Source organism: Phallusia mammillata, chromosome 5 (assembly GCF_965637545.1).
Source record: "Phallusia mammillata chromosome 5, kaPhaMamm4.hap1.1, whole genome shotgun sequence".
NCBI lineage: Eukaryota > Metazoa > Chordata > Ascidiacea > Phlebobranchia > Ascidiidae > Phallusia > Phallusia mammillata.
This window is the reverse complement of record NC_137256.1, coordinates 14,163,650-14,303,414: the sequence shown is the minus strand read 5'-3', so window position 1 is coordinate 14,303,414 and position 139,765 is coordinate 14,163,650. Positions and strand designations below refer to the sequence as shown.

General features: G+C 37.4%; 15 protein-coding genes, 4 long non-coding RNA genes and 1 pseudogene across 29 annotated transcripts in view; 9 read left to right on the top strand and 11 right to left on the bottom strand.

Moving 5' to 3' along the window:
* The window catches only part of LOC145229239 (TAF5-like RNA polymerase II p300/CBP-associated factor-associated factor 65 kDa subunit 5L), a 9,427-nt gene extending 3,397 nt beyond the window's left edge, over positions 1–6,030 (top strand). The window contains exons 8-13 of the mRNA XM_080094542.1: positions 529–837; positions 2,696–2,777; positions 5,059–5,278; positions 5,344–5,451; positions 5,504–5,636; positions 5,696–6,030. Of these exons, the coding sequence (XP_079950668.1) occupies positions 529–837; positions 2,696–2,777; positions 5,059–5,278; positions 5,344–5,451; positions 5,504–5,636; positions 5,696–5,817 (974 nt within the window). The 3' untranslated portion in view covers positions 5,818–6,030. The remainder of the gene's footprint in view (positions 1–528; positions 838–2,695; positions 2,778–5,058; positions 5,279–5,343; positions 5,452–5,503; positions 5,637–5,695) is intronic.
* An 810-nt stretch (positions 6,031–6,840) lies between these two features.
* LOC145229240 (uncharacterized) lies at positions 6,841–8,987 on the top strand. Its single transcript, XR_013860395.1, has 2 exons — positions 6,841–8,350; positions 8,637–8,987. It is a non-coding gene; the product is annotated as an uncharacterized LOC145229240 (long non-coding RNA).
* Positions 8,988–10,567: 1,580 nt separating this feature from the next.
* Positions 10,568–16,874, top strand: LOC145229316 (COP9 signalosome complex subunit 5-like). Of its 2 annotated transcripts, none has more exons than XM_080094631.1 (11): positions 10,568–10,641; positions 10,798–10,878; positions 11,748–11,838; positions 11,912–11,994; positions 12,051–12,159; positions 12,219–12,344; positions 12,422–12,500; positions 12,634–12,749; positions 12,816–13,013; positions 13,078–13,226; positions 15,227–16,874. In XM_080094631.1, exons 1-11 carry the CDS (start codon positions 10,607–10,609, stop codon positions 15,333–15,335), a joined length of 1,176 nt encoding a protein of 391 aa, XP_079950757.1. In that variant the 5' UTR covers positions 10,568–10,606; the 3' UTR covers positions 15,336–16,874. The 2 variants fall into 2 exon arrangements, with proteins under 2 accessions (XP_079950757.1, XP_079950758.1); XM_080094632.1 differs by having other exon boundaries at positions 10,603–10,660.
* Positions 16,875–23,480: 6,606 nt separating this feature from the next.
* Positions 23,481–34,190, top strand: LOC145227951 (signal peptide peptidase-like). 2 transcript variants are annotated; one of them, XM_080092913.1, is made up of 12 exons: positions 23,481–23,597; positions 27,155–27,378; positions 27,509–27,607; positions 27,903–27,985; positions 32,246–32,334; positions 32,745–32,830; positions 33,023–33,122; positions 33,279–33,362; positions 33,430–33,513; positions 33,576–33,612; positions 33,671–33,859; positions 33,930–34,190. In XM_080092913.1, the coding sequence occupies exons 2-12, from the start codon at positions 27,178–27,180 to the stop codon at positions 33,991–33,993; spliced, it is 1,116 nt and encodes a 371-aa protein (XP_079949039.1). In that variant the 5' UTR covers positions 23,481–23,597; positions 27,155–27,177; the 3' UTR covers positions 33,994–34,190. The 2 variants fall into 2 exon arrangements, with proteins under 2 accessions (XP_079949039.1, XP_079949038.1); XM_080092912.1 differs by lacking the exon at positions 23,481–23,597 and adding an exon at positions 23,832–23,880.
* On the bottom strand, positions 33,893–43,774 carry LOC145227952 (voltage-gated hydrogen channel 1-like). 2 transcript variants are annotated; one of them, XM_080092914.1, is made up of 6 exons: positions 43,369–43,774; positions 42,740–42,927; positions 42,510–42,674; positions 34,959–35,136; positions 34,780–34,899; positions 33,893–34,451 (listed from the first exon to the last, which is right to left on the bottom strand). In XM_080092914.1, the coding sequence occupies exons 1-6, from the start codon at positions 43,712–43,714 to the stop codon at positions 34,312–34,314; spliced, it is 1,137 nt and encodes a 378-aa protein (XP_079949040.1). In that variant the 5' UTR covers positions 43,715–43,774; the 3' UTR covers positions 33,893–34,311. The 2 variants fall into 2 exon arrangements, with proteins under 2 accessions (XP_079949040.1, XP_079949041.1); XM_080092915.1 differs by having other exon boundaries at positions 42,740–42,924.
* Positions 43,775–50,985: 7,211 nt separating this feature from the next.
* On the top strand, positions 50,986–62,916 carry LOC145230752 (protein FAM91A1-like). Of its 2 annotated transcripts, XM_080096276.1 has the most exons (17): positions 50,986–51,093; positions 51,263–51,440; positions 51,516–51,629; positions 51,736–51,932; positions 52,007–52,160; positions 52,233–52,378; positions 52,444–52,574; positions 52,741–52,817; positions 53,632–53,771; positions 53,826–53,977; positions 54,049–54,208; positions 54,268–54,474; positions 55,129–55,242; positions 55,312–55,594; positions 62,291–62,408; positions 62,465–62,534; positions 62,603–62,916. In XM_080096276.1, exons 1-17 carry the CDS (start codon positions 51,022–51,024, stop codon positions 62,720–62,722), a joined length of 2,433 nt encoding a protein of 810 aa, XP_079952402.1. In that variant the 5' UTR covers positions 50,986–51,021; the 3' UTR covers positions 62,723–62,916. The 2 variants fall into 2 exon arrangements, with proteins under 2 accessions (XP_079952402.1, XP_079952403.1); XM_080096277.1 differs by lacking the exon at positions 62,291–62,408 and having other exon boundaries at positions 62,603–62,724.
* On the bottom strand, positions 59,828–61,301 carry LOC145230753 (uncharacterized). The gene has a single exon (XM_080096278.1). The coding sequence runs from the start codon at positions 61,265–61,267 to the stop codon at positions 59,882–59,884; it is 1,386 nt and encodes a 461-aa protein (XP_079952404.1). The 5' UTR covers positions 61,268–61,301; the 3' UTR covers positions 59,828–59,881.
* LOC145230754 (protein Cryzl2-like) lies at positions 62,836–68,170 on the bottom strand. The gene is made up of 11 exons (XM_080096279.1): positions 68,009–68,170; positions 67,854–67,917; positions 65,870–65,957; positions 65,672–65,783; positions 65,323–65,435; positions 65,156–65,265; positions 64,890–65,048; positions 64,562–64,663; positions 64,359–64,505; positions 64,214–64,295; positions 62,836–64,146 (listed from the first exon to the last, which is right to left on the bottom strand). Exons 1-11 carry the CDS (start codon positions 68,082–68,084, stop codon positions 64,078–64,080), a joined length of 1,122 nt encoding a protein of 373 aa, XP_079952405.1. The 5' UTR covers positions 68,085–68,170; the 3' UTR covers positions 62,836–64,077.
* Positions 68,171–69,256: 1,086 nt separating this feature from the next.
* LOC145229580 (uncharacterized) lies at positions 69,257–70,258 on the bottom strand. Its single transcript, XM_080094928.1, has one exon. The coding sequence runs from the start codon at positions 70,256–70,258 to the stop codon at positions 69,257–69,259; it is 1,002 nt and encodes a 333-aa protein (XP_079951054.1).
* Positions 70,259–71,455: 1,197 nt separating this feature from the next.
* LOC145229579 (uncharacterized) lies at positions 71,456–73,991 on the bottom strand. Its single transcript, XM_080094927.1, has 3 exons — positions 73,207–73,991; positions 72,553–73,146; positions 71,456–72,503 (listed from the first exon to the last, which is right to left on the bottom strand). The coding sequence occupies exons 1-3, from the start codon at positions 73,989–73,991 to the stop codon at positions 71,456–71,458; spliced, it is 2,427 nt and encodes an 808-aa protein (XP_079951053.1).
* A 4,518-nt stretch (positions 73,992–78,509) lies between these two features.
* Positions 78,510–81,001, top strand: LOC145230750 (uncharacterized). Of its 3 annotated transcripts, XM_080096273.1 has the most exons (6): positions 78,510–79,587; positions 79,643–79,739; positions 79,807–80,121; positions 80,200–80,312; positions 80,422–80,498; positions 80,561–81,001. In XM_080096273.1, exons 1-3 carry the CDS (start codon positions 79,082–79,084, stop codon positions 79,975–79,977), a joined length of 774 nt encoding a protein of 257 aa, XP_079952399.1. In that variant the 5' UTR covers positions 78,510–79,081; the 3' UTR covers positions 79,978–80,121; positions 80,200–80,312; positions 80,422–80,498; positions 80,561–81,001. The 3 variants fall into 3 exon arrangements, with proteins under 3 accessions (XP_079952399.1, XP_079952400.1, XP_079952401.1); XM_080096274.1 differs by lacking the exon at positions 80,200–80,312; XM_080096275.1 differs by lacking the exons at positions 79,807–80,121; positions 80,200–80,312.
* A 1,222-nt stretch (positions 81,002–82,223) lies between these two features.
* LOC145230690 (uncharacterized) lies at positions 82,224–83,979 on the bottom strand. 2 transcript variants are annotated; one of them, XR_013860729.1, is made up of 4 exons: positions 83,590–83,979; positions 83,169–83,303; positions 82,901–82,988; positions 82,224–82,599 (listed from the first exon to the last, which is right to left on the bottom strand). It is a non-coding gene; the product is annotated as an uncharacterized LOC145230690 (long non-coding RNA). The 2 variants fall into 2 exon arrangements; XR_013860728.1 differs by lacking the exon at positions 83,590–83,979 and having other exon boundaries at positions 83,169–83,567.
* Positions 83,980–85,337: 1,358 nt separating this feature from the next.
* On the bottom strand, positions 85,338–89,835 carry LOC145229917 (calcium and integrin-binding protein 1-like). Its single transcript, XM_080095261.1, has 6 exons — positions 89,698–89,835; positions 89,518–89,617; positions 86,898–87,051; positions 86,729–86,841; positions 86,135–86,223; positions 85,338–85,558 (listed from the first exon to the last, which is right to left on the bottom strand). Exons 1-6 carry the CDS (start codon positions 89,781–89,783, stop codon positions 85,537–85,539), a joined length of 564 nt encoding a protein of 187 aa, XP_079951387.1. The 5' UTR covers positions 89,784–89,835; the 3' UTR covers positions 85,338–85,536.
* Positions 89,836–93,521: 3,686 nt separating this feature from the next.
* LOC145228492 (PIN2/TERF1-interacting telomerase inhibitor 1-like) lies at positions 93,522–100,310 on the top strand. 3 transcript variants are annotated; one of them, XM_080093565.1, is made up of 10 exons: positions 93,522–93,544; positions 94,991–95,042; positions 95,129–95,229; positions 96,202–96,311; positions 96,364–96,456; positions 99,324–99,411; positions 99,489–99,566; positions 99,629–99,732; positions 99,793–99,954; positions 100,016–100,310. In XM_080093565.1, the coding sequence occupies exons 3-10, from the start codon at positions 95,217–95,219 to the stop codon at positions 100,217–100,219; spliced, it is 852 nt and encodes a 283-aa protein (XP_079949691.1). In that variant the 5' UTR covers positions 93,522–93,544; positions 94,991–95,042; positions 95,129–95,216; the 3' UTR covers positions 100,220–100,310. The 3 variants fall into 3 exon arrangements, with proteins under 3 accessions (XP_079949691.1, XP_079949689.1, XP_079949690.1); XM_080093563.1 differs by lacking the exon at positions 93,522–93,544 and having other exon boundaries at positions 94,933–95,042; positions 99,471–99,566; XM_080093564.1 differs by lacking the exon at positions 93,522–93,544 and having other exon boundaries at positions 94,948–95,042.
* A 4,187-nt stretch (positions 100,311–104,497) lies between these two features.
* On the bottom strand, positions 104,498–106,021 carry LOC145228491 (uncharacterized; annotated as a pseudogene).
* Positions 106,018–107,662, top strand: LOC145228494 (uncharacterized). Its single transcript, XR_013860086.1, has 2 exons — positions 106,018–106,540; positions 107,437–107,662. It is a non-coding gene; the product is annotated as an uncharacterized LOC145228494 (long non-coding RNA).
* LOC145228495 (uncharacterized) lies at positions 107,497–108,452 on the bottom strand. The gene is made up of 2 exons (XR_013860087.1): positions 107,969–108,452; positions 107,497–107,906 (listed from the first exon to the last, which is right to left on the bottom strand). It is a non-coding gene; the product is annotated as an uncharacterized LOC145228495 (long non-coding RNA).
* Positions 108,453–113,375: 4,923 nt separating this feature from the next.
* On the bottom strand, positions 113,376–119,961 carry LOC145230025 (uncharacterized). The gene is made up of 5 exons (XM_080095376.1): positions 119,038–119,961; positions 118,438–118,558; positions 116,745–116,869; positions 116,348–116,421; positions 113,376–116,145 (listed from the first exon to the last, which is right to left on the bottom strand). The coding sequence occupies exons 1-5, from the start codon at positions 119,587–119,589 to the stop codon at positions 114,465–114,467; spliced, it is 2,553 nt and encodes an 850-aa protein (XP_079951502.1). The 5' UTR covers positions 119,590–119,961; the 3' UTR covers positions 113,376–114,464.
* Positions 119,962–126,822: 6,861 nt separating this feature from the next.
* LOC145228335 (uncharacterized) lies at positions 126,823–132,598 on the top strand. Of its 2 annotated transcripts, none has more exons than XM_080093365.1 (14): positions 126,823–126,981; positions 127,356–127,517; positions 127,600–127,705; positions 127,887–128,008; positions 128,073–128,166; positions 128,230–128,264; positions 128,565–129,012; positions 129,285–129,345; positions 129,407–129,543; positions 129,617–129,732; positions 130,242–130,373; positions 130,478–130,581; positions 131,910–132,077; positions 132,154–132,219. In XM_080093365.1, exons 2-13 carry the CDS (start codon positions 127,371–127,373, stop codon positions 132,061–132,063), a joined length of 1,656 nt encoding a protein of 551 aa, XP_079949491.1. In that variant the 5' UTR covers positions 126,823–126,981; positions 127,356–127,370; the 3' UTR covers positions 132,064–132,077; positions 132,154–132,219. The 2 variants fall into 2 exon arrangements, with proteins under 2 accessions (XP_079949491.1, XP_079949490.1); XM_080093364.1 differs by having other exon boundaries at positions 126,824–126,981; positions 130,256–130,373; positions 132,154–132,598.
* Positions 132,599–133,672: 1,074 nt separating this feature from the next.
* The window catches only part of LOC145228334 (acetyl-coenzyme A synthetase, cytoplasmic-like), an 8,983-nt gene continuing 2,890 nt past the window's right edge, over positions 133,673–139,765 (bottom strand). The window contains exons 7-14 of the mRNA XM_080093363.1: positions 139,446–139,583; positions 138,819–138,989; positions 138,619–138,752; positions 137,647–137,779; positions 136,486–136,623; positions 136,089–136,266; positions 134,761–134,937; positions 133,673–134,400 (exon numbers count right to left, since the gene is read on the bottom strand). Coding sequence (XP_079949489.1) covers positions 134,201–134,400; positions 134,761–134,937; positions 136,089–136,266; positions 136,486–136,623; positions 137,647–137,779; positions 138,619–138,752; positions 138,819–138,989; positions 139,446–139,583 — 1,269 coding nt within the window. The 3' untranslated portion in view covers positions 133,673–134,200. The remainder of the gene's footprint in view (positions 134,401–134,760; positions 134,938–136,088; positions 136,267–136,485; positions 136,624–137,646; positions 137,780–138,618; positions 138,753–138,818; positions 138,990–139,445; positions 139,584–139,765) is intronic.

Genomic DNA, 139,765 nt, shown 5'->3' with positions numbered 1-139,765 from the left:
GCGGCTTATACTAGCAATAACTGCAAAGTTTAGCCAATAAAATGTCGTTGAGAAATAATTGCAAAAAAATAAAGGAAAAAATAACTTAAAACAGAATGGGAGGAGGAGTTTGCATTCATTGGAGGTAAACCTGTGTGTCTTATTTGTCAAGCTCCACTCAATCATTACAAAACTAGTAACTTGAAATGTCATTACGAAGCTAAACACAAAAACTTTCCCATCATATATCAGCCTAGTTTCAAACTCCTTGTAGCCCAGGTAGAGACTCACAGTATCACCACACCACAATAACCATCATTTGATAACGCACACTTCATTGTGAATGAATAAATTTGTTTTTGATTTTTTGTGTTGTGGCTCTTTAAAAACTAAGTTTTGTGATTTGCGCCTCGAGCATAAAGCAGGTCTGGCCACCCCTGGTATGTAAGATATATTTGTCCTTTTTTCTTATATAAGCCAACAAAAGTCCAAAAACGTTGGATAAATTTTAGCTCCAACTGACAACATTTGTTCATGATTACAATTTAGCTTTGGATGATGCTACAATAAAAATATGGAATGTACAAGAAAAAAATACTGATCTATTGAGACTAAATGCTTGTGACATGACTTCCAACACTATCCCGGAAGTGCAAACCAATGCTGCAATAGTTTCATTTGGGTCTGACTTTAAAGAAGATGTTCAGCAATTAAAAAGTTATAGTTCCATAAAACATTTCAATAATCTTCACCAAGAACCCTGTATGACCACAGTAAGGGCTCATGGCGGGACTGTATATGGCACATGTTTTACAAGCAAAGATGATTATTTGCTTTCATGCTCAGAAGACACTACCAGTAAGTTTTGTGTGTGAACACTAAACTAGATGCAGTTCAAGTGACAATGAATCACTCAAATTCCCATTTAGGCCTGTGAAAAAGATTGTAAGTTTCACTATCATTTTGAAAAACTGGTTTGTGATTTTGCAAACACTGTTATAAATTATAGTTCTAGTTTTATCTACTACTGCATGAGATGAAAGAGCACACATAACTAGAAGGGTGGCTTAGCACATATTGCCCTTGCATATACACTATAACCTATTTTAAAACATCAATATATTTCCTATGCTTATTTTGTATTGGGTCCCATATTAGCCATCTTCTTTTATTACTTTAGTCGTTTCTGCAGGCAAAAACTCATGGGTCCCCACACATGCAAAGTTATAAATATTGCATTTCAAGAGATAACCATGAGAAAGTCGGGTGTTGTAAGGTTAAACACAGTGATCGGCACTGGGCTTAAATAATAATACTATGTAGAGTACAAACTATAAAATTAGATTTACCCCAGATATTGTTTGAAGTATGTCCTATTTAACGTTTTAAAAAACTGACCCATTTTAGGGGGCTAGTAGGGCAACTAATTGGGTTCGACACACAAACTAAAAAATATATAAAAACCACAATGACTCAATCAATAGTACTGCAAAATTTCAGCCCAATCCGCCAATGTTAAAAATTTTGACCACTAGAGGTGTTTTGAACAACAACCGTTAATGTTTCTGACGTCATAAGGCTGTTAACAAGCCCCTAACTGCCATGGCGCAAAAACGACCACCAAGCAACATACAACTGGTTGCCCTTGTAACAGTATTGCTCCAAAGAAATCTTTCGTTTGTGGTGCCCAGTAACATACAAATACGTTTTACACTTTAGGGCAGTGGTTCCCAAACTATGCGCCGCGGCACACTGGTGTGCCGCGAGATGTCATTAGGTGTGCTGCAAAAAATATTGAAATTAAAATCAATCAAGTAGAGTAGTAGTACGTCTCCACGTCTCTGAGATGTTCAACTAGGCTATTTAACTATGAGAGTGACCTGTGTAGCTGCTTTATGACCTCATAGTTAGTGCCTTCGTCAGCTAATTTGCTGTGCCATTTTCAACTGAAATAAAAAATTCAAATATATTTTTTATTCAAATGTTCGAACTGCGCCAAATAATTTTTGTTTTTTCTGAAATGCGCCTTAAAAGAAAAAAGTTTGGGAACCACTGCTTTAGGGGCTTGTGGGGTAAATGTTATTTCAGCCAAATCCATCAAACATTTGATGGAAAAACGAGTCGGACAAACTTTGGGGGAAAAATACCCATTTTAGGGGGCTAGCGGGGTAAATACTGGGGTTATCAACAAAAACAAAGTGGGATGCACATCTACATAACTATATCTACCATCTGTGTAAATTTTAGCCAAATCCATGAAACATTTGATGGAAAAACGAGTCAGACAAACTTTGGGGGAAAAATACCCATTTTAGGGGGCGAGCGGGGTAAATACTGGGGTTATCAACAAAAACAAAGTGGGATGCACATCTACATAACTATATCTACCATCTGTGTAAATTTCAGCCAAATCCATCAAACATTTGATGGAAAAACGAGTCGGACAAACTTTGGGAAGAAAAAAAAAAGAAGAAAAACAAAGAAAAAAACAAAAACAATTCGAGTAAAATTCAGGGAAGGGGACCCATAATTAATGACTGCATGGAATGGGGACCATGTGTTTCGCTTGCAGAAAACAATCAAATAATTAAATGCATTGGTACCGATTGACCACAAATAAATTATTTTGGTGAACACATATGTTTTTAAAATCCTTGCTTTTGGTTTATGTTAAATGACATTTGGGTAAAATAACATGCATTTATTGTTTTTTTAGTTCGCCTTTGGGACATTAAAGATTTCACAAACAAGGCAATCTACAATGGACACAGTTACCCTGTGTTTTCAATTGCTTCAAGGTGATTTACATAATAAAACTGTTCATTATAGCGTGCATTTCTATGACTACATTGGGTCCACTTCTCTGGAGAGTGATTATTTTTTCCCTTGTGTAATTATGATTTTTGTCTAAGCAATGTATGTTCCTCCAGTAACCCTGTAGCCCCATGATTTACCACACTAATGGGTGAAATTTGTAAAACAAAGAAATAATTGGTTGAATATTTTTGGACAGTTAGCAGAATATGTCATTTTTGGTCATGGGTATTTGTGTTTCACCATGTAGCCTTAACTTTTTCCCCACTAATCCTCTTCAATGGCTTGATTTTTGTAGAATGATTCACACTGATGAAATGTAGACAGATAGTAGAATATGCACTTTTGAGTCATCGGTTGTTGTGTTTCACCCACCCCGTAGCCTTACCACATCTGAATGTTGTAAAAAACATGTCAAACTAGAAGGGTAGCTTAGCACATTTTGTTGTTGCATTTACACTATAACCTATTTTAAAACATTAATATATTTCCTATGCTTCATATGGGTCCCCTTCCCTGAAGGGGACACATATTGATTTTACTCAAGTTGTTTTTGTTTTTTTTCTTTTGTTTTCTTCCTTTTTTTTCTTCCCAAAGTTTGTCCGACTCGTTTTTCCATCAAATGTTTGGTGGATTTGGCTGAAATTTACACAGATGGTAGATGTAGTTATGTAGATGTGCATCCCACTTTATTTTTGTTGATAACCCCAGTATTTACCCCGCTAGCCCCCTACAGTTGGTATTTTTACCCAAAGTTTGTCCCACTCGTTTTGCCATCTAATGTTTGATGGATGTGACTGAAACTTATACAGATAGTAGATATAGTTATGTAGATGTGCATCCCACTTTGTTTGTCCAGATAACCCTAGTATTTACCCCGCTAGCCCGCTAAAATGGGTTTGTAAACAGTGTCAGAATTGGCTGAAATTTGGATAGCTTGTAGAGTATGCCATTTATAGGTGTCAATTGTTGTTTTCAACCCAGTAGCCCTAACATTTACCCCACAAGCACCCAAAGTGTAAAACGTATTTGTATGTTACTGGGCACCACAAACGAAAGATTTCTGTGGTGCAGTAGTGTCAAATGGGCAACCAGTTGTATGTTACTCGTTTGTGACTTTGTGGGTTGCTTGGTGGACGTTTTTGCGCCATGGCAGTTAGGGATTGTTAACAGCCCTATGACGTCAGAAACATTAACGGTTGTTGCTCAAAACACCTCCAGGGGTCGAAATTTTAAACATTGGCAGATTGGGCTGAAATTTTGCAGTACTATTGATTTGAGTCATTGAGGTTTCATATTTTTTTAGATTGTGTGTCGACCTCATTAGTTACCCGACTAGTCCCCTAAAATGGGTCAGTTTTTTAAAAAATCTCAGAATTGGGTGAAATTTGGACAACTTGCAGAATTTACCATTCATAGGAGCTGATTGTTGTGCTTAACCTTGCAGTCCCAATTTCACCCCACTAGCCCCCTAAAATGGGTGAGTTTATTGAACAGTGTCAGGATTGGCCAAAATTTGGGTAGCATGTGGACTATGCTATTAGTAAGTTTCGATTGAAGTGTTTTACCTAGTAGCCCCAACATTTACTCAACTAGCCCCCTAAAACAAATGAACTTTTAAAAAACATCCTAATTATATGAAATTTGCAAAGTTTATTGAACATACTAAGTCCTCAAATGTTATGTTTTGCCCTGTAGCACCACAACTTAACCAACTAATCCCTAAAATGGGTGACCCTTATAACAATGTTTAAATTGAATGAAAATTGGACAGCTTGTGGAATTTGCTATTCATCGGTGTCCATTTTTTGTTTTACCCCATTATGCCACTATTTACTCCTTCTTTTCTTTGAAAAAGAACGTTAAATAGGACATACTTCAAACAATATCTGGGGTGAATCTAAATTTATATAGTTTGTACTCTACATAGTATTATTATTTAAGCCTAGTGCCAATCACTGTGTTTTTCCTTACAACACCCAACTTTCTCATGGTTATCTGATATCTCTTGAAATGCATTATTTTCAACTTTGCATGTGTGGGTAGTGGGGGACCCATAAGTTTCTGCCTGCAGAAACGACTAAGGTTATAAAAGACGATGGCTAATATGGGACCCAATACAAAATAAGCATAGGAAATATATTAATGTTTTAAAATAGGTTATAGTGTAAATGCAACAACAAAATGTGCTAAGCCACCCTTCTGGTTCTTTTCTGGGTTACTGCAGTAAATAACATTACACAATCAGTGCAACTTTTTTTGCAGTGATTTTGACTTGTATTTTGCATCAGGGTCGTATGATTGTACGGCCAAACTTTGGACCTTTGATCGCACTTTTCCTATCCGAGCTTTTGCTGGTCACCAACAGCCTGTTCAAAGCATCGCTTTTCACAGTAATGTTAGTTACCTTGCAACAGCCGACACATCGGTTCGGTTGTGGGACATTTCATCCGGAAAAACTGTTCGTCTGATGACTGGACATTGGGTGCGTGGGAATTAACCTGAAATTAACACGTGAAAACTTTTAAATTCTGTGTTATTGTCTTGCAGGCCCCTGTGATGTGTTTAAGCTTCTCACCGAACGGACGCTGGCTGGCAAGCGCTGGAGAAGATACGCGAATACGTGTATGGGATATTGCTTCTGGAAGTTTGTGGAAGGTACAGTGGTTTAACGTTTAACGACTTTCGTGAATTATCCAGTGTATTGTAGGAAATGCGAGGACATGCTGAAAGTGTTTACGGGTTGCAGTTTAGCCCAGACTCAAGTTTGTTGTCATCATGTGGAGCCGATAGCTGCGTTCGTGTTTGGAATGTGAAGGCACCTTCAACTGTACAAACAACAGGTAATTGAGCTGTCCTGTTTAATTTGTCGGAGCTGTAACCAAATTGTGCTGTACTTAAGCAATGGACAAAGCAGACAACCCGCATCTGGTAGGAGAATGGACGGTGGACAAATTTTCAAGCGTTCTATTCACACGTTTAACTGCCAATAATCTTTTAAAGTGTATAAGTGTACAAATATGACATTGCTCACAACGCCATTTTTTGGATACGAACCAATATTGGTGAAAAATGATCTACAGACGGAAGAGGAGGCGTTCATCATTTTGGCGGCAACGAACCCCCACCCAATAATTACTAAGAAACTTACTTTAAAAAATTTACGCTAAGAACCCACCGGTTCTGCAAACTCGTGATTTGTAGACGACAGACCGCACATAAAATATCATGACACGACATCTTCGAAGTTTTTGTGGCAAAAAATATTAACGCACTTCAGTTACTTCATAGGATAGAATGTAGATGCTGTCAGTGGAATTGTTTCGTGTACAGCGGTTAAGGCGCTTATCGAAGCAAAATTACAACACTTACTGTCCGCTATGATCCAGCAATTCGCCCTTTGTTCGGTATTTCAACTTCCTTTCAGCCCCGCACGAAATCGAGGCAAAATTTTCTTCATTGCATACCGACTGAGGTTGCAAGTTGAGCAAAGTTTTATTTAGTCTACCTTTTAAGATCAGCTAAATTGTAGTTTTGATCGTGAAAAACTTTTTCGCAATAGGCAAAAGTTTAACCCCGTGAGAAAAGACACAGCAGGTAGGCTACAAACAAACCTTCCGCATAGTCTTTATATCTACTTTTTAAGATTAGTCCAAATTTTGAAGAAGAAAATCGTATACAGAGTATGCAATCAATAATCATAACAATTACCAGAACAGTCAAATACTTTCCTGTTTGATGGAACAGAAACTTTATGACGTGTTCTGTGCGAGTTCTCAAGTTGTGATAATTATAACTGTTTGTTGAAGTTTACAGAAAACTATCATTTCTTCAAAACTAAAATATACCGTATTCATTCACCAAAAGTTCCCCCGCCGCACTTTCGCCAGCCGCATGGTTGCAGGCAGTCGGATGAAAGTGCCGATTTTAAAAACGGTCAGAACTCATAACATTACCAAAACAAGATGCAAAGATCTGAAATTTGCAGAAGTACTAGATATAACATCAAATTAGGAAGCCATACCCAAAAAATTGAAATATATTGGTTAGAAAATCTAAGAGAAGGCAGAGAAATATGGACAATGGGGCAGTTAATTAAAATATTAAATGGCCACACGATGTCGCCACGCAACAGTTATAGTTTGCGGCGGATTTGTATTGCGGGGCTACTGTTGTCTGATAAAATCGAACGTTTGAAAGAAAAATTTAAGAAATTAATCATATTGCTGATACAATGTCACAATACTATTGTGTGCCAATTTGCCTGGAAAGTAAAGGTGGCGATAAATTTCCACTTAACAGTCAACTGCATGAGAAAAGGAAGGTGACTATCAAGCGTTGTGACCCTTAAACTGAAAAGTTGTGGAAACCGATAATTTATTTATTCTATCAGATGAAAGAAATACATGGCCAGCACGAGAAGTTGTTGATCAATCAATGATCGCCAAATTTAAACAGCAGTTTCCTGCTACCAGAGTTATTTTAGGTGCCACAAAAATTAAAAAAACCAACAAATGTTAAAGCTCAAAATTCCACATTTTCAACATGTAAAAATGCCATAAGGATTCTGGTTGGAATTTTACCAAAAGGGCTAGTGACTTTTCTAAGTAATTTTCATGGAGGATGTACAAGTGATAGGCTAGTAATAGAAGATTCTGTACTATACTAAAATGTCTCAGAGTTTTCTTAACCCGTAGACAGCATTATGGCAGATAGAGGAATCAGAGTGCAATATTTGTTTACATCCTTTGATATGTTTGTTAACATCCCTAACAATGCTAGAAGGAAAAAGCCAGCTTGAAAATATTTCAGTAGTAACTAAAGGATAGGCATACTGCATCAGAAAGGATCAATGTTAAGAGAGTCATAGGACTCTTAATATAAAATAATATATAGCTAAAATATACAATATATTAAAGCAATCCATGCCTCATTATGCTGCATCTGTCAAATAAACTTAGTTTTGTTTGTTTTATGGGGACAAATGTTAGGCAATGTATTGTTAGAGATAAGTGTTACATTTTTTTGTGTATGTCAGTTAGGGTATGGCAGTTCTGTCCGGGACAATGTGTGTTGTTTTCCAAAAAGTACATGATAATGTATTCTTATGTTATCAACTAAACATTTAGTATATAAATACTTAAACCAATGACCGATTCGCAATTTTTCTGCACAAATACATCTTGAAATGTATACACCATAAAGTAGCAGTACTGCTTATTAGCAATGCCCAAATGTCCTTGAATATGAAAACTTAAAAATCTTCGAATTCATACACCACAAAGTAGCAGTACTGCTTATTAGCAATGCCCATTTGTCCCTGAATCAGAAAGTAGTATTTATGATTTTTTTAATTGAAGGCTGTCACTCACAAATTCAGATATGGGAAGTTAGCACCTTCGGTAATAATTGCAATCTTTCCCTAGATGGACATTTAATCTTAACCAAACCAGTTTTCTCTTGCTTTGCATCTGGTGTTGCAGCAAAGTATGGCTGTTGGTTGTCAATAAACAGACCTGCCGCACTTATGTGGATATTTTTTGTTTTGCTGAACAAAGTAAGTGCCCTTTTTTCATACATTTTGCCATGGCATATTGCTTCTGTGGACAGTGCAAACTTAGAGTCACATAGTTTTGCATATTTCTTCTTTCAGTTGCCAAAATAATATCCCTAAATTTTGGTGCTGTTATGCGAAACTTTCATTGGTTAACATTCCTTGCACTTACTTTGTTCAGTTGTGTTTCATTCAATTTTTTAATTTGTAGAAAACAAGGTTTACAAGTCACCACCATACAGTACATGTAATAAATAAAGTGAGTGATTACTTTTCAATTGTGTTGCAGGGTGGTGAAACGTTTGAAGCTGATCTGTATAACTTTTCTTAACAGATAGCTCTTCTGTGATGTGAAATTTGGAAACCATAAGAGCTGTGGCTGCTAGATGTTTGCATGTAGCAACAGGTCCTCTTCCTGCTGCACACTCACATTCTGAATTTACAATTTCTCCACTGTTTTCAAGTTTTATTTTGACATTATATGAAACATTTTTTTCAGTGAAGCATGTACAATGCCACTTAAATAAAACTCAGATAAACATTTCAGACTATGCGTCCTTTCACAATAGCCTTCACATCACTGTTGGAAATTTTGTCACATGTAGACTTGAAATGAAAATAAACTTTCACTTGTTCCTCAGTTGTGTGTGGTATTTGATCCTAGCTGATTATTTGAGTAAACTCTACTTTGTGCCACTGTAACTCAGAGCTGCTACTTACATTCTCCATCAAGCTCACAGCACAAGTGAAGTTGTCATTCCTATCATGAGCCTGAAGTCTGTGTACAAGTAGTTATGCAGAGAAAAAACAAGAAGCTATTGCAAAAAAACACAGAAATACAACGCATCTTAAAATTAAATCCTCCTTCTTGCCAGTTGTTTTGGGACATCTTTTATTTAACTCAGATTTCCATTTAGAATAATCCATTTTTAGTTGATTTAAGTTGGCAAATAACAATGTTTAGTGGTAAAAATATGACGGAGTAGGGTTGTGTTGACGGAGTAATGCGAAATTTAGGCCTTTCAATTTGCGCGCGTTTGTGCCGTTATGACAACTATAACTGTTGCGAGGCGACACCATGCGGAAATTTCGACCCCTTAACTGCCCCATTGACCTGTTTAAAATGTTAAATAAAACACTGTTACGAGCGATCGATTTTTATGAAATTTACAGCATTTATGAATGAGGTATACAACTATGTTTGTGCAAAATTTCATTTGCTACCTATTTGTCTAACAAAAGTTATAGAAGTCCAAACTTCACACCTTATCGACGGCTATCTCCAAAGCCACGAGCCGCTGCCCGTCATAACGACCTATCAACACCTTTCCAAAATAAAACACTGTTACGACCGATCGATTTTTAAGAAATTTACAGCATTTATTAATGAGGTATACAGCTATGTTTGTGCAAAAATATGTAGCGATTGCGACATAAGTTGTGCAAACTTTGCAATAGTTGTTTACCAAAATAGCTCGTTTTTGACTCGCTAGCTTAAAGCTTGTGAGGAAGTTGAAATGTGTAGCACAAAATCTAACTGTATTGACAAATCGTGTTCGGACTTTGTAATATTTCCTTTCGCAGTTAATTAGGATGCAGATGCGACTTTGTGATCTGGTGTTTGCAAGCTTTGGCCGTATGTTTTGTCTCGTGCTGTGATTGGACACTGCTTTGTGTGGGAATTTGTGCAAGAGCACATGTGTATGATTTAACGCCTTCATCCGGAGTATATATAAAACCGCACTCGTTTATTTCGATCTCTTTCTGTCCCTGTTCCTTCTTGTGCCTTTCAGAAGTAATAAACAAACGACGCGAAGTGCAAGACACGTGTGTGGAGTTTCCAGGACTCTGTCCTGACATCAGCGACTATTAACATAAAAACCGATCACTACAAATACATATTCTGTTGGTGTACAATTTCTCTTTCTTGCTGCAAATTTGTTTGTTAGAATCGTAAATGCTCCTGCCTCTGAAGATGCGGCCCCCGCTGGAATCGTACAAAATCGATCGGCCGTAACAGTGTTTTTTAGATCGGTCGTAACAGTGTTTTATTCGACATTTCAAACAGGTCAATTGTCCATATTTCTCTGCCTTCTCTTAGATTTTCTAACCAGTATATTTTTGTTTTTGGGGATGGCTTCCTAATTTGATGTTATATCTAGTACTTCTGCAAATTTCAGATCTTTGCATCTTGTTTTGGTAATGTTATGAGTTCTGACCGTTTTTAAAATCGGCACTTTTATCCGACTGCCTGCAACCATGCGGCTGGCCAAAGTGCGGCGGGGGAACCTTTGGTTGGTTATTTATTCGATTGTAAGCCGCTGCTCATAAAGTTTTTTACCTGAGTTTAAAGATTTGAAAGTTGAAACTGCAATTAAACTAAAATTATTTGAATTAGATCAATATAAATTTTCTATGAAACAAAGCAGATAAACCCAATTTACTTGAAGCTTGTACTCCTGGTCGAAGCCCATTATTGAACACAGGATGGCTGATGATGGAAGTGGACTGGGAAATGGCGATTCAAACAGGTGCAAATTTTTCACAGAACACAATAAACAATTACACAATGTTAGTAACCTTCTGTATTGGGTATATTGAAGTCAGTTGCCAACAGGAAGGAAGGACTATAAGAACTTTATGACTGATTTTCTATAATTTTACAATTTCCGATAACGATTTATTAGAAGTTAAATAGGCTGATAATCTGCATACAAATAAACAAATGTAGCCATGTAAAAACAGAAGTAGCATAAGCAATGCTGGTGAAGCTGGTTAGTTACTGCCTACTGGGTAACGCTCCTGGCAGAAACACAGTTGCATCGAGCAAAAAACACCTAGTTAACAGTGCTGTTTATCAATGGTCCCAATTCAGAAAAGCTGATGCTGACCTGGTTGATATTCAGATTATCCCTACGACCAATTTGCATGTAGGCTTGTGTGGGGGACCAATTTATTTCTGCTGGCAAAAACAATCATATGTAGGGAACTTATTACTGGTCCCCTTTCCATGCATAAGGGTTGTTATTGACACATATTGTTATGTTTTCTGTTCAACGCTGGTTTGTTCCATCTGTTTGTTCAAGCAAAAGTGCTTCAAACATATTTAAATTTACACACATGATAGTTAGTTATCCATTATAGCACAGAAACTCCAAGAGAGTGATTCACTGTTTGTACAACTGCAGTTAAATGCAGAGTGGGGGGTCTATAGGTTGTGAAACACTGCTGTAGGATATGCACCAATGCAGTGGTTCTCCAACCTTTTCACCAGCAATACAAAGTTTATTTCACTAGTTTCAAAACAACCACAGCAATAATGTAAACAAAAGTGAACTATTTAGTATTAAGATACTTTGTAATTTCAAAGAGGAAAACTTTCTAAACAAACTTTTTGCAGAAAAGACAGTTCGGTAGAAACTGATGTAGCTGAAATGTCGCAAGGGTCTTCAATGGCCTTAAAGACCTGGGAGTTGCAAAATGATGTTGAGGTTTTCTAAAAGTTATAATCTTCTTTTAACTTTGTATCCATGTGGTTAAACTTAAAGTTTGTTTTGCTTAAAGACTGTTTCTTCTATGGATGAAATTTACAAATACGAACACCAGGGTCAACAAGACATGCTTGCAGCAAAGCCATGGATGAAAGAGTAAGTGTCTGCATGTTCTGAGCTTTGCACAAACAACATGTTTAATGTGTTTCAAGTCCTCACTACTTCAAGAACTGTAAAGTTTCTGCCTTGGCTCTTTTAAAAATGGTGATGCATGCAAGATCAGGTGGAAACTTGGAAGTAATGGGACTAATGCTTGGCAAGGTAAATATATTTTATGAGGAAAATTGCTGTGATATATCTGTGAGTAATGTTTTCACCAGGTTGATGGTGAAAACATGATTGTAATGGATGCTTTCGCCTTGCCAGTGGAAGGAACTGAAACACGAGTGAATGCACAAGCAGCCGCTTATGAGTATATGGCTACATACATTGACAGTGCCAAACAGGTAAAGGTTTACTTAAATAATTTGATTTGTGTTTTCTATGTTAGTTGCCAAATGTTTTAATAAATCAAATTGGACAGGTTGGAAGGCTGGAGAACGCTATAGGGTGGTATCATAGTCATCCAGGGTATGGTTGTTGGCTTTCAGGGATTGATGTAGGTAAGCGGTTTTGAGTTTAAATATGTTTCAGTAATTTGTTATTCCTTGTTGGTGACACAAAAAGTAAGTTTATAAACATATTCAGCAATTAAAAAAAATCAGACAAACAGATTTTTGGTGTTATGTAATGCAGGTACCCAGTTGTTAAATCAGCAGTTTCAAGAACCATTTTTAGCCATTGTGATTGATCCAACTCGAACAATAAGTGCTGGTAAAGTTAATATTGGTGCATTCCGCACTTATCCCAAGGTATTTGCTTTTCGAAATATGTTGCTTGCCATATCATCAACACTACAATTGATTTTTGGTAACTAGGGATACAAACCACCTGATGATGGTCCTGATGAATATCAGACTATACCCCTCAATAAAATTGAAGACTTTGGAGTTCACTGTAAACAGTACTATTCATTGGATATGTCATATTTTAAATCTTCTTTGGATAAACGACTGTTGGAAAGCCTTTGGAATAAATATTGGGTTTCAACTTTGAGTTCATCAAGTTTACTAACGGTCAGTTTTATCTGAAAAAGGGTTTTATTAATAAAATTTGTGCTGTAAAGAAACTATTCTGTAGAATGCTGAGTATATGACAGGTCAAGTTGTGGACCTATCAGAAAAAATCGAACAAGCTGAAACCCAACTGACTCGTAGTGGAAGTAGTTACACTTTTGATATTCATGACAAGAAGTCTGAAGACAAGCTAACCAAAGCTACTAAAGACAGGTTTGTATTTGCTTAGTACTTTTGTTGGGCAGAACATTTGGAGAGTAATACAAGTGTTCCCATGAACTTTTTTGTGAAGCTAAGGTCACAATTTGTTTACTGGCTGTCATTATGGGTCCCCTTCCCTGAAGGGGACACATATTGATTTTATTCAAATTGTTTTTCTTTTTTTTCTTCTCCCCAAAGTTTGTCCGACTCGTTTTTCCATCAAATGTTTGATGGATTTGGCTGAAATTTACACAGATGGTAGATATATTCATGTAGATGTGCATACCACTTTGTTTTTGTTGATAACCCCAGTATTTACCCCGCTAGCCCCCTAAAATGGGTGTTTTTACCCAAAGTTTGTCTGACTCATTTTTCTATCAAATGTTTGATGGATTTGGGTGAAATTTGCACAGATGGTAGATATATTCATGTAGATGTGCATACCACTTTGTTTTTGTTGATAACCCCAGTATTTACCCCGCTAGCCCCCTAAAATGGGTGTTTTTTACCCAAAGTTTGTCCGACTTGTTTTTCTATTAAATGGTTGATGGATTTGGGTGAAATTTACACAGATGGTAGATATATTTATGTAGATGTGCGTACCACTTTGTTTTTGTTGATAACCCCAGTATTTACCCTGCTAGCCCCCTAAAATGGGTGAGTTTTTAAACAGTGTCAGAATTGGCTGAAATTTGGATAGCTTGTATAGTATGCAATTTATAGGTGTTGATTGTTGTGTTCAACCCTGTAATCCTAACATTTACCCAACAGGCCCCCAAAGTGTAAAACGTATTTGTATGTTACTGGGCACCACAAACGAAAGATTTCTGTGGTGCAATAGTATTACAAGGGCAACCAGTTGTATGTTACTCATTGGGGGCATTGTGGGTTGCTTGGTGGACGTTTTAGCGGGGGGTTGTTAACAGCCCTATGACGTCAGAAACAATAACGGTTGTTGCTCAAAACACCTCTAGTAGTCGAAATTTTAAACATTGGCGGCTTGGGATGAAATTTGGCAGTACTATTGATTGAGTCATTGTGGTTTTATATTTTTTTAGTTTGTGTGTCGAGCCCAATTAGTTACCCTACTAGCCCCCTAAAATGGGTCAGTTTTTTAAAACGTTAAATAGGACATACTTCAAACAATATCTGGGGTGAATCTTATTTTATGGTTTGTATTCTACATAGTATTATTATTTAAGCCCAGTGCCGATCACTGTGTTTTACCTTAAAACACCCGACTTTCTCATGGTTATCTCTTGAAATGCAATATTTATAACTTTGCATGTGTGGGGACCCATGAGTTTCTGCCTGCAGAAACGACTAAGGTTATAACCAGGGTTGCCATACCGTCCTTATTTCTAAGATTTGTCCTTATTTTGAAGGGCTATGTCTTAGAAAAGTTCATTGTCCTTATTTCTAAGAAATGTCCTTATTTTTGACTTCAGTCCTTATTTTGTCTTATTTTCAACAATTATGAGTCAAATTCCTGCTACAAGTAAAAGTAAACCTAGACCTGAGCAGTTGCAAGATGCACGAAACATTTTCTCCGGACAAGGGGTTGCTGGAACAGATTGTTTCTGGCCAAAATATAGCATATGATATGTCATGGCTGGTATAAATGCAAAGATTTGTTCAAAAACACTTGTTTTTGTTTCGTATGAAAATTTGATTTTTCGATTGTCCTTATTTTTGGTTTCAAGTCGATGGCAACCCTGGTTATAAAAGACGATGGCTAATATGGGACCCAATACAAAATAAGCATAGGAAATATATTGATGTTTTAAAATAGGTTATAGTGTAAATGCAATAACAAAATGTGCTAAGCCACCCTTCTAGTTTTAAACAATTTTCATTCACTTTCAAAACCTGTTCCAAAATATTGGCAGTTAGTCCATTAAAAAAGGCAAGTATTGACTTGGGTCAAAAAGGGAAAATCAAACAATAAATAGATACAGTTGTTAAACAATAAAAAATTACCTTTCTGCATTTTCATGTTGTTGTTTTTTCAGCAAAAAACTTTCTGTTGAAGCCATCCACGGTTTAATGTCCCAAATAATTAAAGATCATCTCTTTAACCAACGCTCTGCTGATGAAAATGTAACATTACCTGCCTCCTGACTGAGCTTTTTTCGTCAAAATATTAAAAACTGATAGTTTTGCAACTCAGCAACATCGGTAGTTCCAAAGAGTTTTGCTGTTTACCATTTGTAACTCAAAATACTGGCAACGAATAAAAGTTCATTTTTTTATTACCTATGGGCTGGTCTTACCACGATAGTATGGTGGCAAAGCACCACACGTTTTATCATACATGTAACCACCTAATGGCGACCAAAAAGTCCTGATTAATTTCTAACTTGATGCACAGATTGAGCTAAACAGTCTGACGACCATTCTTAGCTATTTATGACGTCACAATGTATGTTGTGACGGAAGTGGTGCCTGTTTTTTACATTGTTTACACCAGTGTTTCATAACCTTTTTTGCACTCGTACCCTTTGAGCTTTCATAAAACTTACCCGTTCTAGATATATAACAAAGTAACTTATTGCGCATTCTTCACAAATATGCCTAAATAGCATATAATTTCACCCTGCATGTCGTACCCCCTGCTTTGATGCTTCGTACCCCTGGTTAAGAACCACTGGTTTACACACAATAAGCGTATAAAACTCTAAAATGTATAGGGGCTACTAGGCTGGTAATCTCTTTACAGTCTTACAAAATCTTTTTAGAGCAGTTTGAAAATCAAACTATTTAGCAAAAGAGTTCTATTTCCGACACGGCCGCCAGTACATATATTTCAACAAACATAGGCTATTCACGGCCGCACAAACTTATCTATGCGGCCGTATGGCCGCAGGTTGTGCACCCCTGCACTAGTGGTACGCGTACCACAGGTTGGAAACCCCTGATATAAAGCGTCAATCGCACTACAACATGCAATAGAGTTAACATACCAACTGTTTGGCCACAGGGGTCTTGGCATCAGGGTTGCCAGGTACTGTCGGCTGGATTCGGACAGTATTTGTCTGAAAATCGGACATTTTAGGACAAAAAAAAAACGAGAGCGGATAATTGCTAACAAGGTGTCAATACCGAGGTACCAACTGCCATTTTTTGTGCGTTTGCGTTCCCTACACTCATAAGCGCCGAGTTTTACACAAATGCGAAGTGGCGGACGTAAATTATGACGTCACTTATGCGTGCAACCACAAGAACTGAAATCCAAACTTAAAGCCCAACAAACTTCCCATGTTCGAAAAAAACGATATTTTTGAAATAATATGTAGTTGGCAATTGCAACACGTTGTTGTAGCGTTTATCATTGGTTTCGTAACGTTTAAAAAATGTTTCGTCAACTTGTTGCTTCATATCACCTTTATAGATCAGTGGTTCTTAACCGGTGGGAAATTTAATGTTTTCAGAGGGAAATTGTGTAATCAGGTAACCAAACTCGGGCCCGAGGGTCGAACCCGGCTTTAAATTAATCGTTGAAAGTAACTTTCCTAACATTTTTCCGCAACAACATGTAAGATTGATTTCAGCAAGTATTACAAGACATATACAAATCCCAAGGCCGTTTGTTACATCACAGACAAGACTACAAAGTATCAATGACTTTGCTATTGTGCGTGAATAAAAGCCTTTCCTTTGTTTGTTGTGATGCAATAAATGACTATTGCAAGCAGAGGAGACTCTTTAATATTCCAAAAACTTGGTAGAACTACTAACACTGGAATTTGGCTGGTGCCCGGTTTGGTAGGTTTATGGGAAGAATGATTGCTGAGTCAGCACCATAAACGCATATGCTCCGTTGCGCCACTTATCGAACAATTTTCAACCAGGCGCCAGCCAAATTCCAGTGTTAGTAGCTCTACCCAAAAACTTCTCTCACAAAGCACTATTTAAACTAAATAAGATTGCAGTATACCTTTGGGGTTCCAGACCTAATTGCTTCACAAAATTATTTCATTTAAAGAATATTTTTTTTGTTAACGTAGGGCACAAAACATCATCATAAAAATAACAGAGGGGGGAATTTGAAGTTGGTGGTTGACTTTAGTGGAAAACCACACCAAAAAGAACCACTGTCTTAGATAACCATTTATTACAATACAATTGCATTGTACACAACAATTGCCAAACATTCACTGGCAGACAATTATGTGTTTAATGACATAAACAAGGTACTGACCAAAACAAGTTGCACTTGTAAACCACGTTTTGTCGTAAAAATAGGTTTGCAACCTTAAAAAAATAGGAAGGAGACAAAAAGTTATTCAATCAGCAAAATTCGAACATATTAGGATAAAAACTAAATATCCTAATGATTTTTAGGCGTCGGACACAGCATGTGAAATTATAGGCCAATTTATCGTTTTTTGTCCGATTTTTAGGTCACCTGGCAACCCTGCTTGGCATTAAATGACGATTTAAAGGCCGAACAAATCCTGCACAACAATTAACATTTATAGCAGGGGTCTCCAGCTCAAAACTTGTCCCGGGCCAATTTTCGAACTACCTAGAAGCCGCATCACAGAAAAATATGTGTTTACATAACTATGAATTCAAAACTCTAGGCCAGCAAACTAGACTCCACGCCACGGTTTCTTAGTGGTTAACTGCGCTATTTTCGTTGACCTTCCAAGAGCTCGGCTTTACAATCTTACTTGCGTGTTGATCAAGGCTTTTTTATTTTATGACAAGTGGGAATGAAAGCAACTGTTTGCGCATAAATTCGTATCTTAGTTTTATGTGTGATGTCACAAACCGTTGACAAATCAAGCAAATAATATTTAGGTGAAATGAATCCTGAAAGTTGTAGTGGTAAAAGTGAAAATTACTTTTAGCAGCTTAAGGTTTCGTTTTGCTAAGGTGTTTAATTGGCTTATTGTATTCATCGTGGACCGCGAGCCATTATCGGGAAAATTACAAAACGTGTAATTAAAATGGTTTGGAAACAACTATCCTAGGCATCTGAAACAGTCTATGCGGCCTCCACAAGTGTCAATAAAATGTTGGTTGGCCTTCATAAACGTAAACGTTCCTTATCCCTTCACCCTAAACCGTAAACACAAACAACTAAACGGATTTTTAACTTTACGCTTTTGATGATCAGGCTAAGTTCGCATGATTTCTTCATAATTAATAATGCATAAAAAAATGAATTTGTCGTTTTTAACGCAGTGATATGTGGGTGGGTAGAACTACTAACATTGGAACTCAGCTAACGTCCGGATTGGTAGGTGGCGCAACAGAGCATAGGCGGTAATGGTGCTGACTCAGCAATTATTCTTACCATTAACCAGTGGTTCCCAACCTTTTTTGTTACATTCCTCTCCATAAGATGAAAAACAAATATAACATACAAAATGAAAGCAATTTGAAATATCAATTTATTTCACATTACTACTTAATGCGAAATTTGCTCTTGTTTGCGCTCTGAAAGTAGTTGTATACGTGGCGCAGTTCGTTTTATACTACTCGTGTCTCTTAAATACTGCTAGTTGACTAAAACTTAGGCTACAGCTAAAATCTACACAAGACAATGATATCACTGGGCAACAAAAAAATATTTTTTTACTGGTGTCTGTAATGTTTTGACTGATTTTGACTAATTCTAGTGCCCTGATTTCAAAAATGCAATCGGTTTATCTGTATCACGTCTATTTTTCCTGTTATGGTACACCATTGTTTGAAAAACAATCCATATGTATACACTACAGTGAAACTGGTTTTGAGTATCTTATTTGGAATTAACGTTATTGCAAGAACAAAATTTCGAATTTAATTTTAAATGTAACAGGTGGACACTCCTAACAAACAAAATTCAATACAAAAAACAAAAAAAATGTTTCAAATTTGTAAGTTTTCAGGTATAGGCCTACACATGTACTTTGGTAACTTTCGGAACTGAGTGGCAGCAATATCGTCCCGTTTAATTGACCAACAGCAGTTAGCCAGGACCACATTATTCCCTCTTCTATTCCCTCTCGTTTTACTGATATCCTGTTGGAACCTTTCAGCTTAATCCTCATCATTTATATCCCCTACGTTTTAAGGGAAGTGTAGCTTTATACTCATTTTCGAACATAATTTTTTAGACCGCTTAGTAACTTAGTTACATACTCTTTCTAGTAATTTAAGTCTATTTCTATTGTTTTTGTCCATTACCGCAATATTCCAGTCAACATTAGGTCAGTGGAGCCAATTGCTTGTCCTGAACCCCCAAAGCCACATCGAAGTGTACAAGATATGCACATTTGATACAGACCTTTTTTTCTTTTTAGTTGTGTTGTAAGGGTATTCAGCAGTAATGTAGCATAAAACATCTTGGTTATTCATGTAACATCTCATAGATGACCTAGCAACTATTAATTTTAGTTTTACCACCTTGCTTTACTAGTCTGAAAATCACTCCATAAAACACGTATAGTTTAAAGTTGCCATTAGCCTGCACCAACCATTTTTAGACAGAGCATAAGCACAGAACACATATTCATGCTATAAAACTGACTACACTGTAAGAAATTGAACCATCATCATTTCGCCGAAATGGTAAGTGCGAAAATTGTTAATAAGCATTACGCACCACTGCGTACAGTTTCCAAACTTTTTTTTTCATTTTTATTTTTTTTAAACCATAGAGAGTGGTCAAGGTACGTACAAATCGACATTTTGAGGTATGAGAGAAAACGTTTCAGCTTGTAAAGTCACATTTCTTGTTTCAAACAGTATTTGCCAATGAAATGACTTTAACCGATACTTGTTTACATAAGTCGCACATATACAAATGCATACACAGTATATAGTCCAATGTTACGAAACAAATAAAAAGACATTCCGAGCCTAATATTTTTCTATAAATTGGCACAGATGTACGTTAGAGCAAGAAGTTTCATCTCGTAGAGTCACATTTGTAGTCTCAAACAGTATTTGCCAACGAAATGACTTTAACCGATACTTGTTTACGTAGGTCGCACATATACAAATGCATACATCGCTAATCCAATGTTACGATCAAATAAAAAGACATTCCGAGCCTAATATTTTTCTATAAAGTGGCACAGATGTACGTTAGAGGATGAAGTTTCACCTCGTAGAGTCACATTTCTGGTCTCAAACAGTATTTGCCAACGAAATGACTTTAACCGATACTTGTTTACGTAGGTCGCCCATATACAAATGCATACATCGCTAATCCAATGTTACGATCAAATAAAAAGACATTCCGAGCCTAATATTTTTCTATAAATTGGCACAGATGTACGTTAGAGCAAGAAGTTTCACCTCGTAGAGCAACATTTGTGGTCTCAAACAGTATGTCTTTTTATTTCTTTCGTAACGTTTTTTTCCTCCCAGTTGGGAACCACTGCCACAAACCCAAATTGCTGAGTCAGCACCATAAACGCCTATGCCACCTACCAGAAATTCCCAGACCGGGCGCTAGCCAAATTCCAGTGTTAGTAGCTCTACCAGGGGCGGCTCGTGCGAGGGGGCTGCGGAGCTGCAGCACCCCCTAGATATTTTTACTTAATATGCCTACCACAATATTACACATAACTTTCATTATATTCTTTTTTATTCGTTAGCAGTATATATAATAAGTATAATTTCCACCTTTATCGGCATTTTTTTCCTTTAAAAAAATTATTGCATTAATATGTTATCTATGGTGGTGTTTGTTTAATTTTTTAAATTTTTCAAATTGGCGTAATAATTTTCGAAAAGCATACCTGATTTCGAGGCAAAAATACAACCAAAATAATAAGAATGCGTGTCTATGGCAGTGCTCTTCAACCTTTTTGGGCTTGGTGAACCTTCAAAGTTGTTGTGACGAACTCATGCACCCTGTTTACTTAAAAAGGTTAACTGAGATAAAAGCGACATAAAAAATCATTATGCTTATCATCATGTCAATCAAACCGAGCGGAGCTCGCAAAAATTGCTTGAATTGCTACCAATACTCCAAGCATATGTTCGCGAAATATTAATGGTTCAATAAAAGTTTGTGATGCACCCTTGTATACCCCTTCGCACTGGTGCACCCTATGCATATTTTGGTGCACCGTGCACACCGGTTGGAGAGCACTGGTCTATGGGTCGCGAGAAACCACAAAACAAAATTTTGGAAAGTATTTGGGTCGCGTCAAAATAAGGTTGGGAACCACTGTTTTTAGGCACTAGGTGCGGCCCTCGATGTCAAAATACTATTTAGGATGTTGATAATACACACTGCACCAGGCACAAAAAACTAGACAGAAACGTATTTTTTACCTTTATTCCACATTACTATTTGATTGGTTCTAGGGCAGCTGTTTTCAACCTAGAGCCAAGTGGTTGCGTACTGGTACACAAAGCGATTTCCGTAGGTCTGCCAAGAGACCCAGGATCTACAATCTTACTTGTGTTGTAAAAGAACAATTGTTTGCGCATAATCGAATGTCTTAAACTCGGCTGTGATGCCACAAGCTGCTCGTAGATTAATATTGGTAAACAAGCGAGTTTCTACATTAATAAAATCCCGAATGTTGTAGTGAGGGTGGAAATGTAGTGAGGAATTTTATTTAGCTTGGACCGTAGGTTCAATAGCACATCGACCAGTCTGTAAGTCAAAAAGTTTGAACACACTGTCCTTGGCCTGGCAAATAGTCTGTGCGGCCTAAACGAGTGTCGATAAACCGTTTGGCGACCTTCACAAACAAAAAGGTTCCCCACCCCAGAGCTAGATAGTTGAAAATGATTGGTAGATTTTTTTTGGTCTACCACTTTTTTATTTTAGATGTACGTAACCGCTAATGAATGTGCTTGCTCTTGGAACCCACCAAAAACTCTTTAAGGGACTCTATGACAGTAGTTCGGCCTATCAGGCAACAACATTTTTCTGAATTTAAAAAAAAACAAAGGAAATCATCGCATCGAAGGAAATGTAATCAGATTTTTCACCAGTCTGAGTGGCTCGCTAACTGAAGGCCAAACCCAGGCTGGTTCGAACCCCACTGAATTTTTCATTCGAAAAACAGGTCGTGTTGGTATGGCAGTGGGTCACGTGTTTTTTGAGACAGTTCAACAACACAACATGGCACACGGGTCACAATATCAAGAAAAATAGTTTACACAACAAGATAATTGAGTTGAGTTGCAATTGCATTGCAATTTTACTGTAGTTATGTAGGTTTCGTGGGTTTGACCATCCGTCGTTACCAACCACTAAACCAGTTATCTTTTGACGGAAGTGGACAGAAGGACATTGCTGGAATAAAAACCAGTTGACCCGATGTAAATTTTGTAGTGATTGCTAATTTTTCCTACCTGCGTTCCTCGACTGTTCATGTTTCTAAGCAATGCTGATCCCAGCTATTCATCTAGGTCTTACAAGCAGGGAGTCGAACCGCTTGTCATACGGGTTCAGGTTCGGTTCGGGTTCGCTTCGTTTTGTTTTAAAGGGTTCGGGTTCGGGTTCGGTTCCGGTTTTTAAAAATGGATATTTTCGGGTTCGGGTTTTGTTCCGGTTTGGGCAAATTATCCGGTCCGAACCGGTTTGCGTTTTTTAAACCGGTTTAAATTTCCATTCGTTCCAATTTAATTCTAACCATCATCTACCTGGCCTTATCAAACTCCTAAAGAATTTTGACCGTGCACTGTTAATTTTTGACACGCCCTATAAGTGCTCTCTCGTGTATTCTTCAGTGCGCTGTTTTGCAAAATATAAAACATACTGCATTTTTTACTGGTTCGGTTCCGGTTCGGGTCCAACGCAAAACAAAATATGGGGTTCAAGTTCAACTCCGGTTCGGGTTTTTAGAAAATCGTAATTAGCGGTTCGGGTTCGGTTCGGGTTTAATGAAATTAACCGGTTCGCGGGTTCGGGTTCAGTTCCGGTTCGACTCCCTGCTTACAAGGTTGCCAAAATGAATTCGAGTTCGTCAGCACCAACACACAAATTCCCAAGTGATGAAATTTTTGCTCGTGAAGACACCGCGTGTTTGTATTTTGTCTCGTGCAGCACCGTGCAATAGGTAAGCCACGTATCCCATTTGTTCTTTTAAAAGCGGCTGTTAGTTCGAAGTAGTTATGATGTGACAGATTGGAAAGTGCTGTTTTTACAAAGTGTTACTATGGAGGGCACCTTAATTTTGTCCCCATTATGGTAGCGGTAGCATTCTTGCATAAATAGTCATAAAATGTGTCACTGTCAGTCTGTCACCAAACCTATTAACCTACACCTACAGTGACTTTATTTGTAAAAGGATAGGATAGGAATTCGATGCGGCGTCTTTTTAGAAAACTAATTAATTCCTAACAAACTAATTATACCAGATTGGAAAGAATGGTCCTGTACAAGTAAACAAAGAGATTTTCAATGAACCTGCCCAGGTTGCTTATTCTGCAATATTTCTTAATTGTTATCATTGGGTTTTAAACTTTTTAAAAGTTTGCGCTTGGGTATAAAAAATGAGCTGTGTAATTAAACTTGCCAGGTAGTAATGCAACTGTCTTCTGTTAACAGTCAGTAGTAGTCACAAAGTTACCACTCCAGATTGGAAAGAATGGGCTGCAATATTTTGGATTTCCCCTTGTAATCCACGCAAATTTAGGCTTTTTACGTGTAATCCGCGCAAAAAAATGTTGTCCGCGCAACTTAGCACAGCTTTCGGAGGTAACTTTAATAAACTTTCTTTAATAAATTACTTTAATAAATTAAAAATTAAATAAACTTTAATAAATTTTAGTTGCACAATGAAGTTCTATGTCGTCACAAGCCTTATTTCGCGAACAATCCACGTAAATCAGTCAAGCACATCAAAACTTACCGATCGTCACGCTTGAAATAACATTTCTATTTCGCTAACGTTGTTGTTGAAAGTACATTTATCTGTATTTTTAGGACGTAGTTTAAATATCAAGTGACTGTCGGCTATGCAAGTTACATAAAATAATGTTTTCTGTTTGACAAATAATTAAAAACAGTTCAGAGCAGTTTGGCAATCACAAACTATCCCCCCCCCATAAAACAAATCAGCAAAATGTTTGAATCGTTATGAAAATGAAAAATTGTAGAATCTAGCAGAACAGCTGCGTGCGCATTAGAGCAAAACTGGAGATTCGTCGTGTTTTATTTAGTTGTTCTTTTTGTCGGCTGGATAGTCTTGCAGGCGTTACTTACAAATTGTGTTAATCGTTTAATCTGCCTGTCAATCAAAAGTCTATCAATCCACGCAAAAAATTGTAACTCCGCGCAATTATTTTAAAGGAAAAAATATCCTCCTCGCAAAAATAAAACTTTCCAATCTGGTTACCACTTACCACCCACTAAGATTAACTGTGGTCTGTGACATCACAAAAGGATGATATTGGCATATTGCAGAAGTTAATTATGATAATGTAATTACCCCCTTAAATGTCAAATTAGATCATTGGTGGTAATTACCCACAGATTAAAAAACACTGGTGGTCTAACATCCAGAGTTTGGTTGATGCAATTTTTTACCAACCAATAATAAAACATTAACATTAATTATGTCGTAAATGTAAAATGTGGGACCTCAAATTGTAACTAATACAAACCCAAATACTCAACATTGTTTGGTTGAAACATTTGCTTTTCTTAGATTCGCGAGAAATAACTAAATGAGTGAGATTTCTCGTGAGAATGTGTGTCACATTTTGAAAACAAAAAGTAAATGAGACACCTCAAACTATGGTTATTTTCTGTATATGCTTCCTACTAGGGTTCCTCTATTTCTTGACTTTTTCGTTTCTCGAGAAACGAGAAATTAAAAATCCATTTCTTGAGAATCTCAAAATTTGTATTTAAGCAAATTTTCTAACAAAAACAAACAAAAAAATTTCCGATTGTACATTTTTTCGCTTCTAGTAGTGATCGTAAGTAGTGATTCGCTATCAAACGAGCAAAAAACAAAGCGACTGTTATAGATCTAATGCAACCAGGTGTGACTACTGCCTGGGAAAGGTGAAAGTTTGCCCAGTCCGCTCTAGAGGCGAGTTGAAACGAAAAATACACATAATAAGAGGATCTACTTTTTGTAAATTTTTCTTCAAGACTCGATTTTTTCGATATTTCTCGAGAAGGAACTCTACTTCCTACATTTGTTTCATGTTTTTTCCAGTTTGTTAGTGATGCGCTAAAAGTGCATCCTCATTGGGACCAGACGAAAAAGTGTACCATCTGAAAGTTTAATTTTGTTAAAAAATCTGCTAAAAAACTTGAGACGCTTTAGTTTCTTGAGAAATGAATTTTTAATTCAGGAGGAATCGTACTGCAAATAAGGATTTTAATTTACCATTTAGTTTTTTTTAAATTGGATTCCATATTATATTAGCCAATACTGTTATCATCTGGCAGGCAGTGAAAATTTCCAGAGCACATGTTTTTGTAGGCAGGAAATTACTGATTAACTCGATTTGTCTTCCTGTGTAAATGTGTAACATCTGGAAAAGCAGTGCCTTGAATAGTAATTATGGGTCCCCTTCCCTGAAGGGGACACATATTGTTTTTGTCCGTATTTTTTTTTTCTTTTTTTCTTTCTAACGCAGATTTGTTCCCACATTTTGGTCAAGAAAGAATGGTTCAAACTTTTTCAAATTTACACACATTATAGATATTGGTCTAAAGATGGTCCATGTGAATTTTGACCCCGTTTGATCCCTTGGTTCACCCACAGGCCCCCGAAACGTAAAATTTTTAACGCTGGTTTGTAATGCTCATGTGGTAAAGAAAAAGTGCTTCAAATTTATTCAAATTTGGACATATGTTACTTATTAATCCAAATTTGATCCTCCAGAAGTTTAACCCCGAATCACCCAGCGATTCACCCACAGGCCCCCGAAACGTACAATTTTTAACACTGGTTTGGTAAAGAAGGAGTGCTTCAAATTTATTCAAATTTGGACATATGTTAGTTATTAATCTGAACTTGATCCTCTAGAAGTTTGACCCCGAATTACCCAGCGGTTCACCCACAGGCCCCCGAAACGTAAATGTGTCTAACGCTCGTTTGGTCAAGAAAGACACTGTAGGCAAGTACCAAGAGAGTAACTCACTGGTTTACAATAGCGGGAGGGCTCAGCTTGACGTCGGACAGACGTTTTACGAGACGTCGTTTCACACTGTTCAGAACTTTCTTTCGTCATAAGGTAGCGTTTTTTTATGACAATCTATTTAGGAGTCAATGCTCAAGGCATGTAAAAATTACGCTTAACGGTATTGTTGAACACTCAGGACGGCGTGCTATTGAAAACGGTGTCAAAAGGTCAAACAGTCGTTTGGCGTGTGCACCCTGAGAGGTTACTACAGGTCAATGGTACTCGTTTTGGGAAACAAAGTTAACTGAAAAACAATTTGTTATGTATACACTTGTAGCAAATTGCTTTTTAATTTAAAGTGTCTGTAACACAACTGTTACAGCTTTCTAAAAAAATTGTGTTCAAAACCCGACCTTGGACGACAATATCTGGGTCAAAGCAAGAGATTAAATTAAAGTATTTATTACGTTTTTTTAATGTTTTTGTAATTATACGACAATAATAGTGCAAAAAGAATACGAACAATTTTTTTATTGTTGGTTTAATGCTTTCTAAAAATTTGTCCTTAAGATTCAAAAAATCACCGCAACATTTGTTTACTGTAAATCCGCACAAACACGCGTGTGGAGACCCATTTGTTTTTGTGTACAAAAACAATCATACGTGTAGATCAAATGATGTGTATAGTAAATTGGTAAATATCATATAGAATATATAAAATGGAAGTATATATATCAGAAAGCCACTCTTCTAGTTCACTGTTGTTTATGCCAAACTTCCTATTTTTATAGTTATCCAGTTCTGAATAGTTATCTTACCACCCTTAAAGTAATAATAGTAATATACAAATGTGTTGAATAATAATGGATTCTATTTGTTTCTTACAGATTTGCCAATCGAAGTAATAAAAATGAGCTCTGAAACATTAACTGCCGGAGGTCAAAGTGATGACACAACCGATATAGTTAACGAAACATTAAATTTAGTCAATGAAACATTTAAAGCAACCCCTCAAGGTCAAGCAGTTGCTTACTCCAGCCTGGTGTTAATGGCTGTTGTTCCAATCATGTTTGGCTCTTACCGATCTGTGAAATACCTTGAAGAACAGCAGGTATACAATGAAAGATTTGTAGTTAAAAAACAAGTAACCAACAAAAATATTTTGAATGTAATCAATGCCACTGTTTAGAGCGAAAAAGTGCCACTGCAAAGCATGTTCTTATGTAAGTCTTAAATTTCAGGTATCTGGTGAGAAGCCTGAAACGATTACAAAAAAGGATGCAATGAAATTTCCTATTATTGCCAGTGGGATGCTACTAAGCATATATGCATTTTTCAAGGTACTTTGATTGTGTAAATTTGACTCAGAAAAGTTTTTGGATGCTTCTGCTATTGTCTTCATGTAAAGCACCTCATATGTCTGTACTTAGAGGAATGGTTTATTACTTTCCTAAAAACCAATGTTACTTTCAAATACAAAATTACATGTTTATTATGTAATTTAATGATATTTGCCATGATTAAGTATTTTATTTGTGTTTTTGTTCATACATAAAAGTGTGGTATATCTGTTCCTAACTAACTTTAATGCAAATAAGAGTTCAATATTTGATTAACAGTGATAAATTTTGGTAGGTGTTTTCTCAGCAGTATATTGACATTGCCATTGGCGTGTACTTCTTTGTTTTGGGAGTGTTTGCTATGGCTCACATAGCTGGGTAAGTGAAAATCAGTTTTTAATGTTGTTGATGTTGTTTACACTTTAAAAGAACATATATTTTTGTGGCAATTACAGTGGTTGTGCTCAACACAAACAACTCATTAAAATAGTGTAAATTGTAAAGTGTTGTTTTACTGCTACTGAGATATATACATTTTAGCTTGAAGTGTGACCCAAAATTTTGAATGTTTGTTACTGTAATGTGATTGAAATAAGTTGCAGTGTGGGGGCCCATTTTGGCATCTTGTTCGAGTAGTGGTTCGTCACATATATATTTGGCATAATGAGGTTTTGATTATTCTAAATCAGGGGTGCCCAACCTTTTTTGACTCAAGGCCGACTTTTGAGGTAGTCAAACTCTCGAGATCTACCCTTCCAGTACAAATTAGCAAAGACATGGCGAGTACCAGAACAAAGTAACAATTACTACTGCAACTATTACTTTTGTAACTCAACAAAGCGCCTACTTATGAACTTATTAACAAATTCTTATGATTAATTCACACAATAAAGTCATCTATGTACAGCAATGCGTTACAAAGCAACTATTTTAAATAATTTCTGCAACCGTCGCGATCGACTTGAGATCAGTCCGAGATTGACCAGTCAATCGCGATCGATGTGTTGGGCACCCCTGTTCTAAATGAAACTTTTCATTTTGTAGATTTTGTGTAGTAGTTGTACCAACTATTTATGGGTCCCCTTCCCTGAAGGGGACACATATTGTTTTTGTCTATATATATATTTTTTTTTTTTTCTTTCTAACGTGGATTTGTTCCCACGTTTTGGTCAAGAAAGAATGGTTCAAACTTTTTCAAATTTACACACATTACAGATATTGATCTAAAGATGGTCCATGTGAATTTTGACCCCGTTTGATCCCTCGGTTCACCCACAGCCCCCCAAAACGTGATTTTTTTAACGCAGATTTGTTCCCACGTTTTGATCAAGAAAGAATGGTTCAACCCTTTTATATTTACACACATTATAGATATTGGTCTAAAGATGGTCCATCTGAATTTTGACCCCATTTGATCCCTTAGTTCACCCACAGCCCCCCAAAACGTGATTTTTTTAACGCAGATTTGTTCCCACGTTTTGATCAAGAAAGAATGGTTCAACCCTTTTATATTTACACACATTATAGATATTGGTCAAAAGATGGTCCATGTGAATTTTGATCCCGTTTGACCCCTCGGTTCACCCACAGCCCCCCAAAACGTTTAATTTTTAAAACGGCTATACTTGCTAAAGCAGATGTTTCTGGAGTTTCATACGTTTTGATTGGTACATTGCAGCCTATTTTAAACTATTTTGTAACTTGAAGTTGTATATATCCATTTTCACCCCTTTACCCCCAAATATTTGTTTGTTTGTTCACATGTTATTGAGGCCAGAAATACAGGACTTAGTGCACAGCTGACGCTCAGTGCACAGCTGACGCAATGGGAGTGATTAACGATAGTGGCACATGGAAAAAATGCCTCTGCTTCACCCATGAATGCAGTCGTCACTTGACCATTTTCTCATTGGTTGGAATTAAGATGATACGGTGTTAGTGATATTGCGCTGTAAACGTTAACGCTGCGGGGTCACGGCAGGGACAGGCGATGCGTATGACGTCATGACCGTATTTGCCTGTCGCTCAGTGCACAGCTGACGCAATGGGAGTGATTGACCATAGTGGCGCATAGAAAAAAATGCCTCTGCTTCACGCATGAACGCAGTCGTTACGTGACCATTTTCTCAGTCAGATAGAAGTCTCAACCCTCAAGAGAGTAATTCACTTGTTTACGATTAAGGCGGGTGAATGCAGCGGGAGTGCTCAGCTTGACGTCCGGACCGACGTTTTATGAGGCAGTCGTGTCGGTGATTAAAAATCAGCTGTTTTTGCGCAGCTATGCTATGTCTTTTTAATAAGTTATCAAGCACATTTTAAGTTTTGGAAAATTGTGTTTAAAAACTGACCTTGAACGACAATATCAAGGTCAAAGCATGAGAATAAATTGAAAGTATTTTTCCTGTTCCTATTTACTGTTTTTTTTGTAATTATATGACAATAATGATGCAAAAACAATACGGACAAAACTTTTTGGATTAAGGCTAAAGTTGGTTAAGCTTGTCCTTAAGAATCTAAAAATAACCAGGATGTTTGTTTACCATAAATCCGCACAAACGCGCGTGTGGGGACCCATTCGTTTTTGCTTGCAAAAACAATCATATGTGTAGATCAAATGATGTGTATAGTAAATTGGTAAATATCTAACAGTGATTGTGTCCTATTTTTACTGTTACCAAATCGCATATGCATATGTGTGGGGACCCATTAGATTATGCTTGCATAAACAATTATGTTATAAAGTGCCAGGAAAAAGATAGGGACCCAATGAAATGTAGGTGCCAAATATATATCCATTATAAATATAGTAAATGGAATATGTGATACATCATTAAAAATGATGTAGTATATATAACTCGGCAATATATAGGAAAACCACTATTCTAGTTAATTATGGGTCCCCTTCCCTGAAGGGGACACATATTGATTTTACTCAAAATGTTTTTGTTTTTTTTCTGTTTTTTTCTTCTACCCAAAGTTTGTCCGACTCGTTTTTCCATCAAATCCTTGATGGATTTGGATGAAATTTACACAGATGGTAGATGTAGTTATGTAGATGTGCATCCCACTTTGTTTTTGATGATAACCCCAGTATTTACCCCGCTAGCCCGCTAAAATGGGTATTTTTTCCCCGAAGTTTGTCTGACTCGTTTTTCCATCAAATGTTTGATGGATTTGACTGAAATTTACACAGATGGTAGATATAGTTATGTAGATGTGCATCCCACTTTGTTTTTGTTGATAACCCCAGTATTTACCCCGCTAGCCCCCTAAAATGGGTGTTTTTACCCAAAGTTTGTCCAACTCGTTTTTCCATCAAATGTTTGATGGATTTGGCTGAAATTTACACATATATATGGTAGATATATTCATGTAGATGTGCATCCCACTTTGTTTTTGTTGATAACCCCAGTATTTACCCCGCTAGCCCCCTAAAATGGGTGTTTTTACCCAAAGTTTGTCCAACTCGTTTTTCCATCAAATGTTTGATGGATTTGGCTGAAATTTACACAGATGGTAGATATATTCATGTAGATGTGCATCCCACTTTGTTTTTGTTGATAACCCCAGTATTTACCCCGCTAGCCCCCTAAAATGGGTGAGTTTTTAAACAGTGTCAAAATTGGCTGAAATTTGGATTTCTTGTATGGTATGCCATTTATAGGTGTCGATTGTTGTGTTCAACCCTGTAGTCCTAACATTTACCCCACAAGCCCCTAAAGTGTAAAACGTATTTGTATGTTACTGGGCACCACAAACGAAAGATTTCTGTTGCTCAATAGTGTTACAAGGGCAACCAGTTGTATGTTGCTCGTTGGTGGGTTGCTTGGTGGACGTTTTTGCGCCATGGCAGTTAGGGGCTTGTTAACAGCCCTATGATGTCAGAAACATTAACAGTTGTTGCTTAAAACACCTCTAGTAGTCGAAATTTTAAACATTGGCGGATTGGGCTGAAATTTTGCAGTACTATTGATTGAGTCATTGTGGTTTTTATATATTTCTAAGTTTGTGTGTCGAACCCAATTAGTTACCCTACTAGCCCCCTAAAATGGGTCAGTTTTTTAAAACGTTAAATAGGACTTCAAACAATATCTGGGGTGAATCTAATTTTATAGTTTGTATTCTACATAGTATTATTATTATTTAAGCCCAGTGCTGATCACTGTGTTTTACCTTACCACACCCGACTTTCTCATGGTTATCTCTTGAATTGCATTATTTTCAACTTTGCATGTGTGGGGACCCATGAGTTTTTGCCTGCAGAAACGACTAAGGTTATAAAAGACAATGGCTAATATGGGACCCAATACAAAATAAGCATAGGAAATATATTAATGTTTTAAAATAGGTTATAGTGTAAATGCAACAACAAAATGTGCTAAGCCACCCTTCTAGTTTTGGGGAGGTTATCATTCATTAATTTGCTTTGTTCAGCCCAAAACTCATTCCACCCTTTTTGCAATGAGGTAAATAAGTTGTCCAATATTTTTGAACAAATAATATTGAATAACATAATGTTGTGGTGCATTGATTGCTGTGTTTGACCATTTCGCTCCAGTTTGTACCTATTCAAAAAACATAATTACCATGTATAGACTTGTATAGACTACCATGTAAAAGTATAAAATGTCGTTTCAGGCCCTTTTTTAAACAGTTGATTCCTGAAGCATTTCCAAATTGTCCATATCACTTGCATCTCACCGAAGGGGATGGTGAATCCCGATGTGGTTAGTACATGATGTAGTTGTTAACTTTACAGCTTTTATTCACCACTGGCCTTAATTGTGTATTATTGCATAATCGCATCTATATTACGCGTTGCCATTTTTAAACAAATTTCCAGGGAACACTTGGATTAGTGGTCCAGTCTGTGTTTAAACAAACGCTGCCACTTTTAACTTAAACAGTTTATTTGTCCATTGGTATTTTGCAGAACTCTATGACTACATATGCTATCACTACATCAATGTTGTAACCTTGAATTAGTATTTGTTATTTTGTTGAAATTCTGTTGGCTTAGTATATATTGCAAACAATTTTCTGACCCCGGCCCCTAAAGATGTTTAGGAACAAACCATAAGTTGCAAAATACATTGAAGCTTTGCACGAGCATACTTATTTAGTGACCTATTTACAGATTTAATGGATTGGTCGTTTGACAGAAAAGATTTGGTAACCATTGCAATTTGTGCTGTTATTGCAGGATGGTATGGTTTACAAAAGGTATGACAGTAAACTGATTGACATGCAATTTCTTTTTGTCATTATTTAGGCTAGCGTCATTGAGCAAAACATTTGCAATAGATGTAATAGATTATACTAAACAGCAGTATAATAGAGATTCCATGCAAATTTATAGTGTTGGGTCGAGGACATTTTCCAAGTTATATTCAATACTTTATTGCTATTATACAGCATTGGATAGCCAACAATCTTATTGGACTTGCATTTGCAATGAATGGGGTGGAGCTTCTGCAGTTGAATAGTATTGCAACTGGATGCATATTACTTGGCGGTATGAATGAAGAACACATGTTTGTGTCTGCTTTTGTAAACACTATTTTTATAATTATGTAGTTTAAATTGAAACAAATATTTCAAAATAGATAAATAACTTTGAACCTGCCAAGTTTTTGTGCACTCATCGAACATATGATTTTTTTATATTTAGGACTTTTCTTCTATGATGTGTTTTGGGTGTTTGGAACGAACGTGATGATCACTGTGGCAAAGAATTTTAATGCACCAATAAAAGGTGAGATTTTGCAAAGCCTATGCAATAAAAACACTAATGTTTTATGTTAACACTTTTTTGTTTTTAGTCGTCTTTCCACAAGATTTCATTGAGCAGGGAATATTTGGAAAGCATTTTGCCATGCTTGGACTAGGGGACATTGTTATCCCTGGTAATATGATATTACTTTACCTTAGTTAATTAATTTTTGACTAATGCCAATTTGTTTTGTAGGAATTTTCATTGCATTGTTACTGAGATTTGATACAAGGTAATATTGTTGAATTTAACAATTTTTCAATGTTCCGGAATGACAATCTATTGTTTAGCCTCAAAAGAAATGAAAAGACTTATTTCTATTCTGGCTTTGTTGCCTATTTTCTTGGTCTTGTTGCTACCATTGTAGTGATGGTGGTATTTAAACATCCTCAGCCAGCTTTGTTGTACCTTGTGCCAGCCTGCTTGGGTGTACCTTTGGCTGTTGCCTATTTGAAAGGAGACTGGGAAACAATGTTCAAGTAAGTAAATTCTTGTGACAAAATTGCCCAAAATATGGAAATCTGAATGTAATCTGTGATATTAAAACAGGTACACTGATGAAAAAAACTGGGAAACAGGCACTGAAGATAAAAGTGAAAAAAAGAAAGAGTAAACAATTTTCACTGTATGTGTTGCAGCAGTGGAAGCTTGCGGTTTTATTTCTTTTGGGGCCATGCATTTTGGGGTTATGAGAAATCCAGAGTTTTTTATTTCTTTAGTGCAATGTTTATGTAATTGAGAAAAGAATAATTTGTGTTAAGAAAATATTCTGGTGGAAGTGCACTTGGAAAATACACAATTTACAAAAAGTGTCATTTCTCCATTTACAAAAAACAAAAAAATTGCACAGAGACAGAAAACTAAATCAAAAAGGCAACATTATTTGCCGCAGTACCAACAATAAAACAATAAAAGTATTAAATAACATATTTTACACAGTGGTTGCAGACTCAACATTAAGGTGAATAGTAGGATCTTTATCCGTTAATGTTTCATCACTGTAATGGGAGAATAAGTCTTCATTTATTTCCACATTGTTGTCCTGAAGCAACTGGCGTAACACTTTAATTTCTAAAGAAACAAGCAGAATTGTTTTGCTTTCCTACTGTTCTTTTATTAAACTTTATTGGTTTGCTATACATTATATGGGATTAAAAATACTTTTAAAGACAAGGAAAATTTACCAACCCAAAAGCACCTGTCAAATACCATTTCCTAAACTTGCATTTTTTATTAAAGGGGCTGTTGGTCAATCAATTTTGATTTTTTTTTAAGTAAGTCATCATTCTGGCCAGTAAGGTTCATTTAATAGGAAACTTACTTACATGGATAAAAGATCAGTCATTCATTATCATAGGTTACAAAGTTTATTTAAAAAAAACAAAGAAATATAGTTTACCATTTGCTTGTTTTTCATTTTTTGAAGTTGCGTCATCAAGGGATTTTTCAATAGCAGCAACTTTTTCTTTCATAGTATGCACTCGCTCATCTGCTTTTGTTTTAACAGTCACTATAATTCCTGAAGCAAAACGGTGACAGTTATATGCCATTCCCTAAAATAGGAAAACAAATGCTTACCATTGACAATCCTAAACACTCTCCAGAGACGCAGAATAACCAACAGACCAAGTGCAGCCAAAGCCTCACTATTTTCAAAAAATACAAGAGCAATATCAACAGCAAATGATATTATAACAACCACAGCATCAAGAACTTCTATTTTGTGTCGAATAAAATGGCGATGGTCTGCATAAATCTACACAATACAAGTAAACATAGAAAGGTGAATTTTTGCCATGCTCTTATACCACATACACTAAAAAAACAAAACACAAACTAGTGCATATTAACTACATTAGTTATGCGTCTTGACTGATTCTGCCTGCAGAAACATATGTTAAGTCAACTGCAGACAGTGCATGCAAAAACAAATCAGTTCTCTTACACAAATTAAACTAGAATAGTGGTGTTTCTACATACTGCCAGTTTATATATACTACATTATATTTAACGATGTATCACATATACCATTTACTATATTTATAATGGATATATATTTGGCACCTACATTTCATTGGGTCCCTATCTTTTTCCGGGCACTTCATAACATAATTGTTTCTGCAAGCATAATCTAATGGGTCCCTCCCACACATGTGCATATGCGATTTGGTAACAGTTAAAATAGGGCACAATCATTGTTAAACTGGAATAGTGGTTTTCCTATATATTCCATTTTACAAAAAATGTGATATATTTTTGCACCATTCATTATAATTGTAAGGAATATATATTTGATGGATACATTCAGTATGGTACCAATATTTTTGTAGCCTGTTATAACATAATTGTTTTTGCAAGCAAAAACCAATGGGTCCCCACACACACATATAATTTGAACAGGATGAATGGCGCATGCATATGCTAGGTAGAATTTGAATCGCACAGATGACATTTGTCGTATTAAAAAAGTTGTGTAGGAGATTTTTACAAATCAACAACTCATTTCATCAAATGTTATATAGGGGCAACATTTTTTTCCTGTGGCTGGGATCAATGCAAAGCTCCAGACAAAAGAGGTTAGCGTCGATTTTTCACGGTTTTCATCGTGCAAATGTTAGCCTGTCGTTAACCGCCATAAGACGCAAAACTGCGTGATACAATAATTGCATAACTAACGTTTTCAAATGATCTACAAACATATCTTAATTGCACAGTGCAAAAAGACTGCCTGATAGCAGGTCCAGTTATGCGCGAGGCCGAGATATTCGCTTTTCAGTGGGCAGGTTTGCGCTTTTCGCGCCCAACTGGGCTTTTTTCGACATGGAGTTGCGCGTTGTTTATACGAGGCAGAAAAAGGATGAGTCCAACTATTTAAACTTTTAACAAAGTTTCAACATTTTTTTTTAATAGCCATTTGTTTGTTAAATTATGATTTTTAATCCGCACATAGCGTTCCCTGGCGCCAAGTTTCTACATACCAACAGTACGATTGCTTAGTTGGGCTTTTTATGTCCAAAATCTGTTTTGAAACAGTTTTATTAAAGCTTTCAGTTTGAGAAGTCACGTTACACAGGTGTAACAAATCGTGCTGCGTTGTCGCCCTGCGTTTCGAAATACGAATAAGTTAACCTACAGCAGTGGTTCTTAAACTTTTTTTTTTGCAAAGCCCCTGGAAAAGTTTTCTGGACTTGCGACGCACCAGCAAATAAAAGTTAATGAGGAAACTTATTATTAAAGTTATGTTTATTGATACAACAACAAAAAGCCACGAAACGCAATAATTCTGCGACGCCCTTGGAAAACTGAAACGACGCACCAGGGCGTCGCGACGCACAGTTTGAGAACTACCGACCTACAGTAACGTATACAGCGCAATATAACTAACATCGTAACATCTTAATTTCAACCAAGGAGAAAATGGTCGACTGCGTTAATGCGTGAAGCAGAGGCATTTTTTTCCATACGCCACTATCGTCAATCACTTCCATTGCGTCAGCTGTGCACTGAGCGAGCACAAATTTTACAAAAGACAGCATGTAAAAACATATTCCGGCTGTAAGAGTAATTACTAAGCCGATTGCACTGAAATTTTTAACAGCCAACAAGGAGCACCCTATCCACAGCTGTTTAAAATTTCAGCAGGTTAAGTCTTGTATTTCTGATCTCATTAACATGTACAGAAACAAACAATTAAACACAAATTTTCCTAGAAAGCCTTAACTGTTGTTTTAGACACTATAAATTAAAAAGTCGTTTGCTACACAGGTATACATCACAACTTGTTTTTCACTTAACTTTGTTTCGCAAAAACAATCGTTTAATCACCTTTTGACACCGTTTTTAACACCATGCAGTCCTTAGTGTTCAACAAAACCGTTTTGCCTAATTTATACATGACTTAAGTATTAATTCTTGAATTGATTTGTGAAAAAAAAAGAAGCTACGTTATGACGAAAAATTCTATGTTGTAATGCCTACAAGTTGAACTTTAGTGACCCGTAGTTATGCGGCGGCCAAGCTGACAACGAGAATTTAAAGACCATATATCGCGGCTTTCGAAAAAGTTAAGTTTACACCTTTATGTTGCTTGACATATACCAGGGGCGGGCAACTTCTCCAGTCGGCGGGCCTGATATGGGAAAATGAAGTACTTGGCGGGCCGGATTCCTGAATCGATACATTAATCGCGTATTTATCCAGTGATTTAAAACGGATTTTTGACCACCTAAACCAGGGGTGGGGAACCTTTTTGTTTATGAAAGCTACCTAACGGTTTATCGACACTCGTTTAGGCCGCATAGACTATTTCCCAGGCCAAGGGCAGTGATGTTCAAACTTTTTGACTTACAGAATGGTGCTATTTCCTCGTAGTTTGTAGGACTTACGGTCCCAGCTAATTAAAATTCCTCACTACATTTTCATCTTCACTACAACATTCAGGATTTATTTAACCTAGAAATTGCTGAACCTGGAGTTTTTGGTAGTCCTAACTATGGAAATCGCTTTATGTACCACTATGGGACCACATGGGTCTTGTTTGAAAACCGCTGCACTGGAACTAATCAAAAAATAATCTGCAATCAATTCAAAAATACGTTTCTGTCTATTTTTTTCAGCGCCTGGTGCAGTCGGTTATATCAACATCTTAAAAATGTATTTTGCCATCGAAGGCCGCACTTAGTGCCCTGAAAGGCCGCAGGTTCCCCCCACCCCTGCCTGAACTAGGCTATACGTGTGGAAACAAAGAAAACCGTTAAAGTAGGACACACACAAGGTTGGTAGTTATGTCGTAACAATGGACGTATGGTGCAATGGTAACAACGGCGGGAATTTTTTTTGCTATTGGGGAGCGTTACTGTGCGTTACAACTGTAATTTGACGTAGTAAGCAAGTAATGGGGGATTGCGGCAGACTGTGGCCGCGGGCCACATTATCATGTAAGACCGGAAACTGTCCGCGGGCCGCTCAAAATCCCGTCGCGGGCCGGATCCGGCCCGCGGGCCGTATGTTGCCCGCCCCTGACATATACGAAACTGAAACAAGTTTATCGAATTTAAATCACATCGCAGGTGTGAAACCTTCAACAAGGCTGAAAATGCGCATGATAACTTAATAAAACGACACCTCGTTGCTGCACAAAAAACAGCTGATTTTGAAATCGCCCATACGACTGTCTCGTAAAACGTCTGTCCGGGCGTCATGCTGATCACTCCCGCTCTGTCGCCTTAAACGAAAACCCGTGAATTACTCCCTTGGGAATTGGGACTTATATCTGACTGATAATATTATGGGCTGTAAAGGTAACTGGCAAAATTTTAAATACTAAACGAATACCCTGCTCAAACAATTGTTAAAATTTTAGAAAATTTTTGCACCATAGGGCTTGCATTTCTGGCCTTAAACTAAAACCGAATATTTCGGTGTGTAAAGGGTGAAAAAATGGGTGAATCCAATAAAAAGTTACAAAATTCTTTAAAATACCTTACATTGCACCAACCAACAAAGCATGAACTCTCAGATTATGTGTCAGTACAGTCGTTTTAAAAAAAATCGTTTTGGGGGCCTGTGGGTGAACCACTGGGTCGTCCGGGGTCAAACTTTAGGAGGATCAAATTTGTATCAATAACTAACATCTGTAAAAATTTGAAAAAAATTAAAGCACTCTTTGTGGACCAAACACGTTTAATAAACCAGCATAAGACAGAAACGAATATTGTGGGGTTTAGGGTTGAAAATGGGTGAATCATTTTTTAAGGTACAAAATTCTTTAAAATACCTTACATTGCACCAAACAACAAAGCATGAAACTTCTACATTAAGTACTTTGGTCAGTACAGTTGTTTTAAAAATTTCACGTTTTGGGGGGCTGTGGGTGAACCGAGGGATCAAACACGGTCAAAATTCAAATTCACCATCTTTAGACCAATATCTATGATGTGTGTAAATTTGAAAAAGTTTGAACCATTTTTTCTTGACCAAAACGTGGGAACCAATCCGCGTTAGACGGAAAAAAAGAAAAAAAAATATAACCTAGTTATTATAGACCCATAATAACTAAGTTCATAGAAAATACCACATATTATTTCAAAACATACATATGCTTTTTGAAATTTCACATATTTTTAATTGAAACTAGAAGGGTGGCTTAGCACATATTGCCCTTGCATATACACTATAACACATATTTTCTACACTTATTTTATATTGGGTCCCATATCATCCATTGTCTTTTATAACCTTGGTTGTTTCTGCAAGCAAAAACTCATGGGTCCCCCACACATGCAAAGTTGTAAACAATACATTTCAAGAGATAACCATGAGAAAATCGGGTGTTGTAAGGTAAAACACAGTGGTCGGTACTGTGGATAAACTAGAATGGTGGCTTTCTGATACACTTCCATTTTATATATTCTATACGATATTTACCAATTTACTATACATATCATTTGATCTACACATATGGTTGTTTTTGTAAACAAAAACTAATGGGTCCCCACATGCGTGTTTTTGCGGATTTACGGTAAACAAATGTTGCGGTGATTTTTTAATTCTTAAGAACAAATTTTTAGAAAGCATTAACCCAACAATAAAAAAATTTTGTTTGTATTATTTTGCACTATTATTGTCGTATAATTACAAAAACAATAAAAAAGAACGAAACAAATACTTTCAATTTAATCTCTTGCTTTGACCCAGATATTATCGTCCAAGGTCGGGTTTTAAACACAATTTTTTTCTAGAAAGCTGTAACAGTTGTGTTACAGACAATTAAAAAGCGATTTGCTGCAAGTGTATACATAACTTTTCATTTAACTTTGTTTCGCAAAACGAGTTTTTCATTTAACTTTGTTTCGCAAACGAGTACCATTGACCTGTAGTAACCTTTAGGGTGTACACACCAAACGACTGTTTGACCTTTTGACACCGTTTTCAATAGCACGCCGTCCTTGGTGTTCAACAACACCGTTTGACCTAATATATACATGCCTTGAGTATTTGATTAAAAAAAAAAACGCTACGTTATGGCGAAAGAAAGTTCTGAACTGTGTTAGTAATACCTACTAATTGACCTTAAGTAACCCGTGGTCATGCAGCGGCCAACCTGACACTGAGCATTTAAAAAAAACTTTTATCTTGCAAAAAAGTCAAGTTTATTTTTTCATATTTAGTTTGTTTAACAAAGTTTTGCTTGACATATACGAAACCGAAGCACGCTTATTAGGTTTAAATCGCGTCATATGTGTGAAACCTTTGCCAAAACTGAAAATGTGAGTGATAACTTAATAAAACGACATAGCATTGCTGTGCAAAACAGCTGATTTCTAATCACCGAAACGACGTCTCGTAAAACGTCTGTTCAACGTCAAGCTGAGCCCTCCCGCTCTGCCCTATTATTCGTAAACGTACTCTCTTGGGACTTCTGCCTACAGTGTCTTTCTTGACCAAATGAGCGTTAGACAAATTTACGTTTCGGGGGCCTGTGGGTGTGTCGCTGGGTCATTCGGGGTCAAACTTCAGGTGGACCAAGTGCAGATTTATATCTAACATATGTCCAAATTTCAATAAATTTGAAGCACTCTTTCTTCACTAAACGAGCGTTACAAACTAGCGTTAAAAATTTTACGTTTCGGGGGCCTGTGGGTGAACCGCTGGGTAATTTAGGGTCAAACTTCTGGTGGACCAAGTTTGGATTAATATCTAACATATGTCCAAATTTCAATAAATTTGAAGCACGCTTTCTTCACTAAACGAGCGTTACAAACCAGCGTTAAAAATTTTACGTTTCGGGGGCCTGTGGGTGAACCGCTGGGTAATTTGGGGTCAAACTTCAGGTGGACCAAGTTTGGATTAATATCTAACATATGTCCAAATTTGAAGCACTCTTTCTTGACCAAATGCGTCTCACAAACCAGCGTTAGACAGAAAAAAGAAAAAAAAAATACGAACAAAAACAATATGTGTCCCCTTCAGGGAAGGGGACCCATAATAAATATGCTTTATGGAGTACAAACTATTCAAATTCAGTCCATTAATACATTTCAAAGGTTTTTCTATTTCATGGTCTATCTGAGAAAAAAACTGTTAAATAGTGATAAAAGAGGCTAAAACACAACAATCAGCTCCTATAACACAAATCAGCGCGAATTGCACATGACGGTTGGGGGCTAGTGGAGTAAATGATAGAGCTACAGGGTTGAACACAAGAATCAACACCTATAAATGGTGCACTGTACAAGCTGTCCAAATTTCATTTAATTCAGACATAGTTTGAAAAAATGACCCATTTTGGGGGGTGACAAAGTTGAACATAACAAACAACAACTATAATGAGCACACTCTATAAGCTGTCCAAATTTCATCCAATTCGGACAATGTTTAACAAATTCACCCTTTTAGGGGGCTAGAGGGGTAAATATTGGGGCTACAGGGTTAAACACAACATTTGACACCTGAAAATGACAAATTATACAAGCTGTCAAAATTTCCTCTAATTCCGACACCGTTTAAAAAACTCACCCATTTTAGGGGTAACTGATGGGGTTCAACACCCAAAAGCATAAAATATGAAATCACGATGACCCATTCACCAGTCTTCTAAAATTTTACCCAATTCTGACAATGTTTACAATTTTGACCACTAGAGGTGTTATTAGCAACATTCGTCAACGCTTCTGACGTCATAAGGCTGTTAACACCCCTCTGACTGGCATGTGCAAAAACCTCCAGCAAGTAATGCACAAACACATGTACCATATTTACTGGTGCCTTTATTACACTATAGAAATCTTTCGTTTGTGGTGCGCAGCAACATACAAAAACGTTTTACACTTTGGGGTCTAGCGGGGTACATACTGGGGTTATCAAGTCAAATGAAGCAGGGGGCACATCTGCATAACTATATCTACCATCTGTGAAAGTTTCTTCCCAATTCATCAAAGATTTCATGCCAAAAGTGCATGGACAAACTTCACCGAAGAAAAAAGAAAAAACTGAGTGAAATCAAGATGAGTCCCCTTCAGGGAAGGGGACCCATAATTATGTTTAATATGGAGGGTCCTTTACGAAGTCGTCACTGTGTTGGAGTATCTATTGTTTAATTTTCAAAAAAGTAGAAGTATTATTACATACCTTAAGTCCAATTTCAATCATAAATACACTTAAAATTGCAATAGAAAAACCATGAAAAATGCCAGGAATAGGATTCTCTGGAGGAAATGTAATGGCTTTGACATCCACAAGCAACTCAAATATGACAAGAAAACAATCAATTATGACCAACACTATGATAATAATCTGCAATGAAAAGACACATATTCTTGATTTCTATTTTAATAAACGATGAAAAGTGTTCATCTTACATGTACTGGTTTTGAATGCAATATGTGCATAAGTTTCTGTCTTGTGGTCAATTCTTCATGGTCTTCTGGCACTGGTATGTGACTTGGCTCCACAACCACAACTTCACCGTCTTCACCCTTTTGTCGCTCAAACTTCATGTATTGAAACATTCCCAACGATTTCACTTTCCCTTGATTCGGCTTACCTGCTTTTATTAAAAAATAGTGTAGTAGCTACAAAGAAACTCTTAAATCCAAACATGTGGCAATTTAAAATGCTTGTAGCAATCGTTTCCCGAAGTTTTTCTGCCTGCAATCCTTTTGAGACGATTTACAAAAAGTTACAATGAATGCACTGTGCAACACGCACATGCCTATTTATCATTGCACACATGCATTGATAAATTATTTATACTTCCTGTTATTATTTCGTTAACAGGCATTCAGATAAAGCAATAGAAAGATCCTAAAGAATTACTTTTTCTCTTTTACTCACATTGTCAGAGCAGGCAGATTGATAGATTACAATGTAATTATTGACATAATTTGGTAATTGTCACCAATCAATACAAACACTATATATTGCCACATTACAATTGGTGCTATCAGATACATTGTTTGTTGACTTTCATTACAAAAGTTTTGTTTACCTTCTGTTAGCTGTGTTTGAGAATCAGAATTAGGTTTTCCAGACGGATTTTTCAGAGATTCATTTTTATTATTGTTTTTATTTAGGCAATGTTGTTCATAAGCATGATTTGTTAAAAGCAGTGGTTGGTCATTAGATGATTGCTTAGGTTCATGATCATTTGACACATCTTCAATTTCATCAGAATTGTTTTCAGCTAATCTTCTGGTTGATCGTAATTTAATCACAGATGGCAGGGGTTGTGTGCATCTGACACTTGCATAGTTTGGATTAAATATTTGATTGCGTTTGCTTTTCTTGCTTGGTGTACTTTCACCAGAATCATGTTTATCAACTGATTCATCCATTATGAGCAATAAAACAACTTGCACTATTTTTAATACTGGCTGAAATGCAAACAGGAAGTAAATATAATGACATTTATAACATAATTTGTATCCATATAACTTCTCATAAATAATTGAAGCGATTGTCTTCGTCACTGATAAACACTTGCTCAAAAAACCACTTATCTGCTGCTTGTGCTTAAATATTGGTGCACATCAAACAAAATGGGCTGTTGGTTAGTTATTAAATATTTTTTAACACAAGTTTCTATTTCAAACATAACATGCAGTGCACCTCTTTGAACATCAGTCACGCTTGTCATAAAAATTTACAGGCTACCAGGGGATGTTGTGACAGAGCAACTGTTTTTAATACCTCTTTTCTATGTTGGGGCACAAACAAGCTTCCTCGCTTAACCATGTGTAAATATGTAATTTGTCCAAAAATTCAACTCACCACTGCTATGATACTGTCTTACTGTACAATATATCTTTTCTAGTTTTCTAAAAAACTATTTACGTCATCATTACATGGCATTTAAGTTAAGCTATATTTCGAACGATTATGCACATTTTTGTTGCGGCCATTCAAAATCGCGTCTAACAAATGCTGTTACTAGTAATCATTAATAGAGAATAACACAGTAATACAAAAATACCACCACCAGTCCACCACCATTCAGGAGGTGCAGGTTAGCGTTCTACAGAAACGTCGTTTCAGCATTTACGCGAGTCACGACATATGTGTCTGAACCTGAAGCTCTTCCTTTACCAAAATGCTTGTTTGATGTTTACCCACCGTCCGGATTGGCGGATTCCGGAATGATCGTTGGCGTTGGGTCATGCGAAATGCAAGAACGCGCTTTCGAGTTGGTTTCGATTTTTTCTTATATTGGCGCTTTTGTTATATTTTTTACAGCTGAAGCTATTTTCTGGGAAAATAAACTATCCATCGTTTTCAACGAATAAAGAAATTTCTTTTGTATAGTTTGCACATCTTTATATTAGCCGTTCACAAACTTTCAGTTTCTTGTTCAAGCGGCAAAAATGACCGACTAACAAAGCCTGATGGTTATGTCACACAATGGAAGATTTTACAGTCTTTTGTGGCATTTAATTCTTGCATTTTAGTACATTGAAAACCAAAACTGTTGCTGTCATTGCGCTAAAATGTTAAACAGTTACCTGAAGACACACCGACATCGAATATATGTCGTCACGACGTCGATTCGACCAATTTCAACGTTTAGTCGACATCCGATTCCGCACTGAATAACTATACGTCTATCCCAGTGCTTCCCAAGTCAAAACACACTAAAAATCTTTGAAACGACGTTAAGCTAGTCAGATCTCAGTTTGGGTCCATTATGGGCGTCTATGGAAGTTTCAACGTCAATCCGACATTCAGCTGAATAGCCTATACGTTTCAATTTGGGTCCGTTTAGACCAGGGGTGGGAAACCTGCGGCCCATAGATTAAAGTTGTGCGGCTCGCAGAGACACTGAGATTTCAAATCTTCTGGCAAACGAGTCCAACATACTTTTTTGAAAAGATCAGTGCGCCCGGCATAGGCGCCGAGTTTTACAAAACTGCAAGGTAGCGGACGTAAATTATGACGTCACTTTTTGTGACGTCACTAATGCGTGCAACCGCACGAGCTCCAACTCAAAGCATAATAAACGTTCAATAGAATGCAACGTTTGTCAAATTTTCAATTTTTTTTTTTTAAAACTAATGTTCATTTGAAACACTTAGCATTAACGTTGTTACTGGTTTAGCAACGTTTAGAAAATGTTTCGTCAAGTTGTTGCTCTTGTATCACCTAAAATAACCATTTATTACAGTACAATCGCATTGTACACAATAATGGCCATACATTCACTGCCAACAACTGTGTGTTTGACGTCATAAACAAAGCACTAACCAAAACAGGTTGCAGTTTCGACACGTTTTTTGCTTTTATGCCAGCATGCTTGTTTAAAGGAAAATTATTCTCAAATTTCTTCAGATTTTAAGATGTTTCGTACTACACAACTACAAACAAATCAAAATAACCACGGTGGCCGCCACCGTGCTTTACAAACCCAAGATGGCGGCGTCACCCCGCCACCGCCCACTCGGCGCCTATGGCGCCTGGTGCTATTTTTCTGCGACCTGACAATATACTGCTAGAATCAAATGCGAATTTTACTTGTAGTATGGCATTTTATGCGAGCCACTTACAGTATCCATCTTTAGGTGTTGTGCGGGTCTGTGTTAACGATTCCAAAGCCGTGTTTCATGTCCGTTTGCAAAAGTACTGCAAGGACCTAAACTTGGTCCAAAGTGACCAAAGTTTTGGCGTCAACAGTGCAAAGTGGGCTGTAGTTGAAACTTTTACTTTTATCGAACAAAGAAATTGTGTCAAGTGACGATTTGCATAATAACGTGGCAGAAAGAACAGGCTAAAGTACGTAAAAAGTATCTGTGTTTAGTTCCTAAGTATGGTACGGGTACAGATACTGCACATGTCTCACCCTCGGTATTTTTTATTTTTTAAAACCTCTACGCCTGTGCTTATAATACTATTCAGCGTTGCTCGGTAACTTTCTCTTTAAAATTTACTAACATTTGGCGGGTCGCATGAACTCCTTTGCCGGGCCGCATGCGGCCCGCGGGCCGTAGTTTGCCCACCCCTGTTCTAGAGTGTGCTGCAGCTCCGCAACACCCTAGCACGAGCCGCCCCTGCATTCTTGGTATGCAAGGAAGTAAAATCACCTTGTGTTATATAAAGGTACGGCCCACGATCTAATCATCGCAATTGTATTTGGGCCCCACAGTGACAATAAAAGTTGCCAACCCTGGCTTAGGAAACGGGTTCGCGAGCAAAAAACTCCACCTAGTGCACATCTGCAACATAGCGGTTGCGATCTGCAACATGGCGGTTGCCATGTGCAGGGGCGGCTCGTGCGAGGGGGCTGCGGAGCTGCAGCACCCCCTATATTTTTACTTGACATTCGTATTCCAAGTTGTTTTGAATTCGTATTCCAAAACAATCTTTACATATAGTTTTTATGTTTGATCAGTATATACTAAGAATAATTTTTATGGCATTAATCGGCATTTTATTAAAATAAAAATAATAAAAAAATTGTATTATTTAAAAATAATAATAATAAGTTATCTATGGCGGAGCTGCAGCTCCAGTTTCGTGACGTTTGCAGTTGTGCGCATGCGCACTTGGAAAAGCTACATGCCGGGCGAAATAGGCGAGAGGGGGCTGTGGCTCGCGCAGCCCCTCCCGTGACGTAGCACTAGTTGTGTTGTCTGCTTCGCGTCAGTGAGCTCCAAAGCCAAACCCGTGTACTGTATTTTTAAGTTCGACAGTGAGTACAGTAATTATTTTGCCATCTTTAAATTTATTGTTTGACTGTTAGTCGTGACTTTTTAAGATGACTGTAAGTGGGTTTCAGTTTTTGCAGTTATCATTGAATTAAATAAGTGTATCTAACGCCTTGAAAAGTCACGATTAACCTTTATAATAAATAACTGAATTAAAATGTTTTAAGAAAGTGTGGGATAAACATCTTCTACTCCAATGTCATGCAGGAATATGCAACAACAAAAACTACTCAGTTCTAGTTCTTAATGCTACTAATAAAAAATAAGTTTGTGACTGTGAAGTTAAATGCCTCACTGAAATTCAGGCAATATCAAATGTAGAACAAATAACAGCAGAAGCAACAGGAATTTTGAAATACCTGGGTGATGACAATTTAAGGTTTTGGTTTCTTAACACACCATGTGGACAGTATTTACAACCAAGTGCAATCATGTGTATTGATCTAATAGACATGTACTGTTTGTCTAAACAGTAGCTGCTAAATTGCTTCACAGAAAGTGTTTCTTAAGAATGAACATTCTACAGACAAGATAGTAGTGACCACCAATCCAAGCATATCCTATTGTTGACAAAGAAAAGCTAGTTGCTGAAATGAAATTTTTTTGTAGATCTGATGTTCATGATTACTTTGAAAATAATCTAGATGATGTTTTGACAAGTGAAATTACTAGGATGAAATATCCTTTTTGCTGTTTCCATGAGTCCTTCAAAGGCAAAACAGTTCTTTTTAACACTGAAAAGGATGCAAACTTTTCTTAGGAACACCATTATTTCCAAAAGACTTCCACTTGCAGTGCTAGTACTAAATAGAAAAAAAAACAGTTTCTTAGTTGTCATTTGGAATCAAGAAAGAAGCTATCAATTATCATGCCCAAACTATAACTTTATGATTCATTTTGGTTGTAAAAAGGAAGCACAAGGTTTATTAATATGCTTTATATTTAAGTGAGAATGTTGTAAATTTTTAAGCTTGAAGGAGTTTTGCACTTAAAAAAAGGAATTATAAGCTATTTGCCAGCAAAAAAGCAGCAAGTATAGCAGTTAAGAAACTGAAAGACAATTAATAGTCTAAACAAAAATTCAAAGAAAAGATGTTTAAATAAACAAGTTCTGACACAAATGTAATGTGGTTGTAAAATTTGTCAGTTATGATACCAATAAAAAGTTGTATGGCTAGTTGTTTTTTGTGACAATAATCTGTGAAGTGTCATAGAATGTGTTGAAAACGCTGACTGTGACTATAAGTTACTTAAATGTAACATGACCATATTTTTTAATGTTGTCTAACTCAAATACTTCGACCTTTTTCGACTCATTTATAGCTATTCTTACTATTACTTTTTTATATTTTTGTTGTGTTTTACCGTATTTACAATCGCTTCGTTTCAAATCTGTGTTACATGTGTTTTTGTGCCACATTATTACTGCATGTTATTGTGTTTGGCCCGTCGCCATGCAAGTAAACAAAATTCCCCAATGATACCGTCTGCTGTTTACACTCGTGTACATTATTGCGTAACAAACATTACGTCACAATGGAGTTTCTAATTAAGATTTGTATTACTTGTATTTCTACAAATGTAGCTTGTCTATATATTGCCAACTTATATATGTTCAATAAAGGCTAAAATTTGGAGCAGCACCCCCACAAATTTTAGGCACGATCCGCCACTGGCCATGTGGCACATGGCGGGTTGACATATGTTGTACATCGATGCTTCGATATTGTACAATGCACATTGATGTTGAGGATGCTGAACATGGCGGTTGACATGTTGCACCTTTAAGTTAGGCCTACCATATTTTCAGAACCAAAAGGGAGGACACATTCCCGACAAAAAACATTAACAGTTAGTTTTGTGCCCAAAGAAAATTAAGGCACAAGATTTGACGAATTTCACGCTGTCAATAATAGATCAACTTGGATGAAGTTTAACTTACTATGTGAATTTTAATTGACAATGACATGACCACAACTCGCACTATTTGGCCGGTTTTAAAGGCGCAATTGTTATTTAGCTATTTAGTAAATACAGAAAATTCAAAAAGGAGGACATTTGAGTTTACAGGAAAAAATATTACAGGAAACAGTAGCAAAAGTATTTTTACCAAATGTGAAGCTGTAATTCTTCATTAAACTTGGCAATAATCCGTATATCCGGTGATGTGCAACATGTTTTCTGCCTTCGTCAGCATGTTGAACATGTTAACAAACCCCAAATTGGACTAAATATTACAGAAATAGCACCAAAAGTAATTTTACCACGTGTGGAGCTGTAATTCTTGATCAAACTTAGCAATATTCCGTATATACAGTGATGTTCAACATGTTCACCGGCATGTTGCAGGTCGCAACATGGATATGCAGAATGTGCACCGGGGCCACGACCTCTGTTGTGGTTTAGACCAGGGGTCTCAAACTCCAACTGCTTTTAGGGCCAAAAACATTTTTTTTAGTAAGTCGAGGGCCGCACTATCAAAACATTTGTTACAGTGTAACATGACAACAAACATATTGCGTGCTTAAAAAATGAAACGTTCATTAAAGGCATTAATTTTAGAAAAAAAAATAACTTTATTAAAATGTTAATAAATAACAAACAAATATACAGTGTAGCAAGTTGAAAGAGCCAACTGTGCTTTATTGCTTTGTGTGGAAACAATGGCATAACAATGGAGAAAATGTGACACAACAATTGCGATTGCTGATTCTTAAGATGGGCTCTTTCGATCATGCCATTAAAACAGGGGTGTGCAACCTTTTTCACCGTGGGGCCAAATACAATTACCATGATCAGATCGCGGGCCGCACCCCCAGCTGAATTTAATTTGTTTCATACCAAATATGCTTATATTGAGTTAACAAGTAAAAGTCGCATTTATTTATAGTCACATTATTGCCAGGTCGCATAGAAATACCACCGGGCGCACCAATGTGCTATTGTGCTCAAAAATATATGATCATTGGACTCGTTTGCCAGTAAATTAGAAAATTCCAGAGTCTCCGCGGGCCGCACGAACTTTATCAACGGGCCGCATTTGGCCCGCGGGCCGCAGGTTGCACACCCCTGCATTAAAATGTTCCATATACCACTACGAGAGATTAATTGCATTATGCAAACTTACTGATTTGACAGGGTATACCGCCTGAGTAGAACACATAACTTCTAAAAGTTATTCGCGGGCCGCACAAAAACCCTTGGAGGGCCGCGTGTTTAAGACCCCTGGTTTAGACAGTGGTGGTGGTGGTGGTGGTGGTGGTGGTATAGTTTGTTGTACAGTGCAGCTGATGCGTGACAATGAGCTGTAAACGAGCAAAAGTTGCAAACATGCAAGCCACGACAAAAATACTGAATTGCAAGTAATATCGAAAATCGGTTTCTTAGTTTAATTCGACATATCATATCAGTTTGCGCGAGTGTAAAAGATAAAATTAAGGACAGGCAAAAGGATTAGATTTAAGGTATATGTGACGCAACAAAAGCTCAGACCTCAGACGCTTTTTGTAGAAAGGAATTGAATAGTTAAAAAAACGTTTGCACGTGGCAATTTTAACAAGTTAAACAGGGGAAAATTCACACTAATTACGTTGATGACCAGGCAATATTAATTCAATAACTTCTTTTGATGGGTGGATAATTTGCAATTCTAAAACAGGCATAACAAATAAGTTGTATGCAGCAAAGACCTTTTATCATTTTTGCTGATGCTATTCTTTCTTTTTTAGCGTTTTTGCTGTTTCTGTGATAATAATCAATTAATATATTGTAGTGCCTTCATGTCATAACAATATTTTACAATTATAAATGTGCTTTTATTAAACAAGGATATATAAATCAGAAATATGGCCTTATAGTAATTCATTTGACTTTCTTATATATGTTGGTCTGTAATGATGAAAATAATAAAACTTCTTTTATTAATTAAGTAGAAACGTAACAGCTAGATGAATGCTGAAGTTTTAAAACACATTAAAGATGGATATTCCTGGAGAAAACTACCAGATTCTGTCAAAAAGGTGCAAAACTATTAGGGTTGTGTTAGTGAAAAATTTTTTACAGGTTTTGTTTATGTACACAAGTTCATTTTTTTAAATATCGGTGATTCTGTAATCAGCTTACAAATAATAATTTTAATTGCTTGCTTAGATTCCTTTGAAATACTAGTGTTTTTTTATGTACTTGCAGTCTGTTGGAGATCCTCAGTTGTATATTGAGGAGGTGGTTGAATACAGTTTAAATCATCAACTTCGATATACAAAGACATCAGCTGTTCGACATGTTATTAAAGATGAAAGAAAGTATTATGAAACTGTGTTGCAACACTCACAGAAAAAGTTGTTGCTATATCCATATCATTTGCAAAGCAAGTTATCAAATGCAATATATGAACCGTTATGTGTAGTTCATGCTTTATTAATTGTTTTATTTTCCTTTACAGCCAAAATGGTGGGTTTAAGAGTTACTCCATTTTCTTATTACATAAACATGATGGAGGAAATTATGAATCAAGAAAAAAGTTATGATTCACTGCCAAATTTCACAGCAGCTGATGGTAAGTTTTAAAATAGTTGTTGCATTTTGGCATTTTGGCCTTTTGGCCAAACATTTGCTTTTTGTCCTTTAAGCTTGGAGTCAAGTAACAGGTTTTTTTTGTACAGCTTTGAGAATACTTGGAATTGGACGCAATCAGTACATTGATATCATGAACAAGCTACGGATTAACCGTAAATACCGACTTTCAATGTTTCGAAAAATACCTAGCACGAAAGAGCAACTGCCCAAGACCCCTGCTCAAATTAATATTGAAGCATGGTGGAATGTACATGTTAGTTACATTACGGAAGAGGATATAAGGGTGGGCAATGTTGTAAATTTACAGATATGAAAATGGTTTGAAGTGACTTAATCCATATACACAAAATCTTTCAGCGATGTTCTCTAAAAATGAAAACAATTGTTGATGGTCTGATAGACAAAGGACCATGCCCTGCAGGCGAACTTGACTATGAATTATTGCAACTACTATACAGCAGAGGTCTAATTTTCTTGCAAATACCCTTGAATCAAGATGATTGTGTTGGAGGTAATATATATTTAAGGATGATGTACTTTATTAGAATTTGCAATGTTAAATTATTTTAAACATCCTACACAGTTCCACCACTTGAAGGTTTTGTCATGAATCGTGTTTCTGGTGATTACTTGGAAACTTTAATGTACAAAATTTTTGTCTCTATTGATGAAAGAATGACAATAAAGGAACTTGCGAGTGTTTTGGATATTAGTGTGCCCATTGCTGAGGTTTTTTCACATTTTGTTATGCATAATTATATTTTTTTTCTACAACTCTCTGTTGAAAAGTACAGAATGCAGTTGGAATATTTTGTCGTCTTGGGTTTGCACAAATGAAACTTAATGCAAGTATTACTAATGCAAGGAATAACTTACATCCATCCTGGAAAAGCAAAGAAGCCAAACAGCAAAAATCACAAACAGAGTATGTGTGTCGTTCTTCGTTGTATTGAACAACCAACCAAATGTATAAATGAATGAAAAAACATCTGTGCCTATTTAAAAACATTAAATTATCTGTAAAAGGTTTTTTTTCCTGGCTCTGGTATGTTAAAACAGCCAGTCACAACCTGTTTGTTTTGTTGTTAAAGTTCAAAGGAAATTCAAAACTCTACTTCTAATCTTTCGACAGTGATGAAAGTATTTGAAAATCAATTGAAGGAACTTGGTATGCTCATGTTCTTTTCCAAATTACAGTAAATAAGTATTTATTGAATGGTTAACTAAACATAAATAATGCCTAATAGGACTTTTTTGACCAAAATCTCATGTAACCCAATTGTCAAGGTTTCTCTTTAGTTGGGGTGTTAAGCTATTTTCTCTTTTCCACATAAAATGCTGTGCAATTTGACAAGCATCTAGCCCAGTGGTTTCCAACCTTTTTTGTCCTGTGCACCCTTTTAGTCGATATTCCATTCTAATTCCCCCTACAAATTTAGTTTGCTAAAATATCGTTTACATTAACATCATTACTTCCAGAATATATCGAAAAATCTAGCATTATATAAATCACGATATCACACAAACAAAATGATGTCACAGTCAGCTCAATATCGTAAACAAGTGCAAAGCTCTGTCTTTTTTTCTTTTGTTTTTTTTATACCTTTTTCGGGTTAAAAAACAACAACTGTTTTTGTCAAATATTTTGTTTCTTTTTTAGTAAAATCAAAAACTTGTCACATAACTATAAACGTAGTCCCAACAGATTGTTGGGAAGAAAAACTGACCTTGTGTTGCCTAAAATAAAAGTTTGGCAACAAAGTATCAAAAAATAGTTTTTTTTTACCCCCACTTGACTGTATAGCAAATGCAGCAATAACACATAGCACAGACAACCAAGAGATTTATATTGTGACACAAATTCCCCCTACAAATTACAAAATTCCCTCCTGGTTGGGAACGACAGATTTAGTCTGTTATGCCTGTAATAAAAACTATTTGAAAGTTGTTGGCTCTAATTTAGTACAAATTTATTTTTATAGGGATACAATCCACAAGCACTGACAATGATTTACAACATAAAAACAAAATATCAGAATTGACTTGTTCACCAGGAAAACGAATTGCATTTTTGTTTGATTCAAGTCTTACTGCTTTTCTGATGATGGGAAATTTGTCATCTGTAGGTAATGCAAAAAAATTATCACTACCACAGAATAAAAAAAAATTCTTGTAGGGTTTAAAAAATCATGCTGTGACATTGTTTGAGGTTGGAAAGTTAACAGATGAGTCCCTAAACAACTTTCTAGTCGAGTTGGACAAGGTGAAAAGGTTGGAAGGCTACGAGGGGGATGCTCACCGATACTTTGAACACACAATTAATTTAAGGTTTTTGAAGAGCATTGTTTTTGTGGTATATATTTGTTGTAATTTTTAAGCATATTCTGTTGTTTCTGCAGAACAACTATACGGTGTCTGCGTCACAACAAAGTATTCTCTCATCTGATTGATCATGAGAAACAGGGATTAAACAAGAAACTGGAAATTGGTCTTGATCTATTGCGATGTGAAAGTTTGAGTGAACTTGACCCAGCAACTCTTGGACGTCTTTTGGACAAAGTATTTTAAAGAGTCAAAAAACTACAAGCATATTTTACACATTGTAACTTTTCCTACAGAAATACAGCATGGCATTTGCGATGGCTCCACTTGGAAATGTGCAAGAAATTCCATCATCAAGTGATTTTTTCTTGATTGGGCCCCCATCAGCTGCGGTCAATTCAGTATGGTTCAAGTTGTATCTGTATGATCTTGTCGGGTACGGCCCCCCAAGTCTGTTTCTCACAAAGGGAACCAAGTTGCGTATACTTCCATCAGTTTTTATGGTAAGACAAAATATATCCCAGTAGTTGCAGTACAAAAATTAAAGTATCTATGGATACTTTCAATCTTATCATATTAAATATGTGACATGGGTGTGAAGCTGTGGCGGGGTTGCAAAGTCAGTTGGTACATGGTCTGACTTCTTTGGAGTCAAATTCTGACTCCATAAGGTTGTCAAAAACTTTCTAATGCAGCTGAAACACTTTTACTCTAATACATTTTTAATGTTTGCAATGAAGCATGTCTTAGGGTCACAAGATATTGAACTGTCAGATTCTGATCTGACCATTCAAGTGTTTTGTATTCAATATTTATCTCGATTAACTACTCAGGACCCACAGTTTTTTTTTTCCAGTTTTTTCTTTAAGTATTTAATCTGAAGTTAAATTTTGATCCCTGTTTTTTTTCTGATTCACGCATAGGCCTTGAAAATGTTAAGTTTAAAAAACAGCTATCCTTACTTAAATACCTAAGGCGAGTGATTGATGCATTGCAAAGTATTTAAATGCATTTTGTAAGTTTTAGTTAGAATTACCCCTTCTACTCCACGATATTGTATGCTCTTGTTAATCTGTTTTGCCTTTTCAGTGGATTAAATTTTACAATTTTGAGATATTTTTTGTTATTTTAATTTTATATTTCTTATATTTTTCAAGGATTATGAAACAATACTCATTACTTCAGTTGGTCATGAACCTGTAGAAGCCAAAGTTGCAAATGTACTTTCAATGTTGAATGAAGCATTAATTCACTCAGCAGTTCTTATTCAGGTAATGGTGCACTTTAGCAACACAATTTAAGATGTATGAATTTTTAAATAAATTTCATGTTATACTAAGGGCTTCCAAAGACAAGGCTTAAAAACCTACATTGCCCATCTTCCATTTCCTACAATCGAAAAAAACTATGAGGCATCGGTGGCAAGCATAGACAAAACATCAAATACAATCACAGCAAACATTGAAACAAAACACAAAATCGCCACTGAACAGGGCAGTGGAATTGACTGGCTCTATGAAAACATTATCGTTAAAAAACTGAAGAAAGTGTTGGGCCTGGAAAGTTCATGTGGTTACATTTCACTTCTGGTTTCAACCTTGTCTGAAAAAAGTGACTTACAAGGTAAACCATATGCCCAAGTAAAAAAATTATGTAACCATTTATTATGGGTCCCCTTCCCTGAAGGGGACACATCTTGATTTTACTCGATTTTTTTTTTTCTTTTTTTTCTTTCCTCCCTGAAGTTTGTCCACCCTCTTTTGCCATGAAATGATTGATGGATTTGGATGAAACTTTCACAGATGGTAGATATAGTTATGTAGATGTGCCATCTGCTTCGTTTGTCATGATAACCCCAGTATTTACCCCGCTAGCCCCAAAAATGTAAAATGTGGTTGGTGCGCACCACAAACGTTAGTTTTGTGTGATGGTATAAAGGCAACCAGACATATGTTACTTGTGCTTGTGGGTTGTTTGGTGGATGTTTTGCAGTAGGCAGTTGGAGGGGTGTTAACAGCCTTATTTTTTTTTTTTTTTTTTTTTCCCAAGTACTTTTTTTTTATTGCGCATAAACATCACGACAAAAAGACGATTATAACGAGCAAACACATATAGCCATTAGCGCAGGTGGGCATTCCACTTCACTCTATATTTCCACATAGTATCATTTTTTCGAGAAACAAATTTTTCATTGCACTTACAACGTTTCATCTCATAAACAAACATTTCCACCTTTGGCCTCAGTTTTTGAATCTTACTTTTGTAAATAACAAATCTAGCAATCAAAAGCAAGCAGTTAATCAAGTTCAAAAAACCTTTTTCAAAGCATTCAGTGTGGATTCCAAAGAGTTTTATACAATTGTTAAGGTCGATTCGATTACACATGGCACTGTCAATCCAGGCACTTACGCTTTCCCAGTATACCTGGACATGAATACAATCACAAAATAAATGGTACATGGTTTCTCTGCACACACCACAAAATGTGCACACATCAGCCTCCGCAATCCCAAATCCATAAAGCCTATCGTTTAGAACAATGGCTCTTAAGTTGAATTTAATTTGGAAGGAGCGCAGTCTAGTTTCCATTGTACATTCGTGCAAGTTTTTGTAGATATCTGACCAGTTTAGGGGCGCCCCTTGTAGAATTAGTTCCCATTTTTGTTGCTGCTTGATCGGTTGCTGTTTATTACCCGAAGCAAAGAACTCGTACGCATTTTTGGCTGTGGATAATTTGTCTTTTATTCCTGTCCGTATTTTGTCCAGGACTGTTTCTCTGTCTGGTTTGTCAGGTGTGTATGCTTCCCAAGCTGTTGGAATTGCCGCAATAAGGCACTGGTAGTTTGCATGGTTTTGATTGTTGTTTATCAATTGGTAATTTTCGCAAACGCTTTTGAAGCTGCGATAGTCTAAATTGTTGTCTATAATTTGTTGGTACTTTAGTATACCAGCGTTTATAAAACTTTCGAAGGCGATGGGTTTTCGTTTGAATAATACTTTGTTGTTTAACCAGATACCGTAGTTATAAACTGTGTTCTGCTTCCAAAATTGGGTTACACATTCCTTCCATAGGTCAATCGATGACCAGAATGTCGAGAGGGGAGTTAGTTTAGTGACCTCTTTGTGCGAGAGTTTTAAATTGGTGGCTGCAATGCAGATCATGGCGTTTAGTGAAGTAATACTAGTTTCAATTGTTTTCCAATAAGAAACATAGTCAGCATCAAACAGTTTCCGTATCCAGGAGAAACGAAGTGATTTTGCATAGGCTTCTAGGTCTATCATTTCCACGCCACCGTCCTCTATTCTACAATACAATATTTTCCTGCCGACTCTCTCCCAGTTGGAGCCCCAAAGAAAAGTAAAAAGTTTTCGTTTAATTTCTTTCAGAAATTTTTGCGGTATACTAATGGGCAAAACGCTCAGTTTGTACAGCAGTTTGGGTATAGCAAGGGTTTTGATAATGATTACTCGTCCTAATAACGAGAGTGATCTTGCTAGCCATGGTTTTGTTACAGCTTCAATTTCCTTTCCTATAGATTCAAAGTTGAGTGAAAACAGATTGGTTTTGTTTCTAATCACTGGAATTTTTACGCCTAGATATTTTATGAACGTATTTGGCCATGAAAGACCTTCCGAAGAAAGGTGGTGATTGGCGTTAGGTTGTCTTTCGCCTATATACATGGCGCATGATTTCGCAAGATTAATGTTACAGCCAGTGTGTTTGCCAAATTCCTTTGCTTCTGCAAAAGCTGCACGAAAGCTTTTTTCTGAACCGTCTAGAAAAAGTAACGAGTCGTCCGCAAAAAGCGAAATTTTAACTTCCTTTGCACCTACCTTAATTCCTTTTACGGCTTTGTTCTGTTTAATAGACAAGGCCAGGAATTCTATGGCTATAACAAACAACGAAGGGGACAGCGGATCCCCTTGTCGAACGCCTCTTTCTATCCTAAAAGGGGTAGACATGTGGTTGTTATTAATGATCAAGCATTGTGAGTTAACATAGAATGTTTTAATCCATCTGCACATATCTTTTCCAAATCCAAATTTGGAACAAGCTATGTTAACAAAGTTCCAATCCACTGAATCAAATGCTTTACATATATCTAAAAACAGTAGGGCCCCATGCAATCCTTGCTCAGAAATATGATCCCAAATGTTGAAAAGCGTTCTTATATTATCTCCTATGTATCTACCTTTTACAAACCCCGACTGTTCAGGTGCTATAATCGTGGGTAGTACTTTTTTTAAGCGACTGTTGATGGCTTTAGAAGCTATTTTATAATCTGCGTTCAATAGGGTAATAGGACGATAGTTTTCGGCGTATAAAAGGTCTTTTTCTGGTTTTGGGATTAAAGTTACGACCCCCCAAGTCATTTGCCCAGAAAAGGCACCTGTTTCAAACGCATGGTTAAATGCATTAACCAACGGACATTTTATATCTTTCCAAAATACTTTGTAAAACTCCGCCGGAAAGCCGTCTAGTCCCGGGGATTTGTTGTTTTTCATTGTCTTCAATGCTTCATAGCATTGCTCAACAGTCAGTTTCCCTTCACACGCGTTCGCGTTTTCCTTATCTAATCTTGGACACCCTACACTGTTTACGTAGTCGTTCATTTCATCATTTGTAGTGCGGCACGGGTTTTTATTTGCCCTATACAGCGTTTCAAAATGGTCTTTTAGAACTTGTAGAATAGTCTTTTGGTCTGTTTCTATTTTGGAGTTTGAGTTTAATCTAGTAATGGCCTTTTTCTCCATTCTTCGTTTCTCCAGATTTAGGAAGTATGAGTTGTTTTTGCCACCATATTCTGCCCACCGCGCCCTACTTCTTACTATTGCGCTTTTGCTGTATCTTTCAATAATATTGTCGTATTGTTGTTGGGTTATTGCGATTTCGCTCGTCGTGCGTTCGTCATGGGGTTGGGGTGATTTCTGCATTTCTGAAAGTTTATTTTCTAGCTCTGTTTGTTGGGCTTTCAATTTTTTTCCCTTTTCGCAAGCGTATTTGATAATAGATCCCCTTAGGTTGCATTTTAGTGCTTCCCAGAGGACTTGGGGAGATACAGACCCATTATCGTTAGTTTTCATAAATTCGGCGATCCATGTTTTAGTTTTTTTTACAAATTTTGCGTCGTCCAACAAGGACGTGTTCATCTTCCAATACCCTCTTCCCCTAGGTATTTTATCCAGATTAATTACGAGTTTGACGATGGAATGGTCTGATTGTGTGCTTGGTTCTATTTGAATTTGGGTGGTCCTGTTCAGAAGTGTATTTGTGACGAGTATAAAGTCTATGCGACTTGCTGTGTGTGGGTGTTTTTGTGTGCGAGTGTATTGTTTTAGAGTCGGATTTTTGATGCGAAACACGTCGTATAACTCAAATCTTTCCATCGCTTGTAAAATTGTATTTTTCGCGCGGCGGTTGCTATGCGTAGTTTTTCCTCCGGTTTTATCTACTTCATCATTAAGTACGCAGTTGAAGTCCCCGGCTAAAATAAATTCATCTGTTCCGCTTTCGGCGCGTTGCTCCTCCAAGCGGCTAAACAGGTTGTCGTAAAAATGCGGGCTGTCTTTGTTAGGTCCGTAAACATTACATAGTGTTAAACGCTGGTCAGATATTTCAAGGTCTATGATAACAAAGCGCCCAAGATTGTCAACTATCACTTTGTGTTTTAAGTACGATAGATTCTTGGAGAACAATACCGCCACTCCTTTGCTTTTTGTTGTGCCGTGCGAGGCTATAATTTCCCCACCCCATTCTAATTCCCATTGTTTGAGGCAGGATGCGGATGTGTGCGTTTCTTGTAGACAAATTATATCAATTTTTTCCTGACGCAGAAAATAAAACACACTTCTTCGTTTCTTGGGGTTTTGCAACCCAGCAACGTTGTAAGTTATGATAGAAAGCGGCATTTAAACGCGTTCTACACCTATTTCGATGTCAAATTCATATTCAAAGCCGCATTCGCAAAGATAGGGTTTGTTAGGCCCCAAAAGTTGGCAGGTTTTCTTCCCACAGTTACAATTAACAATTGTGTACTTGCAATAGTTGTTTAGACAGTTGGTCGTCATGGTTCGTTTGGGTATTGCGTTAACGGTTTTACACACACAAAACATCGCGTACCTTTCGCATTCCAGACATTCGAAAGTACCTTCGTCGGTTTGATACTCGGGCTGAAACTTGTGACAGCAGGGCATTTTCCTCATAGGTTGATTGCAGATGGTGCAGTTCGTTGTCACCTCCTTATCCGGGACCAGAAATCGGTCCAGTTCGTTGCAGCACGCTGTGGCAATGTTAAACTCCGACGAGCATTTCCAACAAAAGAAACTGGTGTGTTTCTCTGTCACGTATCCATCTTCATCGCATACTGGGCAGGAAATGGGGATTTTTAGCTCGCTAAGGCTGATTGATTTTGCTTGGTGCAGGTTTGGTTCAGTTGGGCTTCTTTCATGGCGTTTTCTCGACGAACCCTGCTTTAGTTCCATAGGGGGCTTGCTAATTTCCTTTGGTTCAGGCAACCTTGTTTCTGTGTTGCTTATCTCAATTTCACCCGTTTTGGTGAAGGTGTCGGCGGCGTCCAAATCTAGCGGTTCCCCAATCGGCTTGTCTGAACTCTTATCTTCTCCAGCGCCCTTGTTGCCACTCTTATCGGTGGCGGGGCAATCAACGCCTTTCGCGGTTACATTTTGGCGAGTTTCCAGTTTTGGGTAGTCTTTTATTCTTTCAGGGCAGTTTTGTTGTTTGTGCCCAGGTTTTGTGCAGTATTTGCACGTTATTTGCTGCCCGTTGTACGTGCAGTAAAATTCATATCCGTTCATCGTAACATAGCTTGGGATTGGGTTTTTCTCCACATCGGCTCTGTCAAGAGTGAGAATTCTCATTCCAGTTAATAGTCCTTTTTTATCTTTCCGGTGTTGGATATTTTTTACATCACCATATCTTTTCTCAAATTCGTTTTTAATTTCCTCGTTAGGAAAGGGTATAGGTACCCAACCCACCGCCACATTTAAGTTGTCGGATTCATACAGTCTTACCGAATATACTTCATCAACTTGTACTAATTTTTCATACAACTCCAGTACAGCTTTTCTTGTGGTACACGTCACGTCCACTAAATTTCCCTTTCGTTCAGATATTCCCACCAGCTTCTTTATTGAAAAGCTTTCTTTTTCTATCATATTGACAACATCTTCTCTTTTGCTTTGACTTCTTGTTTTAAAGCTCATGCAAGTGGGTCTCTTTAACCGTTCCCCACCTCTTTGTTGTATAACTTGCGCAAAACTAGGACCTTTTTCCATTGCTGCTTGCGTCCGCTCGCTACGAGCGCCAACATAGAATGCTGTGTTAACAGCCTTATGACGTCAGAAGCATTGACGAATGTGGCTAATAACACCCCTAGTGGTCAAAATTTTAAACATTGTCAGAATTTGATAAAATTTTACATGACTGTTAACTGGGTCATTGTGATTTCATATTTTATACTTTTGGGTGTTGAACCCCATCAGTTACCCCACTAACCCCTAAAATGGGTGAGTTTTTTAAACGGTGTCGGAATTAGATGAAATTTGGACAGCTTGTAGAATTTGTCATTTATAGGTGTCAATCATTGTGTTTAACCCTGTAGCCACAATATTTACCCCTCTAGCCCCCTAAAAAGGGTGAATTTTTTAAACATTGTCCGAATTGGATGAAATTTGGACAGCTTATAGAGTGTGCTACTTATAGTAGTTGTTTGTTATCTTCAACTTTGTCACCCCAACATTTACCCCACTAGCCCCCCGAAATGGGTCAATTGTTTAACAATGTCTGAATTAAATGAAATTTGGACAGCTTGTCTAGTGCACCATTTATAGGTGTTGATTCTTGTGTGCAACCCTGTAGCTGTTACATGACCCTGTATTACACCCTGTATTATTGTGTTATAGGAGCTGATTGTTGTGTTTTAGCTTTTTTTCTCACTATTTAATACTTTTTTTCTCAGATAGACCATAAAATAGAAAACCTTCAAAAATGTATAAATTGACTCAATTTAAATAGTTTGTACTCCATAAAGCATATTTATTTATGCACAGTACCGATCACTGTGTTTTACCTTACAACACCCGACTTTCTCATGGTTATCTCTTGAAATGTATTATTTACAACTTTGCATGTGTGGGGACCCATGAGTTTTTGCTTGCAGAAACAACCAAGGTTATAAAAGACAATGGATGATATGGGACCCAATATAAAATAAGTGTAGAAAATATGTGTTATAGTGCATATGCAAGGGCAATATGTGCTAAGCCACCCTTCTAGATTAAATCAGTATGGTTTTGCAGGAATTACTGTTGAACATGTTGAACTTTTAAATATTTACTTTGGAATTCCCCTGTTTGATGACAAACTTAACAGGGATGTTTGCAATGCTCTTGTCACTTCGCATCTGTGTAAAAACGGGTAAAGTTTTTTGAAAAATATGTTGTTGTTTTGTTTTGACATTTGTGTTTTGACAGGTTATCTAAGCTTCAGCATTTCAACAATCAAATAAAAGAAAATGTTGCTTGTTTTGTGCAAAGATGTCAGGTTCGTATTTTTTCGCATTTCAAAATAAAATTGGTGAAAAAAGAACAAATATATATGTATCCAAACAGGCCAAACATGCTCCATCTACATCGACTACAAAAAGTGAACAATGTCCAGTGGAATTGCCAAAACAGTGTCTTATGTTTAAAGAGGAGAAAGTCAAGTTGTGGAACAAATTTTTGTTTTAATACTTTTGTGCCTTAAACATTTTTAGGCTGTTAATTATTAACTGCAATTCTTTTTTAATAATGTTTCTGTACTTTTACACACATTTTACTAGTTTACAGAGTTTGAAATATCGCATTTATTTTTGTCAACAGTGTTTATTTCAACTTGAATGCATTGCAATATAAACAGAAAGGAAAAGAATCAAAGAATCATTTTTCATTGTCATTTAGTTACAGGGTTCCTGCGGGTATGGAAAACCTGGAAAGGTTATGAAATTGAAATTTGTATTTTTAAGGCCTGGAAAAGTTTTGAAACAATCAACTTTTGAAAAAGTATGGAATTTGGCGCCTGAAAATGCCAAATAGAGATAGGAATTTCAAATTACGTAACGTTTGTATATTCGTTGCAAGTATGGTAAATTGGCTACATACACTAAAGTCTTTTTTCTAGTTTTACTATGGAAATTCATAATTTTTTTTCGATTAAGGTTATGGAAATTCGGGGTTTTTTTCTTGAAACATTTTGGAAAAGTCATGGAATTTACAAACAAAAATTGCAAGGGAACCGTGTAGTTAGTGTGTCATGGCAATAGATGACTTTTTTAAAATGAAGCAGACCACTACATAATTCCATTTATTGAGACAGGGATGCAAGCGTTTTTGGACATAAAAGTGCGCACATTTTTTAAAAACCTGCAAATGCCCAAATGTGCAGTTGCTGAAATGAAGTATTGATATTTTTGTGTTTGTTAGATGTGGCAAAAGATAAATTGTCCAACTTAAAAAATAGTTTTTTAGACTAGATATGTATACAATCATCAGCTTAATCGGTTCAAGTTTATTGTTTCAAATTACTAGCTGTAGGATGGTAATGTGTACAAAACATTTCACAACACTGTGCCTAGCTTCTAGATCTAGAGCATTAAAATTGAAACCAAGGCAACATAGCAATAAAAAAATAAGACCAGTGATGTTAAGATGTGCAGTGTTTTGATTCAATGGAAACTAATAAGCATTACATATTTTTGACCACCACATTTTCTAAAAATTAACAAATATTTTGACCGGCACGTTGTGCAAATAATTGCCATAAGCCCTGTTGCATTTTTTGTTAAAAACTGCCATATAGATGGTTCAATTGCACTAGCGCAAATTTTGAAAGCTTATGCATTATTTGGGTAAAAGATGGCCATTATAAACCAGACTTGAAATGGTAGATTTTTTATGAATTAAATCATTAATGAATTAAACTATAATAAGAATTAAACACAAAAGCAGTCAAAAGAATGATTCAGTATGCTAAACAAAAACACAGAAAATTGCACAATTAATATAACAACTCACAAAATGTCTGTGATAACATTGCTTTCTAATTGTTAGCGAATAACAAGAACTACTTTTCCTGTTGATTTCCGTGATTTTACAAAGTCCAGAGCCTGATTGATCTGCACAGCATAGTATATAGTTAAACTGAAAAATTAAGTACATGCACAGTTTTTGGATAAAACTTACCATGGACAAATCAAACTTTTTGCAAATGTGTGGTTTTAATTTTCCTAAACGGTATTGCCTGAGACATTCATCTACACTCCATCTGGGAATAAATTAGCAGAAATAAAATATCACCTTATATTTACCAAAATAACAATACACAAACCTAAATTTAGTTAGGTCGGTCATTGAATAAGCACCCCAGTAGAATCCCACAGCTGAAACATTTTTTACTAAAAGATGGTTTGCTGGAATACTTGGTATATCACCGGAGGCAAATCCAATCACCAGTAACCTGCCTTCCCATGCAATACTACAAAAAATAATTTTAAGAAATGAAATTTGTTGATATTTTAATTGAATGCTTACCTTCTGAGGGCATCTTTAAATATTTTTCCCCCAACAGTGTCAAACACAACATTGGCACCTTTTGGAGATATTTCCTTTGTGCGATCTCGGACATTTTCAGTGCTAGAAAGTTTTAACCATCAAATACATTTAACAATTTTAAACTAAAGACCAAAAGGGTGGCATGGTAAAACAAGTCCCATGATACCGCCTAAATTTTACAGGCAATAAGTAAACCTATCAGTAACTGAAATAAAAATTTAAAACAACATGTGTCCCTTTCTGAAAATGATATGAAACTTAAATACAATGATTCACCACATAGATTTAAACATATTAATATACTTGCGTGTAATTTATGCAATCCACCGCTCCATATGATTTTACAAGGGAGCATTTTTCTTCAGTGCCAGCTGCACCTATCACTCTTGCTTCCAGTACATGGCTACCAATATCAACAGCAGCTAGTCCAGCTCCACCAGCTGCAGCAGTCACAAGTAAATGCTCGCTGCACAAATACGTTGATTAAACGAACCCTAAATTCCCATTAACATCGATGCAAAATAGCTTGAATTGAAGTTCTAGGTGAAAAACAGATCATATGCGTATAGGTACCCTGGTTGAATGTTGGCCCGATGCTTTAGTCCCAACATTGCAGTTCCATAAGATACAATAAATCCTGCAGCATCAGTAAATTCCATCTCATCAGGAATCATCCACAGTGACTAATAAAGATTGCCAATATTGTGTTTGAGAGCAACTAAAAATAGAAAACACTTTACCTCTGCTTGAGTGACAACCTCCTCTGCAAAAGCCCCAAACGAGTTGACTAACCCAACCACTCGCATCCCTGGTTTGAAATCAACAACATCATCAGCCACCTCAAGAATGGTACCTTGAAAAATATTTGTAACAAATGAACCAACACATGGAAACCAAAATCATTCATATGCTGCACTGAATCAACACCACCAAAAAATTTGGGTCAATTGTCAGGTGATTTTCCATTGAAATGCACCCTATGGAGCGATGCCCCCTATGGAGCAAACCCTATGGAGCGACATGCACAAAAAATCTACCAACGCTTGAAAAAAAACTAAATGTATCTACAGTAGTTCACACAAAATTTACCAGCCATCTCATTTCCTGGTGTAAATGGTGTAGGAAGTTTGACTTGGTAGGTTCCTTTTGTCATCAAAATATCACCAAAGTTTATTCCAGCAGCAGCAACTTCAACACGAACCTTATCAACATTGTAACATGAAATGGTTGTGAATTTTTTTAACCATCTTGTTTCATATCGAGCCTAATAGTAGTGTGCTATCTTACCTCACCAGAGGACAATTCCATCTGTGATTCCTTTGTCCCAATCGATAATGGTTTGTCAATCTCTGTACACATTGCAGCCTTAAAATGCCTGCAAAATTTGTCACTGCATCATACACAAATGTAAACTAATTTTTCATTTATTCAGGGTTGGCTCGATGGCACTGTATCTGCACTGATCAGACATGGGGTCGAATACAAGCGTCCTGTATTCGAATACTTTACGAATACCTCCATGACTGTATTCGAATTCATGAATACTTCAGTGACAGCAATTCAAATAGTATTCGAATAAAACAAGTCAAGTATTTGTATTCATGAATAGTTGACCAAAAAACAACGACATGTAATTCGAATACTATTCGAAAAACCCAAGCATGTATTTGTGTTCACGAGTACTTACACACTTTTTAAAGTCCAGCAATTCGAATTGTATTCGAATAATGCGAGTCAAGTATTCATATTCACGAATTGTTTTATAATGTTTTAATGACATCAATTCGAATTGTATTAGAATAAAAAGTGTCAAGTATTTGCATTCATGAATAGTTGACCAAAAAACAACAACATGTAATTCGAATACTTTTCGAATAAACCCCAAGTGTGTATTCGTATTCATGAATACTTACATACTTTTTGAGATGTAGTAATTCGAATTAATAGTTTTAGTTATTTGTATTCACGAATTGTTCAATTGTTGTAAGAAGCAAACAATTTGAATGCACTGATTCGGGTATTTGTAGTTATAAAGGAAATAAAACCGCCCCGAAACTAAAAGAGTATTCAAACAAAAAGTAACATTTGGGTTTATGAATTGCAAATTAATTTGTAAATATGTAAACCAACAAGCTTTGTTTTGCCACATTGGCATAACTGATTTAAATCCCCACATATAAATTTCCCCAAATTTACATATGTTTGCTTTCAAAACATGCTTCACCTGTCACATGCTGAGAACAACCTAATGTTGCAAGCTTGGTAACACAATAGCATTTATGTAATGTCACAATCAAAGTTCTATGTGTCATTGTTTTGTAACATAAACAAAAACTTGTCAAATCAGGTCTCATTCACTGCCAAATCGAATTGTATTCGAATCTATTTGGCAAAAATATGTGGCAACATATTCTCCTAGTCTGGAGGTAATCGACAATTCTAATCGTATTCGTAAAATTGTAGTTATTTATGCGAATTTAACGAGTCTTATGTCGCCAAAGGCTAAAAACAAGTCGAATAGCATTCGTAAAAATTTATTGTGTATTCGAATTTGCAAATTCTTGGGTTGGGAACGACCTACAAAAATTCGAATTGTATTCGAATGAATTTACTCAAGTTTTTGTATTCGTGAATTGTTAGTGCAACAGTTAACATCAACTATTCGAATTGTATTCATGAACTGTCAAACGAAAGTCAAAATATAAACTGATCTAAACACATTTTGTGGAACTTAGAAGAGTATTACTAGCCTAGTATCAGACTTCTTTATGCCTATTGTGTGCAAACAATGCTAAAAAGCAGATTCCACAAGCGTCACAATATAGACTATGACATCATAAACAGCTAAGACTGATCGTCAGACTGTTCAGCTCAATCTGTGCATCAAGTTAGAAATTAATCTAGACTTTTTAGGCGCCATTAGATGGTATATAATATATATATATATATATAGGTATATATTTACATCAGTAATTTTAAAACACAAGCAAGCAGGTAATTAGCAGCCGTTGGTGAAATAAAGACCTGCAAATGCGGCCGTCATAGCGAAAAGGTTGTGCACTGCACTAGTATAATATGGAAAAGTCCTGACCAGAAAAGAAATGAGATTATAAAGTAAATTATGGGGTATTGAATTGGATCACAGTACAGGTATTGGCCAAATATATCAGGTACTGGTATCAAATTGAAAACTGGGTATCAGTTAACCCTATACAATATCAAATACAACTGTAAACTATGTTTATGGTTCAACACAGCAAACTGTACATACCTTCTTTGTGTAAAATTCGAGCTCATAACAGGGCTTTTGCTGAAGACTGTAGTGGTTCCAGCACCTGAGAGTTAAAGCAATTTGTGTTTACATGTTATAAAACTAAATAAGGGCTGCTTAAACAAACAGCAACGAAAGTATTCAAATCTTGATACCTGACAGTGTTGTTCTTTTTGCAATTGGACGCAAAATAACTTCTGGAGGACATTTAACAACAAATTTCTTCAACATATTGGATTATTTTTTTGCACAGTGTTTATTTACACAAGATAAATGATTATTTTACAGTAAATTTAAATAGATTTCATTAATATCTAAAAATCTGAAAAGAATGTATGTTTAAAATACAAATTGTACAATTGCCCCAGTTTACCATGGATATCTCGTCGGAAACTGCCATGTTCTACAGACTACGCTAAAGAACGCACCTGTTTGCATTTCATTTATGTAGTTAAAGCATGGGCGCCGCCACGTAGGGCCAAGAGGGGGCACTTGCCCCCCCCTTGGAATTTCAGTGTACCTCAATTTAACATATTTAGCAGCAAACCTAATTAAAGTGGCAGCGGGGATTTGTGAAATCGTTCAATGCTTTAACTTTTAGGCAACTCAATTGTGAGGTACACGATTTATGCTTGATGCGGTAAAGTATCAGCCAAAATTTGCCCCCTCTTGCAAAATTTTCTGCCGGCGCCCATGAGTTAAAGCCCGTCAAAGGTTGTCAAAAACCCAGTATTTTATCAACAACACATTATCAATTTATTAACAAACTTTTGCTCACAGCAAAAAAACGCAGGTTATTTTGTTAATCAGCGACAAAGTAATCAAAGGTCAGTTTTAGTGAAATGGGCGCCGCGGTAAACAAATTTGCAGGAATGGTGACGGGAAACCCCCGAACCCGATATATAGGTTGCTTTTTCACCTACCCAATAAAATTTTAAATACCGTATTTACTCGATTGCAATTTGCAAGCCGCCCTAGATTAAAAGTCGCATGTAAAGGTATCAAAAAATGATGTAAGGCCGCCTCGATTGTAAGCCGTATGCGGTGAAGTTATGCACGATTGTTTCATGCGCTTTCTTTCTGTAACTATAGTGCAACTTTTTGTCAACAATTGTTGGTCACGCAAAGAATTTTACCCAACACAGCGTATGTACACCTGTACAGAAGAACCCGTTGTTAATCAAATATAATGGGTGCAGAAATAGTATCGGTATGATATTAAAATGTACCCGCACAAACTAGGCTACAGGGTAAAAAATGTATAAGTCGCGACTCACAATCGAGTAAATATGTTGAATCCCTTTTGTTTTGTTTCACGCGACCTTTCAGTTTAAACTCGCATTCTCTCTTTACACCACACAGGTTTAGAGATATTTGCAATACGGTTTTCTGAATAAACGAAATCAATGTAAAAATACGTACAACACGCCGCCCATGTGGCTAGCGGCGGGAGGATTGAACGACCAGGCGATTTCCTTTTGTCGCAGAAATTCATCGATCTGCTGCCGATTCCACAATTTTAGTGAGTTACGGAGTATCTTTTCGGCACCGACGAAATTTGTTCCGTTGTCACTGTGAATGTAACGGGGCATCCCGCGACGGCCAATAAAACGTCTGAAGGCGTTTAGAAATGAATCGGTTGAAAGGTCGTGCGCGACTTCTATGTGGATCGCGCGAATAGACAAGCACGTGAAAAGGCAACCGTATCTCTTGACACTGCTTCGACCGTGCTTCACATGAAACGGACCAAAATAATCCACACCGACGTTTGTGAACGGTGGTTCATCAGTTTGTAGGCGATGCTCAGGTAAATCCGACATCATTTGCGTTGCTGGTTTCGCTGCCCTTTTTCTGTAGACGACACATTTGTTTAGCACGCGGCGTACAACAACGCCGATCTTCACAATCCAGTATTTGCCACGAATTGCTGCAAGGGTGTGCCCAGTGCCTGAATGGCCAATGGACTCGTGATGCCATTGTACAATAAGTTCTGTCAAAGAGGAACCACAGGGCAAAATTATAGGATGCTTCGTATCATACGCCACTTTAGCTTTTCCAATGCGACCTCCAACGCGAAGAACATCATTGTAAAGCACAGGGTTCAGTTTCTTTAAAGCACGCGGACAGTCTTGTTTCCTAAACGTTCCACGCTGTTCACGAGTGACAACAAGAGCTGGAAAGTTAATTCGCTGCTCGTACTTTACAAGCTCCACTTCCGCAAGTTGTAACTCTTCAGTAGATAGCGTAGTCACAGGAATCTCACCGACTGCTTTCCCAATCCGTTGAAGTAGGAACAGCTTGTATCTCAACAACCAAGCTACAGCTTTCTTTAATCGGTAAAACGACGAGAATCTTTTGATAAGTCGATCTGTGGCAGCCGTGGGCGAACCAACAACACAATGCATCGACAATTCTTGTTTCCTCACCGGCAAAAACTCTTCTGGTATATCTGGTAGTTGCACAGGACAATCAGGCCATTCGTCTTCACTATTCCAGATTAACTTTGGCCCGACCAACCAGCGCCCTAAAGCTAATTCTCCAGGAGACAAACCGCGCGAAGCGTCATCTGCTGGGTTCAGACTATTGTCGGCACATACCTCCAGCGCTTGATGTCGCTGTGTCGCTCAATCTCAGCAACGCGGTTGGCAACAAACGTGGGGAATATTTTCTTGCAATTGTACAGAATCTGTAACACTGCAGTAGAATCTGACCAAAATGTTGAATTGCAATCAGTCAAATTCAATTCTCTTCGAAGGGTTTGGTCGTGTCTTACTGCTAAAACAGCAGCAGTCAATTCCAGTCGTGGAACAGACACGGTGGACAACGGTGCGACCGGAGCCTTTCCTAGCAGAAAGCTGCAATGGACTTGCTCATTCTCGTTCACAACGCGTAGGTAAGAAACTACGCCATACGCAACAGTCGAAGCATCAGCAAAATGATGAACCTCTCTAGATACCACATTTCCGAAACCGGTAGGCCGGAGGCATCGTGAAACTCGAACTTTCTCCAATCCCGGAACCTGATCGGTCCATGAACTCCAATTATTCGATTCTTCTTGGGAGACAGTCTCGTCCCAACCAAGTCCCCGTTTGCACAAGCCCTGCCATAACAGCCTACCCTTGATCAAAACAGGGGCTGCAAATCCGAGGGGTCGTACACGGAACTAATGATCGATAAAATCCCGCGACGGGTCACAGGCATGGGTCGTAAAGCGACACGAAACGTAAATTCATCAGCTGCGACCTCCCAGCTGACGCCGAGCACGCGCTCATCCACGCATGCATCGATACTCAACGACTGGGCATTTTTTGCTAGATCTTCTTTGGGAAAAGATTCCAAAACTTCCTTCTTATTACTTAACCACTTGGTGAGGCGAAATCCTCCGCGGGAGAGCAATTCTGCTAAATCTTTGCGAAGAGTTATGGCCCGGTCCACACAGGACACAGATACCAAACAATCATCAACGTAAAAATTATTTTCAACGATGTCCCTTACTTCTTTTTTTGTAATGTTTTCCAAATATCCTAGCTGTTTGTCTTAAACAGAATGTGGCGCAACAAGGTGACGACGTAGCCCCAAAGATATGTACTGCCATTTGATGTTCAAAAGTTTCCATCCTTCCACCAAAGAAAGCTTAAGTAAGGCCTGTCCTTTGGATGTACGCGCACTTGGTAGAACATCGCTTCAACGTCAGCTACCAAAGCCACTTCATCTTGTCGAAAACGAGTGAGCACTCCCACCAAACTATTCATGAGATCTGGACCTTGTATTAACACGTCATTCAAGGCGACCCCTTTACACTTGGCTGCGCAATCAAACACAATGCGAACCTTTCCAGGCTTTCGCGGGTGCACGACTGGATGGTGCGGAATGAACCATTTCGCCGTCTCTTTTTCTCGCTCACAGTCCACAGGAACGGCAAAACCTTTCTCGATATAGCTTTGCATGGCGGTAACGTATTTACTTTTAAGGTCACTGTCTCTCAGCAAACGCCTCTTCAATCCAACAGCTCTTTTTTCTGCCATCTCTCGATTGTCGGGTAAATTTTGAGCATCCGGTCTCCACGGTAGAGGAAGTTGAAAGTGACCATCTGTGTGCAGAGCACACTTGTTCATTTGTTCCAAAACAACTCGGTCTTCCCTAGACGAAGGGTTTCCACAAACAGCGGTGGCATCGCTAAAATCCATTTCCCACAATCGATTGATTTGTTGCGACAGTGATCTGTCCATCAATGACACAAAATTGCAGTTTGGCGATTGCGCTAGTGATGTCGCTCCAATCAGCCATCCAAACGGAGTCTTCCATGAACAGGGTTCACCGGGATTTCCCTTAAGAACGCGCTCCACACAGAGAGCTTCGGGCACGTCAATACCGATGAGTAAAGTGTCTGTGCCTCCATCCACTTGGGGAAAATTCAGCCCTTCAAGGTGAGGTAGCTTATCAAGAACTTGCTTGTTCAAAGTTGCATTTGGTTTAGTCGGAATTTCATCAATGTAGAAAGCGTTGCATATGTCGATTTGCCCGTCTGCCTCGAGGGGAAAGACGTGCAGTTTTGCCACAGCTCCATGGTATGACTTCTTGGAAGACAGGGTTTGCAAAGATATGTCATGCTTGGCACCAGTTATGCCCAATGCCTTGGCTAATTTTTTACTGTAAAACGTTCCGGGATCAATACGTCTTTACCTCACGGCCTCCATACCGTACCCTTACAGGAACGACGCAAAGAAAAACACCATTCGCCTGGTTCTTTCTTTCCTCACATGTCGGCTTCAAGACTGCTGATGAACAAGCAGCGGCCTCCCGCAACTCGGGTACTATCGGTTCCTTTGTTTCCGGTCTATGTAAAAGTGTGTGGTGGTGGTACAGCTTAGCACATACTACACACACAACGTCGGAGGGGCAGTCAGCTATATGATGACCCTGATTCAAACATCTGAAACACAGACTAAGTTTTGTAGCAACGTCGCGGCGCTCGCGGTAGCTCTTTCGCTTAAATGTTGGACAATCGTAAACGTTGTGTCCTTTCTGGCACACGGCACAAGAGACGAATTCTTGCTGTGAAGATATCGAATCCGAACAATATTTCAAAGATGAGTTGTACGTGACAGCACTGTGTCGTTTCACTACAGTCGTGGTGCTCTTTGCACGGTCACGGGAAAACAAGCTTTCGCCGTATAAAGAATTCCAAATCTTAGAAAAGCGAGAAACAAACTCAACGAGTTCAACAAATCCCGCTTCAATATTTCTATTTTCGGCGACTTCAACAGACCATTCGATCCATTTCGATTGAAGACTGTACGGTAACTTTTTTTAAATCGGTAACATGAAGTGCAGGGAATTGATTCCTGCGTACTCGCCAACATCCGCCATGGCACTGCGACAACGTTGTAACAAGATATCTAATTTTAACAAACCAGCCGCATCCTTCTCACCTATAATAGGTGTCTTTGACAGCAATTGGGTACAGGCCTTAGAAATAACATGAGGACGTCCATAAATATGCCACAACTGGGTTCGCGCCAACGAGTAGCCATCTACTTCGTCTTTACTAAAGTGCGCTATTTGTCCTCGAACATCATGCTCGCACTGTTGTAACAAGTAGGTCAGCTTTGTGACATCCGACCTCACGTGGGCTCCGATGTGGGTTTCAAAGTTACGAATAAACTCATAATAATCAAGAGGATCACCTTTAAACTTCATCAATTCCGGACGCGGAGGTAAAATTCCGTCGTTGCCGACCACACTTGGACGATGCGGCAAAGGAACACGTGACCCTTGGTCGAATTCCCGAGTGGGTTTCTTATGCATCGGAACGCTACTTCTCACCCAGGAACCCCTGACATTGGCAAATATCTGCGGCTGATCAACAACACTCAATTCCATCTCTGCTTTTGGTACAGGCATTACCGGTCGTGGAGATCTACAGGGTTCCATGTTTGTAAGAGATTTCTCTAATGCAGATTGGCCAAATTGTGAATGTACGGACAACTGCTCATCCAATGCTTTTAGGGTGGCCTCTGCCATTTCCTTTTTTCGAATTGCTTCCTTTACTAAATTGTTTCGTTGTTGTTTTGCCAAATCGTCTTCTTCTTTTTCGCGCTCTAAGGTTTGCTTTAATCCTAAAGACGTTTTTACCATGTCAACGTAGGCTTCTTGGCGTTTAATACTTGGTAGATCAGCGGTTCCCAAACTTTTCTAAAAATTTTGCCTGGTGGACCCTTTGCAATTATTTTGATATTTCGCGGCCCTATAAAAATCAAAGAATGCTATAGGAAAAATGCAAAACCATTGTTTCTTCTAGTACACTAGTGCAGTCACGATTCTTTTTAATGTAACAACTTTCTAACTTAGTGGTTTTCAAACTTTTTCATTGTTTTTTCGAAACGGTCACTTTGCCATTATATCGAGGACTCGCGGACCTTAAGCCTGAAGGTGTATTTTAGCAATACGAAAGTTGAATTACAGAATTTTAGCTTATTAGTTATGCAAAATTACACATAACAACGATCCAAAGACGGTTTGTGACATCACAGACAAGACAGAAAACATTACGATAGTGCGCAAACAATTGCATTCTTGGTAGTTGTCATGCAATAAAGGCTATCTATTGTATAGTAATGGAGGCAGTGGATCTCTAATTGTACTTTGATTTAAACCTATTCAGTGACACAAATTGACGCCAAATAAGACTATAGAGGCACGTCAACCCTTTCGGGGACCCCGCAAAATTGCTTCACGGACCCATAAAGGTCCGCGGGCCCCAGTTTGGGAACCGCTGTGGTAGACCTATTGACTGGGTGCCTCCTAGGAGATCTAAAAGTGCCTAATTTTCGATAGGTGGCGTAAAGAGCTGAATTATTTATTTAGCGGCTATAAATGGGTTGGGTTGGGAAATATTTACATAAAATTTTTACATTAATAACTAATTTTTTGGGTTAGTTTTATTGAATTTTAAGTGCTAATACCTTACCCCGACCCTAATAGCCCTAACCGTTGACATTTTTTGAGATATACCGTTTTAAAAATTAAGCACTTTTGGATCTCCTAGGAGGCACCCAGTCAATAGGTCTACCTTAATACTTGCCCTAGAACTCCCCACAGAGCTTGGAACTTTTCTAACTGTGGAAGCTTGGTCAACTTTCTTGGCTATCCTTGAGGCCGTTTCATGGCTCGTGGACGGAAGAACTTCGCCACGCTGAAACCATTCCTCGTATTTTCGGTCAAAGTCATCCTTTGACCTTTTAGTGGCATTTATCATCAACTATCCGTCACAATCTAGGTCATCTGGGTTGCAACACCTCTGTGCGAGATCCAATAAAGTTACAAAAATGTCATTCACTTGACCGCACAATTCACGTAGTTGCGGGGCGTTACATTGCTCCAACATCAGACAACTTGCCAACAGGTATTTCCGTTTTATCAAGTCGGCGTAGAAGTTGAACTGCTCTTGTTCAGTCTTGGTATCACTCACGGTGAATGTTAAAGTTGCAGAAGAATGATGCAATGATTGAACACAAATATCACGGCAAACAGTTGAAAACTTAATGTTGAATCCCTTTTGTTTTGTTTCACGCGACCTTTCAGTTTAAACTCGCATTCTCTCTTTACACCACACAGGTTTAGAGATATTTGCAATACGGTTTTCTGAATAAACGAAATCAATGTCAAAATACGTACAACAGCATCAATAACAAGTTTTCCAAATAAGCAACACTTACCAACTGGTTTTGCGTACGTCCAAAAGGCAATATTTCAACATTTTAACAATTTGTTTCACTTCAGCGCACTACAACACGTGTAAAAATAGAATGACACGTTCACTACACAGTAAACCCAACGCATCACACTGTAAATGCTAAAGGTGGATTTGTGTTGGGTGGATTTTTTTCCACCCTTTTACGTGGGTTGTATTTTTTACATGTACCTTTACGGGCATATTTTAATCGCGAAAACCGCGGTCATTACCCCTTTTGGCCTTTTTGAATTCCTTCGCATGCCCTTCGGCCTTAAAAATGCGGCACAGGCCTTTCAGCGACTGATGGACACGGTATGTCAATCTTTAGACTTTGTGTTCGTCTATCTTGATGACATCCTCGTCGCAAGCAAGTCTCTTTCCGAGCACTACGACCATTTAAAGCGTCTTTTCAAACAGCTTTCCGCCCATGGCCTTGTCATCAACCTGGGAAAGTGCAAGTTTGGAGTTTCTCAAATCGATTTTCTGGGGCATCGCGTTGACCGTACCGGCGCCCGGCCCCTTCCCAACAAAGTCGAGGCTATTCAAACTTTTCCGCGCCCCACTACTGTCAAAGGCCTTCAGGAGTTTGCAGGTATGGTAAACTTTTACCACCGTTTTATTCCTGGCGCTGCACGCATTATGACTCCTATTTACGAGGCACTCAAGGGCAATCCTACAACGTTGCTTTGGAGTGACAGCTTAGATTTGGCTTTCTCGGAGGCAAAAACCGCCCTAGCGAACGCCACGCTGTTGCACCATCCCTTGCCTGATGCACCGACTGCTGTGACTAGCGATGCATCACAGCATTCCATCGGGGCTGTTCTCCAGCAATTTATCAATAATGCCTGGCGACCATTGGCATTTTTTAGCAAACGCCTGCGATCACCGGAGCTCAAATACAGCGCTTTTGACAGGGAACTGCTCGCCTTGCATCTCGCCATTTGTCATTTTCGCTATTTTTTGGAAGGTCGCGTGTTTACTGCCTATACCGATCACAAGCCTCTGACCTTTGCTTTTACCAAAGTGTCCGCTCCCTGGTCAGCACGCCAACAACGTCATTTAACCGCCATTTCTGAGTTTACCACAGATGTGCGCCACATCGAAGGCAAACAAAACCACGTGGCAGACGCGCTCTCCCGCGGTTCCATTGATGCTGTTCGACTCCCACTTGACTTGGATTATTCGGCACTGGCAGCTGCGCAGGTCACTCCGGAGGTTCAAGCATATCGTACCGCTGTCACTAACCTTAAGCTAGAGGACATACAGATTGATCCATCTGGAACTACAATCCTTTGTGACGTTTCCTCTGGATCGCCTCGTCCAATTGTCCCAACCTCATGGCAACGCAAAGTTTTTGCCATTATACACGGTCTTTCGCACCCATCCATACGGTCTAAACGCAAACTTGTCGCTTCAAAGTTTGTTTGGCACGGCTTAAAACGCCAAGTTGGCCTTTGGGCAAAACAGTGCGTCCGCTGTCAGAAGGCAAAAGTCCAACGCCACGTCCGTGCGCCTCTAGCAAGCTACCCGCCCTGCTATGCACGCTTTCAGCATCTCAACGTCGACATTGTTGGACCGCTTGCACCTTCGCAGGGTAACAGATACCTCCTTACCTTGGTCGACCGTTTTACTCGTTGGCCAGAAGCAATTCCTATGCCTGATTCTACCACCATAACGTGTGCACGGGCATTTGCTTTCCATTGGGTATCCCGTTTTGGGGTTCCTGCCGACATATCATCAGATCGCGGCCCCCAGTTTACCTCCGATCTATGGACGGTTTTCACCCAGCTTCTTGGTGTTCAACTGCACCGCACAACCTCGTTCCATCCTCAAGCTAATGGCCTGGCAGAACGATTTCATCGCCACATGAAAAGTGCACTCATGGCACGTCTAACGGGCCCCAATTGGGTCGACGAACTGCCATGGGTTATGCTTGGAATCCGCACAGCTCCAAAGGAAGACCTGCAGGCTTCATCGGCCGAACTTGTACCGACTCCAATGTCACGCCACGGTCCTGTCCGCACAACGGTCCCCGCAGCATTGGCCTCCACTCCGTACATTTTCGTACGGAAAGAAGGCCATAGACCCCCGCTTACACCACCTTACGATGGCCCTTTTCGCGTCATTGATCGAGGAAGCAAGGGTTTCACGCTTGCTATCGGCGAAAGCAACCAGCTCGTTTCCATCGACCGTCTTAAGCCAGCGCATGTCGACCTTACGCAGCCGGTACAAGTGGCCCAACCCCCACGCCGTGGTCGCCCTCCCAATTCCGCGCACCAACCAACGCTGACACAACCGGTGCCATCCGAGAAGAAATCGCATATTTCAGCACCGCCAGATCCGGTTCCACCCGAACCCGTTCCTGCCCTGGCGGATCCACCAGGTCACCAGCCAGAAACTTTACCTTCGGGCCAACACACGCGCACGCGTCAAATTCGCACTCCGTCGCGTTTTATGTGTTAATTTTATTATGTCCGTTTCTGGAGGGGGGTCATGTAGCGGCCTCTCTCACTACCGTTATCGTGTGCCTTCATACTACAGCGAACCGGACAGATTGCCTTCTTTTCTCTGACTCTCGTCTTATGCGGCGTATTCGCTCATTGTGTTATTCTACTACGTTGTACCTCAACCGTTATGCCAGTTTCGTGGTCAACAATGTTTCTTACCGGGCGTAGCCTACTTGAATTACATTTTGTGCAAAAATCAACTTGTTTGATTGTTGTTTACTGTTTTTTTATTCTGTAGTTTTGTAAAAGGCGTTGGAAAAAAACTGCCGCCACCACCCCAATGATCAACTACTGCGCATGCGCGTTTGTATTTTGTAGTCCACGTTGTTGCGAAAAACACGCGTTTGAGTTTGTAGCCTGTGTTTATCTGTGTTAATCAGGTAATGCTGTGCAGTTAGACAGTAAGAAGTTTGATCAGAAGTTTCTTAAAAACAAAACAGTTTGTATATACTGTGTTTAAATTGTTTTTATTGACACGTTCCAATGCCCAGTGCAGCTATGCAGTGTTACTACTGAAGATTTCTTAAGTGTCGGGAAACATTACAATATTTGTTGTTTAAAATACGAAACTATGATGTATGGAAAAACAGATAATTGTCATAAGTTGGACATTAGTATGTTACCTACTGCATTAGTTATTTTTGTTTTTTAATTTTTGGAGATGTTTTTTCTTATGGTGGCATGGATTTGTATTTTGATTGCTGCCACTACAAAATTAGTGACATTTTTGTGATTAATGTTGTCGATGATAATCCTGTTTTTTTTAAAGTGAAATTTGGTTGGTTATTTTAACATGCTTGGTTTTTTTTTGCATTATTTATGACCTATTTGTGAACAAACAGCTTCATGCATACTGTGTTCATTTATTATGCAAGTTTTGGCAGGTGGTAAAACTTGGCAGTGAGCTTGCTGGTCCCTTTTATGCTTATACTTTACAACTGTTACATTAAATTAAAGTACCTGCATTGTTTGTAGGTTTACCACATATGTGTTTTTTTCAGATATTCAGCAAAATGTCATATACATTTCATGTGACACATTACCAGACAAAGCAACTTGTCACTGTAAAATGCCTAAGTGACCTTTATGAGGAGATTGCCAATGTGTTTGGTATAAGTGATTTTAAACTTCAGTCTTATGTCGAACAGTTTAGTGACTGGGTTGATTTCGACACGCTTCAAGAAGCTCCTACCACAGGCAAACTCAAAGTAATAATTAAAGATGTGGAACAGCTTCAACATATGGAACAGGAGAATAGCTTTTCTTCCATCATACCAGAATCAGACACAGTTGAGTTAAAAGAAGAGTTGCCTTCTACCTCATCAAGTGAAGACACCAGAAGTTGGCCGATGATATATAAAGTCCCGGAGCTACCGGTACATATTTTTTCAGAAATCAGAAGTGTTGAGGAGGGAGTCACAGCACACATTGGGGGAAAACTTAGGAGAAGGATTGTGGCCATAATTTTTGAAGACATGGTCAAGTATACTTTGTAAGAATAAGTTTAATGCTGTATTTTTTGTTGAGTTAACAAATACCATTGACAGATATCCAATGCCATATCAATATCAAGAAGTGTGTCAGTCACTAATTGCTGAATACCCGATACTGAGGGATCGATTCTCAAATACTGGCTGTTACTTTGTATGTTTTTTTTTTGCTTTCTGAAAAGGATATGTATAAAGCTGTTTTACATTTACTTTATTTGTAGACAACATGGGTGAAAATGTTGAGAACCAAGTTTACAAACTGGCGCAGACAGTTTACCAATAACAGTTATCGAGAAGTTATGAAGCGAAAGCATGGTCATGTGAGGAGCAACAAGTCTGTTGTGGTAAATGAGGACTGTAGCAAAAAAAGAATAACTGATGTAAATACTTGATTTTTAAGAGTAGTGGGGTCAGTGGCGTATCCAAGGGGGGGGTTTTGGGGGTCCGGACCTAGAACTTGCGGGTTTCGTCGAAATTTTAAAGGAACAGCTAAAGACCTACTTGAGATGTACCAACCTTTAAAATCATCAAAATGGGTGTGCATATTTAGTTCTTTGATGCCAATTTTATTCATTGATATTAGCTTTCTATAAAGAAACAGTGATGATTTCTAGATTTTAGAGGAGATGGAACAGGTATCAGGGATTAACATTAAAAAGTTGCATGCAGATGAGTTTAAAAAAATCAAAGCAAAAATGGGAAGGTCAAGTCAATGATGCTATTTTAGGTTAGTTTAAAAATGAATGTAGTATGTGGCACATGTTAGCAAAAAACATAGGTTTGGTGGGTATTATTTTAGAAAATAAATATTTTAATATATTTTTTTGTGTCTGTAGAAATGAAGAATTCATGGATCTTGTTTTTACCAGCAGTTTTCCAAGAGAAAATGAGCAGTTTTTTTGTTTTTGATGAGGTAAGGTATTGTAAATTGAAATGGTCACTTAAATCTGCAAACGGAAAAAGATACTTTTGTAGAATGTCCATTGGCCATATCCACTTGCTACTGTAGCACCTTCGTCAACTCTTGTTCACATTGATGAAACAGAAATTTGTGTTGAGGGTGACCTTATTACAGCATTTGCAACTTTGATTGCGGCATATTGGGTATTTGATGTTGTCATACCTCCTCAATGTTGTAAAACCATGGCATTTGTGTGTGGCTATATTCTAAATTTAACTGGAGTAAAAATACCTTTACCTGTACTGCGCATTATAAACTCATTGTAATGCTATCAAGACTTAGATTTTGTCTGCCATAAAAATATGTGTGTATCTTTCTTTGCTGTAAAAGTTTTATGACTTGAAAACTGGGTTTACAGTGCCACATTTGAATTGTTTATGTTAAATTGTTTACGTATCTACAGTGCATCATTTTAACTTGCTTGTTAAGGTAATACAAGATGTGTTCGTTAATAATTTGAATTGTTGTTTAAGGGTGAGAACATTGTTTTGACAATGGTGGAATTGGAGTTTTCCTCCCAAAAGATATGGCATGTTAGGGTGGAAAGGTGGAAATACACCATAATTACACCTAATTAGAGGCCGTTTTCATTACTTACGGGTGGAATTTTTGCAATTCCACCTAGGAAAATCCAGTATAAAATTGGGTGAAAATGTATAAAAACAACCGCTTGGGAGGATCGGTTTGTTTCTACCCTTGGGATATCAAGAAAACTTCCCACCTTTTGGTGGAAATTTTGAACCACCTGTATGGGTGGTCGTTTACACCTTTACGATTTACAGTGCACAACCGTTTATGACGTCACACATAACATTGTGGTGAAACTACAATTGCATGGTAAACGTTGTTAAACATAGAGATATTACAAAATACGATAGATAGTCTTTGTGCATATATCAGGATTCTCCAACAGGACGTCCCGCGAAAGGGTGATTGTAACAATTTTTGGAGTTTGGGGCGATTTCAAAATTACTGATTGTATAAATATGTGCAATTACGGTTAAACTAACCTAACTAAAGGCAGAATTTATCGGTCTTGCAAACAAACCCCAGGTAGCTACATGGGGCGCATGAGCCACATGCTGCTATTTTAAAACATCGTATTTTAGCGATTCGTATTTTGTGATCTCGAGAGCAAAGCTGGGCATTTAATTTGCCACAGGTGACACTTTTCTGGGCTGTAAGGTGACCTCTTTCAAAGACAACGGTATCAAGCATTTCCTCGAACTTGTTTTGCTTTCACATTTCCTACAGGCTTACTATAGCGCTTTCCAAACTGCGAGGTATTTGTATCATTTACATTGGTAAATCTAGAGTAAAGGTGGCTGTACACAGACTGCGTATTCCGTCAACGTGCGTAAACGCATGCGAAAAACGGTCCGTAATCTGACGTGCGTAAACGGACCGAATTTACGTTCCGAATGTGGCTGCGGTGGGTGGTATACACAGGATCCGAACGATGCGACGTTTCGCTTGACTGCGTCCTACTCCAAATCAGTTGTTTGGCTGTTCGAAGCAGGAACACCGCTAATTTCATGAATTTGGGTTATCACCGTGGTGGTGGGATTTTAATATTACTGAACTCGAACACACCGACCAAAAAATGCAATTTAAAATGTTTACAATCAACATTATCAAACCTAACTTCACATAAACTCAACTCAACAATTCAACTCATTTGCTAGTAACAAACGTTGTTCAAATAAGATAGCAGTACAATAAAATTGCCAGTGGAAAACAAATGTCACAAATATTTGCATTTTTTTTCTTACATACACTTTTGAAGCAGACAAAATAAAAAGTACAAAGACACAGTGCACATGAACAATATGTTTAGATGGTAAAACCAGGGATGAACAAACACTGATAGGATTTTTTTGTGTATTTAACAGAATGCTTCATACTTCTGAAGAAATTCATTTGCTTTTCAAACCCCTCCTGGTACCCTCTTTTCAATTGCGTTTTCTTATTTTGGAAAGATAAAAGGCAATCCTAGCATCAGTAGGTGGCTTCTTACAATTTGGCAATGTGCTGGTTGTTGCCTGCAGGTCTCCTACAAATAACAAAAACATAAATGCAATAGTATGTAAAAATTAGTTTAGAAGTACTTTTGTTTACTCCACAAGTGCAATCTTTCATTTCGTTTGAATTTTCTGGTTTGTTTCCATCTCTCATATTAAACACAAACCTTGGTTACAAATTACAATGAAGATGTGAAAAATAATGCTATTTTTGATCGGAATTCTTTCCCTGCAGTACTCTGAAAGAATATTGTTTGAGTCCATGCCTTACAAACATAACACATACAGTAGGTTTATTACAAATATGAATCATAAATCATTTAATTTACATACCTGTGGTGTTGTGTATAAATCTTAAACCATTGGATTTCCTGTCTTTTTATATAGGTGTTGCATATGTCGCCTTTCTTTCACATTTTTCCTGGAGAAAAAAGTAACAGGCAGAAGTCACATATACTTCACAAAATGTACATTTGATAAGCAGATTAAACCCTCCCCAATGTACAATAAAAAGTTGTCAAAACAATTTGTGGTAAAAACCACAAAATATCTATAACCATTAAAAATGTATCCACATTGTAATAAAAATTAGTTAAATTACCTGTTAAACCAAACTCTGCTGAAGTTGAATTACAGGCATTTATAAGGTAGATTTCTCTCAACAGCAGGTTTCTCTCAAACAAGTTTTTCTTGTTAAACTTGATTTCTTTAGTTGATATTGCTCAATCAAAGGATTCTACAAATGAACATTTCATGATAACTTAAAGTGCATAATTCACAGATTGTTGCAGATACATCAACCAGTACTTAAGTGTATGTAAACAACAATTATGGACTTATGATTTCATAAGCAACATCCTAAATATTAATACAACATAGTTCCGAATTTCTAAACCCTGATGGCATATTTGCAGTTTCCTTTTTCTGAAACTTTGTGATGAATGACATTAACTGCCAGAACTTAGTTATGAACTGACTCTTCCCTGAACCCTTTGTTTCCCGAAAAGCTATTTGTTACTTACATTATCAGATTTTTGTATCCCGCTGTTGTTCTGCATTCCAGTCGTGTTCGAAGCCCGTCTTTTTGCCGATTTAATAATAAAACCTTGCATATTACTTCACTTCTATTTATTATTAGAAACAAAAGGGCTTCAAGTATTGTGATTTGATCAAAATAATTGATACTAATCAACCGATCTAGAAATATCTCTCAGTTTTGCACTATCACTACACCGAAAATCGCATGCGTACGATGGCCTTGCGTTAACGTCCGTTTCGTCCGTTTTCGGACAAAACGCATGGTTCGCATTCTGTGTATACACGTCGACGGAAGGCGACGGACCGAAATTTACGCGCGTATACGCATGACGGACGAAAACGGACCGAAACGGATCCTGTGTACAGCCACCTTAAGTTGGTGTAGCCTACATGAAAACTTAGCTTAGATACGTTGGATTTGCGTGAAACTGACCCTGTGTCTGTGTGCTGTTGCAGCAATTAAATTGGGTTTTATTGTTAACTTAATTGTAAAGTTTTCGTTTTGCTGTATGAATCTAATTGTCCACAAATGCTGAAGAGTCTATAGAACTTTCATTCAAAATAACAATCTCATGGGGGCCGGCTTTTAGCTAGCAATGCCCTAGAAAGGAGGCGATTTCGCCTAAAAAGGAAGACTAATCTAGACCTTTGCTTTGTTACTTTATCACAGGAAACAAACATGTGCAGAGATATTTACAATTTAAACTAGGTCTTTTAAAATCTAGCTTAGCCTACTAATACGCTTTATATCTTTAACCCTTCGGCCGTGAAAAGCAAGTAATAACCAGCATTAACTCATTTTACATAGAAATACACCACTTAGGGCTTAAGCAAGTTAGAGCTTTAGCCAGCTCAGTAGACTGGCGCAAAAACTGAATCCAGTAAAAATTCACTTGACTTGGAGCGACAATAAAAAACATTTCTTATCTCCAAAACAATTTATGGAAGAAATGAGATGATTCGAACTCGGGCTTAGGCATATGGCACAAAAGCAAATAACGTCATTCTGGAAACCATATACTTTACCTCAAATACAAACGATGGTGAGAACAAAAATTAGAAAAAACGAAGACCAAATGACAAGTGGTTTGTTTGGTCGAAAACCGTAAACAAAGCCGTTTCGTCATACATAGCCATAGGCGCAGGTTTTTTTTAAGGTTTGGTTTGGGTGACCGCTAAGTAGTTTTAAGAGACCGCAAGTGTTTCATTTAAATACCAAAAAATAGCCATATTTGCTTAAACGAATTATTTATTAGGCTACTGGCAAATTTTGGGAAACCGCTGGAGAAATTTGGGGGACCGTTTGCTAACCGGTTTGCTGATCTCATAAAATTTCGTGTGACGGTTCTATCGAACCGATGGGAATCGGCTAAATCCCACCACTGCCTATAAGAACTACGTAGCCGTGTGGTCGATTGTGGATTCATTGGCAGTTTGGTTATTATATACTTCTATTATACTAAAGCTTCGTTATTTAATTTATTAATATGGGTTTAAACAAAGGTAATTGATTCCATTCCATACTAAAATGTATGAATCAACAAACTCACATTGATACAGCACGCTTGAAAAATATGTTACCTCAACTGTATTGTGCAGCGGGCCTGGCTTGTTTTAATAAAACATTGAGGTCAATTTTAAACGCTGTTGTTCTACCAAATGGTCTACCAGAAACAATGACGGCTGCTAGTTTGCCTACCCATTTTTTCCGCCTGTCTGTACAATACACATGTATTATATCTCTTTCACGTAGGATAAAAAAGCACAGAAGTTCAAGTTCAAACAACAAAGAGCAAACTGACAAAAATTAAGTGCATCATAAAACTTTACATTAACAGAAAATAAAGTGCGGTTCTCCGCTCGTTCTTTCCAACATTGACGTCCACATTCTGGTTTGGTTCCGCCATTACAGACGTTCATCAACGCCACATTTAGATTCTTATCTTGAACGAACTAAAAATATTAGGTAGAGTACAATTTAAAAAATAATTAATGTCTAAACTACAAAGGATCAGCCAACAACCATATGCATGTCAGTGCACACCAGTTTCGACAACCGCCGAGCATATTTGCGGATTTATGAACTTAAACCATTTTATCCGCTACCATGTTTTCCTGATACGTATTTAGCATGTCAAATAATGCAAATGGCACAAAAAACTTTGAATCACGCCGAACTTCAGCCCTATATAACTACTACTTACAAATCTAAAGGACAAACACAAAAATTAAAGGATATAAATGGATGAAAAAGTTTACGAACGATGAAAATAGGAATATGGAAACACAGTGGTCCTAAACTGTTGCCACGGTGAGGTAAAATTAAATGTCAACAAAACTGTTAGGCCTCTATTTTAGTCCAATGCTTGGAAGTCATTATGCATGCTGTTCTCATTTGTTTTGTTTTTTTCTAAAAAAGATTAAAGTTCAACATCTTCGGTTTGTGCCAATTTTTTGAACTAGGATTTTGCACAAGTTTGCAACTGACAAAGGACAATAATATTCTCTGTTTTAAAATTCTACACGTACTTCATAAAATCAGGAGATTTGGAAAGAACATGTTCAAATTCGGAGCGACCAAGTTGATTGTCCTGATCCAGATCTGCTTCTCTCATAATCTGACACAAGTTGGAGTTAACGCATACTTAATAAAAAGGGTTTGTTGTTGCCCCAAACCTTACTGTAAGTGCTCGAAATTAATTGTGCAATAATAAAAACTGAATGTTTCGTTAGGATTTGTTTTTGTTTTTCAAGACAAAGCATTGTAATCAGTGGTGGGATTCAGCCGGTTCGCACCGGCTCTATAGAACCGTCCCATGAAATTTTATGAGATCAGCGAACCGCTTAGAATTACTGGTTACTGTCAGTGGACTTTTTGTAACAGAACCAGCTGAAAAATATGACTTTTGTGATACAACTTGCTGACAAAAAGTTTAAATCCCACCACTGATTGTAATGTAAAAATATTTCACAGAATACCTGCTAAGATGTTAATCATTAACAGGGTAAACGACTAACCTGACTGAAAGTCAAACATCAGCGTTTAATGATTATCTGTTTTGTGCATGTACAAAGTAATAGTGACTTTTCGTGTTCTATATGTTCAAAAAGTTACTTCCTTACCGAATCGATCAGACTTTTTGTGAGATCTTCATCCAAGCCATCCTTGTGTCCAGTCACGCATCCAACAACGTGACGTATGTCATCAGCGTCAATAAAACCATTAGCATTGCAATCTACAAACAAACCTTTATGATTTTGTGTTCGGTTACACACAAACTAGGAAACTGACCAAATATATCAAAAGCGTATGTCGATTTCAGAGCAAACGAAGCTTTTTCTGAAAGAACGTTCATCATGTCCAAAAAATCCTCAAAGCTCAAAGATGCTTCTTCGCTCGGAGTGGTGGAAAAAATGCAACACAATCTGTCCAAAAAAGGGTTTTGCTGAAACAAACAGACAATGGGCGCGTTAATTTTAAGAATGACTATAATGACTTATTCGTACTGCTCTGCCATATAAAAAAGTTTTATAAATGGCTGCGATCTGCAAGAATATTCTGCATCTAAATTATCCGTTTACCTTTTATTAGGTTTCTGTATCTAATACGATACATATTTCGCTGGCAGTACACGATTGGAATCAAACGAAGTGGTAGCAGTTGCTTCGGTTTATATTGTTATATGACACCATAATAAACGCAACTTATTAAAACATTGTTTTAAATCCGGCGATTTTCGTTTTACGGGAGGACAAAAACTCATTTATTCACGATCACACATAAAATGACAACAATTGCAACGAAAAAGATTTTAAATGAAACTAAGTAGTCAACAATCACGACAGAAATAGGAAAGGTGTCGTGACCAGTTCTAGGGAAAACTTTTGCTGAATATTTGTACTTTAAACGACCTTTGTCGAATATCTGAATTGGCGTTGGCTAACTCCTGCGGTTCAATCAAACCCATCGTAAGAACCATTGTTCTAACCAGTGGTTCTAAACCAGGGCCTATGGCCCCCCAGGTGGGCCACGAGCTTTGTTCCGGGGTCCACGGGTTAGATTCACCAGAAACACCCACTAAAATCCATTTCCTTTTTAACTTTATTCCCTAATTTAACCGACTATTTCACATACTATTTGTCTATATTGAGTTTTTTTACAATTACGGATTCTTGTTTATTCTATTCGACCTGTTTAAAGTCGAAATTAGTACCGAATTCCAACATGAGATTGCCATTTACATTTTTAAGGGGGCCACAGGTCCTACAGGGTTACTTGAAGGGAGCCACGAAGTTCAAAAGTTACTTTTAGGGAGCCACGGTCCACGAAAGGTTGAGAACCACTGTTCTGAACCTAAACATTGAAGCGCGAGCCAATCAGCGTATCAATGTACCATACGCAAACAATTCAAGTTATAACTAGAAGGGTGGCTCAGCACATATTGCCATTGCACATGCACTACGTACACTTTATTTAATAGGTCCCATATCAGCCACTGTATTTTATAGCCTTAGTTGTTTCTGCAAGCAGAAACTCATGGGTCCCCCACACATGCAAAGTTGTAAATAATGCATTTTGCAAAAAAACTATGATAAATTTTGGTGCTATCTGTTTAAACAGGGCGATAAAAAAGTCTGCAGACATAATCATGCTATATGAGGTACAAACCATTCAAGTCACATTCAATTCGGCAATTGTTTGCAAAATTTAACCATTGCTGGGGTTAATGAGGTAAATGGTGGGACTACATAGCAAAACTTAACAATCAACACCTCAAAATAGAATATTATAAAAAATTTCTAAATTTCATGACATTGTTTAAAAATAACTGATCGGATTACAGGGTAAAACGTGAAATTCGACACCTAAAACTGCCATATTGCACAAACTGTCAAAATTTCATGCAACTTGGCCAATGTTTAGAAACTACACCCACTTAGGGGTTACTGGGGTGTAGGTGGGGGTCACAGGGTAAAAGAGATCAATGGATGATGTATTTTATAAACTGTCTATATTTCATTAAATTTAGACATTGTTTAAAAAATTCACTCATTTTAGGGGGCCAGTGGCATTAATCTTGGGGATGCAGTGTGAAAAACTACAATTAACACCTAATTATGGCAAACTGTGAAAATTTCATCCAATTCGGACATTGTTTAAGAACTTCACCAATTTTAGGGGGCCAGTGGGGTAAACATTGGGGCTGCAGGGTGAAACACAACAATCGACACCTAATTATGGCAAAATGAACAAATTGTCAAAATTTCATCCAATTCGGACATTGTTTAAAAAATTCACTGTTTTTAGGGGGCCAGTGGGGTAAACATTGGGGCTGCAGGATGAAACACAACAATCGACACCTAATTAGGGCAAAATGAACAAACTGTCAAAATTTCATCCAATTCGGACATTGTTTAAAAATCAGCCTTTTGGGGGGGGGGGGCTGGCTGGGTAAATATTGGGGCTGCAGGGTGAAACACATAAATCGACACCTAATTATGGCACAAAGAACAAACTGACCAAATTTCATCCAAATCATACATTGTTTAATATTTTACCCATTTTAGGGGGCTGATGGGGTAAATACTGGGGTGATTAAGTCAAACAAACCAAAAGGCACATCTACATAACCATATCTTCCATCTGTGAAAGTTTCATCCAAATCCAACAAAGATTTGTTGCCAAAAGTGCATGGACAAACTTCACGGCGGAAAAAAGAAAACAAAACAAAACATAGTGAAATCAAGATGCGTCCCCTTCAGGGAAGGGGACCCATAAATATACTGTGTTTTTGTTTTAACTGTGTTTTTAGGCCTTTACTGGATAAAATTTCAAATATTTTGTCCGCCCTTGTCCTGATTAGTTCGTGCTTAATTATTAGAGACAATCATGGTTCTGTTGTTTAATTTACCTTCAGTTCTGGCAATTTTGTCAGGTCTTCCGGGGAAACAGTTGCTTGCCTGTTTGTAGCTTGAGAGGACGGTAAAAGTGATGAAAACTTTTTCCACAAGCTACAAAATCGCAACGATTATGTAAACAAACACGTAACGTATGCAAAACTACATTGAAGCATCGCAACAAACTATATTACTCGATGATTTCTCCTTCCGTAAAATGTGTGATGTCAGCATATTCCGCCAGTTCCTCTCTACTGAAAATGCTTGATGACAAACCCATGTTTTTTTAAAGTCGTTGTTAGATTTTCGAATATGTAATTCTGCGAAATATCATGCCAGTGCTGTTGAACATAATGTAAGATCAAAATTAGACATTGGCTGTAACGGACTGTTGCTGTAGTAATAAAAACAATGTATCGCTTCAATATAGAAGTCGAAAGAGAAATTATCTATTTCAAACACTGTTTCGAGTATTGGTGTAATATGTCGCAGCAAATTTAATGTAACATTATATTCCGTGAAGTTCTGTGTGGCGTGTTGTTTGAATTATTCACAAGTTTATTGGACTTTATACAAGCCGGGTGCTGGTGTCTTATACAGTAATACGTTTATAAACAATATCAATACCATTTTGAGACGAAACAACATTAAACAACATAAATTTCGAATACAAAATATTAGTAGGCTATTAGCTTGTGCTTGAGATAAAATATTTTCTGTCTACGGGGTGTATACTGGCTGTGGCTAACTATGTAAATGTCCATAAACATGCAGCACTGGTAGTTTATAACTAACTGCGGTTACATTCGTACCTGCCTCTTGTCAACTGTCTGCTGACAGCGATAAAAAATCACGTAAGCTGTCTGAACGCCACACTGATACGCGTAAACAGCAATTTCAATAATCTGACACCATCAACGCTTATTAAAGCATACAAACGCTGAGAACAGATCAAGCCACTTCCACTATATTTCCACCTCCCAACTGCCAATCGTGTTTTAGATATGTTGTCTTCATACATGCGCCAATATGTGTACGGCGCGTCAATAACAATAACAAGCGATGCCTACTCCCGTGATTGTGAAACTAATTTTGTCCGTGGAGTGTTTGCCCTGTTCCAAAGGCAGTCTACGTCACAAGCCCCCTTATTGTCATGTGAGGTCGCGACAGCAAACAAAGTACGTTTTGTTGGCTTTGGGCACAGTCGTGGCTTGTCCTCATACACGCTTCAGTGCATTCAAGAATTTTATGTCTTGCTTATTCATCATCATCATCCAGTGCCATGCCTGAACCAGGCTTCGGCTGCCGTGAAACACTGGTTTCTCCAAATGTGTCTATTTCTTGCCAATTTAAAAATATTCTCTGCTTGGATGTCTAGAAAGTCCCTTAGTTGATTAATTAGCATTTTCCTTTGTCGTCCAGGTGAACGTTTTCCACATATTTTGCCACACGAAATTAGGTACTCTTGTTTTTGTTGTCTGGTTATGTGGCCGAAAAACTTGAGTTGTCGATGTTTCATTGTGCTTAACAATGCCCTTTCTTGATTCGTCTGAATTAATACCTCATGATTGGTTTTATGGGAGGTATACGATATTCGTTGCATTTTTCTCAGGAACCACATCTCAGCCGCACTCAGGTTGTCAATCAGCTCTTTTATGAAAGTCCAACTTTCACACGCGTAGAGTAGAACGGGCCACACATAACTTTTAAGAACTCTCACACGGGTATTGATATTTAATTTTTTGTTTGTCAATGTTGTCTTGAGGTTTATGAAGCAATTTTTTGCCTGTGCAACTCTGGCTTTAATTTCATATTTGCACCGACATCGTCTGTTATTATACAGCCAAGATATCTAAACCTTCGGGTTTGCTTGATTGGTTTATCTTGCTTATTAAGCCGTAATAAATAGTTGCTGTTCAAAAATCGCCTTGTTGGCATGTTAATAGTAGATAGTGCATTGATGCAATGACTGGCAGCAACTACAGTTTGTAAAAAATACTTTTTCTAATATGTTTAAATGTGACAAATCTTTCAGCCACAAAAAATAATTGTTAAAAACGCTCAAAAAGTAAAATGCGGCAGCCTACTATTTAAAATAACAGAACATTTTTAATTCCTGCTTGGTTGAAAACGCACAACCTAAATACGTTATACACTTCACAAGGACTGCTTTAACCTCGGCATATTTTTTCCTGTACTCCATCTTGCCTAGGGTTGCCATACGTCAGGATTTTCCCTGACATGTCAGGGAATTTAGTGTTTAAATCTGCGTCAGGGTGAAATGTTAAAATGTACTTAAAAGTCAGGAATTTAAGAAAAAATATACACATATAGGCCTACTATGAAATAATGTTCCAACGGAGAAAGTTTCTAGTAGTTAGCTACAACCGCGTCTATACCATGAAACGTAAAGGGGTAAACTGGCGGCGCGCAGGTTAACGTACAAGGTTACTGTTTCGTTTCGCAGTGTGTGTGCGCGCGTAACAATATCTGTTTGTTACTAGTTGTCTAAAAATACGCGTTAAATACAGAAATAAAAACCCGCGTCTCAAGAAAGCACAGCATTCGATGCTACATGGGAACGTGGGAAATTTCATTTACTTTAACTATGTACCTAATATGCAAGGAACTAACTAACAACAAAAAGTCGAATGTTGTGAGACATAAAAACGTTTTTACAGTGGCATTTTATTTCAAATTTAAAAAGGTCTTTGTGGCTCCCATTGTTTGTTTTGTCTGTGTGAAATCGGTCCGCGACCCCTGATATATGTGCTTATTGTTTCAAGAATAGTAAGAGTAGTGAGCTTAGCCTAATAAACAGTGTTTCATACCGGAACGGAACGGAACGTTATATCGGAACGAAATAAACAATTTTTGGCTCAAATACCGGAACGAAATACCGAAATAAAAAAAATATATATAATATACCGGAACGGAACGAAATACCGTTATTTTTTATTCCGGTATTTCGTTCTGAACATCTGACATGAAACAATTGCTGAAAATTTCGCGCCGTTAAGCTCTTACAATTTACATTCGTTTGACCATCATTGACAAGTGTTATATGTGACGTATAACAACTACCGACAATATTTTTTGTGTTGCAACTTTCTTTTTTCGCTTAAAAACCAGAAAGAAATGTTCTTTTGTTAAGACCGAAATACCGAAAAATACGGTTATAAATTTATTTCGGTCAGACCGGAACGAAATGAAAATATCGGTCCAGAACGAATTATTAAATAACGAAATAAATAATTTGCTCAGAACGAATAACGTTATTTCGTTTCGTTCCGTTCCTGTATGAAACACTGCTAATAAACTTAACTAAACAGAAGCCTATCGCAGAAAGTTAATTGACAAGGATCAGAGTATCGTATCCAACGTTTTATCGTGTCGCCGTCCGTGTGACTTCCGAATGTTCTAAATTTATTCCGGAATAAAAGTGTTTGGTCGCAAAAAAGGTTAACTTAGCGGTTCTCAAACTCCGCGGTTCTTTCGGGCATTTTGCGGGATCCGGAAAAAGGTGGAAGTAATTCTATATTCTTATTTGGCTCAGTTTATGCAACTGAATAAGTTTAAATCAAAGTGAAAGTAAGAATCGACCGTCTCCAGTGCTAAACAGTAGGCTTTATTGCATGACAACCAACAAAAATGCAATTGTTCGCGCACAATTGTAATGTTTTTTTTTGTCTTGTCTGTGATGTCAGATTTGGATCATTGTTATGTGCAATTTTGCATAACCAGCTAAAATCCTACAATCTACTTTCGTTTTTCTGAGATACACATTCACGCTTACGGACCGCGAGCCCTCGAAATAATAATGGTAAGCCCTCGAAATAATTTAGAAAAAAAACGAAAAGGTTTGAGAAAAAATGGGTTAACGCAACCGAGATAAATTTTGTCAGGGATTGTATGTCATAAAATATGGCAACCCTAATCTTGCCAGATGTTAACATGTTTTAACCTCATAGTGCAACTAGCTTCAGCTGGTCTCAGGTCTACGTGGATTTTAGTCAGTGGTGGGATTCAATTTTTTTGTCAGTAAGTTCTATCATAAAAGTCATATTTTTCTGCCGGTTGTGTAGCAAAAAGTTGTATTTCTCGGCAAATAAAGTGATTATTTTATATACGCCACACTAAAAAACAGTAGTCGTCTCATGATATGTACTTATGACGAAACAATTCATTTTTCAGACAAATGATCACAAAAGGAAAACTACTACATTAATTGCACGTTATATTGTTTTACCTTTGCACCACTTGCTGGCTCGGGTATGGCCCTACGCTGGAACATAAGTCTTTTTCACGATTGCCACCTTTTGTACAGTCCTGATTAAGTTAAACTACTCTCACCCGCACGCTTGCAGTGTTCTTATTTATACTTGCACAAACTTCTGAATGTTATTTTTTTTACCGAACACAAGTTGTTTTCACAAAAACATTTTCTACTTGAAGTGGTGTAGTCTTGTAGCCTACATGTGTTGCTAATTATTGCATTGCCTTTGTCCTGGAACCAGTTAACTGCTGCTGTTTGTTTGTTGTTGCAGGACTATCATAGATTAAACCATCCTTCTGTCTTCATAGAAAACGGCTGTGCTGACAACGAGCTATTCAAATTTGAATTATTCTTTGCAATATTTCATTGCTGTTTGTTCTTTTTTTGTGTGTTTTTTCTTCTTTTGGGTTTATTGTTTATGCTTTATTATTACTATTATTATTATTTATTTTTGTACTTCTTTGGACGTGTATAAACTAATATCCTTATTTATTTTAAATGACTAAATCAACTGCCAAAATACTCATCAATAATTTTAACTGCAAGTGAGTCCAAGGTTAACTATTAATGGCGACTAGGGATTTGTTGTGTGTTCTTCCTTCCGGCGCTTGAAACTATCCCGCAGGGTTTCTTTCGGTGGTTTCTTTTCCTGTCGAACCCCACCCTCTTTCCCTAACACGGGTGGTTAGATTCTAGGGCCCCCGCGACTGGTCCCACCATCGCTTCCCCCCCAGTTGTGTTATACTCATTTTGCGCCACACTCACTTTCTTGTGAGCACCCGACATATAACGCCTGATAATACGGTGTAGCTGCAGCGCGTTGTACCACTTTCCACCAATTGTGCCCGACACTTTTTTGCGCTTCATAACGTTTTAACGTTGCGCAGCTATTTCCGGCTTGGTGATTGTTTTAGTGCAATTGTGTTGCTATGTTGTCTTTCACCAAGCGAAATAAACTCAACTCAACTCAACTCAACTACAATTTAAAAATAAAAATAAAACACATGCTCCTCGTTCTATTACCACATTTTCACGTTGTAAATGTTTGCATTTGTTTTACCACACATGAATTTAGCATGTTCAGGTAAAAAAGATCTCTTGTCATGTTAAATATTTGAAAATCGCACTGGCATACACGCAGCAAGTAGTTGGTACTTCAAATCTTACGTATTTATTATATTGAACGTTTACGGTCTCCGTAAATTTAGTAGGTAAACACGTTTTTGTGTTGATTGATTTGGCGAAAAGAAAACAAGACAAGAGGTATGAAAAGTATGCGTTAGAATCGTGTTTGTCATTGTGACTGCTATTACTGTCCTTTTGAAAATTACCATTCCATCTTTTTACAGGAATTGCTACCCCTTAAAAGATACAGGGATCAGTGTAAAATATAAGGGAACTGTGTACAGCAAAAGCTACAACAGAAAGTGAACTTCAATGTTGGCTGAAGGTACGTGATACGTAAGGTCCGTTGTACGGCCGGATCCTAACAAGAATTGGTAGTTAATACTTGGGAGCAAAGCAAACACTAGTGCAGCTAAAATATAAAGGATTGCTTGCAGCAGCACCTTCCAATCGGCCATCGCTTGATGTGCTTTCATATCACTTGGTCGGTACATGATATTTTCATTGGGTCTTCAAAAATAAATACAATCAATAACTGGAATGTAGTATCCTAAGCATGTAATTTACGAAATCTATTCTGATAAAATGTACAATCAATACAAGCACAATATATTCCAGTCACTGAATTGTTTCATATTTTTAACTCAGAGGGAAAAATTATTCAATATACTTGTACATTGCCAGTCATAGACTGCACATTTTAAATTAGCCCTATGGACACTACTTGTTGCATATTTTTAATCATTTTGTGGACATTAACATGGGTTTATGCTATTCACTTAGTGCAACTTTACAATATTGTTCATTATAAAATATAAAAGGCAAACTGAGTGGCGAGTGCTACCCAAAACTGTTAAAAGGTTGTTAAACAGTCAGTCAGCTTGACTACCCGTGACCAGTGACTACTGCTATATATAATATGTGATGCAAAACAAAGTCATAAACAATTTGTTACACCTTTGTTGCAATTAATTGTTTCCTAATTTGCCGGTTTCTCTAATATTATATTGATGAACCAAGAATAAATTCTGACAGGATTGATAGTATTCTGTTTCTGTTTTTATGCAACATTACAACAGAGACAAAAAGTTTTAAAGTTTGGTTGATTTTTATACTTTGGAATCCAAAAAAATAGCACAAAAAATTTGTACACATACAATTCTTTTTTGCTTGCAAAATAAACAAGTAGGGCAATTAGGTGATATATTTGTTAAATATGATATAGAATATATTTAAATTGGCGACATTCTAAAAAGCCACTTTTGTAATTAATCGTAAAATGATTGCATTTGGACAGCTCGTCAAAGAAAGAAATGGTCTATTGACCCAAGAAACTCTGCTTGGTCCAACGATGATCAGAGATATGGTGTAAAAATGCTTGAAAAAATGGGATGGAACAAAGGAAAAGTATGTACTCAATTTTCAAAGCTGTTATTTTTTTAAATAAATGTAAGTTTAGGGCCTGGGGATGAATGAAGATGGAGGTACATCACATGTTAAAGTTTCACATAAAGCGGATAATCGTGGTTTGGGTTGCAGCTTGTCCTATGAGGTAAGTCATACATCCATTTTGTCATAGGCGCCGACTTTAATTTTTCATGGGTATGCCATATACAGTATATGACGTCACAAAATGACGTCATGAAATAACAAATTCATTTCCTGTTACTACATGATGAGACTATGTTAAAGCTTGCAGTAGAAAAGTTTACACACCATAGTTCCACTACCAGGCCCTTCTGCTAGTGTTGCAATTCAACACATGTTTGTGTGTGGTAACATTACAAATAAATGGGAACCACTTGCCGAAATTACAGGGAGGCGGAACAATAAAGATAATAAAAAGATTTAGGTCGGACGTCACCTTATGTCGCAAATTATAATAGTGTTTAACATTTATTATGGGTCCCCTTCCTTGAAGGGGACACATCTTGATTTTACTCGATTTCTTTTTTTCTTTCTTTTTTTCTTCCCTGAAGTTTGTCAACCCCTTTTTGCCCTGAAATGTTTGATGGATTTGGATGAAACTTTCACAGATGGTAGATATAGTTATGTAGATGTGCCATCTGCTTTGTTTGTCATGATAACCCCAGTATTTACCCCGCTATCCCCCAAAATGTAAAATGTGGTTGGTGCGCACCACAAACGTTAGTTTTGTGTGATGTTATAAAGGCAACCATATATACATTATTAATGTTTGTAGGTTGTTTGGTGGATGTTTTTGCAGTTGACAGTCAGGGGGTGTTAACAGCCTTATGACGTCAGAGGCAATAACGGTTGTTGCTCAAAAGCCCCTCCAGTGGCCAAATGTTTAAACATTTGCCGATTTGGACAAAAATTTACAGGACTGTGGATTGGGTTATTGTGGTTTGATATTTTTTTAGTTTTGGAGTAGAGACCAATTATTTACCCCACTAGCCCCCCAAAAAGGGTGAATTGTTAAGTAGTGTTCGAATGGGATGAAATTTGGACAGTTTGTCCATTGTGCCACTGTTAGGTGTTGATGGTTGTTTTCCAACCTGTAGCCCCAACATTTACCCGCTAGCCCCCTAAAAAGGGGGAATTTTTTAAACAATGTCTGAATTGGATAAAATTTGAAAAGCTTGTAGAGCAGGGGTGTCAAACGTGCGGCCCACCAACAGTTTTTGTGCGGCCCGCGAAATAACTTTTAGAAGTTATATGTGTTTCACTCAGGCGGAATAGCCTGTCAGACACGTGAGTTTACATGATACAATCATTCTCTTTAAGGAGTATATGCGGCGTTTTAATAAGATGAGAGAAATAGCCCATCTTTAGAATCAGCAATTGCGATTGTTGCGTCATTGTATGCGATTGTTTTCTCACAAATCAATAAAACACACTTGGTTATTTCACTCTGCTACATTGTTTATTTCGTTGATAGTTATAACAAAATTATTTTTAAATGTAGCTAATTGCATTAATGAACATTTAACTGTTTAATCATGCAATATTTTTGTTGTCACGTTACACTGCAACAAATGTTTCGAAAGTGCGGCCCTCGACTTAATTACAGGTTTGGTTTTGGCCCTCAAAGCAGTTTGAGTTTGACATCCCTGTTGTAGAGTAGCATCCCTGTTGTAGACCCCTACAGTGGGTGAAGTTTTTTAACAATGTCTGAATTGAATGAAATTAGGACAGCTTGTGCAATTTTCCAATAATAGCAGCTGATTGTTGTGGTTTAGTCTAATTTGTTGCTATTTACCCCTTCATTTTTCAGATAGAACATTCAATAGAAAAACCTTTAAAAATGCCCCGAATGGAAGAAAATTTAGATAGTTTGTACTCCACATAGCATGTTTATTTATGCTCAGTACCAATCATTGTGTTTGACCTTACAATACCAAACTTTCACATGGTTATTTGTTGAAATGCATTATTTACAACTTCGCATGTGTGGGGACCCATGAGTTTCTGCCTGCAGAAACAACTAATTTTATAAAAGACAGTGTATGATATGGGACCCAATATAAAATAAGTGTAGGGAATATATTATTTTTTAAATAGGTTATAGTGTATATGCAAGGGCAATATGTGTTAAGCCACCCTTCTAGTTTTCTCTGTAATAACTATTACAAAAATGCTTTGTTTTTACGCAACAAAGCCCACACACTTCTGGCCTAGCCATTACAAAAATTAACTTTTGGCAAGCTAACACATTAATTTTGCCAACCTTTGTGATGTAACAATAAGCGTTGTTGTTTTTTCGGTTGGTTAAAGGCAGTTAGAACAAAGATTGGACTGTATTCTCAAAATTTAGTTCACAAACGCTAAACTTTTTATCATGTGGTTGTTAACGTATAACCCGGGGCAGCAGCTCTCCCCCTTCCCCTGTAAGCGAGCGCCAACACCTTCGTTTTACTTTTTTACCACCCTTTAATGTTCAAATTCCAATGCTTCTTGAAGACGTTACAATTGTCATGATTGTAATGAATTCAAATAATTCATGGGTTGTGAAACAATAACCGTGATTGAAATCAATTGTGTACGGTGCATTTTTGGTTCGTATCAGAATATTTTTTAGAATAATTTCCATAAAGCATTTAACGCATGACAAACGTTGGTCCGATTCTCGGGTATGCGGCATACCCAAGGTTTTTATCTGGATATGCCTGGAAACGGGTATGTTCGGCGCCCATGCATTTTGTGTTGATAAACTTTCAGTTATGTTTAAAACTAGTGTGCAAAGCCATTTGGGTTTTGGATAGTATATATGTCAAATTTAACAAATTATTTTTACTTGCAAGAAAATATGAAACCAATTTATTGCATGACGTATATTTTGTGTTTAAAAATAATTGCAAAGTAAGTTACCTTTTTGTGGAAAAGTATAGTTTTGTGTTAACAAGCAACACAGCCTATTAACTGTTTTTGTTTCAAGATGTGTTTTGTATTTTGCAGAACAACTGGGTAGCTCACCAAGATGACTTTTCAAGTCTACTTAATCAACTCAACACCGATCATGATAAACAACAAGAAAACAAACCTAGTACAATACTTGTTTGTTTGTTTTAGTGAAACAGTTTTATGGTTAAATATGAAACATAGTTATTTCATATTTAACAGATTCCAACTTAAATGTTGCTGATTTGGAAACGCAGTCAAAATCACAGAAAGTATTACATTACCAGAAATTTTCTAAAGGTTGGTGTTACAAACTACAACATTTTTGAAAAAAAAAACAATAACGAATTTATTTTAATCAGGGAAAAATTTAGCTTTGTACAAGCAAGAAGATATGTCTGCAATTTTTGGATGCCCTATAAAAACAACAACCACTGAGTGTAATAACAGAAAATTGAAAAAAAAAGTATTTGTGGAGTATGTTTTAGTCAATTTTGTTCACACAATTTAAAAACTTTTTTTAAAGATTGATCACAAAGAAAAAGTACCAAAGCATGAAGTAAAAATACCTCACAAAAGAAAAAGTGAAACAGAAACTGAAGGTTTCACTGTAAAATCTGAATATAACATTCAAGAGTATTTCAAAATGCGAAAAGCGGAAATCGCCAGAAGTAAATCCGAAAATATTGTAAGTGACACTTTTTTGTGGGATTTTAGGTGATTGGTAAATCACATATTGTGTATGTCAGATTGCAAAGAAATCTGCACCTATTGAAACAGCGTCTTTTGATCCCAACATGGATGTTGACAATTATGGCAATGGCAAGAAATCTGATAAAAACAAAACAAAAATTTACAAAGTGAAGAAAAAGAAACGGAAAAAGGTTCATTCGAAAGTGGATCAGAACAGCATAAGTCACAAAAAGATTGATAATGCTGATGACATTGGTTAATCCAAAAGTTGTTATGCGTAGTTAGACATAAGCAAAAAATAAATCATGTTTTATCATTTTCTGCTTAATACAACCTTTAAACCATGGTTCAGCAACCTTTGTGCCAATTATCCATGTCAAGATGGTTAAGACTTGTGCCAACATTTGTATCCGTGATAGTGTTTGGGCTAGCTAACTTGAGTAGAAAACTTAAAACAGACAAATTCATGTGTGTAGGCTTGGTTTTTAAATTACATTTTAACAAACTAGCAAGGTAATAGTTAAAATTTATCAATTAAGTACTTGAATATCGAAGTGCCACACGCCATGAAATATCACTTCGCACGCCATGGCTTGACGACTGTTTTAAACCCATCTACCTTCCCAGTTTGATGATTTGGTAAACCAATCATTTGTTAAAGAGCCCCGGCACCGGAAAATTATTTTTTAATATGTTGTTTGTCATATTTTTATAAACACGATTTCAGGTTTAAAACCACAAAAATCAATGTTACTAGTTTTTTTTTTTTTATTATTTATTTGCGATAACTAAGACACGAAGAAAGACAGATACATTAAAAGTACAACAGAACAAACAGACAAACGCTAAGTATTTAACGGCAATCAGAGGCCAGACCACTTGACTAAGCACTCTGTACGTTTTTTTCTTTTAGTTGCAATAATTAGTTGGGATTGTTTCGTTATTTTTAATGCGTTAATAAATCTGTTCACAGTAGGTTTGTTTTGTGCATATTTACATTGGTATATCACAAACCGGGCACATAGAAAAATACAATTTAACAGTGGTGTAACAGAACTGTACGAATAGGTTCCAAATAAACATAACGCTACATTCGGTTTAATATTCAGTAATAGTTTGCGAGAGATCCAAGAAGTAACATTTTCCCAATATTGGGCGACAACTTTGCAAGTGTAAAACAAATGAGAAATGGTTTCAGGGAAACTTTGGCAGAAAACGCACTTTTCTGAAGTTACTATGCCAAAATTGTATAGTTTATTATTTGTTATTTGATTTGAAATGCTCTTAATTTTGTTTCTAAGGTACAGTTATACGTGTTCCTGTACACCTCCCTCCAGTTGGGCTTTTCTGTACTAATCCCTATGTCGGTTTCCCACTTTTTCTGTTCTTGTGTTGGCGGTTCTGATGTGTGATCTTTTACGAAGTTGTAAGTTTCTTTAACTGCGCCGCGCAGGGCTATGGTATGCAACCAAGGTGGTTTAGTTTCAGGGGGTACTCTATTGGTTTGTGGGTCGTTTATATCCCAATTGTCTGGGATTGCGGCGATTAATTTGATAAAATAGGTGAAATCTTGATTTGTTGGCTGAAAGTTAAATTTGAGGGCAAGTTCGTCGTATGTATAGTAATCACCATCATTGTTAAGTAGATCAAGGTGACTGAAAATACCAGCGCGAATTAGAGGTGGCATGTAAAAGGGTTTTAGGCGTGATCGGACTTATTTATTCAACCAAAGGGGTCTATAAACATTAGCGGGGAGATTTGTAAGTTTTGCGAATTTTTTGCAGACCGAGACTGCCCTTCTTAATGTTCGTAAGGGGATTGATTGAAGGAAGAGTTTTGAGTTGGGAGACACACTGCTGTTTAACCACGAGTTGAATTCGCTGGGGCTCCCGACCGAGGTTTCGAGATCTTTCCATGGAGATGCATACGAGTTGTTAAATAATCGATTGACCCATTTGATATCTAATGACACCAGATATGCGTCCAGGTCAAACATATTGATTCCCCCATCCTCAATATTACAACAGAGCTTTGCTCTTTTTACTTTTTCCCATTTTGAGTTCCAAATGAACTTTAAAAAAATTCTTTTAAGGTTTTTGACGAATGCTTCTGGTAATTCGGTAGGTACAACATTGACTTTGTAGGTCAAGGTGGGAATAATTAAACTTTTTAAAATGCAGACTCGCCCAATTAGCGTTAGCCCTCTGCCTGACCAAATGTTTAGTATGGCTTTAGTTTTATCAATTAGTCCTGCGAAGTTTAATTGAAACAGTTCTTTTGGCGAGCCGGTAATAGGGAAGTTAATTCCGAAGTAACGAAAATAGGTTTGGGGCCACGATAGTCCTTTATCTAAATATGGTTTCTCAAGCGATGAGCGTTTTGAGCCAATAAAGAACGCCACTGACTTTTGGATGTTAATTTTACAACCAGACATCAGGCCAAATTCGTTAATAATTGAAAAGGCTTTGTCAAAGTTTGATACGTCCCCGTTTAAAAAAACAAGTGTATCATCCGCCAGAAGTGAGACCTTAAAATTGATACCATTTAAGTTAAGCCCAATTTCATCATCTAGGTCTAGGCGAAGCGCCGCGGCTAAGCATTCTATACAAAGCACAAACAGAGTAGGAGATAGGGGATCTCCCTGTCTTACACCTCTTTCGATTTTAAATTCGCATGACAACTGGTTGTTGTTAATTAGTTTGCTTGTGGGGTTGCAGTAGCAACATTTTATCCAATGAATAAGTTTTTCACCAAATCCGAATGTTTGTAATACCGCGTAAATAAAGTTCCACTCGATCGTATCGAACGCTTTATAAATATCCAACGAGAGAATAGCGCCTGGGCATTCATAAAAATCCGCACAATCAATTATGTCAAATAATAGGCGAAGGTTATCACCAATAAATCTTCCTTTAATAAATCCGTTCTGGTCTGCTTTGACAAGATGGTGTAAATTGAGTTTGATGCGATTGTTTACAGCTTTGGACACTATTTTATAATGGGCATTTAGAAGAGTTATAGGTCTATAGTTCGTGACGTATTGTTTATCTTTACCGGGTTTGGGAATCAGGGTCACCACACCTTGGCGTTGAACTGGGCTGAAATGACCCATTTTCTCCGAATATTGCCATGCGTCGCAAAACAAGTCTTTGAGATCGTCCCAAAACGTTTAAAAAAATTCAATTGGAAAGCCATCAAGACCTGGCGATTTGTTTAGGGGCATCAGCGTCGCGTAAAACTCTTTTTCTGTAATTGGTAGCTCGCTATCCTCTAGTTGTGCCTGATTCAGGGAGGGCAAGCGTAATTTCGAGAGGCGCGATAACAGTTCTTGGTGGGTAAAAGGATTATTAGGCTGTTGATACAGCTGCTCATAGAACAAAACCAATTCTTTTATAATTGTATTTTGATCTGTGTTTGTAACACCGTCTATGTTTAATTTCTCGATGGATTTCTCTGCAGAATGGCGTTTTTCCAAATTGAGGAAATATTTGGAGTTCCGTTCCCCATTTTCTACCCATCTTGCCCTACTCCTAATCATAACACCTTTTGTTTGTATCTCCGAAAATTTATCTAGTTTTGTTTTGAAATCGTCAAGTTTTTCCGCAAGGTCAGGATTTGGTTGGTGTGTTGAAGTTAGTTCACGCTCCGCATTTTCTATATTCCGCTCCAGGGACCGTTGTCGGGCAGAGTTACGTCGTTTGATAATCGCGCTGTACTGAATAGTTTCCCCCCGGATAACGGCTTTCAAAGCGTCCCATCGAACATGAGGGTTTACACCGCAACTAGCATTATTTATTTTAAAATCCCTTGCTGTGTTTTGGATCTTTGAAATGTAGTTATTGTCAGAGAGAAGATTTGTATTTAATTTCCAGTACCCGCTGCCACGTGGGCTTTGGGAAAATTTTAATCCCAGGGAAATGATCTTGTGGTCAGATTTAATGCCCACCGAGATGTCGGATGACGTCACTTTGTTAAATATTAAATTCGAAGTTAAGAAAAAATCTATACGAGTAGCACAAAAAGGGTTAAGTTGAAGTCGCGAGTATTTTTTAGCAGCTGGGTGAAGTCTACGAAAAACATCACATAAGTCATAAGTATTTATGTGTGATAGAATTCGCTGACGAGAGTTCCGATTGGGATGTGGAGGCCCGCGGCTTTTATCTAAACGTTCTTCCAAAATAGCGTTAAAATCGCCGCCGATAATTAAATTAGGATTATTTCCTAAGGCGAGCTTATCAAAGATCATGTCAAAGACTTCTGGTTTGTCATTGTTGGGAGCGTATAGGTTGCAGAGTCTTATTTCTAAATTATTGAACAGGAGGTTGATAATAACGTACCTCCCTTCAGGGTCTGCTTCGACTTCGGTAATCGCGTAAGTGAATTTTTTTGCAACCAGAATAGCAACGCCCTTGCTGCGCGTAGAGCCGTGTGCCCAAATTATTTCATTTCCCCATTCTAATTCCCACAATTTTTCTTCATTAATGGAACAGTGCGTTTCCTGAAGGAACATTAGGTGATATGATTTCCCTTTAAGAAAGTTGAAAATTGTCCTGCGTTTACTACGTTTCCGTAAGCCTCCCACGTTAAATGAAGCGATATTTAAAGTAGACATGAAAAATAAACAAACAAAAAAAGGATATCGAAATACAGAAGGGTATATTAGTATTTTGTACTCCAGGTTTTATATCCCATTCGTATTCAAGACCACAGTTACAGTTGTATGGTCTGCTTGGTTCTACTTCTTCTGATGATTTTTTTCCACAACTACAGTGGATTAATTTTTTTTTACAAGCCGGATTTGAGCATTCTTTGCTCATTGCGATTTTGGGTAAAGGGTTTATAGTGTCACAAGTACAAGCAATAGCATACCTTTTGCATTGGATGCACTCATACAGGTTAGTTTCCAATCTGAATTCCGGTTGCAGTTCGTCGCAGCATGGCATTATTTTCATTTGAGCTCGGCATTTCGGGCACTTTGCTTCCGTTTGACGAATCGTTATTAAAAATAGTTCGGCCTCATCACAACACGCTTTCACAACTTTATATTCTTCTTTACATTTGCAACAAAAGAAAAGTGTGGAATCTGGGTCAATCAAACTTCCTGTGTTGCATTGAGGACAAGCCACGAGGATTGTGAAGTCACATAGACTTCTTGACTTGCTTTCAGGAAATTCGGTAGGGCTATTGCGTGGACGCTTTCTAGACCCTGCTTGAACAGTCGTAGCGGTCTTCAGGTCTGTATTTTCCTCGTTATCTAGTGCACCTTCGAGAGCAGTGTCGCCACCTGATTCGAGTTGTGACGCAACTAGGTTATCAGGGTCAGTTCGAACCTTCACGCGTGACCCAGTTTCCTTATCAGGTTTACTTCGAGCTTCCGTGCTTGACCTAGTTTCCTTATCTCTGGATGTGGTGCTTGTTCTTTGCTGGTTCTGGGTGTTTTGTAGGTGTGGAAAATCTCTTCAAGCAGTTAGACTGTTTATGGCCTTTCTCTCCACAATATTTACACGTTATTATTTGGCCATTGTAAGTTACATAGAACTCATTTCCCATGACTCGTATGTAGCTGGGGATGGGATGTTTTTCCAAATCAACTTTGTTCATCGTGGCAATTCTCATTCCTGAGAAGAGACCCTCTTTATCTTTTCTGTGTGTAATTTTTTTTACCGCACCTTATTGCTCTTCCAGGTTTTTTACTATCAACTCGTTAGGAAAGGGTATAGGTACCCATCCAATTCCGATATTAATGACATCACTTTCGTAGAGTCTCGAGTTTTGAACATATGTAACTTCCATCAATCTTTTATTAAGCTCTACAACATTTTCTCTTGTTGTACATGTAACATCCACGAGGGTCCCCTTCATTTCCGCTATTCCAACAATTTTTGTAAGCGAAAAATTTATTTCTTTCATCAAATTCCATAACTCATCTCTTTTCAGCTGTCTAGAGGCCTTGAAACTCAAACAATTAGGCCGTTTTAGTGCACTCTTAGATGCCGCTTGCGCGTAACTAGGCTGCTTGCTCATGGTTCCTTTCTCCACGAGCGCCAGACGGGAATGAATCAATGTTACTAGTCAAATATTTACGTTTTAAATCTAAAAACACTGACACCTAGCGGATATTTTGTCACTTAGCTAAATCGTCATGTGACGTCACCTCGTACCAACTTGGTTTGGAGCTTGTTTGTAGTCGGTGGTTGTTAACGTTCTGCGACGCCAAATACGTTAGTCAGTTTAGGTATTTTGGTGTTGAAATGTTTTTATTTTTATACTCAAGTGTGCAAAAATGCCTGCAGTGTTCTTTGTATGGTTGCAATTCGAGAGGATATCAAAAGGCCAGCAAAATGACACTTTTTCGCTTTCCAAATATAAAGCGATTGCGGTCAGCTTGGATTAAATTTGTTAACGTGAAAAAAATGGAAGGGACCAACGGAATACAGTGTTCTTTGTATATTTCACAAATAAAAATGTAGTGTGTCAGGGGTATGGCAAAAGTTCTGGTGTTAAAGCCAAATGCTATTCCATGTATTTACAAGAACAGTCTTCTTCAGCAAGAAATGCCATTGAGAGCAGCTGCAAGAAACGTATGGTATGCTTTAGTTAATTGTTTTCTGACATAATCTCATTTAACATTATAGTCTTTAATATTACCATTATGTTATACTAATTTAGTTTATTGTCATGTCATTTACTTGGTAATAACAAAAAAGTGTGGTTATGAAAAAAAAAAAAAGTGTAATAATCAGGGAGTCGAACCGGAACTGAACCCGAACCCGCGAACCGGTTTGAGCGGTTAATTTCATTAAACCCGAACCGCTAATTACGATTTTCCAAAAACCCGAACCGGAGATGAACCCCATATTTTGTTTGGCGTTGGACCCGAACCGGAACTGAACCAGTAAAAAATGCAGTCTGTTTCATATTTTGTGTTGTTTTTTTTAAAACAGCGCACGCGAGATAACACTTATAGGGGGTGTCAAAAATAACAGTGCACTATCAAAATTCTTCTGGAGTTTTATAAGGCCAGGTAGATGATCGGTAGATTAAATTGAATCAAAATAAAAAATTTGAACTGGTTTAAAAACCGCAAACCGGTTCGGACCGGATAATTTGCCCAAACCGGAACATAACCTGAAAATATACATTTTTAAAAACCTGAACCGAACCCGAACCATTAGAAACTAAACGAAGTGAACCTGAACCGAACCTGAACCCACATAACAAGCGGTTCGACTCCCTGGTAATAATATCAATACATTTTCATGTAGGGAACCACCCAATCTAAGCTATGAACCAAAATACATTGTGTGTAAAAAAAACTTCTTGACCTCTTAAATGGTGTACCAGAAGTAAATTAACTGCAGATTTCCCTGGACACTCTAAATTTGGTACATACACAATGATGGATCTTTGCAACAATAAAATTGTTGCTATTAACCTTGTTCAGGTATTCATATGGTAATTTCATAATATTTTCTAGAGCAATGAAGTGGCAAACAGCAATGATATGGAAAAAGAAGGATTCATGGGATGCATTGAAAACATCACAAGCAAATGATTGTTTATTAAAGCCTTTGTGACTGACAGGCATCCACAAATCATTAAATACATTAGTGAAGAATTGTCACAAACAAAACATTATTTTGATGTTTGGCATGTAGCTACAAGTATATATGTTAGAAATAAAACATGAGCATACACCAGTATATTTGTTTTTATGGTTTTAGATTTAGGAATCCAAAAGAAACTGACAGCACTTTCTAACAAAGCATGTTGCAAAGAGTTGGGACCTTGGGTGAAAAGCTTATGCAATCACATGTATTGTTGTGCAGCGTCACAAGGGAATTCACAACTTATAGTTGACAAGTGGCTGTCAGTCTGGCAACGTAACTCTGAAGTCTTCCTCAGCACCATTCAACACATTTTCTGTAGGCAGTATATCTGTAACGCCTGAATACATAGAGGTTGCTGGTGGCATATTGCATGTTAGTAGTTGGTACAGTACAACTTACTCGTGATAGGTGTTACCCTCATCCTGATTTCCGAATTGACGTTTAAATCGATAACATGCTGCTTCTAATACATACACGTTGAGACATATAGATTCAAATCCAGGATATGCTTTTATACAAAGCAGATTCGACTCAGAATATTCGTTGAACTTGACTAATTTAATGGCAGCAAACGCATAATTTTCTCTCCTCCATTATCACACAGTTAGTACATAAACACCTACAATAATTCTGTTACGTGGAAAATAGCTTTTGTCAACAACAAAACACCTACCTTTTTAAGCAAACAGTTGTTATTTATTGCTTAATTGTCAACTAAGTATCTACGTTAATTTTATCAGTTGTAAACAATAACAAAATGTACGCATCAAAGGAAAAACAAGCAACAAAAACAACAGCTGATCAACGCCATTGTTAGAAGTTGGTACGAGGTGACGTAACAATCGCTGCTACATTTTGAACCAAGGTGTCGCTCGAGAGCTCATTGTTTAATTGAATATCTCGAAAACGACAAATCATAGGACCAAACAAATTAGTGATTCGGAATCCCTGAATTATGGCAATTCTAAATTTCTAAAATGAAGAAAAAGTCACATCGCCGCTGCTGGGGCCTTTTAATGACTGTGTGTTGTGTTGTATATTTTGCGTTGAGACTTTCAAGGACATGACGTTAAACAGACCAGTGTTTGTCAGTTATTTTAAGTCTCCGGACATTTGTCCTAAGTAGGCTACCATATTAAGTTAAGTCTGAAAGAGACAAACTGGCGGCATGCAGGTTAACAAGCAGTGCGATAAATGTCACTTCGCAGCATCTTCTTCGCAATGTCCGCACGCAATAACACCTGTTTGTTAATATTTGTGTAACAATACCGTGTTTAACAAAGAAATAAAATCAGCGTCTGAAGAAAAACGGACATTCAATGCTACGTGGAAAGATTGATTTGCTTTCACTGCTGACGAGACTGGTTTACTAGATATGCGATGAGAAACTAGATAACAACAAGAAGTCGTGAGGCACAACACGTTTTTGTAGTGGCATTTTAGTTCAAATTTTAAAACGGCTTTGAGGCTCCCAGTGTTTTTTTTACTATGTGGAATTGATCCGAATGGCTCCCCTGCTCTGGGGCATTTGCACTAGCCAGTGGAGAATTAATTGGGAGTTAACTATAATGCACCGAAAGCTAGACCAGGGTAACTTTTTGTTTTCAAAACAGGCCAGGACGCTTAAAATCAGGCCAAACTTTAATTTTATGCTAAATTTCTAAAACCGCTTGTTTAGCGCCCTCAAGTGACGGACAATTAGTATGATTATCTTCAAAAAACGAAACTCGAGTAAACATTTATTTAGAATGCATGACATGCGCAAAACCAAAACTATAGGTAAAAAACCATACAAGCATAAATTGTCCAAACCAGCAGATTGTTAAACTTTTGTGTATGTATGTCGTTTTTAAACATGGTGTCAGTTGCAGTGAAGCTATTGCATCAAATCCCATCTTCATGTAAGTTTGAATGAATGCGACCTAAGGCTTCAAGCATCTTTACTCCTATCCGGTTTCTAATTTTTGTTTTAATGGCAATAACCAAAGAAAAAACACGTTCAACAACTGCATTGCTTGTTGGTATCGACATGCAATTGAGGGCGTAGGTATGTGGCTAAATTACCAAATACAGATACATTTCGTCCATCCATGTACTTCTATTTCTTTAATCAGCACAGTGATTTTCAACCGGTGCTCCGCAGAACACCAGTGCCCCGTGAAAGACCGTCGAGGTGTTCCGCAAGATATTAATGAGTTTGACTAGTCCATGGAACATCGGTTGAAAATCACTAACTTTTTCACAATAAGGATCAATAGCTATTTTTTTAGAAATTAATTATCCACTGTCAACAGCTTGAATGCAGCTTATGTCAATCCAGGCCGATTTTTTAATAGCTCCTCACAATCAGCTAAAAACTTGTCTAGCTGCTAGACTTGTAAATCGGGTCATTCTCGGGCTTAAAAATAGGTCTGCACACGAACGTGCAAGAGGACTCGGTGTTCGCCTCCGTAGTTTGATAGTCGAAGAGTTTTTCGCTGATATCCAGATAAATATTTGTCAGCTATCCCGATCCCATGGCAATAAAGTTGCTGACGTGTTTTATATTGCTTAATAAAATTATTGCAATTTAAATACTAAAATTTTAATATAATAAAAAATTAAGGCGTGACCTGCTCTATGTCTCACCAATGGACCCGGAAAATGAAAAAAATGAGTTTGCTGAATAGTCGATAAAAAGTTTTTCCATTTCACCTTGTATTCTTTTAAAACACTTTGTTGGCCCCACGGTTGAAAAGCTTTGCCATACATTTTCTTATTTTTTGTGTTCTGAGTTATGGTGCCTGTTCAGCCGGGATAGGAATTTGTTATAATTTGGTAAAACAAGATACGATGCATGACAAATAGGCTTATTATCTCATGCGCGTCTTTATAACGGGGTGTATTATTAATAGTGATAACTTAATTTGTCGTAAAACTCTGGCAATTATCACAAGCAGTTTTCACTTGGTCACAGAAAAATGCTGTGTTGGTGATTCGTAGTTTATGCGTGTTTGGCCACAAACTTTTACACGAAACCACATTAAAAAAAATTGGACAAGGCTTTTATGAGGCTACTTTATACCATCCATAGTCTTTCATAAGGTATACAGGAAATCAACGTCATAACGAAAGTGAGTTGTTGATGCAGTTTTTAACTTTACAGTTTCGATCATAATAAGTCCATGCCCAACCGGTATACGTAGTCACCGACAGTGAATTAAGTTTCTAGCCTATATGTAAACCCAGCAAATAAGTCTTTTTAACTTTTCGTGCTACTAAATTACAACAAAATACTTGGCCTTTAAATGCAAAATTTATTTGGAAGTTGATATTTAAAGCATAAATTTCACACCTCTTGTTTCTTTCTTGTAGATTTTGTGTACTGTACTTACAAACATACTTGCCAATGTAATATACTATAGTTAGTTCACCAAACAAACAGTTGTTGGTCCTCAAAGCGTAAATTGAACTTTACATTCAATTTAAGACTTGTGGCCACTAAGAGGCGCAAAAGACCCCTGAGACTTTACTCAGACTTATGGTATGATGTGCAAGACGTTTTTGCACCTACTTACAAATAGTAATCGTGCCTGCATATCTTTTCAAAAAAAGTAGAAAAAAATGATGCTGATTTTTTATCGGCTTAGCTATTATTCTGGTGCAACCTTGCTATGATTTATTTCACAAAGCGAAATTAATTTAACTTTCCTGTCACAAATCGAATGTTGTTGTATTAAAACACTAACCATCACATAGGGAACAAAGCAGAAAATAATAGTGATGTAAGTTATAAAAAAATAAGAATTACAGGTATAGAGTTGAATTATGACCAAATGTAGATTGACCAAATATGCCAAATCTTTCCGTTCAAGTCTAAAACAAGTTGCAAGTGTATTAGTATCTTTAAGTGAACATTGAAGTCGGTTTGAGCGATGTAACACAGCTTTTTTCTTGATGCAATTTAAAGTATTTTTTTTCGAAAAAAAACACTCTATACGAGTTACTGTTATTAAGTGACAAATTTGGACAGTTCGTTATATGGTGATATGATTACAGCGAAAGCTTTGATGCAAAGATACTTTATCCGGGAATTTACGCCTGGCAGCACGAAAGACAATGGGTATGGAAGATTTTTATAACCTGAGATTTTTCCGCTGGAGAACTTTCAAAAGGCGGATGTCGTGGAATGGATGATGTGACTCAATTACATGTTGAAATTAAGCAGTCCACGCAAATCGCACGTCAACCTTTTCCTTGATGATGGTCACACGATGTGCATACATGTCCGAATAACCTGTTTTTTTAATTGTAAGGTTGTGTGGTGCTTCACACAAATGATTTTCTCCCATGTAAGTAACTTTTTATCCCCTTTTTCGCACTTCAAATGTGCGCGTAATAAATGTTTAACAACAACTGGATCCAAAGCTCCAAGAAGTCAAATCGCTATACCAGTAAGCGCGAAAGTTGCAGGCAAAGTGAATCTTGCTGTCTATCAAGTGACGAAGTTTGACGCATTTTCCGACTATTTTAGTCTAAGGTCGGAAGGACGGCGGCTTCCGATCATTCATTGATCCCACTGAGCATTTACATTGCCATATAAGAATGCAAGTCGCGAAAGTGCTGCTGAAAGGCTAATCACCATCGAAGCAATATTGTATGTTGCTATGCTGTATAGTATCAGCATAGTTAATTTACTTTATATAATCTACTTTGAGTAAATTAAAATGCCAAACTTGTTATGACACATAGTTGTTTTTAATAAAAAAATAAGATTAATTCTTCTGTTTTCATGTTTCGTACCTGGTGCATTCCAACAACGACATTTCTGAGTAAAAATGCACATTAGCAATGCGAGGCAAAGTGCGTGCTGAACGCAAAGTAAAAGCTTGCCTGCTTGTTGACTTGTGTGTGCAAGGGTACTTACCGGAACTCATCGTTTTGTGGTGTGTTATATTTAACAATCAATATTATTTCGAAGCACATTCTTGCGAAAAAGATAAACAATGTACATTGAATGTTGACATTTAAATCCAACGCTGTCCATAAGTGACCCGAACTCTGGTCGACACTTATTCAGCGCTAGCGCCTTAATCCCTGGAACAAATGTGCGTTTATAGGATATGTTTAAATTTATCGTGATTATATTGGAACTCATTGCGACTAAAGGAATTCGGGTTGACATATATTGTCGCAGTCCAGGAAAATGCCCGTCTTGTTGACGTCAAACTGCAAAGCGGCATGAGGGGAACTGTATCCGCATCTGCGTCGACTTATTTCCCAATATGGCTGTTAAGTAACACGCGTAACTTAAACTGATGAAATCTCAAGTGTTTTGTCCTTTTTGAATGCTTTATGTTTGCTCATTGTAATTGTGATTGCACCGTTGCCTGTAAAGTGTGGTATTCAAAAAAATAAAACTTCAAGCTTAAAAAAATGTGATATTAGTTTAAAAACGAACGGCTATCATAAAACAACAAAAAGCCCCCAATGACCCGAGGCCATATCTTCTCTGCACCGGCGCATGCAGGGGTCCGCTGGCAACGTTTAAAAATTACTGCGAAATACGTTGACGAACATCCTCGATAAATGTACGATATGTTCTACCCTAACGCCGCTTTTAATTGATCCATTGGACTTTTTTCGCCACCGATGAGATCTGTCTGTGATTTTCACGGTATCATAGGGTGACGCTTTGCGCCTCCTCATTGTTAACACGGCCCCGAATAAAATTTCGCGGAAAATTAGAGCGGGCTTGTCAATGATAGGCGCTCTCATCTTTGGGCACAGATTGCAGCCTGTCTGTAAATATTTTTTTTACAAATACTGCTTTTTATTGACAATTTTTATTCGTTGCAGATGCCCAGGAAACATGGCGTCATAATATTTATACTTGGCTACGCTTGCAAAAAAATGCGCAAAAACCAAAAACAAATTTGCGGGGCGAAAAATATAAACGCACAAACAATAACGTGTGTCACTGAACAATATCAAAGTTGTTACCGTTAAAACAGTTCTCTGTGGTGTGACAGAAATGAGGATGTCAAATGTTCAACGTTGTGCGTACTTCCACCAAAGAACAAGCAGATGTGTCCACCATATTTGCGGGGGTACATAAAACACTCTTATGACAAAAATTGTTTGTCGTATTGTTGATTGACTAAACTATACCTGAGCTAGTGTGTGTAAACAGAAGAAATATCGGAGTTCGGGTAACAGTGGAAGCCGGTTTACGAATGTACGGAAATGATATTGCAAACACTTATATTTACACATATACAGTGAAAATGATCTGACAACTGTCACCATCAATAAGTTTGGCTTCCAAAAGACGAACATAGGCGTCAGCACAAACTGCGCTTACAGAGACGTACTGGTCTCTGAATAGCCCGCTGTAGCACAAACAGCTAAACTTTTGTTTGTCCGTTCCTTATTAACACGTACTGCAGTGATACGAAGTTGCAAATTTTACCATTTTTTTCAAAAATGTTCCCCATGACACATCAAAATTTAATTCTGCCCGCCAGCGTCTGCGTGATAAAAGTCGCCACTATTGTCGTTGCGGAGGCAACTCACTGCCCTTGTACAAAATGGCGACGTCCTACCAACAATATTGCCATGTTAAATAGGCAGTATTTAAAAGAGTTCAAAAGCAAAGCAGTGAATTGTTTGGCAGTAAATAAACAGTTTGTCACACTATTTTCAGCGCACTGAAAACGGAACATTCGAAACAAAATAGCAAAACAAAACAGGGGGCAATACAGTGAACTTATACAACACGAGGTTGCGTTCGTATGACTTCTAAATATATACTACATCAATTTATTGGATTGCTCAGATTGTCACGGCGATATTACCGTGATAAGTTCCTGCCATCAAGGAAAAAACATATTGCACAATCAGCTGGATCAGGCGATCAAGTGCTTATGTTTTGTTCGCAGCAAGTATTGGCGTCTCGGTTAAACTCTGCATTTGGACCACAGGGCGACTTGTCACTGCCCTCTGATGCAGGACTTCCAGTTGCTGCACCGCTGAGGTCCGTATCTTGCGACGAACATTGCATGTCGTTGTATAATGATGTGGATGACGAAGGTACATCAAATGTATGGTTTTGATCATCATGTGATGGTTGGGTTATAGGCACGTACCTGGATTCTATACCAGTGTCTATGGGTTGATTTGCCGAATCCACTTGATTTTCTGGATAGAAATACGTTCCCTTGGGTTTGTTGGTTTCGTTTACAGCAGCCAAATCCATTTCAAAAGACACCCCTGGAATTTTTTGAGGAGGCGAAAGTTCTTGTTGTTGCCTGTTGTATGATACCGCTGTGCTGGAGGAAACGGTCTCGTGCGGTAAAGCTTCCTGATATTCTAAGGGCTCGGAATTTTTATAAAACGTGGGATCGCTTGAAGTAGTTTCAAAGAAAACACCGGAAACGTGTTTATCAGAACACTCTCTTTTGTCCTGGGTGGGAAAGGCACAATCATAGGTCATTTTGGAAGGTGAGCTTGTCATTTCTTGTTTAACATACGAGATTTGTTGCTCTTCATTTGGTGGGAGAATATCTTCGTGAACATTAGCTTTTAGTTTTTGCCCGCAATAAAACCCGTCTTGATCACTAAATGATGAAAATGATCCACGAACAGCTTGAAAGTGTTCGGCAGGTTCTTGATTGTACAGTGTTAGACTTTCGATCGAGCTGGGAATAAATTCAGCAGCTTTTGTTTCAAACTCAGTTCCAGCAGCGGGTGATGACATGGCATTATACGTTTGAGCGGACTGGCCGTCGTAACATGCAACCGGTGACACAGACAGTGAGTTTTCTGAACTGCCATAAGCGCTGCTGTTTATGTGATTCATAAGGTAAGGTTGATAAAGTTGATTCTTGGATTTGTGCGTCTGGCTTGACGGGGAGGCAATACCCGAATTATCGATGTTAGAACTTCCGTCAAGAGAATAAATTGAATTGTGCGATCGAAAATTTTGCTTGCAGTAGTCTGCATCTTGTTGGCTCCAATACCGCACGCTGTCGTTGCCTGAAGCGGCCACTGACGTGGAGGCACGCTTTGCAACAGGCCAGTCAGGACACGGGTAACTGCTGGACCCTGTCGATGATGAAGGCAAAGACCGATCGTATATCGAACTTGACAAACCAAATCCGGAACCCAATGCCCTTCCACTAACTGAATCATACGACAATTCGTAGTCAGATCGAGACGCATTTTTATCATCAAGCAAAGATCGAAACCTGTCTTCGTAAGAACCTGCGGATTGGCGCATGTGGTTTGTCATCCCGAATGTCCCAACATCTACATTTCCTGACAGCAACCCGAAACCGGCATACATGGTCGACGAGCATGACCCGACTCGTGATGGTTTTATGCCTGGTAGATATTTATCTTGCATTGTCCACGCCGGAAATTTGTTGTCGTTGTATGGTCCGTAACTGCTGGGGCCCCGTGAGTTTATTTTGCTATCGCTTCTGGCGTTGTTATTTCGCCCGTGAATTAGGTCGCTGCAACTGGAAAAACTGTTTGTGCTGTGCTGCTGGTTTGTCTGTGTACCAAGCTTTACGTTTCCAATTTGCTTGTTTAACCTGAAATTGGTTGATAAACGACAATTACAACTTTGACTAATCTTAGTTTACTTTATGTTTAGCATTATAGGTTTAAACTTGTGAATTAGATTTTCTATCTAATACTGTTAGATGTCGTTCAAATGTTCGGGTAAAATTAATAAGAGACGTATCAATTTAAATACAATGTTGTAAGAGGTACAATAACATTTAATCAACTTACGGTTTAAAGTCACTTTGTCGCCCGCTGCATTTTTCCTCAGTCATGGCATTTTTACCTCTTCTGGCTTTGGGCTCCTGCACAAACGAATCTTAAGTTTGGGTTTTGTTACTTTGGCGTTATATGTTTGCACATGTAAGTTACAAATGAAAAATCGGTATAGCTTTTTTTGCATAAGATAGCGTGTGATCGTCAAAAGCAGTGCGGTCGCTTAATAACGTGGGTTCTGCGATTGACGCGTCAAATTTCACGGCGCATTTCAGGAAACTGAAATAAACCAACTGTAAGCGGTACCGCTAGCGAGAAACACAATAAGCTGCAACCATATCCCTGTGCTTTATTCCAGCTACAGCTTTCAGCCATTTCCCATGCAATGCAGATTAGCATAAGTTTGACGAACCTTTGGTTTCCGCCGTGGTCGATATTTGTAATCAGGATGTTCAAGCAAGTGTTTTTTCCTCAGCCCTTCTGCTTCTTTTAGGTATGGATCCTTATCCTCCGCCGACATCTCCTTCCATTTTTTACCTGGATTGGAGGCAAATAACTTGAAATCTATCATCGTTTAACGTAAAAATGGTATTTTCATGCTTTGCGTGGTTCGTTTTGAAAACAATAAAATGTACTGTTTCCTTGAAACACTAAACATGATCGTTCTGTAAGCCGCAATGCACAATTTTGTCACATAAACCTACGGGCAGTTCAGGGAAGCAATCGACCAATTTCAACGCTTCCTGGCTGATTTGTTTTCCTCTTCATCCCTGATAAACAGCGGCGGCGCGAAACACATTGCTTCTGTCACTCATGTAAGCATACTTTAACGCTTATCTGGCGTTATATACAAGCCTCAAAAAGGAAACTTTTGCAGGTATTGTAATAAATAAAAACTAAATTGTACCGTTTGAAAATTGACCAAATATTTCAGAAAATAATGTAAAGGATTCCAAAACACATTTCGGTTTGGCACAAACATATTTTACAAAATTGTGTCTAATATCTATGTCTATATCTATAAAGAAGCGGAAATTATCACACAAATAAGAATTAATAAAAGCGCCGTGAAAGCACACGAACTGTGGGATTCTTTTCAGTTTGAAATGGATGTCGGATGCTTGTTTGCTAAAAACCAGCTCGGCAATATTTTGATTGCTTTGCGACTAATGTGCATTCAAATCTATAGATTGTAATTTGATCTTTGTGCACACATTGCTTGTTTGATGCCTTCCTTTACCGCATTGTTGAGGTTACAGTTGTTTCCTGCTGAATTGCGATCATTGTTGTCTTATCACGAGATGGATCCCTCACTTGTGACTGCTCAACTAGCAACTAGCCTGCTGTGACAACGCATGCCACAAATATCACCCAAAATATAACCGAATTTGGCTGTGCTATAGTTTACACTAGACCCACTTTGCATTCAAATTTTACCTACAGCACAGCGTTAAATTTTGTCGGTAGCATTTATGGGGACGCCTGAGCTTTATTAGCGTTATTAAAAATAAACTTGTTAAGTTCTGTTTTTCACGCTTCCCGTTATGCGTTTTCAAAGATATTCAGTATAGTTAGGTAACGGTACTGTGGCCAGCTACCTTAAGACAAACCCTGCATGAGGAAATTGAGCAAGCCCGCAGCTTCATCCCATTAAATAGTCAGGCTCGTGATTTACTGTCATCACTGCACGTTCGCAATGTTAATTCCAAATGAATTTATTACCAAAATGTATCATCTGTGTTTGACTAGTATTATAACTGTCATCGAAATTAAAATCAAAATGTTGAATCATAGTTTGCAATGTGTTAGTTATTACGTCGAACACTCGTATATCGCAATTACGTCATTGAGTCAATTAATCTGAATGTTGCCACAAAATAACCTAAATTACAGTTTATTCAATTATATTTAAGGCGACGATGTTTTTGTCTCGTGATAGCGCGCACTTTCTTCGGATGATTTTGATTAATAGTCGGTATCCTTAAAAACGCCACTGAAGAAAAAAAGAAATATGGCGAAAGCCCAAATGAGCGAAGTGAGGGAAAGTTTCGATAGCTACTATACCAACTTCCGTTATATTCACTGAGGTATAGTGAAAACCTTACCGAGCATTTTGCTAAGCTCTGCATTGTGATGATCTGGATAAGCTTCAGCCATTCTTTTGCGCTCTGTTTTTGCCCAGCACATAAAGGCATTCATGGGCCGTCGGATGCGAGGTTCATCATGCTGTAACACACAAGTTTCGGTTCATACAGCATTCTACTTCTTAAGATAAAAAGACCACACAAACCGTGTGTTTATTGTTGCGCAAATGAACTAACGCTTTGCAAAATATAAATCGCCATTACCTTAAAAAACAAGACGCTTTAACCAACTGCGGTGAAATATAATCAAAATGGCGCAGCTGATTTAAAACGCCACAGTCTGCAGTTGATCGAAATACAGTTGAGCCGCGCAGTGCCGGAACTGTGCGTCGAGAATTCGGCACAACGTAACACCTGTTTAATTAGACGTCTGCATTGCATCTTAACACGATTAATCAGTAACTACTTCCTGAGATCAACGTAGACAACACGGTATATGTAACACAGACACAAAGGAAACAGGCCTGTACTAAACTATTTTGTACTTTAAGATCGAAAAAGCAGTTAACTTTAGTTTTAATGCACGAATGTCACCAGAACAAACGATTCAAATATTCAAACCTTTTTTCCTTGGCCTTTTGTTGAGTCTCCTGACGACTTTGTGCGACCCCTTGGGTGCGTAACAACTTTGCTGGTAAGTTCTGGATAATGCGAAACAATATCATTCATGTTCGTGTCCAGGGAGGATGACTGCGACGGTGGTTGATAAGTCATTCCGAATCCGTATTGAAGTGAAGACTGATATTGACTACTTGCGTCAGTTTGGGGGTTGACAAGCAAACTTGTCCATGAACTCCCCGATCCACTGTATTGATTTGTGCTCATTTGGTTTGGAGTTGCATAAGCTGGTTGGCACAAAATCGCGGTGTTCAGACTCATCAAAACATTAGACGAAGTTTGCGGGCAATTGTCTGATCCATCGGACGAGCTTCCAATAGACGACCTCGATAGAAGAGCAGGTGCCTCAAACAAGTTTCTGTGATTGTATGGGTTAGATGGGACGAATGCATCAACTTGTCGATTTGGGTAGGACTCGTTAGAAGAATGATAAAGGCCATGAGGGCTGCAAGTCGCCCCAGAACCCGGCGGGACTACATGCAACATTCCAGTCATGTTTCCACTTCAGTGTTTTAACAATTTTTGCTAATTGCTATTAACTTTTGACTCAGATTAGGTCGTGTGATAAGATACGTTTGACTGATGTGCTATTTCCCCTGTGAAGCGGAACAACAATGTGTAGCGTCTGCACGATAGCACAAGCTGGAATATTGTGACGTGCGATAAACCCTTCTAGCTACCTTGTTGTCAATCTAAAAACAAATGACGACACTGGCATTTTGGTAACGCAAATATACAGTTAACAGACTATACGACTGATTATGCCACTGCATTTCCCCCCTAAATTGATCAACGCTCAAGACATTGATATTCTCTTAACTTAAATACAGCAAAAAAATGAGAATGGCTGTTTTGCCACCACTTTGTAATATACTGCTATGTTGCTTTAATTCTGCGGCAAATTTTAATTTTTCAAGACCTGCTGCAGCAAATGCGGTTGACAGCTATGTAACCCAAATCAAATCAGAATGGCACCAGGGGTTTTACTCAATCTTGTTGTTCCTTTTTTTCTTTTATTGCGTCAGCACAGCGCCCACTAGCAGTCGCTTTGTCGCACTGTGTTATTACGATTTGTACTTCCCGGTTCGTTGAGACTATAGGACACATGTACACCCTAATGCCCAAAAATCAAGGTTTCAAATTTAGCATTCCGCTATAAGATGCAACACTGATAAGGCAGTTTGTCACTCTTAGTGACCAAAATGCATTAATCCTATTGACTCTGAAGACTATTTTTTTGTATAAACAACGCAGATTATAGTGCACAAATCACAGTGCGCTTAGCCTATTGTAGGAAAACGACTGGAAAGATCAAGAGCGATTGCTAGGGCGGAATATTAAAACATGACGAAGTGATGAATGATTTTTAGAAATATATTTTATTTTCAGTCACTTACCAATAGTTCCTCACGAAATTTTGTTAAATGGCATTGACTACAACGTTATAACATTCCTACATCGCGTCAAACAGAGTCCAAATACAACATAATGCCATCTTTGTGTATGAACTTTTGATATAAGAAAAAAATCCTTAAAACGCTGTATAATATCGAGTAATTTTCAATCACTAAAAAAGAAATAGGCCAAACTGCTTTTAACAACAGCTTATTTAAGGTGATAAATGCTTATGTGCTTTTAACTACCCCACCTGTTTGGCTTTAGGCACTGAACAGAAGATGTTAGATTTGCGGCACACAAAGTCATCCATTTGTTTCATGTTTATCACATCGTCCTTATTTCTAAGAATTGTGCTTATTTTACTTTTTTGTCTTTATACAACACATGAGAAACTTTAATTGTTCTTCGTTATCTTTTAAAAAATCCAATTTTTTGTTTGCATGTTTGTTTTGCGAAATGCGTTTTTACACGAAGCAAGATATTATCAAGCAACATAAGCACACAAAAGTATACGTCAGTGGGAAAGTTCGTTTTGCTGGGAAAGTTCAACATCTTTCTTTTCATGAACTATTTCTGACAACTTGTATAAATTTAAATAGTTTCTAAAAAAAATATTTACAAAAAAGCTTATTATAAAATATTAACCAACGATTTTATAATCGGTTTAACATCTCAGTGGCGCATTAAATACGTCTTGGTCGTTTCACTACAACAATAAACTTACATTATAGATGCTCCATCTTTGCAATGTTGGCAAACGCGTAGTATTGACATTGTTTTGTCCTATGGTGGCCCACAAGTGCATTTTTTGCAGACATTAATTTTTTAGTGCAAACATTTCTTTTTCGATACAAATATTTCTTTTTAGAGCAAACATTTATTTTTGTTTCAAAGTTTTTTTCAGCAAACATTTAAGGCTGCATCACGTAAGACTTACACGGCCTATCAAAAATAGAAAAATGAAATAATGTGCATTGCGCAGGCTGCAGTCGGAGCTCAAGGATGTCGCAAAAAAACTACACGCCGGCTTCAGTTCATTAGATTATCCGTCAAACGGGCTTTACCCAGGCCAAGTGTGCAAAACGATGGCTTAGTGCGGTGGTTCACAGCCTTTCATAGATCGTGGCCCCCTTCAAGTAACCTTCACGGCCTGTGGAACAACATGCTACGAGCATGGAATTAGGTGAAATGCCGAATCTTAAAAATAGGTAACTGCAAACCACTGACTCAGTTTATGGGGCTATGGCTAGGCGCAGGGTTGGGTAACGAGTCCTATTAGTCGAGTCTCAAGTCAAGTCCAGTCAGTAGGGGTTCGATTCCCAAGTCAAGTCAAATAGGGTTCAGTCGTTGAACGTCAAATCTTTGGAGTTTTAAAAAACTGAAAGTTCATATTTTTACTGCATGCGCTAGACTAGCGCGATAGAGCGTATGTACAGTAAAGTAGGCGTTTAAAAGCAAATAATTGGTGTTGACATGTATATATACTGTAACAGGCGGCAACTACAATTAAGGCTTAACGCCACCGGAAAACAGTTTTTGCATGCAGAAGCGACGAAGTTACGTGAAAATTTGACAAAACTTACTACGCATCGGACAGTGAACTGCTGCTGTTGTTTGGTTGAAGCTAACTGCTGATCATGGTATCAGAAAATTTTCTTTTTGTTGGTGAAATAACGAGTCCCAATCCGAGTCAGGTCTCTACTAAGACGAATGCAAGTCAAGTCAAGTCTTTTCACAGCTGTGACTCGAGTCAAGTCAAGTCTTTGAAAAAGGTGACTCCAGTCGGAGCTGAGCGAGGGCTATGCGGAGTTGCGGACTGTTGGGAAGTGTGCTATAGCTGTGCGAGCGAAGCGGGGTACAGTTTTAGGCGCAACCGGGTGAAAGAAGGGCCGGTAAAGCCATATGCAGCAATGGTTTCTAAAGGATTACTTACTAATAGGGCGCAAATAAAGGCATTTTTTTCGGGACTTGAATCAAATACACGTGTCGGTTCAGCTACTTCACTTTGACAGGCAATATGAAGCAAAATAATCGGATGGTACGGACAATTAAATATTTTTTTAAGTTAACACAAGGGGTAGTTGAAGTGTTGGACCTTTATTTTATACAACACAATAATATGAAGTGTGGTTTATACTGCTTGACAACGAAGCCTTTTAGCAAGCTTTATTTCAAACAACACAACATTTTACATGTCCAGCGTTTTGGTCTTTGACACTACAGAGAGTACAGCAGACAAAATGAAAAGCGTGGACAAGTGCAACAACCACATCATCTCGAATTTCGTCGCAGGACAATAGCTAAACTAAAACGCAATGGCGGAAAACTATTTACTGAAATCGAATGTCTATGAATACTACAAATCCACAACATACTTGTTATTATAATTTCTGCTAATTAGAATGTACTGAATTGTTTAGTGGCCAAGGATTACAACCAATTGCCTGTGTAATGTACAATTTTACACGTTTGCACAATTTTTTAAATTTTGACACACTCTATAATAGAACCGCAAAAACGTTTGTACCAAAAAATATTTCCATTAAAAAATAAATGTTTGCATCTAAAATTAATGTATGCACTGAAAAAATAAATGTCTGCTGAAAAAATGTTTAATTGCACTTGTGGGCCACCGTAATTTAGCAGAAACAAACAAGAGATAAATCTGAACCTGTCATTTTTTGACAAAATGTCATAGTTTATTGTAAACTTGCAAGTTTGTCCTTATGTTATCGTATGAGATAATTCAGTTGCAACTGTTATGTGAAATGAAATCATTCCAAATGAATTTGAAAACATGAAATAATTTCGAAAAATTGGTTAACATTAGTTCAGTGGTTCTTAACCTTTTTATAACGGCCGAACCCCTACGATATTCTTCAGCTTTTGGTCGAACCCAAAGTTACGTCCTAGGTTTTTAACCCATTTTGGTTGGTGGGGCGTAATTAGTTTTTGTTCAAACGTAGTGGCAACAGTTACTTTTTGTCATTTTGTTGAATTCTGACATAATAATACAAGCAACTTGTTACAGGATTGTTTTAATTCCGGCAATTTTTAGTTTTTATCGAAATGAAGCGTTGTATTTTTAGCGTCTGTACACAAACATGATAAAGATGAAGTAATAAGTTTTTGCGGCCAACAAAATTTCGTTGTGTTTCTGCTTGCGAACAACGCAAACAATGCTCTTTGTTACGTCAAAAAAAAAGAAAATAAAACCTTAGTGCAGGGGTGCACAACCATTTTGCTAGGACGGCCGCATCACAGATTCTTATTTCACCAACGGCCGCCATTTACCTGCTTATTTTTGTTTTAGAATACTTGGTTTATGTCATGTATTTGCCATCTAATAGCGCCCAAAAAGCCAAGATTAATTTCTAGCTTGGTGCACACATTGAACTGCGCAACGAGGAGATCAGTCTTAATTGTTTATGATGTCATAATCTGTATTGTGATGCTTGTGGTACCTGTTTTCTTCGCATTATTGGCACACAATAGGCCTAAGTTACCCCTGCGTAAGTTTAATCTTCCAGTGTTTTGATATTTGGCAAATACAAATTGCCGTTTTTAGCGACTATAGACCCTAAAGTTTGACAAAAACGAGTATTTGTATTGTACTTCAAAAAGACCTCGATCGAACCCCGGCTAAGAACCACTGCATTAGTTCATCTAAACTAGCGTTAATATTTTAAAGCTAAGCAGCAGAACAAAACCTTTTTTAAAGAAAACATAACAAGTTGTGCTTTGGCGTAGCTGGCAGCCAAGGGAGGCATTGTCAAATCACATTGGTCATTTACACGTTAGCTTTGGAATAATTACTGGGTGCAGTGGTGATGGTGACCAGCAGGGCTGCCATTCTAGGGTAGAGCCAGTGGTGGGATTCAGCCGGTTTGCACTCTATAGCAGGGGTGTCAAACTAAAACCACTTTGATGGCTAAAAACAGACTTCCAAGTAAGTCGAGAGGCCGCACTGTCGAAACATTTTTTACAGTGTAACATGACAACAACAAAATTACATGATTATAAAGTACAAGATTCATCAATTCCATTAACTACATTAAAAAACAATCTTTTAATAAATAACAAACAGATATACAATGTAGCAAAGTGAAAGAATCAACTTTGCTTTATTGCTTTGTGTGAAAACAATGGCGTACAATGACGCAACAATCGCAATTGCTGATTCTAAAGATGGATTATTTCAATTAGCCAATTAAAACGCTAATATATACCACTAATAGACAGGGATTCTATCGTGTGAACTCGCTGGGATGATAGGGTATCTTGCCTGGGTAAAATACATAACTTCTAGAAGTTACTTCAGGGGCCGTACAAAAACTCCTCAAGGGCCGCTAACGGCCCGCGGGCCGCATGTTTGACATCCCTGCTCTATGGAACCATCTCACGAAATTTTATCAGATGAGCGAACCGGTTAGAATTACCGGTTGCTGTCAATGAACTTTTTGTAACAGAACCGTGAGAAAAAACACCATACCTCACGGGAGACCCACATTTAGCTAATTTCTGATAGGTGGCGCAATGGAGCATAAATGGCGGATTTCAAAGTTTGATTTTCCAGCAAAGTGCCAAAAAGCCAGTGCCGGATTAAGGGTCTGCTGTCCTGTAGGCACATTTTATAAGTGGCCCGAAAATCAGAGTTGTCAAATAAAAAATTAGAATTATCAGTGTTGCCAAATCATTTAAAGTGCCTGGATTTCTGACTGGCCTGTAGGCACGTGCCTACTTGTCTAATGATTAATCCAGCACTGCAAAAAGCGTATGTAATTATGGAGGTAAACTTTCATAAACCAAACTTCTCTACATATATACTTTTTGATGCATCATGTGGCACGTGCCAGAAGATGAAATGCACACATGAAAAAACACAGATGTCACGTAAAAGTTTCGTTTTGTTTACGTTACAATAGCAAATTTGAACATCAAACCACGTTGCGAAGTTACGCTGCATTGTTTTCCACTCTTTACATAATTATATAATTTATTAATACACACTGTGGTTGACTGAACGTTATTAATGTTAAAGATGTAACAGTCAATTGTGTTTATCATTCAGTGCTTTTTAGAGTTTTGACTACTACCAGTGATTCTCAAACTGTGTGCCGCGAAATATTGAAAATTTTAGTTCTTCAATGCGCCGCATGCTTAGCGAAAGGAAAGTTTAGTTTTTTAATGCGCCGCATATGCTGAAAAAAGGTTTAAGAAACACTGGTCTATACAGTGGTGGGACTCAATATTTTTGTCAGCCAGTTCTATCACTAAAGTCATATTTTTGAGCCGGTTCTGTTACAAAAAGTCCATTGACAGTAACCAGTAATGCTAACCGGTTCACTGATCTCATAAGATTTCGTGAGACGGTTCTATAGAACCGGTGTGAACCGGTTGAATCCCACCACTGGGTCTATACCATTATAATGTACCTGCATAGGCCACTTGGCATACTTTGCTTGAAACAACGGTAAAAACCACGGTAAAAATCAGTGTACATTGTTCGCTCCCAAGTCAGTTGGCACAACTTGGTGGCTATTTGTTTTCGTAAAATTGTGTTTCTTTAACTTGTTTAATTTTGCCAAACAAAAAACATTGCTTTCACGCCACTAAAGTAGTAATCACCATTATGAACAAATCTTCGGAAGACAAGTTATATTTTATTGACAAGAAGCGTATTGGGGTCGGTGTAGCCATCTCTATCACGACAATAGCCTGCAACACTTCCTGATTTGTGTTACACACATATTTGGACAGGCCGGATTTGAAGCAGTGCAAATATACAATTGCAACGCAATAATTTTGGTTAAAAATAAACAATCATTGCAAAAATATACTTAAGATATAAAATAGCAATATGTTATGATAAAAAGGTTAATGATATTGCCTTTTACCACCACATGTTTTACTGAATGATGCACAACGGTTTTGTTTGATTACCTTCAAACACCCAAAAAATGTAAGAAATAGAAATCTTCCAGTTGTATCTATTCGCATACAGCGACCCAGTTTGCACGGTAGAGTTACTAACACCATACGTTTCTCCTGATCCAAAAGTGCTTAATTTTCGACAGGTGGCGCAAAGAGCACTTTTTTTCATTTAAAACGGTATATCTCAAAAAATGCTAACGGTTAGGGCTATTAGGGTTGGGGTAAGGTATTAGCACTTAAAATTCAATAAAACTAACCCAAAAAATTAGTTACTAATGTAAAAATTTTATGTAAATATTTCCCAGCCCAACCCATTTATAGCCGCTAAATAAATAATTCAGCTCTTTACGCCACCTATCGAAAATTAGGCACTTTTGGATCAAGAGAAACGTATGGTGTTAGTAGCTCTACCAGTTTGCACAATAAACCATGATTCGGTGTGGAGAATTCCCCGGAACAGCAACTAGCCCAAGAGTGCCTTTTTTGCTACATGTCTTTTTTGGGTTTTCGTGTACTATGTACTGCATCTTGTAATGGATATTTGGACATTGCTAGGTAAGCGTACAGTGGCCTGTTGTATTTTTTTGTGCATACACGTGTGTTTTTGTGTTTCAGGTGTGTTTACTTAGTTTTTGAGTAACTAAAAAGAAATCAACCATTTTGTAGTGTTACGTAACGGGGACTCTTAACGTGTTTAATAACTTGAATTGAAGGGAAATGAGCAGTCTAATTTAAAACAGCATGCTATATGTTAAACTATACGTTTTTAGTCTGCTTTGAACAGTTTGACATGTTTTGTTAACCGCTACTCTTCAGTAGTTACATCAAGTTCAATGTCAGTTGTTTCTTTAACTCTTAAAAACAATTAAAAGTCGTACTGTAGTATGTTAGCAGCCTATTTACACTTGTTTATTAATTGTTATGTATAGAAATTCAAAAATATAATGGAGCAACAAGAAAAACCAACAGTGATTGATATTTTTGAATTTCCAAGTTTTGTGCTTACCCAGCTAAACGTGCAAAGACTAAACTTGCAATTCTGTGATGCAACTATTGTAACAAAAGATGGAAAAATGTTTCATGCTCATAAGGTAACTTAATAAGTTTGTTTTAATGTGAGGACCTTTTGTGAATCAAATAAGTGTTTGTCACATGTTTTTGTTACTTTTGCAGGCTGTACTTGCTGCATCAAGTACCTATTTTAAAACATCATTTAGCCTTGATGAAAATAAAAACAGAGGACACAATATACAGGGAGATAATGTGGTGTTGCAATTAAGTAGGTACAACTGAAAAAAATTGTTTCCATGCCTGTTTAACTCAATTGTATTGTTGTGTAACTTGCTTATGACGCAAAACAATAAATGCCCTGGGGCTATGTTATATAACTTTCTGTTTTCCCACCATGATTTGTTGTTTGCAACTTCTACACACATCTTTTACAAGTAACTAATATGTAGATATGATTTCTTCCACTGTGTTTGAATGTTTGCTCAATGTGATTTACACATCAAAACTCAAATTAACTGACTTGGATATAAATGACATTGAAACAGCGGCAGACTGGCTCAAACTACATCAGGTGGGTTTTTTATACAAATATATCTAACCACATTTTAGCTATTATGCAATCAAGTATGTTGTAGGTTGGGGCTGTTTGTCGACAATATCAAACTATACAATCTCCATCAACTTCACAAGGTCCAATAAAGCAACATGATTCAGGGTTTCCGGATGTCAGTAAGTTGGATGTATTATAGTTTGACACACAATGTATACTGACTTATTTCTTGTTGTGCTTAGATGACATTATTGCTGAAGATCAATCCTGTGTCGATGTAAGAATTTCATTTTTTTGTCAGTAAGAACAACATGAGTAACCATTCATCTGGGCTTAACAAAAAACAATCTGGGCTTAACAAAATAGTCAAATTAAAATAAAAAAAAACAAAAAAATGTGTATTTGGTAAATGTTTTTTGATCATTGCAAATTGCTGTTGTTATTATTAGTAAAAAACAACTATATTGACAAATGCTTTCTTTTGTTTTATTACAATTTTATTGTCAAATACAGTGTTAATGAGCAATAGTAAAACTGCAAAGTTATGTTCATTTTGATTTTGTTGTTTATATAACAGATTGGTTCAAAGGCTCCCTGCAAGTCATGGTGCACTAGATGGTTTAATGGTTCCAAAATTCCTACAACCATTGAAAATTCACCTTCACCAGATTACAATGATTCTGAAGTAAAAATGCCGATAGTTGAAAAATATTGGCATGAATCATTCAAGAAATGTTCTCCATCACAGCAGCAAACTGAAAAAACAAGGCCATCATCTTCAAATAGTATTGCCTCTCCCAAACGAGATCATTCCCCTGTGAATTCTTCACACATTCCAAGTTCTGAAAGAAACTCTGTCAAACACTTAGTTCTTCAAAAAGCATTTTCCTCTCCAGCAAATTACTTTAAACATCCCAGTCCCTTTTGTTATTTTCCGCACTCTCTAATGATTCCAATCGCTTCCCCAGTGTTTTTGCACAAGAATACCTGCAGACCCCAAATTTCTTCACATGAAGGGTCATCTGGTGTGTATTAACTTTGTAGGACAGTTTTTTTGATCTATTTCACAAAACTTTAATTATGAATATCTGAGTGTACTTAAGCAATAAATATGATTCATTGACAGCAAACAGATTGCTTGCTTCTTGATAAACTTTTATTAACCTTGATATGAAAAACTTTAACAGGCATAATTATTTATTTCTCTTGCTTGATTAATTTTTTTTCTATGTTTTACGATTTCCTTTCTAGTTTTATTGATTGTTTTAAACTATTAACAAGAAATTACATGTTTTAGGGTGCCCTCCTGATGTTGAAAAGTCACCACTGTTTCAAAATTCATCTCGTTTTATTAACGGGTAAAAATATTAGATACTTCTATCAGACGCATTTTGCTAACAAGGACATTGTTTAATTCAGGTTGCCCATGCCAACAGGGTGGCCCCTGCAATCGGACAATACACCTTTAAGTAAAACTAACAACAGCAATGTGTCTTGTGGACTAAAAACATGGAATAGTTTCGAAAAATTGGTTAACATTAGTTCATCCAAACAAGGTTTGTCACACTGTCATACAATTGATCTTTTGCACACCACCAAACGGTTATTTTAATGCAAATTGGCATGTAGATAGTCATGCAGCAAACAGCGAAAATCAAAGTAATCATCACGAAGATAACAACGACAGAGAAGCACCAACAGGAAAACAACAAGGCCAGCTACCGACGACGGTGAAGCAACAAACGGTGAAACTCATTTTTATCGATACAACTCGTTTTATGCATAAGAATAATCGTCCCCACAGCGTTTTCCATTGTTACGTAAGAGCGCAAGCGTGGTGACACACCCACTTTAGCACAGGTATTTCGTGTTGCTTTGACTCAACAACCTGGCTTCTTTGATTGACTATCCAAATAAACTAACGCCAAGCCGTCTTTTAATTTTGTAAAACATTGGTTACTAGTCGGTAGCAACATGTCCACAGCGAACTTTGCAGGGCTAAATAGAACCAACGGATCTATGATAGAAAGGTGTTACAAACGCGTCAATTTTCTTTGATTGTTTTGCGCAATAAAGTTTTGATGGCAAAATTGTTTAAGAAATTCATTAGCAAAAGCATTTAACTGTAATAAACACTCATCAAAACTTCAAATTCGCATTTTTTCTGTGTTACGTCTTAGGTTTTGTAATTTATGCGACGTTTCACGATTTGTTTTTTCTAAGCAGTTTTGGTTACGCGGGATGTATTATTTAGGTTTTGATTTTCAGAAGTCCATGGACAAAGATATCACCGAGCTTCCAATCGAAAGTGAAAATAATAAAGCAGCAACTTCTCGTAAAACCTATCAATGCAAGTTTTGCAACTCCGCGTTTCCTAGTAGAGCAGGTGACCATTCTAGCCTTCTGCATGCAAGATGTAAAACAACCATAACGAAATAACATAAAAGTAAATTTCTTAACTAAAGGTTGCTTAAACAGTACATTTTGCAGGTTTATCCGTCCACTTACGTTCTCACACAGGAGAGAGACCGTACCACTGCAACGTGTGTGGAAAAGCTTTCACGCAGCTGGGTCACGTGCAAAGGCATCAAAAGGTAAAAAAATGTAAACTTGTCGTTCATGCTGTCCGTGTTTTGTCACAACAGCGCCAACGTTCTTCCAGTTTTGGTTCGCTTTGTCTTTTTTAAGAATTTTGTTTATTTCACAAAGACCACTGAAAATTACTTATTTGTCCTTTATGTTTTACAATTGTTGACCCAATGTAGTTACATATCGATATTATGTATAGTTTTATACTTTTAATATTATATTTGTCAGGAACTGCATGGCCATAAAGCATAGATTATGTATCATTTTAACTCTCTTCGAGTCAGTATCTGCCACTTTGTGGTTGCGGTGGTTCATGGCGTGCTGGCAAACAGTTTGTCGCCTGGGTTTGGCGAAACAATCGGCTGCAATAGGTCTTTCAAAAACTTAAATGTTAGATACTTTTCTAGGTGATAAATTTGAGTGACTCGTTGCAACAACCGTTAGCAATTGTTGGTCGTTGGTAATATTGACACTGTTGCCCAAATTCACCAAGATCTATGAACTAGTTTTGTTGTCGACACCTCTTGGGACAGTTTACATACAATAGAGCTGGCAAATTGAAAACGATCGGTTAAGTGGCAAAGCGGAACATACATAGGTTGATCTGGCAAGATTTTGTGCTCTAAATGCAACAAGCCACAGTCCAAATGATGTTATTGCGAATGTGTTTTTTTACTTGCTACAAAATGGCCACGGGGGAAAAACAGCATAGCGTCACCAATAATTGCAAAACAAAGAGGACATAATATTATGAAAATGTTATCAATGATTTCACAGACACGTATGGTTGTATCGCAAACCTAATCAAATGTAACACTTTTTGGATAAATTTTCCGAGAAGTTTCTCTTTTAGATGGTTGGTACATATCAAACCTTCATAAGCAAACCACTGTTTAGGTGTACCGGCTTTTGCATATTTACATTTTTATTTTTTAAGATATGTAGTCAAATGAAATTATAATTTGTAATTTTGGACTGAATGATTGCGTAGCAGTTACCTAAATACATTTTGACAAAGACACTTAGAATAACTTAGAAAATTTGTATCGGCCGAAAATTACGTTTCTTGAATTGTAAGCTCAGATTTTGTGGGTTGACTGAAGTTTGTTGGTGTTTAATTTGTTTCTATTATAATTTTATCAAAACTGGAAAACGTTTAAGTTCCATGTTACCACGTGTATATTCACATTTATATATATGTAAACATATACAGATTTACAAATATTAATAGCAAATCCAGTGTTTTTATTTCTGGACATGTCATAAAAATTCCGGACGTCTGATAACCCTAAATGAGCATCGCGGGCAATGTTAATTACATTTTCTCATTTAGGTGCACACGGGTGAAAAACCATTTCAATGCAGCTGGTGCCATGCAAGAGTCCGTGATAAAGCTTCTATGCATTACCATATATTGGCTCACAAAGGAATTAAGCCGTTTCAATGTGACCAGTGCGAAGCGAAATTCACCAAGCGCTCAAGTTTAGTGAAACATAAAAATGTAATTTCCGTGCTGCTTTTTGACGGTTATTGCATTAAAGCAGTTGTAAAAACACAATTTATTTTCCCAAATTAAGGTACACACGGGAGATTTCCTCTACCAGTGTTCGCAATGTCAAGCGAGTTTCCGAGAGAAAGCAAGTTTAAGTCGACATCGTCGTTGTCAGCACAGCACCGGGCAAAACTTGGCCGAGGATCGCGCGGAAACAAATATATAATGGCTTCCAACGTTCTGTGCCGCGTTGTCTGAAAGCTATGGAGGTGTAGACGCCATTTTATAAAAATGTGTTTGGTTTCTTAAGTGCTCCTTAATTTCTGCAGTCAAGTATAAATGTATGCACTTAAGTTGGTGCCAAACTGTTTCGTGCAATTTGCGAAATTGTCCGGCGGTGATCGGTGGCCCGTCGGTGTTGTTTAATTTATTTTTTCTGAATTTGTTCGAGTCGTGGGGTGTTATGAGATGTTTGAACCGATTTCACCTCTTCAAACATCCATCAAAATATAAGTGTATGCTACCACAAAGTGGTTTTCCGGTTTCCTATATCAAGTAGCTAATCATCAAATTGTCGTTTGGCATGTTAGACGGGATCAAAAAGTTAGTTATGCAACAAGCGAGCGGTCAAAATGGGTTACCTGGGAGCTATGTGGTCGGCGAAGTTATTTGATAAAGGCGAAAAACGTGACAAAATTCGTGGCTGTGTTTACCACAAATGGCATGTTGCTGTAACACGGAATTTACCTTGGAGGCATTTTTGCTGAAGAAGATGAGCAGGCACATAATTTCTTGTGGCTTTTGTCTATTCTTAGACAAAATCGCTGGAATCGAACGATATTCCACGAACTGATAGTTAAAACCTCATTATAAAAATCGGTAACTTATTTGATTTGCAGCCACGCAATTAAATGGTGCGATATAACAAACGATAAGGTTTCAGTTTCTAATTGGTTGTTGGCAACAAGCCTTGCAAATATAATTATAAAACAACCAATAATAGCAGTCTTCATAAGAAATGGAACATCGTGTTTTGTGACAACATCAGAATTGCAATTCCCATTGGACCGATGCACATACTTTCTAAAGCAACTCGAAAACCATGGTTGTTGCGTAGGGACAACACACGAGTGAATCACGCAATGTGCAGAAAACAAGTGCGTTTTGTAGGTTTTCTTATTTGATATTTTTTTGCATTGAATGATATTTATTTTTTGTCGAAATAATTTTGCCCAAATCACTTACGACTGATTCACAACCGAATTAGTGAAAATTCTGTGCTAGCTTTTGGGACAAAATTTTGGACACTCATAAAGATACTGCGTGCCTTAGTTTTTGAATCCGAATTCGCCCAATTCTGTTTTACCTATATGTGACGGTATCACGTGATTCAATCACAATTAATTATTTTGGAAAAGATTTTCGGTATTGCGTTGTTATTGTTGCAAGAAAATATATAATTAATGCCTGACCGATACGGGACATGTAATCCGCCATTCAGTATTTCACAGGAGAAATCCGAAAACCCATACCACATAGGTCAAAGTCGCCCTTCTGTTTGCACTCGTAGGAGACAGATCGAAAACAATGAGAACTCGTACCAATAACACTAGCAATGTCTTTATTAAACAACAACCGCGATGTAAATTCGGTTCTAACGACATGCTAACAATGAAAGGGTAATTAAGGAGCACTGCTTTAAAACGAGTAACTCGGGATTAAAATGGTTAATGCACATGTACATGTCAATAATAAGCGTAAAAAAATAATTGCTTTAAAGTTTGGGTGTAAATGTATGATTGGATAACTTTCAGATTTAGGAATGGTTTTCAACGTGTGAAGAAAACGTCAGTGCTCATGTTGAAAATCCCACAAAACATGCATATTGCGTTTTAAATTTTACACGTACTATTGTAGCCTACTCATGCAACAAATATTGTGGTAACATATCTATATACACATGGAGGTATAGCGTGAGGCATGAAAACTTGCAATGCAAAGGAAGAAATGGCGAAGGGTATATTTTGTGGGGTCTAAAACTTGAACACAAACAAAGTTATTTTCAAACAAATTAGCGCCTACACTTTTGGTACTAGGTCATGGTGGTAAAAGTCAATGGTTTAAATCGAGGGTCAATCCTGTTCAGGTCGATTTGTAAAGAGCACATCAACCACAGACTGATCAGCCATGGTTGAAACATCGCCGATATCGTGGTTGCCCCGGGCAACGTTCCTCAGTACTCGTCTCATAATCTTTCCCGATCGGGTTTTGGGTAGTCCTGGTGCATATTGAACGTAGTCAGGTGTACAAAACGGCCCAATGCTGTGGCGAACTGAAAAGCAATATTTTTAAAATTTCATTTGTTAATCTTACTGAAGATTTTACGAGACAAGTGTACGAAAAAACTATCGTAATGGAGCAAGTTGTGTTGGATGAAAATATTTGAATGTGTTAATTAACACTGAAAAATTAATAGTGGCACCAAAGAAACTAAAATAACTAAATAAAAATAAAATAAGCTGTAGGTTATTTTTGCACACAACACAAAAGACGTGACCACACACATCACGTATTTAGAAAAAGTCATTCGTTTTTTTGACAACTTGCGTGACCGCTTTTTTCACACAAATGATCACAAAGAAAATATTTTTTTTATTTGCTACACAACATGTTATTGTAAAATATTACCAACCTCTTTCTTTAAGTTCCTTCACTAATTCTGGGGTAAATTCGATGCCGTCTACCAATGTGACAAAACAGTAAAGTGCTTCTCCTTTAATTGAATGTGGTTTCCCAACAACTGCAGCTTCAGCAACTGACGGGTGTTCGATTAAAACCGATTCCACTTCAGCCGTGCTCAGCAGGTGGCCTGTTATGCACGAAACAGGAGACGTGATACATAATACACAACAGCGGATTGCCCAAACAATATGTGTGAAGTCAAACCTCAAACAAATGCAATCGCTTTCATCGCAATGAAAGAGCCAAATTCTTCAGCAACACATACAAATTTATTCGTGTTATACTCATAAGTCATAACTGTCCGATGTTGCATACCCTTTTACGTTGCATACTTTTAAAAAACGATGTTCAATGTTCAAAAAAGAAGTCCGAAAAATTCCTGTGTTTGGCCTTGATTTTTACTCAGGTTATGATTTTTTATGGATTGGTCGGCAACCGCCGGTCCGCGAGGAGTTCGTTACCGGGCCGTATACTTTTTCAGGTAAAATACTTTAACACATTTTGCCCATGTATCGCGGGGATGATAAATTAATTTAAGCGTTTTCATTGCAAAATATTTGTAGTATTTTGAAGGTCGGTCCGCGATAAAATTTCAGTTCAAAAACGGTCTGCAGTGCAAAAAAGGTTGCCGACCCCTGGATTAAATTTCAGAAATTGTTCGCACGATCATTTTTAACCTTGCGATTTGCAACCCCACGTGGTCAGTAATTTTCGATTGACAAACATTTTTCACTTCACAGAAGCAAAGACACTCGTGTGCCGAGTGGAAAATAGATTCTTGTCCTTACACATTGTTTTACTGTCATGTTTAAGGGGCGATTTTAAGTAAGTTGAGTTAATTTCACTTAATGCAAGAAAATAGCTGCGCAACGTTAAAACGTAAGTAACCATTGTTTACATTGCGATGGTAACCGAAAATCCACTTAACGGTTCTTGTATTATTTAAGATAATTATTAACCACTTGATACCAGAAATGTACATTGCCTAGGCTAGGACTTAACAAGACCGAAATACAAGTTTTAAAACCTACGCTCTGGTGAGGTTTTGTGACAATGTATTAGGACTTTCTTACGATGTGTCTCCCTCTGTTCTGGCTTAATTAAGGAATGTTTGGTAAAATATTTTTTCCACTTATCTAACCAACGTGTTACAACCAACATATGTTAATAGCAAAAATGTTGCATTTAAAGTAAACCTCTGAAACATGGGATTGACCTGAAGTAAAAAGATATACTTCCATTCATGACCATTATTCACCATTGGATAATAATTCCCACCTGAGACATTGATCATGTCATCAATTCTTCCTGTGATCCAATAATAGCCATCATCATCCCGATAACATCCATCTCCAGGTACGTAATAACCAGGAAATCTTTTGAAATAAGTTCCTTCAAACCTTTTCTGGTCACCATATATTGTGCGCATCATACCGGGCCATGGTTGCTTAAAAACCTAAATAAATAATACTCATAGGATTTATTAGGTTACAAAAGTAAGCAAACAGTTCAATATATTAAATGTATTTAAGAAGGGAAGGATGTAGAATGGTGGCTAATATCAATAAGAGATATTTTACTTTAAAGGCATTACCTAGCAGCTTATAACTAATGTGTAAAGTTCTGAATAGGGATTCAAATAAACTTAAGAACAGTGAGCAAACTGTATACTTACCAAATATCCATCCCCAGGACCTTCCACCTCTTCACCATTTTCCGACAACACCGCAGGAACAATTCCAAAAAATGGAAACGTTGCAGAGCCGGGTTTAGTTGGAGTACAACCAGGTAACGGGGTAAGAACATGGCCACCCTTGAAAATAGTTTCAAACATTCACATCTTGTTGTTAGTCACACTATTTGTGTACAGAGGCAATAAGAAAACAATTAACAGTGTGCTAATGCAAGAGTCAAACAATTATGCATTTGCAACATGGTGTCTTAATGCTTGTTTCAGCAAAGTAAGAGAATTAGGAGCCAGCAAAATGAGATACAAAATTATGTACAAAATGATTTTTATACATATTTAAACCCAAATACAATGTTATTTATGGACAGTTAACTCAGAAAGTTTGGTCAAAAGTAGCTGAAAAGAAACAAGTGTTCTGTTTGGTCGAGCACCTCGGTGCTCGGTTGCATTATGACGTCACAAACATCCCTATCACACGCAAGTTTTAGCATTGCAACGTCGCTTACGTCACCAGCGGTGTATTAAGCTGTACAGGCACATGAAGTACGTGTTTTTTCACAAACATAACGCATTTAAATAAACAGTCATTTTTGTTACCCTTTCAAACAAATTTCGTATGTTAGTATGAATATGCAAATTAAGTGCTCGGGTCAGTTGTGCAACTGCTCGGCCGAGCACCGAGCATCAAAAACGGCGATGCTCGGTACCGAGTACTCGGGTTCTGGCGCAGCTCGGTCCATCCCTACTGATAATGCAACACACAGAACAGTATTAATCACACGCATGAAGTGTGGGACCATATCAATTACTAAATTGATGTGTGCACTTCTCCATTCAACTTTCAGCTTAAGAAATAAACTAAAAAAATTTGGTTGTAGGGGTTCCCTAAAATAAGTGTAAGCAATAATCTTATTCTACACAGTGTTTGTCTGATTATCATTTTCTTCTCACTTAACAGAATTTAATTACCTTATCACTTGGTGGCACAGTGCAATGTTAACACACGGAATCAACAGTTTGTTAATGAGTATTTAGTGGTAATTGATTCTGCAGCTAAGCACCTATCTAACCAATTTTGTTTATTGTTTACAACACAAATACTCAGCAAATTGACCTATCAAAAGTTTTTTTGTAATAGTGGCTTACAGTTTCTGTTTGCCAGAAAGTATCCACAATTGTGCAATTGCTGTTTCCAATCACTTTGTGGTACCACATCCATGCTTCAGGGTTAATTGGTTCACCAACAGTTCCCAACACTTGTAAGGAACTTCTCTTGTACCTTTTAAAATTTAAACAATGCATGTAAAAAAAGCTGTCTTTAATTGTTTCATTATTAAAACACAGACAAAGGCAATTTTGTTGTTAGAACAGTGTATATTAAGGATAAGTTAGCTAGTATTCAACAGAATCTGAAATGCTCTGCGGTTGGTAAAGCAATAAAAGTAAGCCTCAGTATCGTTGAATTTCCATATGATGAGTTTAGTCTAAAAAATCAAAAAAGCAAACACTATCCACTGTAATATGCAAGTTTTAGCAAACTAAACCAACTTTTGCAAATGTCAATTCAGAAATTTTTTGACAGGAGTAAAGTTTTAAAAATTTAAGTACATTGATTTTTTATCATGTATGATGATGTAATGACTCGAGCATCACACACTAACATGGGATTTCTGGCCCAACAAACACTTTCAGTCCATTCCTACATCTAACACAGTGGTTCCCAACCGGGGAGGAATTTTAGGAGTTCAGGGGAGGAATTTCATAAAAACTGTAAAAAAAATTTACATTGGAAATGTTACACAATATTTTTGTATGTACATTATTATGTCCATTATAATTTGGACCCGGTTCACATTTGGAGCCGGTTGTAAAGGATTCTGAAATGGACATCCCTAATTATAAGGTGTATTTCAAATTGCTATAATTTTTTATGTTATATTTGTTTTTCGTCTAATGGGGAGGAATGAATAGTTCGAAAATGGGCAAAGGGAGGAATGTAACAAAAAAGGTTGGGAACCACTGATCTAACACAAAGTCTGAAAATCTGTGACATACCATAAAACCTTATTTAGTCATCTTACAGATAATAATGCACCTACTTTTAAATTAACAACCTACTTTTTGACGGGATCATCGCCAAATTTCATCAGTGACCTTACAGCTGTTGGTGCTGTATAAAACTTGGAAACTTGGTACTTATCAACAATTGACCAGTATCGGCTTGGGTCAGGAAACAATGGTATTCCTTCAAACTAAAAACAATGTAATTTAAATGTGCACTGAAACAAAGTGTAATTTTAGGTTCAAACTTTTTTTACCAAAACAGATGTAGCACCATTTAGTAGTGGTCCATATGTGATGTAGGTGTGTCCTGTAATCCATCCAATGTCGGCAGTACAGAAATATATATCACCGGCATGATAGTCAAATGTGTACTTGTGTGTTGTGGCAGCATAGAGCATGTATCCAGTCACATGATGTAAAATTCCCTAAACCACCAAAATTGGTCATACCCTTCTCTTTGTTAGTTTGTTTTACCAATATTATTAATAAATACAAAATGTAAGGGTTATTCGACACCATTATTTCTCTGCAAAACTGCTTTTTATAAATATTTTGGTTAATTTTTACTAAAGGAAAAAACTTGAACAAAAAAAACAGTAAGATAGGTGCCACAATGGTAAAGTAATTTTTGAATTAATCACTTTGGAAATAAAAAAAAAATAAACCTAGGATTGAAACTGAATGAAGGGACTGTTTGTCAAAATTATCAGTATTGAAACTTTTGTTAAGTAGTACCTGTTAGCAAATGTACTTCATGTACACATTATTGCAAGGATAGTAGTTGCTGTTACAACATCAAACAGATATAGATTAAAAACTGATACATTGGGTTATGCCAGTAATATTGAACATATCATATACTGTTATTATCAGTTGATTACCTTTGGCTTTCCTGTTGAACCACTTGTGTATAAAATAAACAGAGGTTCCTCACTCTTTAACCACTCAGGTTCACATTCAGTGGAGGTGCCTTCCATTAGTATGTGCCACCATTTGTCAACACCACTGTTCCAAGGTACCTGATCACACAGTCCTTTGTTACAGTTTCATGATATTAGGGCAGTGGTTCTCAACCTTTTTTGCTATGCGACCCCCTTCAGAGATTTTCTAACACAAAGCGACCCCTTCAAACACGCACACAAGAAGTTTAACTACCAGAATGTGTTCATTGTGCTTATCACACATCTAACGTGGCTGCAAT

Bases quoted from the DNA above. Each gene is read 5' to 3' on its own strand.
- LOC145229316 (XM_080094631.1), top strand. From the start codon at position 10,607: ATGCGGCTGGCCAAAGTGCGGCGGGGGAACCTTTG. The intron at 10,642-10,797 runs GTTGGTTATTTA...ATTTACTTGAAG, and splicing joins GTGCGGCGGGGGAACCTTTG to CTTGTACTCCTGGTCGAAGC. The intron at 11,839-11,911 runs GTTTTCTAAAAG...TTTTGCTTAAAG, and splicing joins AGTTGCAAAATGATGTTGAG to ACTGTTTCTTCTATGGATGA.
- LOC145227951 (XM_080092912.1), top strand. From the start codon at position 23,847: ATGTTGTCCGCGCAACTTAGCACAGCTTTCGGAG. The intron at 33,123-33,278 runs GTATGAATGAAG...TTTTATATTTAG, and splicing joins TGGATGCATATTACTTGGCG to GACTTTTCTTCTATGATGTG. The intron at 33,514-33,575 runs GTAATATGATAT...TTTGTTTTGTAG, and splicing joins AGGGGACATTGTTATCCCTG to GAATTTTCATTGCATTGTTA.
- LOC145227952 (XM_080092914.1), bottom strand. From the start codon at position 43,714: ATGGATGAATCAGTTGATAAACATGATTCTGGTGAAAGTACACCAAGC. The intron at 42,675-42,739 runs GTAAGATGAACA...TTTTCATTGCAG, and splicing joins TGCATTCAAAACCAGTACAT to ATTATTATCATAGTGTTGGT. The intron at 35,137-42,509 runs GTATGTAATAAT...TGTATTGTGTAG, and splicing joins TGATTGAAATTGGACTTAAG to ATTTATGCAGACCATCGCCA.
- LOC145230752 (XM_080096276.1), top strand. From the start codon at position 51,022: ATGAATGCTGAAGTTTTAAAACACATTAAAGATGGATATTCCTGGAGA. The intron at 51,933-52,006 runs GTGGGCAATGTT...AAAATCTTTCAG, and splicing joins TTACGGAAGAGGATATAAGG to CGATGTTCTCTAAAAATGAA. The intron at 54,475-55,128 runs GTAAGACAAAAT...ATATTTTTCAAG, and splicing joins TACTTCCATCAGTTTTTATG to GATTATGAAACAATACTCAT.
- LOC145230753 (XM_080096278.1), bottom strand. From the start codon at position 61,267: ATGGAAAAAGGTCCTAGTTTTGCGCAAGTTATACAACAAAGAGGTGGG.
- LOC145230754 (XM_080096279.1), bottom strand. From the start codon at position 68,084: ATGTTGAAGAAATTTGTTGTTAAATGTCCTCCAGAAGTTATTTTGCGT. The intron at 65,784-65,869 runs GTAAGATAGCAC...AATGTTGATAAG, and splicing joins TGGAATTGTCCTCTGGTGAG to GTTCGTGTTGAAGTTGCTGC. The intron at 64,506-64,561 runs GTAAGCATTCAA...TATTTTTTGTAG, and splicing joins TTTAAAGATGCCCTCAGAAG to TATTGCATGGGAAGGCAGGT.
- LOC145229580 (XM_080094928.1), bottom strand. From the start codon at position 70,258: ATGCATTGTGTTGTTGGTTCGCCCACGGCTGCCACAGATCGACTTATC.
- LOC145229579 (XM_080094927.1), bottom strand. From the start codon at position 73,991: ATGGTAAAAACGTCTTTAGGATTAAAGCAAACCTTAGAGCGCGAAAAA. The intron at 73,147-73,206 runs GTACGCAGGAAT...GTTACCGTACAG, and splicing joins GCCATGGCGGATGTTGGCGA to TCTTCAATCGAAATGGATCG. The intron at 72,504-72,552 runs GTATGGAGGCCG...AACGTTTTACAG, and splicing joins GTCGTTCCTGTAAGGGTACG to TAAAAAATTAGCCAAGGCAT.
- LOC145230750 (XM_080096274.1), top strand. From the start codon at position 79,082: ATGTGTTTTTTTCAGATATTCAGCAAAATGTCATATACATTTCATGTG. The intron at 79,588-79,642 runs GTAAGAATAAGT...TACCATTGACAG, and splicing joins GACATGGTCAAGTATACTTT to ATATCCAATGCCATATCAAT. The intron at 79,740-79,806 runs GTATGTTTTTTT...CTTTATTTGTAG, and splicing joins CAAATACTGGCTGTTACTTT to ACAACATGGGTGAAAATGTT.
- LOC145229917 (XM_080095261.1), bottom strand. From the start codon at position 89,783: ATGGGTTTGTCATCAAGCATTTTCAGTAGAGAGGAACTGGCGGAATAT. The intron at 87,052-89,517 runs GTAAATTAAACA...TGTTTGTTTCAG, and splicing joins CAAAATTGCCAGAACTGAAG to CAAAACCCTTTTTTGGACAG. The intron at 86,842-86,897 runs GTCAGTTTCCTA...GTTTGTTTGTAG, and splicing joins ATACGCTTTTGATATATTTG to ATTGCAATGCTAATGGTTTT.
- LOC145228492 (XM_080093563.1), top strand. The intron at 96,312-96,363 runs GTATGTACTCAA...ATGTAAGTTTAG, and splicing joins TGGGATGGAACAAAGGAAAA to GGCCTGGGGATGAATGAAGA. The intron at 99,567-99,628 runs GTTGGTGTTACA...TATTTTAATCAG, and splicing joins TTACCAGAAATTTTCTAAAG to GGAAAAATTTAGCTTTGTAC.
- LOC145230025 (XM_080095376.1), bottom strand. From the start codon at position 119,589: ATGACTGGAATGTTGCATGTAGTCCCGCCGGGTTCTGGGGCGACTTGC. The intron at 118,559-119,037 runs GTTTGAATATTT...TGTGTGTTACAG, and splicing joins CAAAAGGCCAAGGAAAAAAG to CATGATGAACCTCGCATCCG. The intron at 116,146-116,347 runs GTAAGTTGATTA...AACCAATTTCAG, and splicing joins CGACAAAGTGACTTTAAACC to GTTAAACAAGCAAATTGGAA.
- LOC145228335 (XM_080093364.1), top strand. From the start codon at position 127,371: ATGGAGCAACAAGAAAAACCAACAGTGATTGATATTTTTGAATTTCCA. The intron at 127,518-127,599 runs GTAACTTAATAA...TTACTTTTGCAG, and splicing joins AAATGTTTCATGCTCATAAG to GCTGTACTTGCTGCATCAAG. The intron at 130,374-130,477 runs GTGACCATTCTA...TACATTTTGCAG, and splicing joins CGCGTTTCCTAGTAGAGCAG to GTTTATCCGTCCACTTACGT.